General features: G+C 41.8%; 2 protein-coding genes across 3 annotated transcripts; one reads left to right on the top strand and one right to left on the bottom strand.

Annotated features, from left to right (window-relative positions):
• Positions 1 to 49009: 49009 nt before the first annotated feature.
• ALDH1B1 (aldehyde dehydrogenase 1 family member B1) lies at positions 49010 to 54392 on the top strand. Its single transcript, XM_075210912.1, has 2 exons — positions 49010 to 49091; positions 50928 to 54392. Exon 2 carries the CDS (start codon positions 50935 to 50937, stop codon positions 52480 to 52482), a length of 1548 nt encoding a protein of 515 aa, XP_075067013.1. The 5' UTR covers positions 49010 to 49091; positions 50928 to 50934; the 3' UTR covers positions 52483 to 54392.
• Positions 54393 to 57112: 2720 nt separating this feature from the next.
• Positions 57113 to 122326, bottom strand: IGFBPL1 (insulin like growth factor binding protein like 1). 2 transcript variants are annotated; one of them, XM_075210910.1, is made up of 5 exons: positions 121778 to 122326; positions 65662 to 65771; positions 62381 to 62497; positions 61142 to 61301; positions 57113 to 58094 (listed from the first exon to the last, which is right to left on the bottom strand). In XM_075210910.1, exons 1-4 carry the CDS (start codon positions 122223 to 122225, stop codon positions 61146 to 61148), a joined length of 831 nt encoding a protein of 276 aa, XP_075067011.1. In that variant the 5' UTR covers positions 122226 to 122326; the 3' UTR covers positions 57113 to 58094; positions 61142 to 61145. The 2 variants fall into 2 exon arrangements, with proteins under 2 accessions (XP_075067011.1, XP_075067012.1); XM_075210911.1 differs by lacking the exon at positions 57113 to 58094 and adding an exon at positions 59434 to 59579.
• Between the last annotated feature and the right edge of the window lie 21853 nt (positions 122327 to 144179).

The following is a 144179-nucleotide window of genomic DNA, read 5'->3' as shown; positions in this document are numbered from 1 at the left end:
ACATCCAAAAATATAGAACCAGACTATAAAAAGTCCTGGACATTGAAGCTCGTAACAGACAGCCACGGAAGTGCAGCGCTCCCTCTTGCAACCCAGGCTGTACATAGAGAGTGCAGAGGATTTACGTCTGTTTTTGTTTATACAATGTAAGTCCCATCAGTCTTGCACCCCATTATTTACATTAATTAATTCCAACTTGTGTCAGTGGAGTCCCAGGTCTCCCATAGCTGCTAGTGCTTGGGAAAGACTTGCCTTTAAAAGCTGTGTGCACGTAAGCCTTAAGCCCAGATAAAAAAAATCATAGCATTTGATCATGTTAGGACTGTCCAGAATGGAAAGACCTTGGCATGAGTTGGTCAGCTTAACATAAATTGCAATATGTGGAACTAACATTTCCTGTTTTTAATATAGAAAAGTATTTAGTACAGTATTAATTATGTGTTTGGAGAGTGCAGAGTATCCCTGTTAAATGTCCCATTTCCCCTTTTTTTAACAAACACTAAATTCTCTGTCTTGTAAACAGCAATTTAAATAACACACATTAATAATCAATAACAATAGGTTAAATTCTTTTTATATACTTTATTCTAACGGAGCCTTGAAATTGTCTGAATTATAAAAATCTCTTTTCCATACCAGAATAGCTGTGGTTCAAATTCTTTGAAATTATATTTTTTGTATTTTTTAATTGTGATGCTAAGTTGTCTGTCTTATTAACACCTCTTTTTCACTTAAATAAAGTCGCAGTAAGTGTGGTTGATATACCTTTACAGGGGCGCACGAAGGATTGTTGGGGGCGGGGGGTTCTTCCCGCCGACCCAAAAAAAAAAAAAAACCCGAGAGCATGCGCAGCAGCTTAGTTTCGCCAGAAGCGTCTGCGGCGGTGCTGTATACAATACAGCACCGCCGCGGACGCTTCTTTGACAGCGCCGCGGCTGCTGTATAGGACAGTGGCCACTTAGTTAGCGCAGGGGGGGTTTCTAGAGACTCAGAAACCCCCCCTGCGTGCGCCACTGCTTTATTATAATTAATATACTCTAATCAAATTTTACTTATTAAGTCAGGGCCTGATACAGAGTTGGCCACAAAAAAGGGTATCTGCAACTGTATGCTGTATCTTCTTCTATACACATGGATTGGATCAGTATAAAAGCCTAAATGGGTGTATATGAGTAAAGCATTGCATTTATGATGAAGACTGGCTGAGACCTATAAAGAAACACACAGTGTAAAAAGTTGTTTATTAAAAAAAATCACCCACACATCTTGTTCATTGTCTTTTTTCTCACCTAAATCCTTGGGGGATCCTCTTCTTTCTTGCAGCTTGGAATAAGTTAAAACATGTAGGATGTAGGATGCCAATTACATGGTCAGTGAGGAACTGTAATGCTAATGACAGACACAGACTCTAATGAAAAGAGATTGGTCAGATTAGCTCTGTACTGGTTAGCAGAGCAGCCAAGAGGAAGGGCCCTGGTGCAGCAACCTTCTGGGTGCCCCTCCATATATAGTTGGAGAGGAGTGTGGTCACATAGTGATGGGGGTGTGGCCAGTAGGGTCTGTGGCTGCGCCACTTTACACATGACATTATGGGGAGAATTCAATCAAGCAGGCCGGGCCCCATTAATTTGTACCCGCCCCTTCCCCATTGGCGCCCTAGCTGGTTAGCAGTGGTTAGATCAAACTACTTACTGCAATGAGACATTGATGCAATGTATCACATTGGTACATTGAAAGTTTTATCTTCCAGTCCATGCAGATCAGCATCTGTCTGCATTTATGTAAACATTGTGATAAAGCATGGCATTCAATGGAGCCTCACAAAGCTTGGCTGAACCATTTCACTGTTTATTAGCAGTTGTCAGGAAGGGTTAAACACTTTCAGCATTTATTCCAGCAGACACATCCAGTAAAATCATCACATTACTCCCACAACCCTACGTTTGGCTACACAATAGTTCTCTCACTACTAGCTGGCCACTTCCTGGCATCGGTGGTCCCACCCACAAATACCAACAGTGTTTTTATCCTCCACCCAAGCACTACAAACCAATTAAATCCATGTGGAACACCTGTGTGTGTATGTGCTAAAAGAAGATACCAGGGAATATTTAACCCTGTCTGCAGCCTGCTGCTGCAGACCAGTTGGGTTTTTACCTATCTTCTAATAGGGGAAGTGTGACAAATATGCCTCTTTACCACATACCCCTCCCCTTAGCGTCACCAACCTCGGTGAGGCTGACACTGCGAAAAGCGCATCTCGGTTCCCTGGCCTATGCTCCACTGTGAAGTGGTAGTGCTGGAGCGCAAGGAACCACCCGGGCATTCAACTCCTTGTTCCTGTTCATCCACTTTAGTGGTGCATCGTCAGTGACCAAGGTGAATTCTCTACCCAAGAGGTTGTACCTGAATGCCTCGGTGGCCCATTTTATGGCTAGGCACTCCTGTGTTACCGTGGAGTATTTCTTCTCCCTGGGCAGGAGTTTGTGGCTCAGATAGAGGATGGGTTTCTCTGTCCCATCAAACTTTTGCGAGAGCACGGCACCCAAACCTACTCCAGAGACATGCGTTTGGAGATATAATCTCCCACTGAAATCCAGTGCATGGAGTATTGGTGCCAAACACAGAGCCACTCAAAGATCCCGCCAAGCAGCCTTCGCTGCTTCCAACTAGACTAACTTGTCTGGACAAGTTTTTTTTAGGAACTCGGTAAGATGAACAGCCATAGTGATGAAATAAGCCAAAAACCGGCGATAGTACCCAACTAGACCCAGGAGGGTTCTTATCTGGGTCTTCCGCACAGGCTTGGGCCACTCTCTGACAGCCTTTACTTTGCGAACTTGGGGTTTGATCTGACCTTGTCCCACAACATACCCCAAGAATTTGGCCTCAAGTATGACCAATATGCACTTCTCCGGATTGGTGGTTAGACTCGCCTTCCTGAGTGAGGCTACTTGGGTAGATGTGTCTCCCAGTCCTGGGAGTGGATAACTATGTCATCTAAGTATGCAGCTGCATACTCCTGGTGTGGTTTAAAGAGACAATTAAGGGCTCTTTGGAAGGTGGCGGGAGCCCTTTGTAGCCCAAAAGGCAGAACTTTCCCCTGGAATATCCCATCTGGGGTTGAAAAGGCTGTCTTAGCCTTGGCAGATAGCATTAGGGGAATCTGTCAGTAGCCTTTGGTTAGATCTAACGTTGTTTGGTACCGACTATTGGCTAAGGTTTCCACTAATTCATCAATTCGGGGCATTGGATATGTGTCAAAATGGGAGACTTCGTTTAATTCCCTAAAACGAATACTCCCGTTTGGCTTGGCCACTAATACAATGGGGCTATTCCAGTTGCTATTGGATTCCTCAATGACATTGAGATCCAACATTTTTTTAATCTCCTGTTTCACAGCTACATGTCTAGCTTCAGAAATGCAGTATGGTCTTACTCTCACCACCACCACTGGAGGTGTAACTATGTCGTGTTCTAGGAGCGTGGTACGGCCTGGAACCTCAGAAAACACATCAAGGTTCCTCTGAACCATTTCCTCAGTCTGTCATTTCCACACTGGCGACAGAACGTCCTTTATGGGTACTGTTTTCCTGCACAACTGCGTGTAACAATGCGGCTTGTGGCTCCTCCCTATCATGCCAAGGTTTCAGCAAGTTGACATGATATGTCTGAGTAGGTTTTCTCCTGCCTTGCTGCCTGACTTTATAATTAACAGGCACCACACCCTCAATTAACTTATATGGCCCCTGCCAATGAGTGAAGAGCTTACTCTCTTATGTTGGTGCCAGGACCAGAACTTTGTCACCTGGTTGGAAGCCCTAAATACAGCTGACTTATTGTAGTTTATTTTATGTTTCGCCTGTGCCTCATGCATATGTTGTTGTACCAACGGGGTGATCTTCCCCAACCTGTCATAAATTGGACACAAATTGGATCACATGGGGTTCTTTTGGACACTGTTGGTGCCAGCCTTCCTTGAGAAAATCCAAAATGCCTCTTGGGTGACTGCCAAACAACTATTCGAAGGGGCTGAACCCTGTAGATGCGAACATTAAATAGGGTAATAGCACATCTATTTAGCAAGCTCTATTTAACAGGAGGTAGCAAGCGATTTCATTGAGCTTGTGATTTCACTGCTTTTTTGATTTCAAGTGCTGTTTTTGTTTAAAGTGTGGAGTTGGTTCCATTAAGGATTGCTGTGCTGTGCTGAGAGAGTGATATAGTTTGGGGAATTATTCTGTGTGTTTATTGAACGGGATTCGTTTTTTCTGTGTGTTTATTAAGTGTTTTTTTTTTTTTTTTTTCCTTCTCTCTGTTAAATCTAGTGGGTGTGGTTTAATTGCATAGTTGATACAGCTGGTTAGTGCAAGCTCTATTTAACAGGAGGTAGCAAGCGATTTCATTGAGCTTGTGATTTCACTGCTTTTTTGATTTCAAGTGCTGTTTTTGTTTAAAGTGTGGAGTTGGTTCCATTAAGGATTGCTGTGCTGTGCTGAGAGAGTGATATAGTTTGGGGAATTATTCTGTGTGTTTATTGAACGGGATTCGTTTTTTCTGTGTGTTTATTAAGTGTTTTTTTTTTTTCCCTTCTCTCTGTTAGATCTAGTGGGTGTGGTTTAATTGCATAGTTGATACAGCTGGTTAGTGCAAGCTCTATTTAACAGGAGGTAGCAAGCGATTTCATTGAGCTTGTGATTTCACTGCTTTTTTGATTTCAAGTGCTGTTTTTGTTTAAAGTGTGGAGTTGGTTCCATTAAGGAGTTGAATCCAGGAAGGGGTTTAAACTGGTAAGTGGCTAGGGAAGGCTAGTACTAAAGTTCACTGTAGGCTATAAGAAGTTAGGTTAGCCATAATAAGATGAGTAGTAGCAGGCTTGATGATCTCACTCAATGCATATCTTGTCATATGTATGCACACTTGGAGCAAGTGTTCCAAGGTTTATACCTCTGTGAGAAATGTGAGCAATTGGTCTCTTTGGAAGCCCAGGTAACTGATCTAAAGCAGACCATTGCAACATTGAGAGACATTGCCAACCTGGAGCAGAGTTTACAGCTCACCGTTGATGCGTTAGCTGAGCAGGGTGGAGCAGAGACAGAGGAGGATGCACAGGTAGGCAGCTGGGTAACAGTTACTAGGGGTAGCAGAGGGAGGAAGAGGCAGGCCAGTTCTGAGCTAGGCAATCCCAGCAGATTTGCCAGATTGGATGAAGATACTGTGGAAGGCAGTTCAGAATTGGTAGAGTTGGATGACACTGCTTCCTCTAGCAACCAGGGGAATGGTCTCTCCAGCACAGAGGGGACCAAAGTTACTCAGGGACCCAGGCAGATTGTGGTGGTAGGGGATTCAATTATTAGGAAGGTAGATAGGGCAATCTGTTACCGGGACCGTGCATGCCGAACAGTGTGTTGTCTCCCGGGTGCTCGGGCTCGGCATATTGCGGATCGGGTGGACAGATTGTTGGGAGGGGCTGGGAATGACCCAGCGGTTTTGGTGCATGTTGGCACCAATGACCGAGTTAGAGGAAGAAGGCGTGTCCTAAAGAATGATTTCAGGGACATAGGTCGCAAACTTAAGGCAAGGACATCCAAGGTAGTATTTTCGGAAATACTACCTGTGCCACGCGCTAGTCCAGGGAGGCAGCGGGAGATTAGGGAGGTTAATGCGTGGCTAAAAGATTGGTGTAGGAAGGAGGGTTTTGGATTCTTAGAGCACTGGGCTGATTTCTCGGTCAGTTGCCATCTTTATTGTCGTGATGGATTGCACCTGAATGAGGAGGGGGCTGCAGTGCTAGGGGAGAGAATGGTTAGAAGGTTGGAGGAGATTTTAAACTAGGCTCCGGGGGGGAGGGGCAAGCAAGTATTTATGGGATAGACATTGAGAGTAGTAAGGAGGAATTTAACAAGAGTAAAGGGGGTGGAGAGGGGGGAAAGGGAAGCATAGCCGATAAGGAGCGGCCCTTTTTAAAGCAAAAAGAAATACCTAAGGGAGCCAATAGACTTAAGTGTATGCTTGCAAATGCAAGAAGCCTGACAGGTAAAATGGGGGAGTTAGAACTAGTAGCAATGAATGAGCAGTATGATATTATAGGTATTACTGAGACCTGGTGGGATGATACACATGACTGGGCAGTCAACTTGGAAGGCTATTCTCTCTTCAGGAGGGATAGGGTAAATAAAAGGGGAGGAGGAGTATGTCTTTATATTAAGCCAGAATTAAAACCAAGTATTCAGGAAGTTATATATGAGAATATTGGTGATAATATAGAGGCATTGTGGGTGGAAATATCCAGCGGAGGAAAAAGTTCAGAGAAGTTTCTGATAGGGATATGCTATAAACCGCCAGATATTAGTACGATTGAGGAAGCCCAACTTCTACAGCAAATTGAAAAGGCTACACAACTAGGTCAAATTTTAATTATGGGGGATTTTAATTATCCGGACATTGATTGGAGTACTGAGACCTGCGGTACAGCTAGGGGAAATAGGTTTCTGAGCACGCTAAAAGACCATTACATGTCCCAATTAGTAGAGGAACCAACTAGGAACCGGACTATACTGGACCTAGTAATAACAAACAATGTAGACGTAATATCAAATATTCAAGTAAAGGAGCACTTGGGAAACAGTGATCATAATATGGTCTCATTTGAAATTAGTTTCCAGAAACAACAGTATAAGGGATCAACTAGGACTTTAAACTTTAAAAAGGCAAATTTTAATATGCTAAAGGAGTCTATAAAGAGCATAGACTGGGACAAAGCCTTTGAAGGAAAAAATACGGAAGAAATGTGGGCTGTCTTTAAAATGTTGTTGGAAACATACACGTATAAGTTCATTCCTATGGGAAATAAATGTAAAAGAATTAAGTCTAAACCAATGTGGCTAAATAAAAAGGTAAGAGAAGAAATGCAAAGGAAGAAGCATGCATTTAAATTGTTTAAGTCTGAAGGGTCAGAGGAGTCCTTCCATAGGTACAAGGAATGTAATAAAACATGCAAAAAGGAAATTAGATTGGCTAAATTAGAAAATGAAAGGCACGTTGCAAAAGAAAGTAAGACAAACCCCAAAAAGTTTTTTAAGTATATAAATGGCAAAAGGATTAAAAAAGATAATATAGGACCTCTAAGAAGTGAGATGGGTGAATTGATAAATGATACTAAGGAAAAAGCAGAGATATTAAACACGTTCTTTTCTTCAGTATTTACCAGAGAGGAACAAATGGCAGGAGTAATACATAAAAATGGAAATGAAACCATGCCATTAATTAATACTTGGTTGTCAGAGGAAGAAGTCCAAAGGCGACTGAAGAATATTAAGATAAATAAAGCTCCAGGTCCAGATGGCATACACCCAAGGGTCCTTATGGAATTAAACTCGGAAATAGCTAGACCGCTATTCTTAATTTTCAGAGATTCAATCTCATCAGGCTCAGTACCAAGGGATTGGCGAATAGCAGATGTGGTGCCGTTGTTTAAAAAGGGGACGAGATCACAACCAGAGAATTATAGACCTGTAAGCCTGACATCAATAGTGGGGAAACTACTGGAAGGTATTTTAAGGGACAGTATTCAGGATTACTTGGTACGCAATAAAATTATTAGTGGGAATCAACATGGATTTGTGAGGGATAGGTCATGTCAAACTAATCTAATTAGTTTCTACGAGGAAGTTAGTGGGAACTTAGACCAGGGCAGGACAGTAGATGTGGTCTACTTAGATTTTGCAAAGGCCTTTGATACAGTGCCACACAAGAGGTTGGTTTACAAAATAAGGGAACTGGGTCTAGAAATCAAAATTTGTACTTGGATCGAAAACTGGTTAGAGAATAGGGAACAGAGAGTTGTGATAAATGGAACATTTTCTAATTGGTCAAAGGTCTTAAGTGGAGTTCCTCAAGGTTCCGTGCTGGGACCACTCCTTTTTAATATATTTATTAATGACCTTGGTGATGGTTTAGAGAGTAAAGTTTCTATTTTTGCAGATGACACTAAACTCTGTAAGGTAATAAATCAGAGCAAGATGTAGCTTCTCTACAGAGGGACTTAAATAAACTGGAGGATTGGGCGGCTAAATGGAATATGAGGTTTAACACAGATAAATGTAAGGTTATGCATTCAGGGATCAAAAACAAGAACGCAATCTATAAATTAAATGGAATTAATTTGGGAGAATCTATAATGGAAAAGGATTTGGGAGTGCTCGTAGACAGTAGACTTAGCAATAGTGCTCAATGTCAAGCAGCAGCTGCAAGGGCAAACAAAGTATTGGCATGCATAAAAAGGGGCATAGATGCAAGGGAAGACAGTGTAATTTTGCCACTGTATAAATCATTGGTAAGACCTCATCTTGAATATGCAGTACAGTTCTGGGCACCACTCTATAAAAAAGATAATTTGGAACTAGAAAGGGTTCAGAGAAGGGCGACAAAATTGATAAAGGGTATGGAGTCATTAAGTTATGAGGAAAGGTTAGCCAGTTTAGGCATGTTTACTTTAGAAAAGAGGCGTCTAAGGGGAGATATGATTACTATGTACAAATACATTAGGGGTCAATACAGAGAGCTTTCATGGGAACTTTTTAACCCAAGGACCATACACAGGACACGTGGTCATCCCCTAAGGTTAGAGGAGAGGAAATTTCACAACCAGCAAAGGAAGGGGTTCTTTACAGTAAGGGCAGTCAAGATATGGAATTCATTGCCAGGGAAGGTTGTGATGGCAGATTCAATAGATATGTTTAAGAAAGGGTTAGACAAATTTTTAGCGGAAAGGTGTATCCAGGGATACGACCGTTAATTTAAAATAAAGGATAGTAGTGGATATAGGGTAAAAATTGGATTGCAATATTGAGTCTGGGGGGATTTTCAAAATTGAAACAGATGGGCGGTTGCCTACTCCGGATTAATTTCAAATATAAGTGCAGGATCGCAGGAGATCCAAAATAGGTTGAACTTGATGGACTGGTGTCTTTTTTCAACCTCATCAACTATGTGTTACTATGTTACATCCAAGTCCCGTTTTTCCTGCGCCACTGCCTTTCTCGCCATGTGTTTGAGTGTCCTATTAAAACGTTCCACTACCCCGTCAGTCTGCGGGTGATATACTGATGTGTTTAACATTTCATTTTAGACAGGACATAAAGGGAGTACCCTGATCAGCCAAGATTTCTTTGGGGATACCCAACCTGGTACAATACAGAAGAAGTTCTTTTGCTATTGTACTGGACTTTATATTGCGCAAAGGTATAGCCTCAGAATGCCTGGTGGCATAGTCCAATATGACCAATACATACTGATGGCCACGGTCGACTTCTCTAATGGGCCTAGCAAACCCATACTATGCTCAAAAGGGGGCTGCACCACAGCGATGGGAACTAGCGGGGCCATGTTCTCTGACATACTGGACACATACGGCAAAACCTTTTTATTGCCTCGCACACTCCCGGCCAATAGAACCTGAGCAATATTCGCTCCTGTGTTTTATCTTCCCCAAGTGTCCCCCACATAGATGTCTATGTGCAGCTTTGAGAACAAGGTGTATGGATTTGTGGCACTAACAATTGTTCTACAGTTCTACCCTGTACATTAGCAACTCTATACAACAGATCATTCTTTACCAGATAATTGGCAATACCTTCTGCAGGCTTGTTACCCTTCTCTACCCCATTAATCTCAAATACATTCTTATAGACATTAGCTAAGGCAACATCTCCAAGTCGGTCTTGGACAAGTTTCTTAGTTGAAACAAGTTAAACAATCCTGCCCAGTCTGAGCCATCATTTTCGAGGCATAGTCGCTTCACCCGAGTTCTCGCCAACAAACGATGCCAGGAACCGGTTCTATGTTGGCACTTGTGCAGCTCTCCTTTGTCTACGCTCCAACCTCTTAGGAGGTGTATTTTCCTGAACTGTCTGGTTCAGGTTTTGTGGTAGATCATGGCACTTTCCATTTTCTGTTCCCTCAAGCTGCTCCATCAAGACTGGACTTTCAGCCGGTGATTCAATTGCCGACCTGTCCGGCTGGATTCGTTCCTGGAGTATCTGCTTGAACAGCGGAATGACTCTGTCCAGGATTTAAGGGTATGGCAGTTTTTGGGCAACTGCCGCTACCATTGTTACTGTCTGTCCATTCACAGTAACTGGCAAAAAAGTCTTGTCATATTCCTCGGCCGTCCCATGGACACAGAGTACCTTCACTTTGGGCAGTTTATGAGTCAGTTTCTCTGGTAATATGGAGCTGGAAACCAAGGACAGTTCACTACCAGAATCTACCAGAGCCAGCACCAGATGGTGATTCACAAACACAGTCGCGCGGAACTAGCAGGGCTTCCCGGTAACCGTACTCATTGTACAGCAGGATAGGTTGATTGTGTGTGCACTAGTGAACAATCCATAGGTTCTACTAGCGTTGGGCACTGAGCCCTCAAATGTCCAGGCTCTTTGAACTCGAAGCAGATTGGATTTAATACAGGTTTGGCTGCCTTTTTATCATTCAATCTCTCCTCACCAACATCTTGGCCACTGTTCCATATGCCAGATTTTGACCGAGGCACAAACTTTGGAACAGACAACTGAGGTTTGAGCATATGCTGCAAGTCGCTGTATCTCTCAACTACAGCAGCCAATTCCTCATCCGTCAGTCTGCATTGCCCACCTTTGGAGCCCTCAGTCCATACCCCATATACAATGGTCAATGGCCAGAATTTCAATCATTCTACCCACAGTGTTCTTTGTTGGCTGCAACCACTTCTTTATTGTTCTACCAAGTTCAACAAGCTCAGCCAGAACCGGTAAATCTTTGGAGAGTCTCCAGTCATGATATCGTTGGGAAAGGGAAGTCTCCCTTTACAAGGCAGCGCTGCTTTAATTTTAAGCGCTGAAGACGCTGAACTCACCGGAGTTGAAGAATCTGGAGGTTCATACATTTACCCCAAAGTCTCAGGTGGCCACTTGGCTCGGGTGGCGGCACGCTCAAAGGCTATTATATATGCCTCCATGTCATCATCAGAAGTTAATTTCTGTAGTGTGGGGGTAGCTGGAGCCTCCCTGTTTCGTCTCTCCTGAGCGATCTCCTCATGGAGAAGACGGATATTTTCCTCCTGCACTTCTGCCACATTCACTAGGGTTCTTAAAATGTCTTCCATTCCCACAGGAGTTTCTTCTGGGAAATGAAACCTAACTTCTCTCAGCATTCAGGTAAACTTTCTGAACCACACTAAGTGACCCACTACAATTACCAGAAAAATAAATAAATTTGTTTTTGCTTGTTTTTCTAAACCCTCTTTTCTCCAAAGCTGACATGTGCTTTGGAAACCTTCACTGGTAAACAAACAAACAAAAATATTTTTTTTGGGACCACACCCAAATCAAAGTTTGAACCTTTAACAACTGTGGCACTACAATGACCAGCAGTTTATAAATTTTTGCTTTCTTTTGCAACCAAAACAGCTGCTAATCGATTCCCAGTACACAGGTTTGTCTCTCCACAGCAATAACATTTGAAACAAAGCATTACAACAGTTTGATGCATTATAGTCAGGGCCGGTGCAAGGTTGCTCGGCACCCTAGGCAAAGCTTAAGCTTGCCGCCCGCACTACTCCCCCCGCCGCCCAAAAAAATTTTTTTTTTATTTCCCAGCCCCTAACACACTTGACATTTCTAAAATAAAAATGATAACTCTCACCTCCTCCGTTCTCTCCCCTTTGTCTGTAGACTCTGTTCTCTCCCCTCTGTCTGTAGACTCTGTTCTCTCCCCTCTGTCTGTAGCCTCCGTTCTCTCCCCTCTGTCTGTCTGTAGCCTCCGTTCTCTCCCCTCTGTCTGTCTGTAGCCTCCGCTCTCTCCCCTCTGTCTGCAGACTCCTCTTTCCTGTACTCACCTTAACTTCCTAACTTTTCTTCCTTTCTCTTCTTGCGCGCCTTTCGTTTCTTCTGTCTTCTGTCTCCTATCGGCTCCTCTACACGACGCTGCCAGAAACCAGGCGCCGGGTGTATTCTAAAATGCTCTGTAGCAGGACCGCAAAATTGAGGGCGGGCGGCCGATCTGCCCTAGGCGATCGCACCGCCAGCATTTATTTCTAAATTATTACTGGGTCCCCCGCTTCAGTGCCGCCCTCCAGAGCCCGGCGCCCTAGGCAACTGCCTAACCTTGCCTAATGGGAGAGCCGGGCCTGATTATAGTGGTTTTTAACAGACTCCACTCACCACCTTTACGTCTGGAGGCTGGGATGACAGCTGTGTTTTTTAGCTGTCCTACACATCCCACGATGACACCACATGTGATAAAGCATGGCATTCACTGACGCCTCACACAGCTTGACTGAACCATTTCTACTGTTTATTAGCAGTTGTCAGGATGGGTTAAACAGTTCCAGCAGACACTTCCAGTAAAATCATGACATTACTCCAACAACCCTACGTCTGGCTACACAGTAGTTCCCTTACTACTAGATGCCCACTTCCTGGCATCGGTGGTCCCGTCCACAAATACCAACAGTGTTTTTATCCTCCACCCAAGCACTACAAACCAATTAAACCCATGTGGAACACTTGTGTGAGCCAAAAGAAGATACCAGGAAACATTTAACCCTGTCTGCAGCCTGCTGCTGCAGACCAGCTGGGTTTTTCCCTATCTTCTTATAGGGGAAGTGTGACAAATATGCCTCTTTGCCACAACATATACTTACAGTTTTTGGGGTAGCGTTTGCATGCTCCTTCCCTCCCTTGTTCTGCCTCTCCAGTCGTCAAGGCTGCACTTGGGAGGGGGTTCCAGTTAACAAGAAACTCCCATTCCTTTAAACCTTACAGTTAGGATGTATAGTAAATTTACTTTAATACATTGTCTGCAGTCTAAGAAACATTTCCATGAGTATCTGCATATGTCTTCATGAACATTGGCCTCAAGAAAATGGCCGCTGTCACTTTTGTCTCTAGTGTATTATTTTTACAGTTTTGTACCTAGTACTCTAGTGTTTGTCTGACATAGAAAATACAAAATGTAAATGACATGTTATGATCTGCGGTTTGATGTGCAGCACTGGATAAGTAACTATAACACTAATTTTAATAGGTTTTATTTTAACTGAGTATAAGAGGAGATTAATATTAGTTTTGTAAAGTAATTTTAATTTGGTTAGATGGTCAAATTTGTTTAAAGTGGGGTTCACATTAATGTACAGCTTACTTTATGCCTCATTCTTTTTTTTTTTTTTTAACTGAAATAAAGTTTATTGAATTTTCTAAGATAATTGCAAAGGATACAAAAAAAAGAAATAGGGAAAGGGTAGGACATAAAGGGGAAAGGGGTACATAGTGGGGACGAAACACAACAATATGTCATAAAACACCAGCAATCTAGACATGTATCACTTTTTAGTATTTAAATATAATTATAGTCAGTTGACAAGTAAAACTAAAGATTGGCACTCTAAACATAAGTCACTTTAACTTTACAATACGGAGACTAGTCCATTCCATCCTTGTACCTAGGCCCAAAAGCAAATATTTCTTAAATCAAGGCACGAGCCACTGAGTCGGAGATATCCAGCCTATGGGGGGACTGGGATGGGGCCCCACCTCTGTCTGTGATGTAATTATGCCAGCTACGCCATTTCACTAATGGGGAAGTAGCTGCCGTGGAATACGGAACTCCTAGGGTCTCCATCTCAAAGCTGAAGTTCACTTTAGATATCACCTTAGCCAAAGACGGGGGAGACAGTTGTTTCCAGGCCTGAGCTATAGCAGCTCTGGTTGCAATGAGCAACTGGCCCATCACGTACCTGTCCCAGGAGGGAACGGAGGGGGGATAATGATGTAACAAAGCAAGCTCTGGGGAAGGAGATGTAGGATATCTAAAAACCTTTACCAACAACTGGAAAACCTTTAACCACAGGGGTTGTAGGACTGGGCATGCCCAAAAAATATGGAATATATCCCCTCTCTCAGTGCAATTACGCCAACATGTTGGGGGTACTGAGGGCCAAATTTTGTGCAGTTTCTCAGGGGTCACATACAATCTATTCCGAAGCTTCACCAACATTTCAGTATGATTAAGGCATTTAGACATTGTGAAAGAGTTTCGAAAAATACGTTCCCATTCCTCCTCCGTGAACACTACCTGGAGATTTACCTCCCATTGGAGTTGAATTTTTGATTTGGTGATAACGACTTGCGAAGTTAAAATATTATACCAGGTAGTTATGCTAGCTTTGTTGTTACTCTTTGTCAGGTTTACCTGATATATAGCCGGGGGGGAACCTATGACTATACCTCTGAATGAGGGCTCTGACAGCCAGTGTCTAAGCTGAAGAAATTTATAAAAGTCGCTCTTCGGCAAATGATATTGTTCACTCAACTGAGAAAAGGAGGAAAGTGTACCTGAATTAAACAATTGGCCTAAAGTCAGAATCCCCCTAGATACCCATCCCGACAGGTTTAAGTCAGGAATCTGTTTTGATGCTGCTTGTATTGAGACATTTTCCGTGGGATGAGCAAAACCCTCAGGGCCTTCACACAATCGGTCCCAGACTATCAAGGCGTCCCTGGTGAGAGCGGGTAGGTTATGGGCTTGCGGTCTCCATTCCCGAGGAGCCCAAACTAGATCAACTAAAGGGAGATCAGGATTACGAGCCTTTTCCAGGCCCACCCATGGCTTCCCACACCCTGGGAGGAACCAATCACGCATCTGAGAGAGTAAACAAGCATCATGGTATTTTCCCAGGTCGGGGAGGGCCAATCCCCCCTGTGCTTTCCTCCTAACCATATGCTGCAAGGCCATCCGAGGCGGCCTAGCCTTCCACACATATGTCCTCATAATCTTGACTAGTTTATTTAACAGGCGCTGTGGGAGATGGAATGGGAGCATCCGGAACAAGTACATCATCTTTGGGAGGAGCATCATTTTGAATGCCGATATTCTTCCCAGCCAAGAGACCTCATAGCACATCCATGAAGTAGTTAAGGACTGGAGTTGGTCAAGTAATAAAGAGAAATTCTTATCTATCAAACTATCAAGATGTGGGGTAACCTGATTACCTAAGTACGAAATTTCTGTGGATTTCCATATATAGGGATATTTCTCTTTCAACTTCTGTAATCTCTCCTGCGGAATGTTAATGGGAAGAGCCTCCGGTTTGGAAGTATTCAATTTATACAGAGAGGCTGCGCTAAATTGGGCTAGAAGTGTATGGATGGCAGGTAGCGAGGTCTCCGGGCTGGCAACGAATAATAGGACATCATCTGCAAATAAGCATAACTTGTGGGCTTCTTCTTCCACAACCACTCCCACACACTCCTGATCAATTTTCACTTTAGCGGCCAGTGGTTCAATAGCCATGAAGTATATGAGAGGAGACAAAGGGAACCTTGACGGGTGCCATTAGAGATTGGAAAATTATCGGACAAAAACCCATTGCTAAATACTCGCGCCGATGGTTTGACATACAGCGCCAGGATAGAACTCAGGATCTCCCCGGCCAGCCCCATACGCTCCAAAACCTTTGTCATATACATCCAGTGGAGTCTGTCGAACGCTTTTTCAGCGTCCAATGAAAGCAAGAGCAGTACATCCCCCTTCAAGTGGGTCTGCTCTATAATGTGAAAAATACGCCTTGAGTTGTCTGGGGCTTGTCTGCCGCTGACAAACCCCACCTGGTCTGGATGGATCAACATGGGGATAACCGGGGAGAGCCTGTTAGTGATGAGTTTCGCAAAGATCTTAATGTCCGAATTCAGTAGGGCTATAGGCCTATAATTTTTACAATCTGTAGGGTCCTTACCCGGCTTGGGAATTACAATTATATGGGATTCCAGCATTTCAGGAGGAAATTTCCCTACTGCTGTACCTGCATTAAATAGTTGCTCCAAAATGGGCACTAAATCTTCATGGAAGGTGGTAAAAAAGTTATTAGTGTAACCATCTGGTCCGGGCGCCTTATCTTTGGGGAGATACTTGATTGCCTGTCTAATTTCCTCTTGGGACCACGGAACATTGAGCTTTTTCCGTATCGATGGGTCTATAGAAGGGAGGGGGAGACCTTCCAAAAAGGAGGATATATCATATTCAGATGGGTGGTGTGTAGCGGGGTCTAATTGGAGGTTATATAAATTTGAATAAAATGAAGCGAAAGTATTTGCTATATCACGAGGGTTAGAGCATTTAGACCCTGTAGAGTTTACAATGCTTTTAATTCTGTTACGGGCCTGGAGGCCCCTCAATTTTCTTGCTAATAACCTGCCCGCTCTATTACCTGCCACATAGAATTTTTGGCGTAGTCTAGACAATGCTAATGAAGTGCGGGTCAGGAGTAACTTATGCAGTTCAGATTTAACATGGGAGATCTCTGCACCAATAGATCTAGAAGGATGTTGTTTATGTTGTGTTTCTAGGAGTTTAAGCTTGGTTTCTAGCTCTGACTGTCTATGAAAATTTGCTTTCCGCATTCTAGCTGCCACCTGAATAGCTGCACCTCTCACTACAGCTTTGAGGGCACACCAGTAAGTAAAGATAGAGTTCTCTTTGGGGTCGTTTGTTTGCATGAATGATAAAAGAGCCTCTTTAATTGCTAACTTGGCTTCCAGAGAAGAAAGTAGGTGGGCTGCCAAACGCCAGGGCCATAGGGGAGGGGGCTGTCCCGAGGGTTTCCAAGACCATACCACTGGCGCATGGTCTGACCAAGAGATAGGGAGAATCTGCATCTTACGTGTATTCTGCAATGACCATTTATCTGATAGAATGAGATCAATTCGTGAGTACGTGTTGTGTACTGAGGAATAGTATGTGTAGTCACGAACATTAGGATTAACTACCCTCCAAACATCATGCAGACCATGTTCTACCAGGAGTCTCCCAAACACTAATGACGGGTTCCCCGGGGTTGGGGAATTTATTGGTCCAGAAGGGAGCGATCTATCAAGCCTAGGATCTATGACTAGATTGTAATCTCCCAAAATTATCACGCTACCCCGTTTAATCTTATCTATTAGTGCAAAAGTCGACTTCAGGAATGGGACTTGTCTCGAATTCGGGGCATATAGGGATACTAGGGTGACCCATTTACCCTCTAGTTGACCAACAATTATCAAAAATCTGCCACTCTTGTCTTCAACCTTTGAGGATAATGTAAAAGTGCATTTGGAGCTGACTAGAAGAGCTACTCCATCGTTTATGAGGCCCATTAGCGGTGAAACATGTGGGATAATGGTGATTCCTAAAGGCTGGGGGGGCCCTAGCTGCGAAATGAGTTTCCTGCAGACCTACTATATCCGCTTTATGTTTATAGAAAGAGGACAAAGCTAATCTACGTTTGTTTGGAGAATTTAATCCCCTGACATTTAAAGATAAAAACTTAACCATTATCAATGGTGATGTGTACTGAGGGATATGGGTGACCTACTAGAGTCGAGATACTTCTAGGGAGCTTCAATGCCAACAAAAAGGTGAGGAGAGTAAACAGGGGATGTTGTGTTCCGCTAGGAAAGGAAGGGAAAGGTGACAAAGGGGAAAAGGGAAAGGGGTAAGAACCCCCAACAGGATGGGGAAACGAAAATAACCCTATACATAGGGTCAAAGCATTTGCCGGAAGGACAGGGCACTGGCAAAATACTTAACTTAGGGCACATGGCACGGGCCACAATGCGCCACCACCCGCATACAAAGACAGACATAACTGAACATATGAAAAACTATACCAATTACCCGAATGAAGTGAGAGATTTTAGGTTTATACCCTCCAAAAGCTCAACTTCTCAAAGTAGGAGTATTAATTCGATGTAAGCTGCCAACTACAAAAATATATAACTTTCCATTACTTAACAGATTAAATATTGTGCTTCCCATACTGGCATAACCCTAACTGCAAAGTACAAAAAAAAAACCCAGAAAAAAACGTTTTCCCTCCCTCTTATAGACATTAACCCCTAGAATACTAACAGATTTTTAAGGCACAAACAAGCGCAAAGCTAACCATTGTATCCGTAGGGATGGCTGGAACGACTTGTTGCAGGTACTATACTCTGGAGGGAGAACAAGATAAAGAACAAAGACAAAAACAGCAACAGTCCCCCCCAAGCATCTGCATAGTGAGACTTATAACCCACACATTATTGTTTCAGAGAATAGAACACATGAGTAACCATGAGGGAGCCTACACACTGGGCAGGCCCAGCTAGACAAATATCAACATTGGAAAAGGATATCAGGCTTTTTAGAGACTCTCACTATATAGTGTCCCGGCAAGAATGTCCAAAGCCATGAAGAGAAATTCCAGAAGAACCGGACCGGAAACCTAGGATCACAAACTCCCAGGGATGGCTGTCCTCAGCTCTAACAAGAAAGATTGACGATGTGAATAGAAAATGTCCTCAACCCGACTCCAAATTTCACCTATATGGACATATCGACACTGGGAAGGCCCCGGGAATTAGGGTCAGGCCGAGGTGATTGGATATTCCAGGCCTAAAATGTCTTTGATCCTTCTTCCACTGTAGAGAAGACATGCATCTTGTTGTTTCTATGGACCAGGAGTTTAACTGGGAAACCCCATCTATAGGGAATGTCATTGTCTCTCAGTATTTTAGTAACAGACTGAAACGAGCGGCGTTTGGTTATTGTAGCTTATGAAAAGTCAGGAAACAGCTGTAAACCTTGCAGAATGTCTGAGTCCTCTGCTTTTCTCACTGCTCTCAAAATCTGCTCCTTTACATAAAAGAAGTGAATACGCATAAGGGTATCTCTAGGCAGAGTATCTGATACATTTCTGGCTTTGGGTAATCTATGTATTCGATCAATAAGTAAATCCTGAGTGGAAGCTGTTGGCAGGAGCTTCCGAAACAGCTCTGTGGTGCAAGACAGGAGATCCGCATTGGAAACTTGCTCCGGAATGCCCCGTATGTTAACGTTGTTCCGACGGGATCTATCCTCCGAATCAGCCAGTTTATCTCTCAAACTAGACACCTCAGCTTTGAGTTGTTCATGCGAAGTTATCAGATCATTATGAGAGGCCACCATCCCGTCCATATTGGTCTCCAGATGGCCCGTCCTTTTCCCAATCTCTACTACTTCCTTCCGAAGTGCGTTGATAGAGGAATGCATTTCAGAAAGTATGTCTGTTTTAAAGGTAGAGAGTAGGTGTTGCATCATTTGGAAGGTGGTCGGAGCGTCTGGGTCAATGGAAGCTGAGGCATCACCAGTTGGTTGTGATACCGGTGACGCCGTTCTGACTGGGGGTAGTGAATCGCCACGCCTGTCAGCTTCTTTAGGGGAAAGAGAGGAGGCAGTCGGCTTCTGAGGTTTAAAGAAAGGTAATGGTTTGGCTGGATTAGCTGGTTTGTTCTTTTTAGGAGGCATGTTTACGTCAATGTTCCAGCAAAATGATAACAGCTCTCAGACAGTTATGCTTGGATAGCCCACTCTAGGAGAAGTCAATGAAATATAATCAACACATTGGTAGCGTGTAGCGTAGAGCGACTTCACCTAGCGGAGGAGAGAGAGATGCATGCGGGTGGCAGCTATAGTTACATTTTAGGTCAGATGCATTATTGCATGATTGATCAACTTCTAGGCCAAGTATAAGCCTTGCCTTAAGTAGACTCTTGATGCAGCACAGACCAGCTACAGGGAGTTAAAATAGTTAATTCAGGCTACAATGGGTGCAAAATTTATTAGAATATCGGAGGCCAGCAGGTAGCAGTACACGTCAGGCCATTGTATAATATTGCAGGGTTAAACTCAAGATTAAAGACTGCAGTAGCAGCTCAAGACCACTAGATGGCAGCGTTCCGTAACTTGTGAAGGGAAAGAGCTGATCTGCACAATCAGATTGTCCCGACCCGACTTTTATTCAGTTACTCACTGCTGTGAACCAGGCCACGCTGCGGGGAGACAGTCAGCAGGGTCAGCAGACAGGCTGGTACCAGGACTACTGCAGGACTCAGCAAGCCTCCCAGACTACAGTGCAGAGCAGCAGCTGCAGGGGCACAGATTTCCAGGCCACTTCTTCCAGCACCAGACCCGTCCAGAAGGCACATCACAGATGGAAGGAGCCCCTCCCAGCACTCATGGAGACGTCTTCGGAGCGCAGGTAAGTGTATGGGGTACTCGAGGGACCGCTGGGCTGTGCAGGAAATGCCACTGTGATGGAGGTCTAGGTGGCAGCATAGGCCACAAGCTGCAGCCCACAAAGCTGTGTCTCCAGACGAGCTGCGGATGTCACATTCGACCCCAGACAGTTGGGGGGCCACCAATCCGTCACTCAGTGCTGTCTTGGGGAGGTAATGAGCCCAGAATTTGCTAAAATATAAGGCAATCCCAGGAGCCTTAAAAAACTGCGTCCTCGCACTATGGCGTCCAAGCCACGCCCCCCCGCCTCATTCTTTTTTAATGCAACATTTTATTACACCTATGTACAGTTTACTGTTCTAACTCTAGATTTCGTATCTGGATACAGCACTACTGCCTATTTTCTGTTTTGTATGCAATTCTGAATTGTTTTTCTATGCTGAATAGTACTATTTCTCTTTCTGTCATTTCCATGCTATCTATCTATATATATATATATATATATATATATATATATATATATATATATATATATATATATACTGCATAGTACCACTTCTATTCATGTCATGTTCATGCTGTATATATGGACATTCATAGCACCACTTCTCTTTATGCAATTCTTCTGCTGTACATATGGACACTCCACAGTACCGATTCTCTGTGTAATTTCCATGTTGTAAATTTGGACACTGCGCAGTTCCACTTCTTTTTGTGCCATTTGGTGAAATCTGCCCTGCCCATCCACAGCAAAAAATCTCGGAAGCCAAGCGGTGGCCATGTTTTTTTTAAAAAATAAATAAACTGGAAGTTAAACTTAAAATATTAAAATAAGAATTACGAAAATGTCCTAGCAAGTGGAAACAGTGGAGCAAATGCCACTCACTAGCTGCTTCTGCACCCGTTGTAACCCGTTGTATTAGATTACATTTTACACTCTGTGACTCAACCAAACAACTTATTTACAGTCAAACAATTAAACTACAAAATAAATGTATGTTGCCGGTTAATTGAAGCAAGTTTCTTTTTGTTTTGAGTTTCCTTTATTCCAAAATCAATCATTTGGAATCTCCCTCTAGAAATCCTGTGTGTCCCTGGTTGTATGGAGGTATAATTGTCAGATGCAAACAACTCTGCTTTGGTGCATGTGTGTGTGTTCTATTTGTGAGCATGTGCAGTGCAGTTTTGGGCAAATTACACTACGCAAACTGGCATAAGTTTAACATTAACGAAAGACAATCTTAAACGCTAAATAAATTTAATAGATTGACGTATTCCCCCCAAAAAATGTTTTTTTTTCTAGAAAAAAAATCAGCAAAAAAAGTCAGCCCCTTAAAAAAGAAGTGCTAACTTACTTAGCATACAAAATTATACAAAAGAAGTTAGGAGCACCAATCTGGTAGAATTCTTATCAATAACACCTTTATAAATGAATATGTGGAACTTCCGCTTTAGTTAACCTGTAGGTGATATAAATAGGCATATAATGGCGTAAGTTCACATTTGCATCAGGCACTATGTATCTAACTTATAAAGCTGATCTATGAAGTGTAAATAAATATGAAGATGTACACAGTAAAAGCAAAAAAACAATTCTGTCAAACACCCTTACATTTAGTCAGTCAAACAGAAAGATTGGGGGCAAGGGGAAAAAAATAACTGAACTTCCTATTCCTAGAGGAAATGCGGTTATAATCAGCAAGTCACTGAATTGATTAGCAAATTTTAAAATTTTATGTTCGAATTTAGCAAATTGGTCAACTTTTGAAAGATTTAATTATCTCTAATAGCAAAAAATTAGTTGCCAACTAATAATATTTTCCAGAGACAGTCCTGGGTTTTAGAAGACTGTCCTAGAAAGATGAGAACTATTATTAACCTGAAGGCATATCATCATCATCTATTTATTTATAGATGATATCCACTAATTCCACAGCGATGTACAGAGAACTCATTCATATCAGTCCCTGCCCCATTGGAACTTACAGTCTAAATTCCCTAATATAGACACACACTCACACAGACAGAGAGGGAGAGACTAGGGTCAATTATGTTAGCAACCAATTAACCTACCAGTATGTTTTTGGAGTGTGGGAGGAAACTAGAGCACCTGGAGAAAACCCACGCAAACATGGGGAGAACATACAAACTCCACACAGATAAGGCCATGGTTGGGAATTGAACTCATGACACCAGTGCTGTGAGGCAGAAGTCCTAACCTCTAAGCCACCGTGCTTAGTGGTTAGCACCCACATTGTTTGAAATCCTGCATTTGGTTCATGCAAGAGTTGAGGTTTTAAGGTACAGTTTGTTTGCAAGGAGTTGGCCAACCAAAAGAGGATAGAGGAGATGGACTGGGAACCAGAAAGTTATATAAACTAAAGCTGAGGTGGTTTCTTTTTCTTGTTACTGGAAATTGTCCCACCCATTCCTTATTTACTGTGTGCAGTCCTTAAGTTGTGTTTTAACATGTTTTTTTCTTTCAGAATGGTCTCAATGTGGCAGGGAATCATACCAATCAGCAGCCATAGATGATGCATTATGGGGCGTTAGAGCACTCTCCCTCAAAAGGGAGGCTTAATATTAGTAACACTTCCCCTCTGTGAGGGCGGACCCCAGCTCCTGAGCATGAAGACCCATGGCCTAGCGGCCAGGGCCTCCATCAGGGGAGTACAGGGGGTACAAGTTCCAGGTGGACTAGGGGGCTTGCCATTGCCTGGCCCAACCACCTTTTTATAAAATGTTTATATTTTTCTCTTGTACGAAACTGGAGCGAATTAAGAATTGTCAACTCCCTTCACAAATTGTATGTATTATGCTATACCTGTTGTATAATCTATCTAATGTCACACTCTCTCTTAGGTATGCCAATCCTAAGTAGAAAAAAAATATATATATATAAAGAAAGAGGTGCCTTTAGAGAGATATATTATAAAGATTTACTTGGATATCAATACAAAAACAGCGGAGTTTGAATCTAAATAAATTTAATTAAGACATCACCTATGTAATTCAGCTAATATAATACATCACAATAACAATAATAAAATTGATAAAACACACAGATATATCATTCCACTATCTGCAATGTTTATTTCCAAAAAAAGGAACGGATTTATCTCCTCAAAGAAGCTTCATTTTGGTGAAAACCTGGTGTATATACTCTATAAAAATCATCTCTTCAAGAAATAATCATAAGGTGTATTCCACTCCTGGGATCAAACCCAAACTGTCTACGTAATTCGCATGTGCCTTTATCCTCCACTCCACCCTTGGACCAATAAAGAAATGCCCTATATATGGAATAGATCTGTACACATTAAATAAGGGTGTTTCCAATCATAGAGAACAGCAAGTAACAGTCTCACCAGATCTGGGTAGATGTCACCTAGGGAGTATTTCAATTTTCCTTCCAACCTCCCTCTGTGTCCAGTAAGTTGTCAGTTGTTAATTAGGGAGCTATCACTGTCCTTAGTTTCCCATAATATGTAGATCTCCACCTACAGCTGCGTGTAGGATACTATGCAATTTCTCATTGGTATAGAACAGTCCTTTTGTGACTTGGCGACAGATTGAGGACTCAGCATATATCCAGGTAATTACACAACTGCTTCTCACCATGATCTTAGCAACAAGTATATGGTGTGCTGACGCGTTTTGTCCTCATATGAATACTTTATCAATGATGTCTTTTATTCCATTGCCTTCATTTAAATAGTGAAGTTGGGGAGAGGTCCTCCAATCACTCTGTCTCTCTCATTAGTATATAAACCTGGAGTGAGATGTACATCTACTCTCATTACAATTAGTGTCATTTAAATCACATGATAGCACAGACTTTCTTATTGATGCTAAACAACATATAAAACCTGTGTTTTCATATCTAAATATCCTATTTTCTGAATGGCTGAATTGGAGAGTGTGTATTACCATATCCCCTTACAAATATATAAACTGTAGAATGTCACAAACGGGACTACTAATATTCCACCAAAAGATCAGTCCTATTATAGTCACAATGATCGATTTCCTCTTGACACTACTGTAGTATATGGAACACAGTATGTCGACATAAATATAAATAAAAATAAAAAATAAAAATGTAAATAAAAAATATTTAAAAACTTGTGCCTTTATCCTTCACGTCACAGTTGGAGCAATAAAGTAATACCCTATATATGGAATTGATCTTTACACATCAATTTCACTTAGAGAGATCCTTTCAGTCTTATTATGATCATAATAATCTATTTTTTCCAGCTATCCTTATCTACATGACATTTCATAACCAGAAACCAAAAAAAGAGGGTTCTATAGAAGTAGAAATAAAAATATAAGAATAGAAATAAAAAACTTGGATTCGGTGGTTCTCTTCTGGGATCAAACACGAGTTTTCTGCATATATCACATGCGTCTTAACTCTCCACCCTACACACAGACCGGTGATGAAGTACATTGAAATTGGAATAGATCTTATAAACATGGGTTTCACCTAGAAAAATCCATTTGATGAGAATCTATTAATAATATTATTTTTCACAAGGTCTGCTGCCTCAGTTTTTATGATGACAATTTGCATATACTCCAGAATGTCATGAAGAGTGATCAGATGAATTGCAATTAATTTCAAAGTCCCTCTTTGCCATGACAATGAACTTTATCACAAAAACTACATTTTCACTGCATTTCAGCCCTGCCACAAAAGGATCAGCTGACATCATGTCAATGATTCTGTCGTTAACACAAGTGAGAGTGTTGACGAGGACAAAGCTGGAGATCACTCTGTCATGCTGATTGAGTTAGAATAACAGACTGGAAGATTTAAAAGGAGGGTGGTGCTTGAAATCATTGTTCTTCCTCTGTTAACCATGGTTATCTGCAAGGAAACACGTGAAGTCATCATTTTGTTGCAGAAAAAGATCTTCACAGGCAAGGATATTGCTGCTAGTAAGATTTCACCTAAATCAACCATTTATCTGATCATCAAGAACTTCAAGGAGAGATGTTCAATAGTTGTGAAGAAGGCTTCAGGGGGCCAAAGAAAGTCCAGCAAGTGCCAGGACCATCTCCTAAAGTTGATTCAGCTGTGGGATTGAGGCATCACCAGTACAGAGCTTGCTCAGGAATGGCAACAGGCAGGTGTGAGTGCATCTGCACGCACAGTGAGGTGAAGACATTTGGAGGATGGCCTGGTGCCAAGAAGGCCAGCAAAGAAGCTACTTATCACAAGGAAAAACATCAGGGATAGACTAATATTCTGCAAAAGGTGCAGGGATTAGACTGCTGAGGACTGGGGTAAAGTCATTTTCTCTGATGAATCCCCTTTAAGATTGTTTGGAAAATCTGGAAAAAGGCTTGTCCGGAGAAGGAAAGATGAGTGCTACCATGAGTCCTGTGTCATGCCAACAGTAAAGCAACCTGAGACCATTCATGTGTGGGGTTGCTTCTCAGCCAAGGGAGTGGGCTCACTCACAATTTCGCCTAAGAACACAGCCATGAATAAAGAATGGTAGCAAAAGATCCTCCAAGAGCAACTTCTCCCAACCATCCAAGAACAGTTTGGTGACGAACAATGCCTTTTCCAGTATGATGGAGCACCTTACCATAAGGCAAAAGTGATAACTAAGTGGCTCGGGGATCAAAATATTGAAATTTTGGGTCCATGGCCAGGAAACTCCCCAAGCCTTAATCCCTTTGAGAATGTATAGTCAATCCTCAAAAGGCAGGTGGACAAACAAAAACCCACAAATTCTGACAAACTCCAAGCATTCATAAGGCAAGAATGGGTGGCCATCAGTCAGTATGTGGCCCAGAAGTTGATTGACAGCATGCCAGGAGGAATTGCAGAGGTCTTTAAAAAGAAGGGTCAACACTGCAAATTTTGGCCATGCCTGTGTATGTATATATATATATATATATATATATATATAATATAAAAGCCTAGCGGCGTGTGTTAGTCTATGTGTGGGAAAAAAAAAACAAGCTGCAGCGCCACCTGCTGGGCGGAGTTATACACTGACCTACTAAATTCTTAGCATTATCTAATATATAAAAATAAAAGCCTAGCGGCGTGTGTTAGTGTGTGTGTGTGTGTGTGTTACGAGCCGCGGCGGTGCCCAGCCGCCGCGACTCACTCACCTGCGTCCCGGCCGTCGCTATGGCGACCGGGACGTCACTTCCGGCCCTGACCCGGCCGTTGCCGGGGCAACGAGAAGACGCTTCGGCGCTGCGTCCCGGCAATGAGAGGAAGCCGGGCGCAGCGCTCACCATATGTTCTAGCCTGTGGGCTAATTAATGCAGCCTATTAATTATGCTGGGGGCTGTGTCTAATTCAGAGCTAGGCTCTGATTGGTGGCCACTGGTATTTAAGGCAATGAGGTCTGCTGCCTCATTGCCGGTTATAGCTTCTGTGTTCCAGTCTGCTGACCTGCTAGTTCCTGTCCTGTATCCTGATATCTCTATTTGACTCCCCGTGTATGACCCTTGGCTTTGATTTGGACCTTGCTCGTGTTTCCTGTGACCCTGATCTTTGGCCTGTTTACCCGTTCTGCTATTTGCCTGTGACCCCTGACCTCAGCTTGTTCATCGATACCGTTGTCTGCTGCCGGCCCTTGACCTCTGCGTGGACCTGACTCCTCTTGCCTGGGTTCTCCCCAGCTGGTACGCACTTCACGACCCTCTGTCAGTCTGCGGCCCAGTCTGTCCCCACCATCAGGGGCTCCAGTGAACACCTGACTGGCAGAGTAGATTCCGGGTTGTGTTGTGCCGGCTGGAGGGGTTCCTAACAGTGTGTGTGTGTGTGTGTGTGTGTGTAAAAAACTATTCTCCCAGAAAGGGCTCATCCAATTGACCTAAAATTTGGTATACTGACATTATTTGACAAACAAATTAGAATAGTGAAGTCAGTTAACTTCCATCATCCCCCCTTCCCCCCGTGGGAGTGGTAGTAAAGGCTAAATTTACGAGTTGAGGGGTCAAACTCATTTTCGTGAGGTAATTTTACCTCATGAACACACATTTAAAAGGGCGCTTGCGTTGGGAAGCAATGCTCTTCCCCTGAGGAGGCCTGGGCTAGGCCCAAATGACAAGAACCTTTTTAAGACCTTAAGTAGCTTGATTTGACTAGAATGCATGAGTATCATGCACGGGTTAACTTGTATATATATATATATATATATATATATATATATATATGAGTTAAGTATACACCCATGTACAATGTATTTTAGAAAGGATTAAACATTGTACACGGGTACATACTTACCTCACCCCCTTAACAACAGCGATAATCCCGTCAGCATGCTCAATGGTGTCATCAGCTGCAGCTGCCTTCTTGCTTCATCGTCATTGGCTGCTGTCGGGTGTGAAGATACCGGGTTTATCTGGCCCAATGCTACCCACTTCACGCTGGCTGGCCACCAACAGGTTCCTTCCTATGCCGAGAAAGTCTACCCAGTACCTTCTTCGTATGGTCACTCAGGCAAATGCAGTTATAAAAATACAACAGTATATTTATTGTCATACAAACAACACTAGAATATTATGTACACACAGTAAATAAATGCCAGGCAGGTTTACCACATCATCTGTCCCTCACCAAAATAGCTTAAGGAGTTGCAGTCACCTGGCTGTCCAGACTTCACGACCCATGGATCTCTCTCAGCTGCATATATAGATTCGAGTAGAGAACGACAACTCAAAACTCAATCTTGCACTCTTCATGAATGAAATCCCAGAATGAACACCCCCTCCCCCCTCGAGTGGCTCCTTATTTCTCAGGTCTAATTTCCACAGTCTTTCTCCTCCCTAGGCAAGTCCCTGGGTCTAGTCCTCTTAACCATTGGTCAGTGCAGGACTAGAGGGGTTTGGAGAGAACAATGAAGATGAGCTGTCCTTTCACAGAAGCCCCCTGCTGGGATACAGACAGAATGTCTGGACTAGTCCTAAGGAGAACAATTGATACTAATTGGCTTCCCCTACTTCCAAGGATAAGGTAGCAGTGAGCTCCTCCTAAAATTAACCCCTTACACTACTTTGTGATGTCACAGGGTCCCCAGCTGTTCCATGCTTCCTATAGAGGAAGGAGGGGGGAGAATGAATGCAGCTCCAGTCCTCTCACCTGTATCGTGGACACCACCTGATCTTTACCAATAACCCTCCTGGCTTCACTTTAAGGACAATGTCCCCATAGCCACATGTTATTGGACAATGCAGTTGAAGTCTGGTGAGCTGGGGAACGAAAGCATAGGCTATAAAAAGTACTTGCTATAATCAACATTATGTGAGAAACGAGAAACAGAATTTTCACAGGGTTATCACACTCGTTTCGTCACATCGGGGTGAAGAGGAGTCGTCATCGCTCAGGGTCTGGAACCAGCTCCTTTGGAATAGTCACATTGGGGTGAGTCTTGTCGCTCTTCTCGGCATTGATATGCCGTACCACATCCATTAATTTACTAGTAGAGACCTTTATTAGTATGGACAATTTAATTTATTTAAAGGTGGGGTCTGTTAAATTATATAGTGGGATCATGGTAGAGCCTATTTATTTTAATTGGGGTGATGGGACTACATATTAAATCCTGTGGTGGTTTTAGAGCTATTAATTGAATGCTGGCAAAGTTTAGTGGGAAACTGTAATAACTAATAATATAAAGCCTGGGCAGTATGGGGGGAAATTAATTTCATTATCAAATGTGAATGCTATTAGTTTAATGTTGGGCTATTGGGGGCAGGGGGTTAGTAGGTCTATATATTAAATTTAAATACGTAATATTCAATGTCAGAACTATTTGGCGGCAATATAGGTGTCTTTATTAAATGTGAATACTATAACATTTAATGGCAGAGCATGTAGGGGGAAATCAGTCTATTTGTTAACTCTGAATGCCATTAATTGTTTGGTCTGGATGGGTGAAAGAGGACCATTTATTAAATGTAATTAATTTTATGTTGGGTTGGTTACAGGGAGTGATGCCTAATTATTATATGTGAATACTGTTTATTTAACAACAGAGCTGGCTCAGGGTAGAGAGGCCTAGAGAGATTACTAATTGCAAGACTTTCAATATTTCATGTACTTATCCTATTTTCCAAACAGGGCTTTCTTTTTAATGTTTCTGATGACAGCTCTGCATGTGATGTCAGGGGAGTTTGGTCACCAGCTTTTGGCATTAGTGATGACTGGTAGCTGATTGGCCTATGCTTTCTTTGTCACTACTAAATTGATTTAATTCATAGATGAAATGTTCCAATTTTGCAATATTGATCAAATAGTATTTACATGTGCGGCGCTACTGATCCCAACAAGCTCTAGCAGTCATAAACTGTTTTGGTATGCTGGCGCTTGTAAAACTTCAAGTGTCAGCATAAACATAGCTGCTAGACCGTACAGGCACTTATAAAACTACAAGCAAACCATAGTGTCACATAGGAAATTACTACAAAACAAAAGTAGCCCTTTGATTAGAATAAATACGCTGAACTGCTCCTTATGGATTTCAATCTGTTAGACGGATTAGTGACTAATGGTTGTTATTATTGCATATATTATAGTACTAGTATATATACTATAGGCTGAGTTAGATAACATTCTCAACTAAGTAGTATATTTCGTGTCCTTTGCTATATGCTGTTTTAGCAGCAGAATCCAAAAAACATATAAATGTATTTCTTCTAAAATGTTTAGTTTTTCTAGTGAAAGTAATCTTGTGTGGGGCAGTGACATCTAAATTAATTTTGTAAAAAAAACTAGGTGTTTGCGCATGAGTGTCAACGCAGCTGCATGTCCCCCCCAAAAATTCTATATTCTAAAAAAAATTCTATTTTTCAATATTTGTACATTTTTAAAGGCTAAATTCAGTGACAGGGAGCAAACCGAGCACCCAGAAGAAACCCATGCAAACACGGAAAGAACATACAAACTCCACACAGATAAGGCCATAGTTGGGAATCCAACTCATGACCCCAGTGCTGTGAGGCAGAAGTGCTAAAGACTAAGCCACCGTGCTGCCCACAAACAGGTTGTCAGTGGTATGCCTCTTAGCGAAGCAGATGATACACAGAGTAGCCTGCCTCTGAAAGATCTGCCATTGTTTGTTAGATTCTGCTGCTGTTACTGCTGCTGAAGGCGATTTACCAACCCAGTGGGCTGTCAAAGTCATATAATCCTTTTAGTTTTCTCAGTTCCGCTTGTTCCCATATCTGTAGTAAGTGCACAGTGGGTAGAATGGCATTTTGTATCACAATTATTTTCTTTTTTGCAACCTCCTGGTACAGGTGAGGAACTGCTTTTCTAGTAAAATGGTGTAGTGATGAAATTTCGTAACAGGGACACAAGACCTCAATTTACTGTCTAAAACCAGCTGCATTAATAGTGAATATTGGACGCAGTTCTAATACTAGCATAGTCACCATAGTGTCTGTGATCCGCTTTGCGACTGGGTGACAGCTTTCATACTTGCTAAGGATTGTTTAACAGTCAATTGTTGTAAACTACTAGTAGTCATCTTCTTGGTCTGCTTCTGGGTTGAAGATGCACCCCCAGCAGCAGGAGCAGCAGCAGTGTGCCTAACACTCAAGGATTGTTCTCAGGAGTCCTGGATAGGGGAGGAGTCATCTCGCATTAGCAACTTGGATGCAGGACTAACTCCGATCACTTGTGAGGATATTGATGATGAAAGTGTTGGGAGTGTAGATTGCCGTTACTGCGATCTAGATGAGAGAAGGGAAGTAGCTGATGCTGGACTGCTTGTTGTTATTTTTTTAGCATAAGTTTCTGCTTTTCCCAAGAGCTTATCATGAACTTGCTTCAAATGGTGTAACATGGATGAGGATCCTAGATGGTTAAGGTCCCTACCTCTACTGACTGTGACTTTACAATGCTACAAATGGCTAGACAACTGTTGTGAGAATTTGGGTAAAAATAATTCCACACATAAGAGGTGGATTTTTTGGTCTTATGCCCAGGCATGACAATGACCTTCTTCTTATCACTGGCAAGAACTGCTGCAGTCTTTGTTTAAAAGTGTATGAAAATAATATTGTGACCTGTGAGGTGGTCAAAATTGACTGCAAATGATTTGAAATTAGTGTTATTGAGGTTATTAATAATGTAGGAACAAAAAACGAGCAAAATTATGTGATTTTAGCATATTTTAGCTATTGTTCTTAAAAATACAGATCCAAAACCAAAACACACAAGGGCGGTTTTGCCAAAACCAAAACACGAAGTTAATCCAGATCCAAAACCAGAACATGGGGGTCAGTGAACATCTCTAACCAAAACGGTCATTTATCGCTATGGAATAAACCTTTTTTGATACACATCTATGAATCTGAGTGCGCTGGCTTCATGTATCAAGTGGTATGTAATCAATGATGTCATTTTGAAGGGTAGGTGCAGGGTAACTATGAAGGAACTAACAGCATAGTTACCAACCTTTAAAGGCTGGCCTCCGGGAGTTTTGGAGCAGAAATGGGTGTGAGGGGGCGGGGCTCCAAGAATCGTGCCATTTTGGCCATGCCCCCTGTGACCTAATGACGCAAACGCGTCATTTTAACATGGGAGGATGGCCCAAAATGATGCGATTCCTGGAGGATTGCATCAAGGAGGTTTTAAATCCACTTCACTAGGAAGGGGGCAGATGCGGGAGAATTGCCAGCTCTCCTGGGAGTCCGTGAGACCTACCCGGATTTCGGGAGGCAAGTATGACTTACAGCAGCCATCTTTTTGACATGGCTACTGCTAATAAAACAACAGCAAAAAAAGATGTTTCACAATGGCTGAAGTACTGTAAACTTACCATCAAAGTGACATTAACAAACCGTGGGAAAAAATAGCTGGAATTAGTATGGTTTCAGCTGAAACTTGTTTACCCTCATCCCCTTTTTGAAACAATGCAGAAAAATATACAGACACCTCCTATGTAAATCTTTAAATCCAGGTGGTAGAATCATTGCTATATTTGTTTAAGAGAATCAACATTATAACAAACAATAAGAAAAATCACCCAGCTCCTGCCAGTCTATCTGTTCCTGCCAGCCAACCAGGCCCTTCTAACCAATCAGCTCCTTCCAGCCAATTATTAAAGAATGAGTGGGGAAATGTTAGCAATATAATCTTGCCATAGTTTGCATCAGGCATGTGTGAGCCAGAGCCAGAAGAGCCAATTGTTCCTTCCGATCCTGCACCCATCACTGCTTGGCTCACCTGTAGCAAGCCCTGGCCCCAAGGACCGACTTAAGGGCAAGAGGGCTAAAGTTTAAAAAAAAAAAAAAAAAGATTACGTTAAAATATAATTCTCTTAATAAAATGTTTATGTTTACAAAAATATGTCATAATTATTAACAGATCATACATAGTGCACGTTATCAAACACATCACCAGCAATCTTAATGCACAAAAATTATTTTCGTAAGGTAAAACTTTGATTCCAAATGTGAAGCAATGTTGCAGCATTGTTCCCTCTAGTTAGTTAAACACATACAGGCCCTAATACTAGTTAAAAAACATGCTGTAGACAACGTGGACTATGTACATGAGTACAATACACACTTACTTAATAGTCACTTGTGTTCATTGTGCCTCTCTTATAACTTTTGACATATTGTTGATTCCCTCATTATGAAGGAGTCATTAGTACTCCAAGGCAAATTGACAACCAGACTAAGGATGAGGAGAGACGTATGACATATAGCCTGTACATTGATCGAATGGTAATGTTACGATAGGTTGACTCATTTTGTACCAGTTGTGTATCCACTACGTCTATGACACTGGGAGTGCTCGTAGACAGCAGACGTAGTAATAGTGCTAAATGTCAAGCAGCAGCTGCAAGAGCAAATAAAGTAATAGAATGCATAAAAAGGGACAAAGATGCAAGGGAATACAGTGTAATTTTGCAACTATATAAATCTTTGGTAAGAACTCATCTTTAATATGGCGTACATTTCTGGGCACCATTCTATAAAAAAGACATTTTGGAACTGGAAAGGGTTCAGAGAAGGGCAACAAAAATTGGTAAAGGGTCTGGAGTCACTAAGTTATTAGAAAAGGTTAGCCAGTTTAGGCATGTTTACTTTAGAAAAGAGGCGTTATGATTACTATGTACAAATACATTAAGGGTCAATATAGAAAACCTTCATGGGAACTTTTTACCCCAAGGACTGTACACAGGGACACACAGTTACCCTCTAAGTTTAGAGGTGAGGAAGTTTTACAACCAGTAAAGGAAGGGGTTCTTTACAGTAAGGGCAGTCAAGATACAAAATTTTCTACCAGGGAAGTTTGTGATATCAGATTCAATTGATATGTTTAAGAGAGGGTTAGACAAATTTTTAGCGGAAAAATGTGTCCAGTGATACGACCGTTAATTAGAATGAAGGTTAGTAGTGGATCTAGGGAGAAATAGGCTGAAATACTGGGTCAGGAGAGATTTTTCCCAATTGAAACAGATTGCTGGTTGCCTTAATCAGGATCAATTTCAAATATAAAAGAGGGATTGCAGAAGATACAAAATAGGTTGAACTTGATGGACTGGTGACTTTTGTTAACTTCATCAACTATGTTACTATGTTACATGTGGAAAATGAACAGTGTTATAAAATTGCTCTTTTATCTGCGAAAGAGAGTCCTTTTCCATTGGCAAGAAAATAAACTGGCTGATGCACAACAAGAAGGACCATATGACCTGTATTAATAGATGCAGTCTCTTTTAGCCCTGGAGCCACAGAAACTGTGGTCTGGAATGAGCCAGATGTACAAAAATGTAACACAGCCAACAATCTTGTCAATGGTGACAAAATTGTGCGGATGTCTATCATAGGCTCAAGGTAACTGCAAAGTCTTCAGAGTTTCCAAGTAGACCTGTAGTGGAAGTCTCAAGTCATCACCTCTGGGTCAGAAATAACCTATAAACGCCCTCTACATCTGGACCATAGCTGCTGGTGCTAGGTCTGGTGCCAGTGTAGTCTGTCCTAAAGATATCAATGGCATCTGATCTAATGAGGCTATATAACAAATTAACATAAATAACAAAAGAATGATGTTATATGTATTGATTATGCAAGCCTCAATACATTAGAAAAACATGCAAGGAACTCGGTGTGTTAAATCTCTAGATTTTGAAAACTTCATGCGGACAAAGGCTATACCAATAGGATGCAACCAAGAAAACTGCAAGAAAATCCTACAGGAATAGCTTATCTTTTTTGGGGGTTAATCACAATCACTTTCCTTGTTGCCAAATGTTTGCTAATTACCTTTGAACATGATTTTTAATGAGATTGGTTTATTCTGTAAGAAATTTCATGCACACTTATACAGCCAGGGAATTGTGGGTTTTCTATTTTCATTTCTTTTGTTTTGTTCCTCACTTGAATGATGGTTGCAAGATCATATTATGTTTGTCAGATTTTGGACCAGCTAAGTATGTTGTGCAATAACCCTTTATTACTCCATTGCAAATAAACTGTTACAGAAGATTAAATTAAGTAATCTTGCTTGACTATGAAAGAATAGTTCTGCTATACTGAAGATCTTAACAGAGTGGTATGGAAGTTGAAAAGTATGTCCCATTCACAACTGCTCTGCATAATGAACAGGTGTCATGCTCACCAGTCACTGATAAGCGCAACAATGAATGACTGTTTGAAGGGGCAGCCTAGTACTTGAAAGTACTAAGTAGTCCCTGGGCATGGCAAAGCTCCCAGCATGACGTTACCAAGCCTCATCGCCACGTAGCCCTGTCCCCTTTGCAGTAGTTCACAGCTTTTTCAGTTATCCAGACCCTCTCTGATAGGTTCACACTGTCTTCCCTGAGCTCTCTAGAGTTCTCAACAGCCAGCCTGTTCTTTTACAGCAATCAGGTACTTTTGGGCTGTGTAAGGCAAACAATGGCACACAAACTGTCAAGAACAGGAAAGCTTTATTAGAATATAACAAACAGCAGTGCTGAGTGCGGACAAAATTAAAATAAAATTGTAGCTTGTTTTGCTTTATGAAGAAATACATTTTAAACAAGGAATATTTCCTATTTAGAAATTCCATTGTACTCAGCTAAAAAGAGATAAGGTGCTGTATATTTTTTTAGAAAGTTCCCTTTCAGTTTAGTTATCATTTAGAAATTGGGTTTATCCACACTAGGGAGAAAAGGGATTATCCTCAATTCATATATTGGATTTATATAATTTATATATGTTACTATATACATTATAATTCTAAATTTTGCTCCTCGGTATGATTAGAGGGGGTAGTTTAGTTATCATCTAAGACAGGGGTCATCAACCACGGGCACGCATGTCAGACGTGGCAGGCAGACCAGTTTTATCTGGCATGCCAGGGCTCCAGAGCTGCTTCACAGAAGCAGTTGAAGATGCCAGAAAAATGCATGTGCTGACTCCAGAGATGAGTAGCACAAGTTTGTGACATAATATGATTTGGGGACACAACTTTGTGGCATAATATGATTTGGGAGTACAACTATGTGACATAATATCAATTGTGGGCACTACTGTGTGGCATAATACCAATTGGGGGCACCACTATGTGGCACAATCAGAACTGGGAGCATTACTGTGTGGTCTAGATTGAATTAACTAGTAACTGTTTATAAGACATAATTATGAAACTTGCAAATCTATATTTTGCAGTACATATATCATAGATTAATCCAATATGCTAGCACAGAAGTTTTAGAGGAAAAACGTTTTACAGTTACTAAGCAATAATTTGAGAAAAACATCTTTCAGAATATAGTAGGTTACATCTTTATATAAACGAGTTAATTAAATCAGGGACCCTAAATAATGAAATCTACAACATCAAGCTTATTATGAGAATAATAATTCAGCTCATAGTTACTTCCACTGGAGGGTGAATGGGGGTAGGAAATATCTGGTTAATGCTCTGTGTAGATCCTGTAAATAGCTGCATTAAAACAAAAAAATGATAGAGTGACAAAGGCAACGTTTTAGGCATGAGCCAGAGAATTTACTTTCAAAATGTCTTATGTGCACATAAAGAAATTTATTTTTTTGTTGTAGGAAAACACACACTCAGATTCTTTTGCTTTATGTCAATGTTTACTCAATGTGTCCTGAAGGGTTTCTGATGGATTCACTTAAATTTAAAATGAATGAAAGCTTTCTGTAAACATTTTCTTAGCAGTGTCTGTGACTATAGGCTTTTAGAATACATAATTAGGATTCCCACGCATGTAAATGAAGAAAACAATATAGTCACTGTTTTATTTCTGAAGCACAGTTCAATTGAAAAGTCTACAATTGAAAAGCTACCACAAACTTGCACAGTCTTGCTTCTCTCCATAGTGAAAATAAATGCTGGCTTCTACTAACATTAGTGATGTACAACATGTACATATAGCCACACCGAGGTTTGATTTTGCACCTATTTAATATCTGCATTTTCTTTATGTCAGTTTTTGCTTCAGTTAACTTAAGGATTTTATACCTACAGCTCCTTGTTTGTGAGATGTTAGGATCATTGTGTGTTATTATGAAGAAAAATTGTGAAATATTCTTTAAAAAAAAATCCACCATTTGTCATACTCAATACAGATACTGTAACCCATATAACCATATATAGACAAGTTCATTTTTTAATTGTATTTTTCTGACAATGTCCCCATATTTTTGTCACAAATAATATTAGTGTTTAACAAGCAGAGCGTCTCCTTTCATTCATTTTCAGGTTTATTAGTGGTTGTAATGAGACCCTGGAAGTTAATGATAATGGCTGCCACAACTTGGCTTGATGCGAGTGCAGAGGAGTGAATATTTCTATACCAGAAGTGGTAGTGGGAAGCAGGAGAACACTTAATGTCAGCGGTCTGTATCAGAACCAGCATGGTTCCGATGGGCAGCACAGTGGCTCAGTGGTTAGCACTTCTGCCTCACAGCACTGGGGTCATGAGTTTGATTCCCAACCATCGCCTTATCTGTGTGGAGTTTATATGTTCTCCCTATATTTGCGGGGGTTTCCTCCAGGTGCTCCGGTTTCCTCCCACACTCCAAAAACATACTGGTAGGTTAATTGGCTGCTATTAAATTGCCCTTAGTCTGTGTATGTTAGGGGATTTAGATTTTAAGCTCCAATGGGGCAGGGACTGAATAAGTTCTCTGTACAGTGGTGCAGAATTAGTGGCGCTATATAAATAGATGATGATGATGAACCAATCAGGCAAATAAAGTACATTATTAGTAGACAACAGAATGTGGCGGGTGGCTTTAACATACATTTGCAAATGTGTGCAACTAACACTTTTGCATTTTTATCTACAGTAGAAATGACAGATCTGTTGCTGGCTATAGCAGTGTGCTGAGGGATGTCTCTGTGTGTTTGTTCCTTTTATGAAAGAAAGGTGTCAGAAACACAGCTCATTGCAGCTTGCTGAGTATGGAGTATGCATAGCCACAGACAAAAAGCTCCTACCATGAGCTTTTTGATTTCCATAACTGGGTCATAGAGCAATGGAAGAAGGTGGCTGAGTCAACAAGCAGCGTTTGCACATCAGAATACATCAATGCAATGCAAATAACTTCCATTAGTATAACTTTCTGATGTGCAGTGGTCAAAGGCTTTGTCACACTTTGAAGTCCGGCAGTTATTTATCAAACCTGGTGTCCAGCACGCTCCCTCTTTTTGTCCCTCCGTTCCAGGCGCAGAACCTTGTGCCATAATAGTAATATGTTGTAGAACAGAAGACGTATAGCCCTTTAAGAGTTCTGAACCTGTGACACATGAGTGTTCTGTCCTGAGACCCGCCTTGCTCTTCAGCTCAGCTATTTGAACCTGGTCAGTGCATATGCCTGTGCCAGAGTATTATGCGCCATACCTATACTCCAGCCTTCCTGTGCATATTGTGGCTGTTTTCTATGTATCCTGACTCGGACTGCTCATGACTTTTCTTCTGCTTGTCATTTAGTACTGTGTTTTTCTGATTGTTGCTGACCAGGCTTGTTCTGACAGTTCTTCAGTTTCCTGATTTGGCATTATGCAATCCGTTATGTATCAGTCCCTGCTATGTTGACCAATATTTCTCTTTGATACCAGCTCATCTCGCCTGGAGGCAGTGCAGAGGGCAGCGACCTGCGAACTTACCTGCAGCAATGCCCAAACCTCCTTGCAGGAGTCCCTGGTGAAAAACGGTGGTTTGTTAGACTTTTTGCTTGTGTTACTGCCAGAGCTAATACAGGTGGGCGAAAGTGAATACAATTTGTCTGCTAGAATTGTGACAGGCTCCTTTTTTCTCTATGTACTAGTTTTGTGAATTAAACACTCAGAACATTATTGGAAACATTGTGCAGTATCCAACTTGTAGCATCCAACTTTCTACAGACATATGTGTGCTGCATGCACATGTCCCGATGCACATGCTGTGGGCCTAAATCATTAAGGAACGCACAGAAAAAAAAACATTATCCAATTATTTTTACCTGTTATTTTTATGTTTTTAAAACATTAAAAAAGTGCTTTTTTTGTACCCCCCCCCCCCCATGAAATGCATTAATTAGGATGATATTAATGTCTCCTGTACATAAAATGCAATTCAATATAAAATATGTTACATTTCTGCATTTACATTCCTTAATGAATCAGGCCCTATAACTTAATTACAAGTATCCTACTTTGGTCCTGGCCTGGGCCCAATTAATTGCTAGTTAAAGAGTTTCTTTCTGTCATGATATATATAAGAACTGTGACACTATATTTACTGTGTACTGAATCTAGGTTCCCGGCTACCTCTAAACGTTGTCTGCCTCTGACCTCAAACCCATTATTGAACATTCTTACCAAAGAGGAACCCCAGAAGCCTCCAAATAGCAATCCAATGTCAGCACTCCCCCTCAGCTACTGTTGCTGGCTATAGCAGTGTGCTGGGGGATCTCTCTGTGTGTTTGTTCCTTTCAGGATAACCCCACATTTTCAAGCACCTACTATAGCCTATAAATTGATTGAGCAACTTCCACTTCTTTATTTGTCTAAGAGGCATGTTGGTGTCAGTAGCTGAGGGGGAGTGCTGACATTGGATTGCTATTTGGAGGCTTCTGGGGTACCTCTTTGGTAAGTTAGCTCTCAATTTAAAAACACATATGTATGACCCAAATATATGGGACTCTCATTGTTTAGAGTTAGGACCACCCTATTAGCAAAAGCACCGTGGAGTGGCAGGTGGCATTAACATACATTTGCAAATGTGTGCAACTAAGACTTTTGCATTTTTATCTACAGTAGAAATGACAGATCTGTTGCTGGCTATAGCAGTGTGCTGGGGGATCTCTCTGTGTGTTTGTTCCTTTCAGGATACCCCACCCTTTGAAGCACCTGCTATCCGCCAACTGCCACCAGCTACGTATAAGGCCCATAGCAAACCTATGACTCAATTATCCACACTCGGTGCTCTGGTAGCTAAACAGTTAATCCTTCACACTCTGGTTTCTAAAGAGTTAACCCCAGCCAAGCAATCTCTCTCTTTTAAACAGGTAATGTATTTGTTTAGAGTAATAAGGACAGAACTGTTATTATGATTTAGGCCTTATTCCCCACAAATATGTGATGGGTTAACCAGGGCCGGATTTACCGCTAGGCAACCTAGGCACCTGCCTAGGGCCTAGCGGCTCTCGGGGGGCACGCAGTCGCGGCACCCCCCCCCCCTCCCCTCCCGCGACTCGTGCGGGGGGAGGGGGGGTGCCGCGAATCGGGAGAGGGGGGGTCGGGTGCTGCGAGTCGGGGGAGGGGGCCACATGGGCTAGTGTGGTGGCTGGTCTCCTCCCTCCCTCCTCTGTGTGGCCTGCTGTGTGTCACATGGGACATGCACTACATCACAAGTGCCGTCCCATGTGTTAAGGGGATGAATACTCCACAGCTCCTACAAGGAAAAAGGTAAGTTGGGGGAGGGGTGGGGTAGTATATTAAGTGTGTGTGTGTCCCCACTGCGTCCTGGTATTGTGCGTGTGTGTCCCCACTGCGTCCTGGTATTGTGCGTGTGTGTGTCCACTGCGTCCTGGTATTGTGCGTGTGTGTGTCCACTGCGTCCTGGTATTGTGAGTGTGTGTCCCCACTGCGTCCTGGTATTGTGAGTGTGTGTCCCCACTGCGTCCTGGTATTGTGCGTGTGTGTCCCCACTGCGTAATGGTATTGTGCGTGTGTGTCCCCACTGCGTCCTGGTATTGTGCGTGTGTGTCCCCACTGCGTAATGGTATTGTGCGTGTGTGTCCCCACTGCGTCCTGGTATTGTGCGTGTGTGTCCCCACTGCGTCCTGGTATTGTGCGTGTGTGTGTCCACTGCGTCCTGGTATTGTGCGTGTGTGTGTCCACTGCGTCCTGGTATTGTGAGTGTGTGTCCCCACTGCGTCCTGGTATTGTGAGTGTGTGTCCCCACTGCGTCCTGGTATTGTGCGTGTGTGTCCCCACTGCGTAATGGTATTGTGCGTGTGTGTCCCCACTGCGTCCTGGTATTGTGCGTGTGTGTCCCCACTGCGTTCTGGTATTGTGCGTGTGTGTCCTCACTGCGTCCTGGTATTGTGCGTGTGTGTCCTCACTGCGTCCTGGTATTGTGCGTGTGTGTCCCCATTGCGTCCTGGTATTGTGTGTGTGTGTGTCCCCACTGTGTCCATGTATTGTGTGTGTGTGTCCCCACTGCGTCCATGTATTGTGTGTGTGTGTCCCCACTGCGTCCGTGTATTGTGTGTGTGTGTCCCCACTGTGTCCGTGTATTATGTGTGTGTGTCCCCACTGTGTAGAGGACTTACCTGTCCGGGGCCGTCGTCATCCCTCGGGCGGCGGTCCCCTCCGTTCAGCCGGGACGGTGAGCCAATCAGGGCTCACCTCCCGGCCATTTCAAAAGGAAACATGGCGACGGACCAATCCGGGCCCGCCATGTCATCTCGTGGCGTCGCGTCGACGCTACGTGATGACGCTAGCGCGGCGCCGACTATTTAAGTCAGCGCGCGCGCCGCCATGTTCAGTTCGACGGCGGAGAGAGTCAGAAGAGGACGTGTCGCGGAGAGCTGCGGGATCAAGACCAGAAGAGAAGCCAGCGGAGACCAGCAGTGGCGGCAGAGAGCCCTTGTTAGGGCTAAGAGCGCCTCTGCTGCCTGAAGACCGGCGGGATCAAGAACAGAAGACAGCGGAGACCAGCAGTGGCGGCAGAGAGCCCTTGTTAGGGCTAAGAGCGCCTCTGCTGCCTGAAGACCGGCGGGATCAAGAGCAGAAGCCGGCGGCAGAGCAGAGAAGCAGCGGCAGGCGGGGAAGGAGTCCAGGAGAAGCTCCCCGAAGACAGCCCCAGGTAAGGCCTTGCCAGGCAACTCCTCTCCCGGGCCCACGCCCGCAGTACATATAATAAAGTCGGGCACAAGGCCCGTTGGCACTCTAAAGTAGGGGCACAAGGCCCAGGGACCTGGGCACTAGGCCCCAACGAAGTAGTGGGCCAGTAGGCCATTAGTATATATATGATAAAGGGGACAAGCCCCAGTTAGCTAGCCAGACAGGGGCGTGAGAGCCCAGATACAAGGGCACAAGGCCCTTAGGTAGTGAGTGGCCTAGAGGCCATAGGAAGGCCAGAGGGCCTGGTTAGGGGCTGGTAGCCCATCTGCTATTAAGGGCACAAGGCCCTCGGTTAGTTAGGAAGGCCACAGGCCTCAGGCAGGGGCTAGGACCCCTAGGTAGTAGGGCAGTGTCTGCTGGACACGGGGTCTCAGGTGACCACTATGTCGGAGCGGTGTTTCCTGGAAAACTACGCTCACCTGCAGAAGAGCCGGGCCCAAACGTGGATTAAGCTGACCGCCGCCAACAATTTGCCTATCCCTGTCGTGGGAGTAGTCTGGTTGGAAATTGAAGTATGCGGACAGACCTTGGGAAAGAAGGGCATTCTGGTGGTTGGTGGAAAAGAGCTTCGTCATGGCCCGGTGATCCTGGGGATGAACGCCCTACAAAATTTGGATCAGGCCTTATTCCACGCCAAAGGGGCTCGATACTGGAGAGAGTTGGACGTACCCCGGCCCGTGCAGCAGGTTTTCCAGAGAATGGTACGACGGTGTGATGAAGAACCGACTGAGTCGGGACTGGAGCTCCTTGGCTACCTACGGACCAACTATCGACAGACGGTCGAAGTACCCCCTGGTCAGGAGGTGCTGCAATATATGGAAGTGAGGACAAACCGGAGATTGGAGGGAAGAGTGGTGTTGGTGGAACCGGTCAGTCCGGAACGAACGGCGGAAGGACCTCTTGTTGCCCGTGCGTTGGCCAGGGTACATCGAGGAAGGGTACCCGTGCGGTTATGTAATGTGCAGGACCATACTCAGACGATGGGGCCTGGTACGACTGTCGCTCGAGTTATCGCCGTAGAAGCAGAACAGATTGGAGATGACCGGCAGATACTTCTCAAACCCGCGTCAGGACAACAAGGGGGCTTGGCGGTCCAAGTGGAGGGTGACGATAGCCTGTCCCGCGAGTGGAACGGCAACACCATTTTGGAACAAATGGATGTTTCCTTGGAAGGGATCGAGCCTCGAGATGTTACCCGTTTACAGCAGATATTGTGGGCCAGACAGAAAGTGTTCTCCCGAAGTGAAGAGGATTTTGGGTACACGGAAGAACTGGAACATAATATCCGTACCGGAGACAGTCTGCCCATTAGGGAGAGATATCGGCCAATCCCGCCCAAGTTGTACCAAGAGGTCAAGCTGATGATTAGGCAGATGTTGGATAGCCACCTGATTACCGAAAGTAAGAGCCCGTGGGCAGCTCCTATCGTCTTAGTACGGAAGAAAGATGGCGCTATCAGGTTCTGTGTGGACTATCGGCGGTTGAATAGTTGTACTGTCCGCGACGCGTATCCATTGCCCAGGATTGAGGAATCGCTGGCTGCGCTAGGAAAGGCGAGATATTTCTCCACTCTGGATCTTGCCAGCGGATACTGGCAAGTACCAGTGGCGGCAGAGGACCGGCAGAAGACGGCCTTCATCACACCAATGGGTCTGTTTGAGTTCTGTAGGATGCCGTTTGGGCTCACTAATGCTCCCGCCACCTTCCAACGGTTAATGGAGAGATGTCTGGGAAACCTGAACTTCGACGCTCTCCTGATCTATTTGGATGATATCATCATCTTCGCTCCCACGGTCAAGGAACATCTGGATCGACTCGACGTCGTCCTACAGCGCTTGGAGAAGTTCGGCCTGAAGTTGAAGCCGCGAAAGTGTCATCTTCTGAAATCCCGGTTGGAATACCTGGGACATATTGTGTCCCGGGATGGAGTGAGCCCCACTCCGGATAAGGTTTCTGCGGTGTTGGACTGGAAGATCCCTCGAACGGTGACGGAACTGAGAGCATTTCTGGGGTTAGTGGGCTACTATCGGAGATTCATCAAAGACTTCGCGAAGGTGGCTGGCCCGCTACACGAATTATTGAGGGGCGTTGCCACTACGGCTAAGAATCAAGCCATAGCCTGGGGAGACGCTCAGGAAAAGGCGTTCACGACGCTCAAAGAAGACCTGACGACGGCTCCAGTGCTGGCGTACGCTGACTTCGAAAAGCCCTTCGTTCTGTATACTGATGGAAGTCTCAAGGGCCTGGGGGCCGTGTTAGCACAAGTCCAAGACGGCAAAGAACGGGTCATTGCCTACGGAAGCCGGAGCCTGCGGGATTCAGAAAGAAACCCCGATAATTACAGTGCCTTTAAGCTGGAGTTGTTAGCAGTGGTTTGGGCAGTAACCGAAAAGTTCACGGAATACTTGACCGGCGCTGAGTTCGACATAGTGACCGATCACAATCCCTTGGCCTACTTGGGCACGGCCAAGTTAGGGGCGCTGGAACAGCGATGGATGGCTCGGTTGGCCAAGTTCGGATATAAGATCCGGTATCGACCCGGAAAGGCTAATGGAAATGCGGATGCGTTGTCCCGTTATCCCCTGCAAGGGCCGGAGGGGCCTAGTGATGAGGACAGAGAAGGGGAGGAGATCCCGGATCTGACCCAGTTGACATCTCCTGTTTGTGCTCTGAGTGTGCCCAAGACGACCGTAGATTGGGCCGAACGGCAGGCTCAGGATGCTCCATTGCGGTGTGTCCGCCGATGGAAGCAACAGGGACATTGGCCCTCTAGTGAAGAACGGCGTCGACTGTCCATAGCCGGACGACGGCTATTGCACAGATGGGATCAACTGGCAGTGAGGGAAGGGGTGCTAGTTCGCCGAGCCTACCTGGAGCAAGAGCTCCGTCCTGTATGGCAGGTGGTGGTGCCTGAGTCCATGGAGCGGGACTTGGTACTGGAAGCCCATGAAAAAGGCGCTCATCTCGGGGCGGCCAAGACCCATCAATGGCTACGCAGGCAGTACTGCGTACCTGGCGCCAAGGCGTTGGCGGAAGAGGTCTGCCGAGCCTGTCCACGATGTGGGGTAAGTAAGGCTGGGGAGCAGCATGCGCCCGTGCAAACCATTCAGACGGGGCGACCCTTGGAGCTGCTTATGATTGATTACGTCCTGGTTGGGGAGTCAAGTAGTGGTCATAGCTACGCGTTGGTCATGACCGACCACTTTACAAAGTTCACCGTCGTTGTGCCCACACGAAATCAGACGGCGGAAGCAGCTACGCGCGCCATTGTGGAGCACTTCATTCGGAGATATGGGTGCCCGGAGCGGATTCACTCGGATCAGGGAGCCTGTTTTCAGGGACGCCTCATGGAGGGTCTGTGTGACACTTATGGGGTACAGAAGTCCCGGACCACTCCTTATCACCCTCAAGGTAATGGCGCCTGTGAAAGGTTCAATCGGACCTTGCTGCAAATGCTCAGGGCTCTGGAGGCTGGGCAAAAGAACCGCTGGCCGGAGTACGTGCAGGACTTGGTGTGGGTATACAATAACCGGGTACATAGTACCACCGGTTATACCCCATACTTCCTTTTGTTTGGGCGGCCTGGAAGGGAGTTTCGTGATTTGGAGTTGTCCGTCCCCGAAGAAGCGGACAGATGGACTCCCAGCGGCTGGGTGACCGAGCAGAAGAGGAAGCTGAAGATTGCCGGGGACGTGGTGAGGGGGCAGCTACGGTCCAAAGTCCATCACGGGCCAACCAACAGCACGGCTTCCCCCTTCGTAGTGGGTCAGCGGGTACTGGTAAGAGTTAAGAGGTTGGGAAATAAACTCAGCGATCGGTGGGAAGTGTTGCCACATGTAGTGCAACGGCGCATGGCTCCTGACCTTCCTTTGTATGAGGTGGTTCCTGCGGAAGGGACTGGAAGACCGCGGGTGCTACATCGGAATATGTTACGTCCCTGTGGTTTTCTGGATTTGCCTTCCGACGTCCAGGAGAGAAGTGAGCCAGATCCTATACCCGCCCCGACGGGGGTGGATTGGTGGGCACCAATGACCGCCGACGACGTTGTTACTCCGGATGCTACTCCAGTGGACCTGGACCTTCCGACACCGCCGCTTCAACCCAGAAGATCGCAGCGGCCAAACTTGGGCCAGCCTGGAGGACGTTATACTGACCCGGATTTCGTGTGGACCAGGGTTTTGTCGGCAGGGACTGCCGACATTAAAAACGGGGGAAATGTAGAGGACTTACCTGTCCGGGGCCGTCGTCATCCCTCGGGCGGCGGTCCCCTCCGTTCAGCCGGGACGGTGAGCCAATCAGGGCTCACCTCCCGGCCATTTCAAAAGGAAACATGGCGACGGACCAATCCGGGCCCGCCATGTCATCACGTGGCGTCGCGTCGACGCTACGTGATGACGCTAGCGCGGCGCCGACTATTTAAGTCAGCGCGCGCGCCGCCATGTTCAGTTCGACGGCGGAGAGAGTCAGAAGAGGACGTGTCGCGGAGAGCTGAGGGATCAAGACCAGAAGAGAAGCCAGCGGAGACCAGCAGTGGCGGCAGAGAGCCCTTGTTAGGGCTAAGAGCGCCTCTGCTGCCTGAAGACCGGCGGGATCAAGAACAGAAGACAGCGGAGACCAGCAGTGGCGGCAGAGAGCCCTTGTTAGGGCTAAGAGCGCCTCTGCTGCCTGAAGACCGGCGGGATCAAGAGCAGAAGCCGGCGGCAGAGCAGAGAAGCAGCGGCAGGCGGGGAAGGAGTCCAGGAGAAGCTCCCCGAAGACAGCCCCAGGTAAGGCCTTGCCAGGCAACTCCTCTCCCGGGCCCACGCCCGCAGTACATATAATAAAGTCGGGCACAAGGCCCGTTGGCACTCTAAAGTAGGGGCACAAGGCCCAGGGACCTGGGCACTAGGCCCCAACGAAGTAGTGGGCCAGTAGGCCATTAGTATATATATGATAAAGGGGACAAGCCCCAGTTAGCTAGCCAGACAGGGGCGTGAGAGCCCAGATACAAGGGCACAAGGCCCTTAGGTAGTGAGTGGCCTAGAGGCCATAGGAAGGCCAGAGGGCCTGGTTAGGGGCTGGTAGCCCATCTGCTATTAAGGGCACAAGGCCCTCGGTTAGTTAGGAAGGCCACAGGCCTCAGGCAGGGGCTAGGACCCCTAGGTAGTAGGGCACAAGGCCCTAGTAGTGGGCTCAGAGCCCTGAGTTAGAGAGGGGGCTGAGGCCCATTAGTCAGAGCAGAAGGCTCTGTGTGTAGCTGGGCAGAGACCCATGGTGTGTAGGGCATAAGGCCCCGGGTGGTGTGTGGTAGAGGCGTGGGAGCCTCGTGAGAGTAGGCGCGGTCCTGTGTTCGGGTAAGTAGCGGGCAAGGTACTGTATACTGTATCTATTTATTCTGTCTGTGTGGCGAGTGTAGTTTACATTACAGTATTTTGGTGTGCTTTCTAACTGTGTCCAGGGGCAAGACGTCAGGCCCCCATTAAAGGTAGGCTCTTGTTTCCTGTGGTTTTCCTGTGCTAACCCGTGCTGTGGGGGATAAGTGTAAGTACCAGCATACACATAGTCAGGGGAGAACACATGTAGTTTCCCTGTCCCTTAGGTCCCCGGGGTCACACTGGTACCCAGAGGGGGTGGCTGAGTGAGTTGGTGGCAGTACAGCACACCTTGAGGCAGTTCCAGGGGCGGCCGTGGTTCTGATCAAGGGTCCTCAAGGCCGGTTCCGTGCAGGTGGACCTGTGGTTCCGGACGTAGGGACACGTGTGAGATACCCGAGTACAGGCAGTCGGGCGGTTCAGTTCGATCGGCTGTTCCGTGCGGCAGTCGGCCCGCGGGTTAGTGTGCTGTTTTACTGAGCCTCAGCCGGGCTTAAAGAACCCGTACTTAGGGCCTGTGTGTGACTCCATAGCAAGAAGGCAGCTTCTTGGTACGACCTGGGTGAGGGGGTTAGGAACCGCCCTCCGGTTTAGGCTGTGAACACCGGCTGGTGTTCCCCGTAGCGTGTAACTAGTAGTTCCGTTAGTGCACCACATTTAGTTAGTCCTAGTGTTTGACGTAGTTGCGTTGCCGACCATTAGAACGTTGTTAGGGTCGGGTCGCCGTTTGTAGTTAGTCCAGTTTTGTGGGTGCCATCTTAGTTTCACGGAGAGCGTAGAGGGAGGCTGTGTGTTCTTGTCATCCGCAGGAGTCGGGAAGGTGCAGGAGAACCGGATCGGAAGTGGGAGTGTCCCGGTGAGTATCACGCTCGATTCCTCCTTTCGGTTAGGCCCTCACCGGCAGGTGTGTGAGGCACTTGAGGCGGGATTAGTCCTCGGATTAGTCTTGGCCTTCAGTGCCTGTAGTCCCCCGCGTCTTGGCAAGAACAAAGTGAGGAGGCGGCAAGGAGCTTGGACTGACCGTGTCCTCGTCCCTTGCCGTAGTCTCGGACAGCCCTTACTGGGTAGACTCGGTTTAACTGTGTGTTTCCCTCTTAGGTGTTACGTGCGGGCGTCCGGAGGAAACCCAAACCGGGACCGAGGTGGGATCCAGTCATCCACGCGGATCGTGGTAAATTCGGAGGTATTAGGAGTTAGTCGCCCTGTGAGGCACATCTCCTTTAGGGACCTTACAACTGCGTCCGTGTATTATGTGTGTGTCCCCCCACTGCGTCCGTGTATTATGTGTGTGTCCCCCCACTGCATCCGTGTATTATGTGTGTGTGTCCCCACTGCGTCCGTGTATTATGTGTGTGTGTGTGTCCCCACTGCGTGTGTGTATTATGCGTGTGTGAGGGGCCACTGCGTGCGTGTATTATGTGTGTGTGAGGGGCCACTGTGTGTGTGTGTGTGAGGGGCCACTGTGTGTGTGAAGGAGGGGGGGGGGGCCCAAACCGATATCATGCCTAGGGCCCCATGAGGTGTAAATCCGGCTCTGGGATTAACCCTATAACTGCAAGTTCTCTATGTTCACGACAGCCAGCATTAACTTTTTTGCAATTTGTGCTACAGTAGCTTTTCTGTGGGATTGGAGCAGACAGGCTATCCTGCATCCATGACCCCATTGCTGGTTCACTGGTTGTTCTTCCTTGCACCACTTATGGTAGATCCTAAATGCTACATACCGGAAATACCCTACAAGACCTGCCGTTTTGGAGATGCTCTGACCTAGTCATCTAACCATCACAATTTGGCCTTTGTCACACTTGGTCAGATCCTTACACTTGCCCATTTTTCCTGCTTTCAACACATCAACTTCAAACACTGACTGTTCATTTGCTGCATAATATTTCCCATCCCTTGCAAGGTGCCATCGTAATGAGATAATCAATGTTATTCACTTCATTTGTCAGTGGTTTTAATGTTGTAGCTGATCAGTGTAAATAAGAAGTTTGGGACATTAAGTAGAAAAATAGTTGGTTAGATAATAGAAATAGTGGAAATGTTTGTGAAAGTATGGATAGTCCTTACAATAAAAATATTTTTGGCCATATGGTATATCTCATCCTGCTTTCTTGTTAGGTGCTTTCCCATTTTCTTTCATTGTAAACAGAGACAGCTGTGTTAGAACAGCTAATTTTCGTCACTCTTATTTTGTACTGGGTTATATACAGAAAGAAGGGGAGGAGAATGAGTGAGAAGACCTCCTCCCCTGTATATTATTTTCTGGAGAAGCAAGAGAGAGGTGACATGAGAAATAAGAGCTGAGTGAATACATTTATATGCAGCTGGATTTTTACTTGGTGAGTATTCCCTTGCAGTACTGTCTTTTTATTGTCAGCTTTCATATTTTATATAAAAAAAGACACAAAATCCACATTGCAACTGAACAATGCATTAGGCAGCTGCAGGAAATATATTTTATTCATTTTACAGTGATGTGCTTTGCTATTATGCATGCAGACAGCAGGAATTTTGTTGGAGAAGGGTGAATGTCTTGCCGAGACAATTAATTTAGGATCCTGAAAAAAAAAAGACTCACTCGCACACATATTCACACAGAACTGTCAATAGTTAGAGAATTCAGTAAGTTGAGAAAACAAAGATTTTACATTGGATTTGATAATAAACAAGGCAAAGTGGAGACATGGATTTTAACACTAGAGGATGCCACCATAGTCTGTTACTTGACTCTGGGACAGCACCAATTACATTTGTTTACACAGTATAAACTACATATGATTAATGATAACAAGCTTTGTACGTTGCACTCCAGCACCATTGCATGTAAGCATATACTTCTTACATCCCTAATGATTTTGCGGGTAGTTTTATTGACCCATGATGTCAAACAAACACTAAGGGCTAGATTTACTAAACGGCGGGTGTGAAAAAGTGGAGATGTTGCCTATAGCAACCAATCAGATTCTAGTTATCATTTATTTAGTACATTCTACAAAATGACAGCTAGAATCTGGTTGCTATAGGCAATATCCCCACTTTTTCAATCCCGCAGTTTAGTAAATATACCCCTAATATCTTGTTACATAAACTGGTTCTCCCAAATATAGGGAGTTAAAATATACTGCCTTTACTGTCTTTTGTTTTAAATTGTTATTAGATACCTAATCTGGTAATCCTATTATACAAAAAAAATCTGTTTGCAATTTACAATAATTACAGCTAATGTCCAATTGCAGTAAAATTTGCCTCCTTTATTCTGTTAGACAATGGTACTGCAAGTTTGGATAGAGTTCGGCCACCCTTGGCAGTGTCTTTAAATGGCAGTCACAGCACTATTTAAGACAATACTACTGGGATATTAATGAGCATATAAAACTGCAGAGTGAGTGGAGTCTTTGAAACTGCACTCTTTGTAGGATCACACAATGACTAACAGTCCAGTACTATTGCGAATGCTCCACTGATGCTGATAGGTACTTTCGTCATGCACATGTATATATTAAGAGATGTATGCGTGTTTAAGCATTTTTTCTTCACGTGTGAGATATCAGGGGGTAAATGTATCAAGCTGAGAGTTTTCCGGCGGGTTTGAAAAACCAGATTCTATCTATCATTTATTTATTACATTATACAAAATGATAGATAGACTCTGATTGGTTGCTATAGGCAACATCTCCACTTTTCAAACCCGCCGCAAAACTCTCAGATTAATACATTTACCCTCAGGAGTTGTTTCTCCTGTATTAGTGAGTATAGTCCTGTATTAGAGAGGGTTTTTAAGTTGTATTGATGCCTAATAGCGAATACACTCCATATGTTTTGTTTACAAAATATGTAAGTATATGTGCCGTATGTTGGACAAATATTCTAATGATGCAGACCTGCATGTATCTTGCACCTTTGCCTATGCCCACAATTGTGGCCTTTTTAGTGAATGTAATTTGCACTGCGATTTAGGATACTGCATCAGCTCCATTGAAATTTCAGCAGTATCTCATTAGAAGTTAGGGTGGAATGAAAAATAGGTTCCAAGCATGCTCACTCCCCAGATTTGCTCATTTAAATGTAAGCTCACAAAATTAGTAGTGAAAGCCGGTTGAAGGACCTAAAATACAATAATCATAACTGACATTTACTTAAATATAGACTATAGTTCTGATTTTTTTTTCCTCTAGTGAAGTCATGCTCCGTGTTCAAGTTCGACGCCATATTCCTCTGTTACATTATATGGTAGCTTCATATTCTGTGACAAACATACAGAAACCTTTACAAAATGTGCACTACACTAAATTATTTATAAATAATGAATGGCACAATGCAGTCAGTGGAAGGACATTTCCAACTGTAGATCCATCTACTGGAAAAATCATTGCTCATGTTGCTGAAGCAGACAAAGCTGATGTTGATCTTGCAGTTGAAGCTGCAAAACATGCCTTTAAACTGGGATCCCCATGGCGTCGTATGGATGCATCACAGCGAGGCCAGCTCCTAAATCGTCTTGCAGATCTTATAGAAAGAGACAGAGTCTACTTGGCCTCCCTGGAAACCTTGGATAATGGTAAACCATTTTCAGTGTCTTATCAGTTAGATGTGGGTGAAACAATCAAGATCTATAGGTATTTTGCAGGGTTTGCAGACAAATTGCATGGAAAGACTATTCCCATGGATGGAAATTATTTCTGCTACACTAGGCATGAACCAGTTGGTGTGTGTGGTCAGATCATTCCATGGAATTTCCCATTGATAATGCAGTGCTGGAAACTAGCACCAGCGCTAGCAACTGGAAACACAGTTGTCATGAAGGTTGCTGAGCAGACCCCACTTTCTGCTTTGTACATAGCATCTTTGATAAGGGAAGCTGGATTTCCTCCCGGCGTGGTGAACATATTAACTGGTTATGGGCCTACTGCAGGGGCAGCAATAGCAAGACACATGAATGTTGATAAAGTAGCATTTACTGGCTCCACCAATGTTGGCCACCTAATTCAACAAGAAGCCGGTGAGTCAAACCTTAAAAGAGTCACACTGGAACTTGGTGGGAAAAGTCCATGTATTGTGCTGGCAGATGCAGACTTGGAGAATGCAGTACAGCAATGTCATGAAGCGTTATTTTTTAACATGGGTCAGTGCTGCGCTGCAGGTTCCAGAACCTATGTGGAAGAATCTATCTACCATGAATTTCTAGAAAGGACTGTTGAGAAAGCCAAAGCAAGAAAGGTGGGAAATCCATTTGAACTAGACACAGAACATGGCCCACAAATAGATAAAAAACAATTTGATAAAGTTCTTTCCTATGTACAAAGTGGGAAAAAGGAAGGAGCTAAACTAATGTGTGGTGGAGAGCGCTTTGGAGATGAAGGCTTTTTTATCAAACCAACTGTTTTTGCTGATGTCCAAGATAACATGAGAATTGCAAAGGAAGAAATATTCGGCCCCGTACAGCTAATACTTAAATTTAGAAAAATAGATGAAGTTATTGAAAGAGCAAATAATACAAGGTATGGACTAGCTGCAGGCATATTTACAAAAGATTTAGACAGAGCAATGCATCTCACTCAGGCATTACAAGCTGGTACAGTGTGGGTCAATACATATAATATCATAGCTTCTCAGACACCATTTGGAGGCTATAAAGAATCTGGAAATGGAAGAGAGCTTGGAGAAGATGGTCTTAAAGCATATACTGAAGTGAAAAGTGTGATAATAAAAGTACCAGAAAAGAATTCTTAACACCACTCAAAAGTTACAGAGAATATTAATGTGAAGGCAAATTTGCAGTATATGTAGATAATAAAAAGTAATTTTTAAAACTCTTAACAAAACATCAATCTCTAGAGTCACCATACAAACAGTTAACCCTCAACTAAAACTAAAATAACACACATGCGCAGTACAGACTCGCGAAGTTGAAAGGTAAGGAAAGTCTTCGCCACCTATCGGATGTGCTGTACCGGGGTGATTTTTTAATAAATGGCCACAAAGTATATCTCCTTATCATTGGGGGCATATAATCTATTAATAAATAGGCCCCTATAGGAGAGAAGGGATAGATGTAGCATGGTAAAATATTCAAACAAATTTATAGAGTTCAGGAAAGCAATAAAAAAGATGATATCTAGAACAAGAAGACACACTTTTAAATAGAAGGGAGAAAAATTATAAAGTAATATAATGAAGAACTATTTTTTATACAGAAAGGGAGATACAGTTCGGAATAATCTTTCTATATTGATTGTGGTCACTCATACAGACTAGTTCAAGAAAAGAATTAAAAAATGCATGTGACAAATAAATTGCTAGTTTTAAGAGTTAGATAGAAAAGACCAACACCAAAAAAATACAAACATATAAAAGAGGGCAGATGGTTCACTGGAGGCATGATTTATGTTTGAAGTACATCCATTTCCATAGCGTATCTGTGTGAGATTGTTCTGCAAATGCTCAAAAATGGACCTTATGCAAATGAATGCAAAATTAATGCAAATGACATTTATGACAGCCTACGACTTGAGCAGAATGGGGGAGGGAAGGGGAAAATTTACATAGGTAATGTACACTATGGACATACTGAGGGCTTTCCAACACAGATGTGTACGATTCAAGTCCTGAGTTTCTTGTAAGTATGCTTGGTTTCAGTCATATCATTTACACCAGCCACAAGGCAGTTGTAAGTGCCGACTGATAGTGATGACACAGCATAGTCTTTTAAAATCTGCACATGAATGCCACTACATAGCACAGGACATGTGTATGCAAGTAAGAAGGACTATAAAAACACATCGTATGTACAGAAAGCATTCAAAGCATCTTGGTATATGTACTGAATGTGAAAAAAAAGTAAATTCTTTGCAAATCCTTATTTATATTAATTATTATACTATTCAGTTATTCATTTATTTTATAAAATATTTTTTGTAAGCGTTCGGATGTGACTTTATGGTGCACAAATGCTTGTTCACATATTGCAACCTGTTCTGTCTGTCTACATAAGGCAAGTACCGTTTAGACAAAGAGCACTTACACCCATTTTAAAATTGAAAACGCATCTTGAGATCCACTTAGATTTGAATACCGTTTTGTGCTCTTTTTTTAAAATGTCCAAACATGAATCAGGTTCTGGGTATTTTTTCTACTATTAAATTCTATATATATATTTGTATCTATCTAACTTCATAGCATTATACTTTTTAGGCAGCATGTTTTTACACATCATTATAATAGACATTTGATGTTAGTATATGTAAACTCCTGTAAATTATATTTGTATAAACAGTGATGTCTGATGTTATCGTTATATTAGATTAGTTTTGATGTATTCGCTTGGTGTGCATTAGGAAACCATGTATATTATAAGGAAATACACACCATTTACTGTAAATTATTACATATATTACAAGTCACATCAGAGCTCCATGACCTGTATAAAAGCTTGCTGCCTCGTATCTTTAAATGATTACTGAAATTCACACTACTATTCTTATAATTTACAGTAGGGATAGTTACAATAGGGGATTATCTCATAAATATTGTTACTTTCTGTATACAATTAATGTTATGACTCTCTTGTATTGATATTGCTCTGTGCATGGATTGTCAACATGTTTTTCAATGTTACAATAAAAATCTAAAACAAATATTATATAAACAAGATGTTACAGTGTATTTTTTACTGTAATTCTTAATATAGATGATTCCCATATACTGTGTCAAGAAAGATGGTATAATGGAATATGTACTTGGATGTAGATGCCAAGATGTAAACACTGGCGCTCAATGCAGTATTGTATATATAAAGTAGTATGGTTCAAACCCACAAATACACCTCTTCCACGTGAGGAGGCAGCCTTCCTTCAAAACTCTGGCTGGTAAGGCCGGACCTAAAAGTAATAGGTACAACAGACAGAAGGCGCACTGGTGATGTTATCAGATTATGCTAAACAAGGTGGGTACAGATTAAATAGGCATAAGGATGAAATACAAGTCTCTGGGTTGGTATCCAACAATGTATGCAATTAATCCAGTCCTTAAATCCAAATGCTAGACAGAGTGAACAACCGTATCGGACTCTGGTGTGCAGAGAATTAACTCCAATGCCACAATATAAACATATGCAGTAACCGCTCATATGGAGCTGGCTGGACCAGTGCAACACAGCCTGCAAGCTCTCCAATTATATAACAGCATATGTACTTAATAGCGCCTTATGTCCATAGATAAAGTGACATTTTCAATGTTTTGTATTTAGCTTTTAAAATTAGGGTTTTAAATGTTTAACAAACATTGTCCCTGATATTTTAATATTTTTAATTATCTATGTTGCTATGTTAAGATAAATTTAACCGACTAAATTATCCCTTGAATCGTTTTTACTTCTGCCACATAACAAGATTAAGAATTCCGGGTTTATCATACATGGGATAATGTACCACTCAGGAGCAAAGACAGGATTTTCAGAGGAGGATATCACCTTGCGTTCCAACTTGAGACATCATACAGTTTATTAAAATTTAGTTTACCGAAAAGTCATGGACACAAACTATGAAGTAGTTAAAAGCCACCAAGCCATAAATAATAGTGGTGTTTTATTTAGTTAGTCCCCCCGCTAGTGCTTTTGTGAATAGCTCTTACCATGGTTACCTATACTCCCAGAATGTCTGGAAGACTCACAAATTTCTAGGAATTCTCCTGGACTCCCTGCTGCAAGGTCCCACAAATCGTGTCATTGTGCAGCACGATTTGCATGGCCATCACCAAAGACTCGGCACCAGGATCTCCCAGAAGGGAGATCTAAAGACTTGGCAAGCATGGCTCCCACTGCATGTTGGAGTCAGCTGGTGCTTGTCACATGGGAGATTCCATGTATCCATGCTTAGAGTGTGTAGCGTTCTGAGCTGAGGCCTCCTCATAAAAGTTATTCATTTATTAGCAGTTATGTAAATAGCTCCTACATATTACATTGTGCTTTACAGAGAAAAAAATATTTTAGACTATAAAGAATTATATAAAGTGTTGAGGTTCATGTTAACCTGTATTAGCCTTGAACCCAAAGTGTGTTCTACCTCTAAGTTTAGGCCATACATGCCAACTCTCCCGGAAAGTCCCGAAATTCGGGTCACGCTGGCATTTCTCCCGCATCCCAATCTCACCGAGAATTGCGTCATTGGATGCGATTCTCGTTGAATCACGCCATTTTGGAGGGCGGGACGAGGCCAATTGCGTCATTTTGGCCCCGCGACGCAAATTAAGGTTTTCGCGGTGGGCCTCGCCCCGCCCCCTCCCGCCCTCCAGTCACGCCCCCTCTCCCGGAAACAAGTTTCCGGGAGTTGGTAAGTATGGTTTAGGCATGCGTGAGGTTAGCACAACAATATGATTCTATTGATTTCATTAAACCAACTTTTAAGTATTTGATATTTATAATAGATTTCTATCTTACCAGGGAAAGTTAATCAGTAAGTATTAATTAAATGCCACTCACCTGCATGACAGCAAATGAAATCATGTAGCATGCATTTTGTGTGCATATGCATACAGACAGCTCATGTGATTTTAAAAGCAAGTTTTTATTTAATTTTAAATCATGCTTAAAATTTCTTGCAAATAACCATTATAATGACGTAAAGTGATTGATTTTGATATACCGTATTAAATGTAAGGATGATGCTGGTGTAATCGGGCCAAGATAAAGCTATCATATTAGGCTATTATTTTGCCTGTCAGGGTGCAGACGAGGTAAATCAATAATGTAGGAAAAATATTCACAATTTCAAAATAAATCATGTTAAAATGAAAAGGACCTGATCCTTGAATAATATAAACTTATACACCAATCAGACAGCTGCAATGAAAGTTTCCTCCCTTTAGAAAACCATGTAAAGTTATTGTGACTTCTTTGAACTTGATGTACTACATTAAGATAAGTAATTCCACTCTGGGTTTGCTGTTGCTTGCATTCTGAATAAGGCTGCAGAGCACCATGCATTTTTCCATTAGAAGCTGGGAAATTCTATGCTGCCAAACCACCATGTACATAGGCACAAAAATAAAAATTCTGTTCTCATGTGTGTGCATTCCATTGTATGCCCTTACATTTTTATGAAGTGGAAAATTAAATTATGGGATTGAATATAATGTAAACCGATAATGATATCCAGTATAACATTACTGCATGGTTTATTAACGTATCTGTTTTTTAAAGTAAGAAAGAACAATAGGTGCTAAGTAGCAAAACAACATAGACCTGTTCTATAAATTTCAATCACCTGTAGTAATGTGGTTTATACAATCAGAGATATAACACAGTGAGTATGATGTTCAGAATATTGTACTACGATACCATGAAATCAAATGGAAAGCGCTACCATAACTTAAAAACTGGCCCTCACTTTTCATTTTTTTGTGAATTATGAGATCCTTTCAAATAATCACTTAATAAATACTGTCACATTGCTACATGTATTGCCCAATAAAACATAACAGCTATCAAACCAACATCACATAAGAGTCTACATTATATTTACATCTAGAACTGTTGGCTAATTCATGAAAGCCTATTAAATTTATTGAATAAGCCAGTCCAAGTTTTTCTTCCTGTATCATGCAATATGCATATCTTCAGAGTTTTTCCATGGAAGTCATACAAACTCATAAGATGTGAGATGCAACATCATTGTCAAAATAAATTCTTGGTTCCCTGGACCAGAGCATTTTGCCTGTTGGACTGGTTTCATTCTTCTTCAACGTTTCCATGTTATTAATGGATAATGGAAAAATATACCAATTCCTTTCCCCAAATATCAATAAATAAGGAAAGGAATGGACCCACCTGCCATGTGGCATCCATTGTCTCCTGCTTGTTTTTCCTTTTCAGGAGTGTTTTCATCCACAAAGAATGTGAACATGATCTTACATCTTTATTGCCTCCCTTATTAATTCTAGTCAATGTGGGTATATATTTTATCCTAGGACACTCAGCGCTTCACTTTTCACCTTCGTTCACAGAGCATATCAGTGCTTGTGTGACAGTGCTTTTGCTGCCTGCTAACTAAAAATGTAGAAGTGCTACAGTCCCTAGGCTAAATTAGGCTGGTGACCAAAGCAACTATGTGATTGACTAACCTAAATGCTAGGTGGCAAGGTATGGAGGTGTTTGTTACATAGTAAAACGCAGATTTTCTTCTACTTTGTTTTCTTAGCACCAACTTTTTGCAGCTATGAAACTTTATTTGCTTTTTATGCTTTAATATTGTACAAAAACATCATAATAACAATATAAAACTATTTTCTACATGTATTATACATAATTAAGAAATTAAAATGCTATAAATCACAAATGTCCTCCGATCCTGAAAAAAATCAAGAAAAAGAGAGAAATTAATTAACTTATTAATGCCATCTTCATTACATTACTGAGTTTATCACATTTACTTTTCTATCATTTAAAAAAAAGAGATTATGATATGTATGGAATTAGGCAATACAGTTTGATAATGTTAATACGTTCTGAAGTGAACAATATAAAGTATGGGATTTATCAGGAATATAGATATATAGAATATATAGACTATATCTATCTATTTGGGGCTTAGGATTTTTCATGAAATAGTTTTTTAATGTGGAACACTAAAGAATGTGAAACACAAACCCTAAAATATACTTCGTTCAAATGATCTCTGTATTTCACACACAGTGCCTCTGGCAATTAAAAGCTCCAGCAGTGCACCTCACAGTGACTATAGGAGGAATTGCTAAATCATTATACTTTTATGTATTAAAAAACTATTGAGCAATAGAAATTATTTATTTTTTCTTTTCTGTTTTTCTGAACTTTTTAGAGAAAGAGCTCCTGAATAAGATATTAAATTAGTGGTTCTGTTTCCATACCTGTCCCTTTACTATGCCAAAAGTTCTAAACTCTCACCTCCAGTCAGCAGGTGAATGATTTAGGCACATTCCATGTGGTTCACTTGCAAACAATTCCTATGTGCACATTGTATGCAAATATGCTTACAGTGGTTCTGATCTTGGCTATGCCAAAACTGCAACCAAATTTATAGCACAGTGGGGAAAAAAGCTAAAATAACATGTTTTGACTGATACCTTTATAAGACACCATAAAAAAAACTGTTGGGATACGATGCAAGTACATTTGTAATAACTTATCTAGTTTCTTTTTATGGTTTTATTCCTCTTTATTCAATTATTTTACTGCTTATTAAAAATGATCAAAATAAGAACAGTAAACACAAGAATACACCATCAGCTCTCAGGTTGAGGCTCAGGTATCTACACAGTCGACCTTATGTGCAATGAGAATACAAATATCTGCCTGAAACACAATGTTCCCCTTCAGCTCAAGTTGCAATACAAATGAATGCAGCCACTTTATGGTGTGTATTTTTAAACCTGCTCACTAATTGCTGGGAATGCAATATACAAAGTAATCACTACTAGAGAGTAGACCTCTACAAATTCTTCAGTTCTTACTTTAATTGAGCAGTGATGCAAAACTGGTACTGTCCATCATGATGCCAAACAGACGATAAGGCATGTAAATAGCAGAGAACAGGATGATGAATTCAATAGAATAATTTCCAAATAGTAAGGTTTTTTAATTCAATATAGCTCTTTTATTAAATTTTAGCTGTTTTCAACATTTAACAGTGGCTTTGCTGTGTTCCATGCAGGCACCTGTGCCATATTTCCAGTGCTCTTCCTCTGGGGTCAGGGATCAGTCAGTGCCAAAACATTTCCTGTTTTGGCACTGTCCAATTGGGCTGCTGCCAACACCTCCACTGGGCTGCTGCACCTGAGCACTCTCCTTCTTCCCTCTGTAGATGGACACAGAATGGAAGGAAAAAGTCTACATCTCTCTGTTTATGGCAGATCTCTCATTTTTAATTACTCCTGCCTGTGTCAACATTACTTTCTCTCCTGTCTGTGCAATCCTCTTCCCCCATTTCTTATCTCTGTCATTCTCTATCAACTTCTGCCCTTCTCCATCTGGGCCAGCCTCTGCCCTTCCCCATCTGTACCAACCTCTGTCCTTCCCCTTTCTGCACTATCTTCTCTGTCCTTCCCCCATCTCCACCAGCCTCTCTACACTTGCCTCTGTTGGTGTCAGCCTCCCTGTTCTTCCCCTGTCTTTGTCAGCCTCCCTGCCCTTTCCCAGTTAGTACCAGCATCTCTGTCCTTCCCTTCTCTGCATCAGTCTCCCTGCCCTTCCTAAAATTGTGTAAGAATATCTGCCCTCCACCTGTCTGGACCCACCTCACTGCCATTCCTCTATCTGTACCACTTCTCTGCCCATCTGCTGTCTGCACCAGCTTCTTAGCCATATCCTGTCTGTATCAGCCTTTCAGCCCTTTCTCTATATTTGCCACCCTATCTGCTGTTTTCCTCGCTGCATCTGCCTTCCTGCCATTCCTATGTATTCCCTAGCCAATTGGCCCTTCCCCTATCTGTGCCAGCCTCTCAGCCCTTTCTCTGTATTTGCCACCCTCACTGTCTTTTCCTATCTCTGCCTGCGTCCCTGCCCTTCCCCTTGTATTCAGACTCTGTGCCCCTCTCCTCCTCTCCTCATTTGTGTAATTTGGTCCCCCATCATCTGTCTATGCCAGTTTGTCCCCCTCTGTCTCACCATGTGTGCCTTTGTGCATGCACCTCTATCTCTTCTTTGTGTGTGCCTATCTCTCTTTGTTCTCCTTACCTTTGTATTTGTGTGCCACTGTGTCTGCAGTGGGTGAAATAAGCATATTTATTCAATGTGAATGCTATTAATTTAATTTTAGGGCTAGTTGGGAGAAGGTGGACTATTTATTAAACAAAAAACACTATTAACTAAATGTCAGGCTTGTGGGGCGTAGGGTAGCCTAGAGTGATAAGTTATTGCTCTGTTATCCAGGTGGTGAATAGTAACAATTTGTTCAACGAGGACCCCAATATTCCAAGATCCAGTCAAGCAGCAGCTGAGTCTAAGACACTAGCAGCAGCATCTTACAAAGTCAAAGCTGTAAGAGCAGGTAAGAGAGAGCAGCACAGGGCTGGAGACTGGTGTAGTGCTTGTAAAGCACTAGGCGCTTCAGCAGTCGGCAGCATCTATTCCCACCAAGACATGTGCGGTGTGGGGCACCAGTGGGAGGGGTGTCGTCCAGGCTTTGAACATAGTTACCAACTTTGCTGAACTTCAAGCTACATTTAAACAAATGTCTTCTTGATAGTATTCCTAATATATCATCTTCAGCCTATAATAGTTACTGTCTGGAACTATTTGTCTATCCTGCAGAAATACACACAAGCCTTATTGCATTTTAATAACCAATCATAATGCGAAATCATATTTTCAAAAGAGAAATTGTACTTTAACAGCTATTAAATGTTATTGTGCTATTACCTAATTAAACAATAAGCTCAGAGCCAGCACGATTGTTCTTCTTCATTCTGCGTGTGCTATGTTCTGAAACCTTGATTGACCCTTCAGAAAAGGCTTCTCCAACCATATTAGTGGCATGACATTGATAAGTGCCTTCATCTTCCTTCTTCAGAGGCTTTATCTAATGAAAACATCAGTTGGTAAATGTTTGCAATACATAAAAGTGAAACATACATCTTGATAATAATGACTGGTGTTTTAATGTAATTTTTTTGAAAAACTACCTTCATTTCTACAATGTAGTTCTTGAATATGTTCAATGAATTACATTGTAGCTATGTAGGTCTTTGTAATTACTGTTGAGATCCCACGTGGGGTCTTAAAAATATTAACCAATACAGAGCGACTTTCCCACGCTCTGGCGAATCCTGTAAGGAGCAGTTGTTTTGTCATCCACATGTTTTTCTTAACCTTTTGGACTTCAAGCCTAGAAGAGAAGTTCTACAAGCATAAGCATACTAAAACACTTTAGGCATGACAGGGCTTGCTGGGATCTATTTTTCCCTTTTTATTTACCCATATCCACTGCACCAGGAGTGTGGGGGGAGCCCTCCTGCTGTTTTATTCTGGGGTGGAACATCATATTGTTTTTGCAGGCCCAATTTCCCTAGGTGTTCAAACCCAGTCTTCAAGAGCTACCAACTGGTCATGTTTTCAGGATTCCTGTCTGTAGAAGCAGGTGAGATAATAACTGACCCAGCCAAATAGAGTAACTCACATTTGGATGATTAAGGAAATCCCAACAACATGAACTGCTGGTAGCTCTTGAGGACTGAGTTTCGTTACCTCTGCCATAGGAAAATTCAGCCCTGTGCTGAATATTGAACGGGCAGAGGCTGGTGGACATTATGGCAGGTAGACCCCACACTCCTGATTTCCCTTCTGTGGTTCCTTGCAAACTGGCATGTTACTCACTGTGCATGAGCACCAAAGTAAGCAGGGTTAGAAAAACCTGTAGCATTTACTGCATTAGAATGGTAACAGCACAGAGTATTTCATTTTGGCCAACTTCTGCATGTCCATGTTTAAGGAAGTTAGAAGTGAAAAGAGCTACCATGAAGTGAATCGGAGCCTCTAAACAGCAGCCCAGTAGTGATCTGTGGCTTCTGTGAAACTGGTGCAGGAAAACTGATCAAACTCACCTGTATGTGGAATGAATATCATATATTCAACCTGTATGTTTTGAGGCTTTGAACTCACCATTACCCAGCTGGTGCTCTGGTGACGAGAAGGCCCACCTCGGACTTGTACAGCCACGTTCACTCTGTCTCCAGGTAAATCCTCAAACAGCCTTACTCCTTTAGGTGACTCAGTGACCTTCACAAAAAAAAATACTTATCAATCAACATAATTCACAATTTTCCAGGGGCATCTACAGCTTAGTGGGTGGCTACAGAGGCTTTTCCCTCATGTGAAATACTCTTTATGGGTGCTCTAGAAGTGTTGGAAACCAGGAATTGCTCTACACTTTTAAAGGGACACCTTTTGCACCATGTAGGTTTCTTTTATTCATTACAAGTGCACACATACCCATGTACAAAATCATAAAATATACATATATGACATATGTAGAAAAAACAGTGTGGTCTTTCCTCACTTTCAAAATAATTTTAAAGGACCAGCAAACATAGTTTGAATTTATTTTTATTGAAATCGCTCCCTTCCTAAAATGTCCCCTCTTCGCTCTACTCCTGGTTGTGTGGCTGTTGTCAGAATTCCTGCTGGAAAAGATGATTTTCTCCACTAGCAGCCTTCCCTAGCAGCCTTCCCTATGTTTGTCTCATCAGCTGCACTAGCTCATGTTCACACAGCTGACTTCACATAGAGGCCATGGGGAGGTGCAAGACAATATAGCTGTAGAACTTCTTTTAGGTATATTTCATATTGCAGCAGGACTCCATGAGAGGAATCCTATAGGAGTGATCATGAGAGGAATCCTATAGGAGTGATCATGAGAGAAATCCTACAGGAGTGATGCATCACTCCCTACTGCCACTGACCCTGCATTAGTCTGAAGATGGGCGAGCAATGAAAACTCGCAGCTCACTTGGCTGATGAGCCCAAGATGAGAAAGCTGTAAATAAAGAAAATATATCTGTCATGCAGGACTTTTGGCAATGAAGAAGGTGGCTGTGGAAAATTTACATGTGGAGGAATTAAAAGTAATTTAAATTTATGTTTATTGGTTCTTTAAGACATAAATAAGGTCTGTATGTTCAGTGTTGTAAAAGGAATAAGTATCTCTGCCTGATTTAAGGATTGAGTCTAAAGTGAAAAGATTTTAGAGTGATTTATTTACTCCAAAATGTGGACCACTATGGTCATAATTGGTACTAAAACCATAGCAATCAAGTAGCAGTGAATTCATGAATTCACATTGATTATGTGAATATTACACAATGAAATGCATTGTGTATTTTTCTATTTCAATAAAAGTGTTGAAAACTGTAACATAACTTTAAAATGATATTCTAAAAGTTGTTCTAAAATTAATTTTTTATACTAAAAATGTTAACTTTTTAAATACGATACTTCCAGAAAATTCTATTTAAACATTTTTGATTTTTGGTTCTTTCATTTTTTTAAATTGACTGGCTGTTATGGTTTTACTGCAGATTTGCGCTTATATCATATGCAATAGCACTAGAGGGAAATAACCTACTACACATTGTTCTTCTAAAAGCAGAAGTGGTGAATAACACTGCTGTAGGAGATTTGAATCAGACCATCCCTGTACCCATAAGGCCTAGTGAACATGAAACTAATAGTAGCTGTTATCATAGGTACTATTAGATTAATTTAATTCCAGACCTATCAGTATATGGAGGAGCTTTGTCATAGCCATTTCAGTTGTCATAAGGGTTTAATACATAATAAATATCATAAAAAAGTTCACAAATAAGTTTTTTTATAAAATATATTCCTTTGTTTCAATCACTTATAACGTTGTCACACCTTACCTAGAACATATGTCACTCTAGTTGGAGACATAAGAACTAGCAGTTATAAATGCATAAAAGTAGAGTGGTTATAGTAAATCATCATACCCTGTCAAAATCATTAACTTTTGTCATGTAAATTTTTGAAAAAAATAAATCAAACTTATTCCAGCTGTATTTACACATCAAAACTCTAATTGGCCACAACCTGACATCACTTGGGGGTAAATGTATGAATCTCCGGATTCTTCATCTCCGGCGTGTTCATCCTCTTCAGCACTTAAATTTAAAGCGGCGCTGCATTGTAAAGGGAAACTTCCCTTTACAATGCAGCGCCGCTTTAAATTTAAGCGCTGAAGAGGCTGAACACGCCGGAGATGAAGAATCCGGAGATTCATACATTTACCCCTTGTAGTGGTTTTGATTTCTTCAAAATAAAACTAGCTGTTCTTTGAGGATTCTGTTACTATTAGTGCATGGTAAGGCAAATAATTCACCATGTTTGGAAAGGTGTTTTCAAAAGGACTTCAGGATAAAGCTGTGGAATAGAACAAGTTAGGAGAAGGATACAAAAAGATTTGACCTTTACTCTCCCTCTGAGTACCGTTCAAAGCATTATTAGGAAGTGGAAAGCATATGGCAACACCAAAACCTTGCCTAGATTGGGCCATCCCTCCAAACTGGATGACAGAGCCAGGCATATATTGATCAGGGAAGTTACCAAGAGGTAGCTTTTAAGGACTTAAAAGTTTTTATGGCTGAGACTGGTCAGTATGTGAATGTGATCACTATCTCATTATCTTTACATAAAGCTGCTGTGTATGGCAGACTGGCAAGAAAGAAGCCTATTCTGAAAAAGTGCCATAGTATCATTTGCACTTTGCAAAAAAACACTTGGAGGAGTCAGATGTGGCAAAAGGTTGTATGATCAGATGAGATCAAGATAGGCCTCTTTGGACTCAACTCCAAGCGCTATGTTTGGTGCAAACCAAACACAGCACGCCACCCAAAATCTCCATACTTATTGTGAACTTGAATGGCCAAGGAAGAATGGACAAATATTTCCCAGTCTAGGTACACAAAGCTGGAGACACATTCAAACAGTCTGATGGCTGTAATTACAGCAAAAGGTGGCTCTACTCAGTATTAAATGAGGGGATGATCATTTTTCCAATCCGGTTGTTCTAGTTTTTCATTTTTTATTCATTAGCTGAATGTTGTAAGGAGAAATGTGTAAATAAAGCTGGAATTTTTTTAAATTAATTTATTTCAATTTCCATGGTGTAATGTGACAAAAGATAATGATTTTGATTGGGTATGATAATTTCCTATGCACACTGTATATCGGAAATGTGCATAATTTCCTTTTATAAAGACATACAATAAAAAGATATGCAAGAAAACAAAATCAGCAGCCATTATTACTGTATCTCATTTAGTTTCAGTGGTTACACTGTTTATTGTATTGCAAAATAATTGTTGGCTGCGTACACATTTCTACATGTGAACACTTTATAAACAGTCCACCTTCTTCCTTCCTACCTTTCTCCAGGAGATGCTGGGTGTTGGCATTGCCTTTACCTCACATGATAAATAAACCTGGGCTCCAGTAATATTATGGATCTTTCCTGGTGCCAAAGTAATCACAGGTGCTGTTAGAAAAGATAACAGAAACTATTTTAAAGCATAAATAACAGTGTTTTAATTTCTTCTTTTAACATACAGCTATATTTATTCATTTAGGTTCTGCATTTATACACATTTACATCTGTACAATATTACACTGCGGGAAACTAGAAAAGTAATTTTGTCAGTAGTATAACACACCATACATACACATTACTCTACCTTCAACTTCCCTCTTACTTTGATCCATGGGAGATAGGCAGCACCCACTGCCAATTAGACAAATAGAATAATAATAAATACTATGGGGACACTGTACTGCAATATTTTAAAATCTGAATGCCCAATGTCTTTTAATATGGCAGTGGCCATATATGTAAGGGAGTACATACGTGTAACTGATAGAAGGCAGTATTAACACTAAATGTTTGTGACTATGGAAACCTGAATAATTATCAATTCACGGCCCTGTCACTGGAATACGAAGTTACCATCAGTCGGGGGTTCCATTGATGACGGTGAATACCTATTATTATTATTATCGTAGATTTATAAGGCGCCACAGTGCTCCGCAGCGCTGTAGAGTAGGGAAAACAGTACATATATAAAACAGGGACATACAAGGTATACAAAATAAACGCAGACAAGAAAACAAAGGGTATGAAGGACCCTGCTCATTAGAGAGCTTACATTCTAAGTGCTATTGGGCACAGCTGAATGTCACTCACCGGACCGTGAGTGCCTCTTCCCGGACATTTAGGAACCGTGGTCGTCCACCATCCTGAGGGTCTGCGCATGCGCAGCCCTTTTCTATACTTCAGTGTATACCCCTTTAACTCAATTGGCAGATCAGGCAACCTCCCTATATTAAGCACCTGTGGTCAACACCACGGGGCCTGATCTTGGAGTCTCATTCCTCATGAGTCTCTGAAGGTGTTCCTGTATTCCTCGTGTATTCAGCGCTGCTGATTCCTGTGGTTTCCAAACCACTTCTATTCCTGTGGTTTCCTTACCACTTCTACCATCAACTGTATCATCAGGACTGTTTGCTGATTCCTATCCGCTGCCTCCGTGCACTACAGTCTTCTAAACCACTTCTACCATCAACTGTATCATCAGGACTGTTTGCTGATTCCTATCCGCTGCCTCCGTGCACTACAGTCTTCTAAACCACTTCAACGTTAGTTTATATCTATGTTACTGTTTGCTCATTGCTATCTGCTGCCTCCGTGCACTCCAGCTTTTACTTCACTCACCTGCTTCTCATCAAGTCTGTTTGCTGATTCCTATCCGCTGCCTCTGTGCACTACAGCCTCCTGCTGGCAACTCGCCTGTGTTCATCATCGTGACTGCCAGCTGACTACTATCCGCTGCCTCCGTGCACTACAGTCTCCTGCTTGCAACTCGCCTGTGTTCATCATCGTGACTGCCAGCTGCTACTATCCGCTGCCTCCGTGTACTACAGTCTCCTGCTTGCAACTCGCCTGTGTCCAACATCGTGACTGCCAGCTGATTACTATCCGCTGCCTCCGTGCACTGCAGTCTCATCTCATCTTTGCTGTGACTTCCTCGAGACTGCCGCTTACATGACCATCTGCTACACTTCGTGATCTACAGCTCCTGCCCTGCGCTGCACTCCTGTTTCCCATCGCTGTTGGTTCCTGTGGTTGCTACTGGTTACCTCCGTGTGCCGCTGAGCCCTGCCGCTGTGGTCAGCGCTATCGTCCATCTCCTGCTGATCCACTCTCCACGCCTTCACGTGTTCCACTGGTCTCTACCCTCCTGTCAGCATTGGATTTGTATCTCATCTACTACCCTCTGCTGGATCATCTCCATTCTCCTGGGTCTCCTATGAGTCCAGTTCCACGTGTTGCTGACTCCTGTGGATTCGTGTCCCTGTTGGTCTACTCACCTGTGCGCTGCACCTGCTAGACCTCTGCCTCACCTGTCCAGGGACTTTCTATCCAGTCGGTCTCTAGCCGCTCAGGTACCGCTACTATCCCATCTGACTGCTACTGCTGAACCACGGTATGCATACTTCTCATTGACTGTGCTGTGTATTGCATATCTTGCTGGACTGTGTTTGGTTCTCTCTGGAGTCTGCTATCCGCTGAGTCTATTGCCCTCATTGACTGTGTTATCATTGTGCTGGACTACTTCAAGAGACTTTCTAGATTGCAGACCTGCTCAGTCATTTATATATATATAGCTATATTGTGCATATTACTGTGGATCGTGTATAAGGTGCCTGTGTATATCCTGTGTTGCAGTCTTCCCCGTGCACCTCCTCACATATATATTCAGTGGTACAACTTGCTGATGTCAGACCACTGATCCCTGTTTCCGGTATCACCTGTTCCATCCTCCTCTCACATAGCAGTGGTACAACTTGCTACCGCAGACCACTGACTACCTGGATACCTCCACTTGGATTCCATTCCTTCACTCAGACAGCGGTACAACTTGCTACCCGCAGACCGCTGACTCTCACCACCTCCTTGTTTCTGTTGGACATTCCTCCTCACTATAGCAGTGGTACAACTTGCTATCGCAGACCACTGACTATATTCACGTGTCCTTGTCCATACAGTTCCTTGTGTATTATTATCTCATTATTACCAGTGTTGCTAGTCATAGACTTTCCTGAGCATCTCATCGGCCATCATTTCATGTTCCGTGATCACCCAGCTACCAGAATACCCTATTACCATCGACATTGCTCTGGTAAGCCTACCATCTGGTGATCCCTGGGTAAAGACTCCTAGTGCCCGTGACAGTAAGATCAGGCCATGACAGACCCAGATACGGAGCCTACAGCCAAAGAGATGCTGCGGCATCTGGTTACCCGTATTGAGCAACAGGAAGTTCGCCAACGGCATTTACTGCGGTGTTACCAGGCGTTAGCCTCCCAAAGACCGTCTGTGCAAGATGCCACAACTACTGTTGATGCTCCTGTGCCTTCCTCCGTTTCCCCAGTGCCATCCCAGGTGTTTACAGCTTCCACGCTTCACCTGCCTACTCCGTCAAAATACGATGGAGACCCCAAAACTTGTAGGGGTTTTCTTACTCAATGCTCAGTTCATTTTGAGCTCCAACCTCAAAATTTTTCTACCCATCGTTCCAGAGTGGCCTATCTTATTTCATTGTTTTCTGGACAAGCTCTCGCATGGGCTTCCCCTCTGTGGGAGAGAAACGATCCATTGTTACAGGATAGTGCCGAATTTATTTCCAGGTTCCGAAGTGTATTCGATGAACCAGGTCGTGTTATTTCCGCTGCATCCAGCATTCTCCGTCTTCGCCAAGGATCTCGCACTGTGGCTCAGTATGTCATTCAATTTAGGATCTTAGCCTCTGAACTTCAGTGGAACACTGAAGCATTAATTGCCGCCTTCTGGCAGGGGCTTTCCGATAAAATTAAAAACGCACTGACTTCACAAGAACTACCCTCCTCTTTAGAAGATTTGATCTCTCTTTGCCATCGTGTAGACCTGAGGTTTCGTGAAAGAGAACCTGAGAAAACAACTTCGGTTAAAACACCTCTTCTCTCAAATCCTCAATTTCACACAGCTTCATCTCCGGTGATACCCATGGAGATAGGTCGCTCCAAATTAACTTTAGAGGAGAGGGACCGAAGAATAAAGAATAGACTTTGTATCTATTGTGCCGATTCTACGCATATGCTCAATTCTTGTCCCAGGAAATGCCGGGCTCTAACCAATACTGGGGAGATAAGGTTAGGGTTCCTGGAGTCCTCTCCATCTTCTACGAAATTAAAAGCCTGCGCTTTTGATGTTACGATTTCCTTTGCTACCAAATCCTTTGAGTCACAGGCATTGATTGATTCTGGAGCAGCAGGAAATTTCATTTCTAAATCCCTAGTGAATCAATGGTCCCTACCAGTGATTACTTTGAAAACACCGATTACTGTGACTGCTATGGATGGATCACGTCTCATCAATGGTCTCATCACCCAGAGTACGTCTCCAGTAACGCTTCAGATTGGTGGGCTACACCATGAAGAGATTTCGTTTTTAATTCTTCCTGTTACGACAAGTCCGATTGGCTTAGGCCTTCCATGGCTTCAATGTCATTCTCCCCAGATTGACTGGCGCACTTCTCAAGTTACATCTTGGGGAGCTGAATGTCATCATCGTTGTCTCTCTCAAATGGTTTCATTCAAAAGACAGCATTCGTCTATTCCACCAGGTCCTCCTCCACAGGATCCTTCATCTACGGATCTGTGTGATAAGGTTCAGTCTGAACGCCTTCCTCCTCATCGGGCGTTCGTGACGTCATCGGACGTTGAAGATGGATCTCAGGAGTCATCTTCAAAAAGTCAAGTGCTGGTGGTTCACGGTCACCATCCGTCTTTTCCGGAATTTCCTGCCCTCCCGCCCACCCAAGTCCCTGCAGTGGAAACTGCTTGTCAGACCTTTAAAAATATCTGGTCTCAGGTCAAAACCTGTTTAAAGAAGACATCTATCAAATATAAATCTTTCGCAGATAAGAAGAGGCGGGCTATTCCACCACTAAAAATTGGAGATCGTGTCTGGTTATCTACTAAAAACATTCGTTTGAAGGTTCCATCTATGAAATTCGCCCCTCGTTTTATTGGTCCATATAGGATCATTCAAGTAATCAATCCAGTATGTGTGAAACTTCTTCCTAAGAATCTTCGGATTTCTAATGCCTTCCATGTGTCTTTACTCAAACCTCTTATTATCAACCGTTTCTCAAATCCTCCCTCAGCTCCGCAGCCAGTTCAAGTTCATCAGGAGGAGGATTTTGAGATTACCGAGGTACTAGATGCAAAAATTTCGCGAGGAGCCCTCCACTTCCTCGTTCATTGGAAGGGCTTTGGTCCTGAGGAGCGCTCTTGGATCAAAGCTGAAGATCTTAATGCTCCTGCCCTTTTGAAGAAGTTTTACTCCAAAAATCCGGACAAGCCCGGTTCCAGGCGTTCTGTGCCCACCTTTAAAAGGGGGGGTACTGTCACTCACCGGACCGTGAGTGCCTCTTCCCGGACATTTAGGAACCGTGGTCGTCCACCATCCTGAGGGTCTGCGCATGCGCAGCCCTTTTCTATACTTCAGTGTATACCCCTTTAACTCAATTGGCAGATCAGGCAACCTCCCTATATTAAGCACCTGTGGTCAACACCACGGGGCCTGATCTTGGAGTCTCATTCCTCATGAGTCTCTGAAGGTGTTCCTGTATTCCTCGTGTATTCAGCGCTGCTGATTCCTGTGGTTTCCAAACCACTTCTATTCCTGTGGTTTCCTTACCACTTCTACCATCAACTGTATCATCAGGACTGTTTGCTGATTCCTATCCGCTGCCTCCGTGCACTACAGTCTTCTAAACCACTTCTACCATCAACTGTATCATCAGGACTGTTTGCTGATTCCTATCCGCTGCCTCCGTGCACTACAGTCTTCTAAACCACTTCAACGTTAGTTTATATCTATGTTACTGTTTGCTCATTGCTATCTGCTGCCTCCGTGCACTCCAGCTTTTACTTCACTCACCTGCTTCTCATCAAGTCTGTTTGCTGATTCCTATCCGCTGCCTCTGTGCACTACAGCCTCCTGCTGGCAACTCGCCTGTGTTCATCATCGTGACTGCCAGCTGACTACTATCCGCTGCCTCCGTGCACTACAGTCTCCTGCTTGCAACTCGCCTGTGTTCATCATCGTGACTGCCAGCTGCTACTATCCGCTGCCTCCGTGTACTACAGTCTCCTGCTTGCAACTCGCCTGTGTCCAACATCGTGACTGCCAGCTGATTACTATCCGCTGCCTCCGTGCACTGCAGTCTCATCTCATCTTTGCTGTGACTTCCTCGAGACTGCCGCTTACATGACCATCTGCTACACTTCGTGATCTACAGCTCCTGCCCTGCGCTGCACTCCTGTTTCCCATCGCTGTTGGTTCCTGTGGTTGCTACTGGTTACCTCCGTGTGCCGCTGAGCCCTGCCGCTGTGGTCAGCGCTATCGTCCATCTCCTGCTGATCCACTCTCCACGCCTTCACGTGTTCCACTGGTCTCTACCCTCCTGTCAGCATTGGATTTGTATCTCATCTACTACCCTCTGCTGGATCATCTCCATTCTCCTGGGTCTCCTATGAGTCCAGTTCCACGTGTTGCTGACTCCTGTGGATTCGTGTCCCTGTTGGTCTACTCACCTGTGCGCTGCACCTGCTAGACCTCTGCCTCACCTGTCCAGGGACTTTCTATCCAGTCGGTCTCTAGCCGCTCAGGTACCGCTACTATCCCATCTGACTGCTACTGCTGAACCACGGTATGCATACTTCTCATTGACTGTGCTGTGTATTGCATATCTTGCTGGACTGTGTTTGGTTCTCTCTGGAGTCTGCTATCCGCTGAGTCTATTGCCCTCATTGACTGTGTTATCATTGTGCTGGACTACTTCAAGAGACTTTCTAGATTGCAGACCTGCTCAGTCATTTATATATATATAGCTATATTGTGCATATTACTGTGGATCGTGTATAAGGTGCCTGTGTATATCCTGTGTTGCAGTCTTCCCCTGTGCACCTCCTCACATATATATTCAGTGGTACAACTTGCTGATGTCAGACCACTGATCCCTGTTTCCGGTATCACCTGTTCCATCCTCCTCTCACATAGCAGTGGTACAACTTGCTACCGCAGACCACTGACTACCTGGATACCTCCACTTGGATTCCATTCCTTCACTCAGACAGCGGTACAACTTGCTACCCGCAGACCGCTGACTCTCACCACCTCCTTGTTTCTGTTGGACATTCCTCCTCACTATAGCAGTGGTACAACTTGCTATCGCAGACCACTGACTATATTCACGTGTCCTTGTCCATACAGTTCCTTGTGTATTATTATCTCATTATTACCAGTGTTGCTAGTCATAGACTTTCCTGAGCATCTCATCGGCCATCATTTCATGTTCCGTGATCACCCAGCTACCAGAATACCCTATTACCATCGACATTGCTCTGGTAAGCCTACCATCTGGTGATCCCTGGGTAAAGACTCCTAGTGCCCGTGACACTGAAACAATAGGAGCAAATGTGGCTCGGTGTGGAGATTGGGACAGTTGTGAGGGTGCATTAGTGTGAATAGTGTTATCAGGGATAAGAGATGGTTTTTCAAAGAGCATCAATGTAACAAAGCAATGAGAAAGGCAAGTCAGATGCTTGGTTGCCTAAACCATCTTTGCTGCATAGATCACTCTTGACAATTTCATAGGTGGAGAAACTTTGGTTGCAGCACAACCATAAAATAATTCAAAAAAACACTTTTAGTGCATAGATGAAAAAGGGTGCATAAGTTTCCACCAATATGACAGATCTGTGTTCTCCCCAATCAGCTAATAAGGTTAGAAACAGAAAAAGACCTAGCACAAGACAAAGGACAAGAGCTCCAAAAATATCTACATGGTGGTTGAATGATTTATTTAAATGTGTAACAATTAACTCAGTTTAGGGTAGTTTAGGCTTAGGATAGACAAGCTAATCATTGCAAACAGAGTAATATATTAAATTAAAATATAGCTAAATGCTTACCACATGTCCCACTGGCTAGCATCCATGAATTGTGTTTATATATTCATAAATGTGGTGTTTAATCTGTCCGTAATTTGCTTATGCTAATTGCCAATGATTTATGCATTTGTTTTCTAATAAAGTTTTATCACCAAGGCTTGGCATTACAACATGTACACACCACTAGAAATGATAGCCGGATTGAATAGATTCATTATTTTTCATTTAGTTCTCCTTTAATTTACGTTTAGGCTAGGTACACGCTGCAAAAACTTTTGACCAATTTGTTATCACTAACGATTGTACAAATGACTGAAGTTCAAATCAGCCCACTGATTCATGTGTTTACACTATACACGATTTACCTTCAGGACTGTGCTCTTCATCTGGTCCAAGAGCAGTGTAGTTGGTCATTCCTGTCACACTGATTATAAGACACAAAATAAACTTTGACTTTTCCACAATGCCTTTATAAATTTTGTTAGCTTCTGTGATTAATCCACCTACAGCACTTTCTAAATTTAATTACACAGACACAGTGACAGGTCCATACTCTCTCTCTGGGCAGACAGACGTGTGAGTGCATACACACTGCAGGAACGGAAGGCGGTTGTAACTAGATTTGAAACAGAACGAGTAATCAAATTAAATGACGATCGGTACTTTGGAACAACTCTAGTTCATTAAGTATACACACTAATGGAATATCAGGCCAAACGGTCGTTTAACGGGTGTTTGACCAGATTTTTGGCGGAAAAACCTCTAGTGTGTACCTAGCCTTAGAGATAATAGAACCAATTTTATTTTCTTCATGTATTTGACCTTTTCAGAGGCCTTAACTGTTTATAAATGTTAAAGTCTATATGAAACCTCAAAAAATAACTACAATTAATATATGCCATTTTTTTCTGGTTCAAAGAAAATAAACTGTTCCAGGATGATTCAGAGAAAAAAATGTTTGGTCCAAGCTCAAATAAATGATAGTTATATTTTGCTCTCCAAATCCATTATCCAGCAAAATATGTTCACCCACAGACCTCAATCTAGGGCCCATGATGCTGACTCCCATGGTACCCTTAGGAAAGAGTAGCTGGGTAATTCCACAATTAGATATGATATGCTAGAAAGACAATCAGCACTGAGTTCAGTAACCTATTGGCTAATAATTAGAACTATACACTTAATTGAAATGAAACATCATTATCATAGATAAAGTTTTCTTAAACAGCATGGTCAATTCTGTAAATCAAGCAGTACACATGTACATACATGCCTGGAGCAGCTCCTTGACTTGATTTATGGGCCCATATTGCACTCACAATTCAGTTATTCATTCTAACCTGGTCCAGGATGGGTCCAGGGAAAGGTACCCTTCAGTTAGCATCTGAACGGCTCTGTGGGGGGTGTCTCAGTACTGATGTGTGCAGAGCAGGGATAGGGCAGGCTGACAAGTGGAGGGAACCATACACACTCTCTGCATGGAGGACTGGCGAGGCACCCCTCTGTTTAGATGGAGACTGAGCAATGGATGGCTCTGGAGGGGTCAGGAGGCCACAAATGGAAGAATATATGATTGTCCAGATGATTGGAGTTTAATAATGTGGATTAATGATTATGCTGGTGAGGGTGATTTTGCTGAAGAGGTTTAATGATTATACTGATGAGGAAGGGTAACAATTATGTTGATGGGGCAGATTATGACCTAAACTTTTCGCCACCCTCAATTAACCTACTCCTCATCAGCAAGATTAGCTGTACAAATGGGTTTATAATCGATTTTAGTGGTTCAATTGTAAAATACTAAAGCCTAAAAGCTATTTCCATGGGAAAATATATTGGTTTAAAAAAATTGTACTCCGAATGTTTTATTCCAATTTATTGTTTTTGGGGAGGGGCTCAAGCACTACTGTTACACACACTCAATAAAATCATAAAACACCCCTGTATTCACGATATTCAACAAACAGAAAGAAGCATGTTACAAATAATTAAAAGTTCACCCACCTCCCAATGTAAATATGAGTCAATATTAAAGAATGTGTAATATATAGAAAATAGACCTGCATCGTCTTCATGCGGGGATTGCGGTTAAAGCTATTTAATAGAACTGCAGCTATGTAAGCATCTGCATAACATCTCTGCTTTTGGATATGCACTAATATTTTCATGATTATTGCTTTTACTTACTTCTTTTTGAGCTTTTTTTGTTATCCATTAGAAGTGTAGTTAAATTTGCAGCTGTGTAAGCTATTTTTAATATTCCTCAATTTGCATGTGAGCTCATATTTTTGCATTTATTTCTTTTAGCCTTTTTGCCTAAATGGAAAAAATGCTGCCACTCATCTCTTAGGTCTTTCACGGTGCTTGCCCTTTCTGGTGGAATAATGTAGAGTTCCACCAAACTTTATGAGTAGACAAACAGGATACAGCAGCACAGGCAGAACAATGGTTACAAAAAGCACTTTCAATAGAATACAGAGAATACAGGTATAAATATATAATGTTTTGAGACCAAAATCTTTTAGCCAGACATGAATTATTAATTAATATCATTAAAAATATTTTTTTAGCCATTTTAGTCTTAATAGTTGCACTTCATGCATTAAACTTGTGCTAATGAATTTTTCATTTTGTTTTGCAGGGCTCGAAAAAAATGCACAGTCTCATCCTACACCCACTTAATGTTCTCATAAATGCATCGATTTGGACAGTCAATAAGGGCACAAAATGACCTCTGACAGCCAATCTACATCTGAAGGTTAGCCTGGTTAGCCATGTTTGCAGCTAATGCAGATCTGTCAGATAGATATGTTTGATTCTCGAATTTGGCCATACGTGGCTATAAACGTGAATTTGAAATCTGTCCACCGAAGAATGGCTAGTGTATGGCCAGCTTTCTTTTGGGTGTTCTTTAGAGAAAATAAAATACACGTCATTGTCTATTTTGAAGCGTAAAGCAAGAGAATGACAGCTTACAGAGCTTGCGGATAGCGAACCGATAAGAAATCAACATTTATTACGGTGTTGGGCTTTAGATTTAATAATGTCACAATATTTCAAATATTATACAATGCATGCACAAAGACAGTATTAAAACATACAACTGTTGCCATGACTGAATGTTATAAAAAAGATATTCATATGATTTAAATATACCAATGCTATATGAGACTGATAAAACATCCATACGATACAATAAATCAAATATGTAATTATAAAAGTCTTTAATAAAATGTAATTTTTTAAAAAAATATGTAAAATAAGCAGATAAAACTGTTAATTGCAAAAAATAAAAATAATACACTGTTAACAAAAAATACATGTTAAAACATCTAAAAATATATTACATTAACTAAACTAAGTACCATTCAAAATATTTACAGTATAAAAACAAATTTAACACATAAACATAGCAGAGAAATATATTACTGTTAACTGCCTGGTGATAATCCATTGTACCAGTGAATTGCAATAGCACAGTATGCCATATTCTGTTGATGTACTGTATGCTCATAGAATAATGAGCAGTCCACACAGGAGCCAGGACTCCCACAGACACTTTGACAGCTGGTAGAGGTCACATCATCTCTTCAAAATAGATGTAAAGGAAAGAAGGACCATCTGTTAAAAGACATGCCTTCTGCAAATTTGCCATTGAAACAAGTATATCTGCATCTGTAACTGCCTAATTGACTGTTAGAAGATAATGCAACTCACACAAAATCCCTAAATTATTCCCCTTGAGCCTTAGCATTAATACCTGCCAAGTGCCTCCTGTTCTCCATTGTTGTCTGGGTGATTGGAACCTTCTATGAGATCTAAACACATCTGAGATGCTTTCTAGAAGATAGATAGATAGATAGATAGATAGATAGATAGATAGATAGATAGATAGATAGATAGATAGATAGACACAAATAATACTGTAAAACAAATGATACTAGATAAATAAATTGAAGTCAGTAACGCAATGCCTCTATAATCATGTTTCTCACTTTAATCTTAAATTAAGAAAAGATATCGGTCGTGATTAATAGAGGAAAGCAAAAAAATTAGTCACTTTGAACCTTGGCAAAATCATGTTGCAATACAAGGGGTGCAAAGTTTATAGTTAATAGTTTATTATTTTGCACATAAGGTAAGTACTGCCTGTTTTTTCATGTAGGTCACAAATACTTGACAGCTTTAATTTTAAACTGACATTTAAAGTTGATCTAGGACATGCCCTACCACAATTATAAATCTGTCCTCACATTTTAAATTTCCCTTCCCCTCCAATGCAACATGGTTTTGCCAAGGTGCAAAGTTACTCATTTTTTTGTTTTACTTTCCTTAATGAATCAGGCCATTCATTTTAATGTAGAGTAAAAAGATTTATAAAAATTTGAAAAGCATTTGTGATGTTCTGTTTTAATTGACTATGCAACTATTAAACTAGATCTAGATGAAATATATACCTATTTTATTTTTATTTACATTATCTAGCTGGTGATGTTTGCATGAAACCATTGTTTAGGTGTCTTCTTACTAAACTGTGATTATGGATTCAGCCTCTGGTAATGTATACTCATTGCCACCATACAGCTCCATGGGGATCCTGTATGACTTACAGTACGAGGGTGAATCCATCAAGTTCACCATGCCCCTTGCTTGCCATACATACACAGAATGCCACAGATGCACTTATATAATACACGTGATAGATAACTAGATATATATGCTTTCATTAACATTTACCCACCAGTAATGCAATTGCTCCTTAATGCCCTGAGCCTCAACAATTTTCTGCGAGCTGCTCACTGGTTCTGCCAGTGAGTGAGCATTTCGCATACAGGGGCAGGGGAGGTATCCGAGTACCCGAGCCTCCATTCGGGATGGCGAGGCCCCATCAGAGCTGAATTGTGAGCAGGGGAATGTGACTGCATGGACCAATAGCATTCTATTACTCTGCACAGTAACTCCCCTGCTAGGCTGCACTTCCAGTTCCGGCTGATGAAGTCGGTCACAAGAAGAGGTTGCATCAGTGCCCGATATTAGTCTTGGCAGCTCTGCTCAAACATACAAGAGCCATTACAGAAATCCAGCTACGGAGTGTACAAACCACTCACACGCTGCCGGACCACTAAAGTTCTCACAGAAAATGACAACACTGGTGTATTATCTCATCTATTACATGCTCATTAGCAACAGTTAAAATGGAAAAAGTATACAGATATTATTTAGAAAAATTTAATAGACAAAACTATTTCCATGTATTATTAGCACATTAGATTAATATCAATTAGGAATATATGAGTTGAGAAAAGCAATTTAATTTGGTGTCCTGTTTAACATTGTTGTATTAAATTAAACAGTCAAAATAGAATGCAATTCATTTTAGTTGTTTATTTAGAAATGTTTTGTTTCCCCTATTGTCTCCTACATTTCTGTTACTAATAGCCTCTCCTGCTTAGTCCAAGTTTATTCTAGACAAATGAGTGTATAGGGACACTAAGCAAATATACTGGCTTCGTAAATTGAACATATTCCATTACAATTGTATGTCTGCTTAGTGTGTTTTAAATTTATTAGCAGGTTTGCTGATTAGAACAATGGCTTTCCCATGACATGTCATAGCATTTATGTTACTCTTATTTTCAAGTAATTTACTCTATTCTTTTCTATTAATGGTTTATTTTCATTTAGACATTTGGAGGGCTGAATTCCCTAAGGAGTGGGGTCCGCAAAAAAATGTGCCACCCCCCCCCTAGTGAAAGCACTAGGGCCCTTCCCACACCCCAGGGCAATGGGAGTGGGGTAAGGAAATGGTTAATGTCACAATGTAAACACCATTTTAGTTTGTGGAAATACAAGTCCCAGCCAGCCCGGGCTGCCAATAACAGTCTGGACATGCTACTGCTTGTAGAACTACAAGCACCAGCATACCCATGACAGCCAGGGTATGCTGGTACTTGGAGAACCATAAGTGCCAGCATGCCCTGACAGCTAGGGCCTGCTGAGCCATGTCTTTCCACATTCAAAAATTTAAATAAACCACACTTCTTTTCAAAACTACATTAGTTTAATAAAAATAAATAAAAAACGAAATTAAACCAGACACCTCGTTTAAACTTCATATATTTATTAAAAAAAAAAATTCCCATACACTTACCATCTGATATTTTCATCTGTAAGTGATCCAATCTTGCAAGCTTTCAATCCAGATTGCTTGAAACCATAACCAAAACCATAATATTTCACAGTTCCAAAAAAAAAATCACATCAAAGGTTCTGGAGTAGTCCAAAGAAATGAAATCCCCAAAAATTAATCTAAATGTACTTAAAAAATAATCATCTTTTCGTCTTTCCTGAAGATCCCAAAATAATCCAAACAATTCGGCTTGGCAAAATAAAAAAACACAAGAACGACAGAACTTTGATGTTCTATGGAAGACCGACACGTGCAGAATGAAATATTAACAGGCGCAAGGTCTATTTATATACTAGGTGGTTTCCCAGGACAACATGGGTAGTTTTCGGTAAAATCCCTGCGCTTTTTCCTCCTGCAATTTTGTGATTACCAGCACTAGGATGGCAGCACAAGCGTTAATAGTGTTTGGAGGAGGGACTCCACGCATTTCTTTTTTTTTTAATTCTATTTTATTTATTTTTCATTTTTTTTATTATCAAATATTTTATTTAATTGCTTTCAAACAAAACAGAAATAAAAATAACAAAACAGCAAATATAGATCCATTGTATATTGTATTCCACACTTAATGAATATAAAAAAAAACATGCATATCTATCCTGGGTATCTTCAGCCTTGGAGGGAAGATATCAAAAAACATGAATGACAATCAGTCAAGTGTCTTAGTATAGATTAGTCTTATAGAACATGTATATGATTATGGATTTAGCAATAGGGAGAGAGGGAGGATGAGGGAGGGCATGTTGGGACCACTTAACTCGGATCAAAGTTGGCGGACAGGAATTAAGCCAAATATTTAGAATCTGGACCACACTTTAAAGTAGTTCGGTATGGTATTTTGTGAATGATACTTGAATCTCTCATGTCCTACAGCCTCATTGACCAGCTCCATCCAGTTAGTAAATTGAGGTTTATTTTGGGCCATCCACATTCTAGCAATAACTACTTTGACTAGGGCAAGAAGATTGAAAACATATTTGGTAGCACTTTTACCCAGCAAAATATTTATTCCTAAACCGAAGATACATGTCTTGGGGAACAGTAATGATATTTTGATACCTGTATCTCTTATACCTTTTTCTACCTGCAACCAAAATTCCCCAACGATAGGACAACTCCATCGTAAGTGCCAGAAGGTACCATCAGTATCTCTGCATTGTGGGCAGTTAGCATCCGATCTGGCACCTATCCGAAGCAAACTGCCTGGAGAGTAATATACTCTTTGTAAGATATACAGTTGAACTTGTCTGTATCGGGTACAAGAGATAGCTTCCCTAGTGCTGTCAAACATTTAATTCCAATCCTCGTTAGTTACAGGACCCAGATCCGTCTCCCATCCTTGGCGTAGTCCCTCTAGTTTATCAGTGATAGAGAGAGGATATTAGCATACAATATAGAAATGGTTTTGGTGGAGCTCACCTGTTTAAGAAATGAGCGGAAAGGATCTAGACCGAAGACGAGAGGAGTGTTGCCAAACTGTATCACCAAGGCATGTCGGAGCTGAAGGTAAGTATAGAATAGGCAAATTGGTAGAGGGAAGTCCAATTGTAACTGAGCAAATGATTTGATACTGCTAATATGGTATATCTGTCCAAGAGAGGTTACCCCCGCGGTTCGCCACTGAGGGAATTGTTTTAATTTATATAGTTTAGGAAGATTTGAGTTAGCCCATAATGGAGTGTCCCGCAGTCTCTAACTTCCCCTTCAATGCATTCCATATTAGCAATGCCTGTCTAAGTTATGGTGGGATTGTTCTTGTGGCCCGGGTACCCAACAGGGCCTCTATGGGTGATCTATCAAACCCTGTCCATCTTTTCAGGAGGCTTAACAGGTCAGCCATAGGGGAATCTCCCAACCGCTCTCAGAGATGTGTCATTTGTGGAACAAAGTAATAAGCTCTAAAGTCTGAACAACAGAGGGAGGTCAGTTTAATTCTTGCCCGTTTCTCCCCCCAGACCAGATGTTTGCTCATTTGGGAGAAGAGTCGTTTCAGGAGATAGGTAGGGGAATAGTGTAATGGATAATTGAATTTGGGTTGAAGGATCATTTTAATTGAATTCACTCTACCAGACACAGATAGTGGAAGTCTCTTCCAGGTCGAGATCTTGGCTCTAAGATAACCACATACCGGGTCTATATTTAATGGTATATAGTTAGATACTGAATTTGTGATCCAGATCCCTGAATATTTAAATTTGAGCATCCATTGCAGCTGGTGGGTCTCAAACAACAGAAATTTTGTAATTCTATTTTTAACACTTTTTAGAGCTTTCTGGTCCAGCAACTGTAAAACCACCAGACCAGGCACAGACCAGACACAGGATTTAAACTAAACCCCTGGCAGGTGCAGGATGTACAGCTGAAACCAGCGCTTGTACCAAACAAATTTTTCTGAAGATACACTCAAAATCCCTAGATACATGCCTTAATGACTCAGGCCCACAGTCTAAGGATCTCATTCTAATTTTTTCACTCTGCGTCATTGAGGTTGTGTCATAATGACCTGAGCCTTTAAAATTACGTGTATCTTTTACTTAGTTATGTGACTTTGCCAAACCTCTCAGTAGCTGGAGTTAATAACTGTCTCTCCTAAATGAACACTTGAGCATCCGCAAAGATGTATTTCATTTACCAATAGAAATGCACAAAAGAATTTGAGCTTTCACTGTAGAATCTTCAGAGGAGCTACTAGCAACAGAACCAGGAGTTCAAAAAAGATGTCAAGTGTGTCCCACTAAAAAGATCATAAGACCGCTCATACATGCCAAGAGTGTTACAAATTTATATGCCGGGGACACCTGATTTCATATTGCAGCGATTGTAGTGATAAACTGGGTGAAACTGATTAATTGTAAGACTGTTTTTGTTTTTGTATTGTTTTAATTGTTAAAGATATCATACTAATTCAAAAAAAAGTTTAAATCTAGATGAATGTTTATTTTTTTGTTAAGATATTAGCAATAACACAAAAGTTGTCAATTTTGTTGACTTTTTTTTAAGACTACGTAGAAATAAAAAAAAGTTCCTTCTCTATTCTCTATAACTTTTTTTTATCAAAATACCTCATTCAGCAGTTCATTATTCCAAATATGCTAATAATCTTCTAAAATCTTCCTTAAAATGTCAAAATCAGGCATAAAATACACCCGGGTCATAACGATCCACCTCAACGTTTATGTAACATCTCTCCATCACAATGGCGCCAGGTTAATGGGATTCATTTTGCTCCTTCATGCTGCACTTTGTCAGAAAACTGCCTTTCCTACCCCATCGCTGTGAGGCAACAACGCTAACCACTGTGCCATTTTGCTGCCAATATGTGGCTGGTAAAATAGCAAGAATTGAGAATGAAAAGGAGATGGCATATTTATATTTTATTACATTGGATATAAAAATAATCGCAGTCTGTCTTCATCTCAAACATAATACCAATAGCAGGGAACATGTATGTGCTAACTCTTGTGGGAAGTTTGGAGACATTTGGATATGGAGACGAGTAACTTACATATGTCAGATTTACATTTAGCATTGTAGCCCATTTATGTTGTTTGTCTGCTTTCCTCCTTTTCAACTTTGTGTGAATGAAAATTTAAGGATGTTTTAATTCTCTGCCACATTTTAATGATCTCCAATTACTTGTAGTTTCTTTTCAAACTTAGATAATTGGAATTCAACTGGCATTTTATAAAGCTAATTTCTTGTTCATCTAATCCCTCAGTAGTGCTGTGCCTTAATTACATGTAAACAGTCAGGGGTCAACCATTTTCTTGGCAGGAAAGCGTCTCTCGTTGTTCTGTCACTAGCTTAGTGAAACTAAACGGCCCTTATTACCAGACATTTATTATCTGAGGATGGCAGCAAATAATAATTGTTAGTGTATTATTGATATGAGTGTCATATTGCAGTTATATATCCCGTAGAGATGTACTGCAAATTATTGATATCATTTTTCCTTTTTTATTGTGAAAACAAAGCCTATGTTAATGCTGCTTTTAACACATGGGAGTTGTCTACAGGAGAATAGAATATACATTTTATAAAGTGAACTTAAAAAGATACTGGTCTAGGCTTTCATATCATCCCCCCACCCCCAACCCTACATTTAAACTCAACAGTCTTACTATTGCTACATTTTCAAGTACTGTTATCTATTAATATGTCAGATGGCACTTCTACAGTCTTCACCTCCAAGCCAGAAAAATGGGATTCTGTAGTCACACACTCCCATAGCGATATAATACTGACTGAACGCATACAGTATACAGTCAGCATGGTATGACTGCCGTGCACACACTGTGCATTTCAACAAAGAATGTACTGTACCACAGATAAAATCATTTGGCTAACTAAATGAGTGGGTGGGTACACCCAACAACATAAATACAGTACAAACAAAAATGGGCTAATTGGCGTTGATTCTTTTAGAATCTCTACACTAAAATTTTACAGGGACCACTGAACATACAAAATAATTTATCTATCTGTGATCTATCCTTTCGGCTTTGGATTGATGAAGTTTCATTTTGTAGGATTACCTTCTTTTTGGCTTTGTGTTTATCTTTAGAAAGTGGAAAATGTCTATCCTGTCACCTTCTACACTCATGTTCTTCATGCCTGGAGTTTGAGTGACTTGCTTTGAATGGACAACTGTAATATACAGATTATCTGTGTCACGAGCCGCGGCGGTACTCACAGCCGCCGCGGCTCGCTTCTGGCCCCCTCTGGCGTCCCAGCCGTCACTTTGACGACCGGGGCATCACTTCCGGATCCTGGCCGACCGTTGCCAAGGCAACGGTCGGAAGCTTTGTGCCCTGCGCTGCGTCCCGGCAACGGAGGAAGCCGGGCTCGCATGCGCAGAAGCTAAACTAACCTGTGGCTTGATGTAACAAGCCTGTGGGCTGATTAATGCGTGGTACATTAATCATGCAGGGGGCTGTGTGTGATTCAGAGCTAGGCTCTGATTGGTGGCCACTAGTATTTAAGGCAGTGAGGTCTGCAGCCTCACTGCCGGTTATAGTTTCTGTGTCCAGTCTGCTTGACCTGCTCCCTGCCTTGTTCCTGTTTTTTGGATTTACTGCTGATTACCCGTGTATGACCCTTGGCTTGGATTTGGACTTTGCTTTTGCATCTTGTGACCCCTGACCTCTGGCTTGAATACCGATTTCCCTGTCTGCTCGTGACCCCTGACCTCTGGCTTGAATACCGATCTCCCTGTCTGCTCGTGACCCCTGACCTCTGCTTGGACTCCACTACGCTTGCCTGGGTTCTCCCCAGCCGGTACACACTTCACGACCCTCTGTCAGGCTGCGGCCCAGTCTGTCCCCACCATCAGGGGCTCCAGTGAACACCTGACTGACGGAGTAGACTCCGGGTTGTGTTGTGCCGGCTGGAGGGGTTCCTAACATCATAACCGGCCTAAAAACAGACGTTCCGGAGACGAAGTTAAGATGGAAGGAAGTGGAACTTCACCATCTCCGGCGCAAGCCCTAGCGGGTCATGTGGAATCCTTGTACCAAATGATCCAGGGATTGTCTGAGCGATTGTCCGCTCAAGAAGAAGTTGCGAAATCCTCACAACCCACTCCGAGTTCCGCCTGTGAATCTAAGATGAATTTGCCGGATCGCTTCACCGGAAATAGATCCCTAAATTCCAGGGAGAGCTGCAAGCTTTATTTCCGGTTGAGACCGCTCCTGGTCAGAGCAACAAAGAGTCGGGATTATCATCTCCCTCTTACAGGGTGACCCCCAGTCTTGGGCCTTTTCCTTGTCGCAGACCAGTCCTGCCATACAGTCAGTAGATGCTTTCTTCGAGGCATTGGGTCTACTGTATGACGACCCGGATCGAATGGCCTCCGCTGAAGCTCATCTACGGGCCTTGAAACAAGGTCGGCGGTCGGCAGAGGGATACTGCGCGGAATTTCGTAGATGGTCACCTGACAGTGGATGGAATGACCCTGCCTTATGCAGTCAGTTTCGTTTAGGCCTGTCGGAACAAATCAAAGACTCCTTGGTGCAATATCCATCTCCTACCTCACTGGAGGATCTGATGCACCTCTCCATTAAAATTGACAGGAGAATTAAAGAGCAAAAAACTGAAAAAGAGGCATCTTCTCCTCCATCTGTTCTGATTCCTGTTTCCACGGATGATGAGGAGCCTATGCAATTAGGAGCATATCGTCTCTCTTCTGGGGAAAGAGACAGGAGACGATCGCTAGGGCTATGTCTCTACTGTGGCATAAAAGGCCACTTCTCCCGTTCCTGCCCAAATAAACCGGGAAAAGAGCATGCCTAGGAAATGAGGGGAAGATTCACCTAGGTCTGCAAATTATCTCCCCGAAAAATGCTGTATTACTCCCTGCACAGCTTACCTTCAGTGCTCGCTCTGTGGACCTGTCGGCCTTCATTGATAGCGGAGCTGCAGGCAACTTCCTTGACATCGGGTTTGCCAGCTCTGCCGGAATTCCGATGGTAAAACTCAAATCTGCTATTACTGTCTGTGGCTTAGACGGAAGTCCGTTGCCTGGTGGCAAGATTTCTTGGGAGACACCGCCACTACAGTTGAAGATCGGAGCTCTCCATTCAGAGTCAATAACCTTCTTCCTGATCGATTGTTCGTCGGTTCCCTTGATCCTGGGCCACCCATGGCTTTCCCGTCATAACCCTGACATGGACTGGATGAAAGGAGAGATTGTCTAGTGGAGTTCTTATTGCACACAGTCTTGCTTGTCACTGCCTCTGCGTATGATTCAGTCTATTCTGGAGCAGCTTCCCTCACAATATCATGAGTTCTGGGATGTGTTCTCCAAGAAGGCTGCTGATACCTTACCACCACACCGTGACTTCGACTGTGCCATCGAGCTTATTCCTGGTTCCAAGTTACCTAAGGGGCGTCTGTACTCCCTCTCTGTTCCAGAAACCAAATCCATGCAGGAATACATCGATGAAAACCTGGAGAAAGGCTTTATCAGGCCATCTAAATCTCCCGTAGGAGCAGGATGCTTCTTTGTATCCAAAAAGGATGGAGGGCTAAGACCCTGTATAGATTACCGGCGACTGAATCTTATCACAATTAAGAACACCTATCCTCTTCCGCTCATTTCCGTATTATTTGATCAATTGAGAGGGGCTACTGTCTTCACAAAAATCGACCTTTGTGGAGCATATAATCTCATACGTATCAAGGAGGGAGATGAGTGGAAGACAGCATTCAATACGCACTCTGGCCACTACAAATATCTGGTCATGCCGTTTGGCCTTAGCAATGCACCTGCAGTGTTCCAGGACTTGATCAATGAAGTTCTTCGGGACTTCCTTGGTTGTTTCATGGTCGTCTATTTAGATGATATCCTCATCTATTCCAGATCTTTGCCTGCACATCAGACTCACGTCAAACAAGTTCTACAAAAATTGCGAGAGAACCACCTTTACGCCAAGCTGGAAAAGTGAGAGTACGAGGTGCAGAAGGTATCCTTTTTAGGTTACGTAATCTCTTCTGAGGGATTCTCCATGGATCCAGCTAAGGTCCAGGCTATTTTGGATTGGGTGCAACCCAACAATCTTAAGGCAGTGCAGAGGTTCCTGGGCTTCTCCAATTATTATAGGAGATTCATTCACAACTTTGCTGACATTGTGGCTCCCATTGTCGCTCTGACCCATAAAGGAATGGATCCAGCTAATTGGTCGTCCCAAGCAGTAGCCTAATTCGAGAGCCTGAAAAAGGCCTTTGTCTCCGATCAGGTCCTTAGACATCCGGATCCAGCTAGGACATTTGTTCTTGAGGTCGACGCCTCGGACATCAGTGCCGGTGCCATCCTATCGCAGAAGGATCCTCATACTAATCGTCTGCACCCATGTGCTTATTTCTCCCGTCAGTTCTCTTCAGCGGAAGCCAACTATGATGTCGGTAATAGAGAACTATTGGCAATCAAATGGGCCTTTGAGGAGTGGCGGCATTGGTTGGAGGGTGCTTCACATCAGATCTCTGTCATTACCGACCACAAGAACTTGCAATATATACAGTCAGCCAAACGTTTAAATCCCAGACAGGCCCGGTGGGCGTTATTTTTTACCCGGTTTAATTTCCTGATCACCTACCAACCAGGTTCCAAAAATGTCCGGGCAGATGCTCTGTCCAGAAGTTTCTCGGCACACCACATTCCAGTTACAATCCCAGAGCCGATTATTCCCCCTTCTGTAATCCATGCCGGGTTAACCCAAGATCTGAGTATCACACTTCAGAGATTCCAGAGATTAGCCCCTGATACTACTCCGGAGCGACGTCTCTTTGTTCCAGTCCATTTAAGGAAGGCGGTTCTTGCAGAGGCGCATAACAGTAGGGCTGCTGGACACCCTGGAATTCACAAGACGCTAGAAATCCTTTCCCGTACAGTCTGGTGGCCATCCATGTCTGCTGACGTCAAGAGTCATGTCCTCTCATGTGAGGTTTGTGCCAGAAACAAAGTTCCTAGGATCCGTCCAGTAGGTCAGTTAGTTCCTTTGGCACCGCCTGCAAAACCATAGACCCACTTGTCCATGGACTTTATAGTTGATCTACCACCTTCTGCAGGACACAATACCATTTGGGTCGTGGTAGACCGGTTCAGCAAGATGTCACATTTCATTTCATTAACCAGACTGCCTACTGCTCGGGATTTGGCTGTCTTATTCATTCAACATATTTTCCGGCTCCATGGACTCCCTACTGACATCGTTTCCGATCGGGGTTCTCAGTTCATAGCGCTATTCTGGAGATCCTTCTGTACCCTTCTCGGAATCAAGGTCAGTTTGTCATCCGCATACCACCCTCAGTCAAATGGGCAAACCGAAAGGGTTAACCAGTCCTTAGAGAAGTTTTTACGATGCTACACATCGGAGTTCCATGATAATTGGTCTTCATTGTTACCCTGGGCGGAATTTGTCTGTAATAATTCCTGCCATTCATCTACTAAAACTTCTCAGTTTTTCTGCAATTATGGTTTTCACCCCAGATCTAACTCCTTGTATTCGCTAAACCCAGTTGGTGTCCAGGAGATCCGTTCCACTGCAAGGGATCTCAGAGTTATCTGGACGAAAGTACAGGCATCTTTGAAACAAGCTTCATTTGTCACAAAAAAAAATTTGGATCGCCACGGTACCATCTGCTCCTTCAAGGTGGGCCAGAAAGTGTGGCTGTCTACAAAAAACATTAAACTCAGAGAGCTTTGCAAGAAGTTCATCAGTCCGTTCCTTATCATCAAGCAAGTGAATTCTGTCGCATTTAGGTTAAGAATTCCGGGCCCGTTGAGAATCCCCAACACATTTCACTGTTCTTTATTGAAGCCGGTATTATATCCTAGTCAAATCCAATCTTCAAGTTTGCCTGAGAGAAGTTCAAACAGACCACCAAGATACGTTGTTCAGAAGATCTTGGATTCTAAAAAAGTGCAAGGTCAGGTGCACTTCCTAGTGCAGTGGAGGAATCGTGGGTTAAAAGAGCGGTCTTGGATTCCCCGGAGACAACTCCATGCTCCTAAACAACTGAAGGAGTTCTTCAGGAAATTTCCAAGGAAACCTGGGTGTCGGGGTTCCTTAACCCCTCCTCAAGGGGGGGGTACTGTCATGAGCCGCGGCGGTACCCACAGCCGCCGCGGCTCGCTTCTGGCCCCCCTCTGGTGTCCCGGCCGTCACCTTGACGGGTCGGAAGCTTTGTGCCCTGCGCTGCGTCCCGGCAACGAAGGAAGCCGGGCGCGCATGCGCAGAAGCTAAACTAACCTGTGGCTTGATGTAACAAGCCTGTGGGCTGATTAATTCGTGGTACATTAATCATGCAGGGGGCTGTGTGTGATTCAGAGCTAGGCTCCGATTGGTGGCCACTAGTATTTAAGGCAGTGAGGTCTGCAGCCTCACTACCGGTTATTGTTTCTGTGTCCAGTCTGCTTGACCTGCTCCCTGCCTTGTTCCTGTTTTTTGGACTTACTGCTGATTACCCGTGTATGACCCTTGGCTTGAATTTGGACTTTGCTTGTGCATCTTGTGACCCCTGACCTCTGGCTTGAATACCGATCTCCCTGTCTGCTCGTGACCCCTGACCTCTGCTTGGACTCCACTACGCTTGCCTGGGTTCTCCCCAGCCAGTACACACTTCAAGACCCTCTGTCAGTCTGCGGCCCAGTCTGTCCCCACCATCAGGGGCTCCAGTGAACACCTGACTGACGGAGTAGACTCCGGGTTGTGTTGTGCTGGCTGGAGGGGTTCCTAACAATCTGTTAGCAGTTTATTTTTTTAACAAATTCATCGCCCATACAAATGAGCAGTAATTTCTGGATGACAAGTTATAAACTGCAGAAAAGAACCAGGATTAAACATCTGCTGTTTTTGCTGTCTCTTATTTATAAATTCCACAATCATGTAATATAAGCAGAGTGAGGGGCATATGGTTTTAGCTGGAAAACATTTCAAATATTTGATCCAGGTTAAGAGAAGATGACATGAAATTACATCTGCTGGGTCACTTTACATGGTTATGTTATTAATAGAAAATATTGCTCATGAAGGACTAAATACATAGAAAATGAACACTGTAAAATATGTTTACTTTTCATGTTTATATCAAAGTAAGAAAACACAAAAATAAGTTTAAAAAATTATGTACGTACTGCTCCTTTTTACTTTTGTGTCTGTCTGTTATGCTGTGTAAGGGGGCTTGCAACCGTTGTTCAAACCTTTATAGGCCAGTGGCACATGGGACTGTATATGCCTGCATATTAAACTTATACATTCTATTCAGTTGCATATAGCAGTCAGTGTGAAAGACACAATTCTTTCATACACTAACTAGTAAGTTAGATGAATACTACTTCCGTCAATTATAGACCGTACTAGCAGTAGTGTGATATAAGCTGCCCATTTGCTAATTTATTGGAAGCTTGCAATCAGGGCCTTCTTACATATCTGTCTGTCTGTATTATCCAGTATTGTTTTATTACTGTGTTTGTGCCCAATTATAAAGGACTACAGATTTGCTGGAGCTATATAAATAAATTATGATGATGACGGTTAAACCACATGGTAGAGCTAGACAGTGGCAGTAGGATGTTGTTAATTTTATTTTGAGTGTAATTATTGTTATTATTTTTATTAAATAATTTGAGTGAGACCTTTTGCGAACAACCACCACAAAATGATCAAAGCCAGGATACTAGTACCACTGGGGTGACTAAGTTGCCACACCAGTAATCCCTATCTTGTTTATTACCACAGCCCCTATGGGGGTCAGGATTAGCCCTAACGCTTTTCAATATGGTGATGGCTGCTTCTGGAAAGAAGGGGGGGCATTGTTTTTTTGTGGCCCCTGATCCTATGGAAACACCAGCCATGACCAGACAAGCCTGGGAATGGTTGTCACTAGAGTAGGGGACCCCAGGTTCATGGTTTCCCTGTTATATTCAGGGGCGGTGCAAGGGTTCTCGGCGCCCTAGGCAAGCCGCCCCCGCCCGCGCCCCCCGAACACACTAAATTAAAAAAAAAATAGATTTCACTTACCTTATCTTCCTCTAGCTGCTCCTCGCGATGCATGCTGAGAGGGAAGAGGAGGGGGGTATAACTTTATTCACACTGTCTGTCAGTGACAGACAGTGTGATACCTCAGAGGCGCCGGACAGACTATCACATGATCACTGACTGACGTCAGTGATCATGCGGACATTAAAAAACAGCGGCGGCCGCCCCGCCGCCGCTGCTGTGCATCTCTCTCGTGCCGCTGAACCGCTGACTAGATTAGAAAATCTAGTCAGCGACGCCCTGCAGGTCCCGGCGCCCTAGGCAACTGCCTAAGGTTGCCTAATGGGAGCGCCGGGCCTGGTTATATTGTAAACCAACCCAGACTGTAGATCACAGGGGCTTGCTGTGAATTTGGGGAAAGGGCGTGCTGCCTGGTTTCTTATTACTTTTTTATTACACAGTGCAGCAACTATGGTCTGAACAGAGGTAACTATCAATCACATGGATGTTTTCTTTGTTCTGCTAGCATCTGACAGTCATGAGCGGTTTACAATGATGAAATAACACTGTATTGAATAAGTGAGGCAGCAAAATTGCAGCATTAAAAGGTACTTTGACACTTGCTACATCTACACTTTGTTTACATCTTATTTGTGACACATCTATAGGTGATCTTAAGAGTCTCCTTAAAAGTCATCTAAAACTGTATCTGTAGTTAAAATCTAATATGGCCTTTTGGTATGGGGAGGGAGACATTTTGTTTAATGCATTTAGATTTTTACTTTTCACATCACTGGTCAATTTGGCTCTGAGTCAAATGCTGAAGTAGGACATTTCTAGCATATTCTTTAAAATACCAATTTATCTAAAATGTATCCTTTCTTTCACTAAACCACATTGACACTGAATAATAAATAACAAAAGTAAATAGACTCTACTAATGGGAAGGCAAAAAAATGAGGGCATACTTAACTTGGATGTGACACAATAACTACAGCAATTGGCTTTAACTGACACTGAGCTATGTGATGCACTTGCTAATATCCTTTATGTAACAAATATTAATATAAAAGAAACTCTATGCTGCTCCATTCAAGCGCTACCTAAAACATGCCTATTTTGCCTATGTGGAAAAAAGGAAGAGGGACATATATATTATTAGGTTCACGTCTGTTGTTTTTCTGAATCCTTTCAGGACATGGAAGGTCAGATACAGCATGCAAGCAAATGCTATTGAATCTGACACAGCAAATGACATTGCACCTCAGGGTACACTAAGGATTTCAGCAATTCCAGTCCACAAAGACTTCACATATTACACTCCCTGCCAATGTCATGTTTCAATTTAGCCAGCCTGCTGGGACTTCACTGAACCAAAATTCACCAGCAACAAAGGGTTAGTGCTTGCTTACCACCATTGTCATGTCCTTGGTAAGACTTGAATAAATGTTCACACAGTCCCTGCTACCCACTAATGCTGATACATTTTTAGGGGTGATGGTGTCCCGTCATAATCTTGTGATATTTTCTACTTTTTAGTTATGCCCTTGTAGGCATGCTTCAATACACATGTTAAAGACAGCTGCAGAGCTTTGAAGCTTGCAGGTTATATTAGAAGGAACTAAAGTAAGGATGCCAAGAGGTTTTTTTCTCTCTTTTCCAGGACCTTTGAGAACTCCTTAGTCACATATTTTGCTTGTTGAATCTGCAGTGTGGTGGGTATTTGAGTGTTTTAAATGGTTGAAATAAGCCTTGAAGTTATTAGGGTGTTAGCTTTGGTTTAATTTATCAACTGGCTTGTTTCCATGATACCTTCAATTTTTCTATTTCCTAGGCAGTCTATTTTGTCAATTTGATCGGAGTCTGCCTTGCACAATGGTTACTAAATTGTTTTGGTTTTTTTGTATAGTTGTAACCAGATTGTGCTTGTATAGTAGTCATAGAAAAATGCGAACTGTATTTTACTTCAGTCACCAGAATAGATCTCTGTATTGTATAAAAGTAATATGACTGTTCTCTATATTGTATATTGGTCATTGCAATGGGCTAAGCAATGGCTACTAGTCAAATTCAGGAGTATATTCTTTGATTATAGTTTTTTGAATAAACAATTTTTCATACATTTCATTGGCTTTAACCTGTTTCTCAGTTTAATGTACCAAGTCTCTTTCAATGAGAAATTATAATGTAAATAAATACAATCATATTATAAATGTTTTGGTTGAAAGATATTTGGTTCATGTATTTGTACAAACTTCCGTTCCTTTTGTGGTCACTATTTACTAATTAGTGAATATAGCTAAAGATAAACAACAATAAAATAATAATAAGACCCAGGTGCAAAGTGTAAGCAGTATATTTGCAAACTGCAGATCTCAGCACTGTCAGGTTCAATTGCACATCAAAGACACAGACACTTGCTATTCAGAAGTGGATCAGTCTCTGAATAATAGACCTCAATGCAACACAGACCATGGACCAGACCAAAGCTTTTCTTAATCCCTCCTGATCTGAGTCAGCTTTAGGAATAAAATGGGTATGAAAACCCTTGGTGCGGCTAGAAGGAAATAAATATTCAAGAGGAGTAATGCATTATGAAGGCACAGGCTTTGTCTATTAAAGGACAGGATCACTAGCATTGCACCTCCCAGAGGAGAAATTTACAAAAGGACCCATTCCCCGTGTGCAGAGTATAATTAAATCATGTATTCTGTCAGACAGAACTAAAATAAGCTGCGAAAATAAAAATGCAAAGTACATAAAATGAATTACTTCAACAGAGACATTTAGCTTTGCTATTCCAAATAAAATGTTTATATTGAAATAATATTTTTAGGACTTTTGCTCTATTGCCTGCACTGCTATTTACTAGTGTTATGTATCTAAAATTTGAACATATCAATATAATCAACTCAGTATAAATATATTCCTAAATTTACAAATAATTTCTTCAGTAAACTTAAGCATATAAGGTACCCTTGTTAAGCTTTAAAATATATCTAGTACTAAGAGGAGAGCAGAGTGTAGGTAACATAGCGCACATAACATTTTCTTTAAGTAACATAGTAAAGGAGCACATTTTTTCTAGACTGTGTAGGGTTTTGCTTCCTGGCAATGAATTGCAATGAATATGGATGTGGCTTGTTGCTGGTCAGATACTGTATTTTGCTGTTATATATTGTTCTCTTTTTCCTTTTGATTTCATCAAAATGCATTTAATGATTTTCAGTTTGTTAAGTATCATGAAATGATCATAGCAAAAAACATCACATGATATCTGAGGTAGTGATGCCAAATCTTTGAAACAACCCTCTTCTCAGCATGCTCATTCACAGCACAATACCTACATCTCCTCCATCCTCTGCTAGCATGTACATGGCAGTAGGGCTCAGATATCAAGTGACCTTCTCATCAGGAACAAGCTTGAGTGCTGATATGCAAATGTTTTTTTAGCTGAGAGACTGAGCAGCCATGTTAGTCTCCCCTACAGAGATTTTGCACAGCACTACCTAACTTTTAACTGTTAATTCTCCAAATGTTCCTAGATGGATTCCATGCCCCCAAAACTGCCTTTTTTGTATACACTTGCCAACTACTTCAATTGTATATAAAAGACTTCTTGGAAGTTTGTGTTCATGATGCCCGTTTTAATCACGAGTGGTGGATTAAAACTGGGCCATTGCTGAAGCCATGGGACCACATCTGCATGCTTTTTATGAGGCCACTGTACCACTGAAACAGACATAATTTACAGTGGAACAATATTGTGTTAACATGAAAACACACAGAAAGCCCCTCATTCCAGGTATTTTAATATATTTAGTAAACCTCATACATATTTTTCAATAATCTTCATTAAAGAGTGTAAACTGCATGTAATAAAGCTGCTTATTATTATATTGTTTATACAGATCTAATAGAATGAACACAGGTCACAGGTTGTCATTCAAATCCTATGTTTTACATCTTTTCCTACTACTACTGCATCCTTTTGATTAGTTTTATTCTAGCACATAAATTGTGTAGGTCCTATTGCAAAAAGTTAGTTGTTGTGTAGCTCGACCCAAATATAAAAATTCAGTTTTGAATTTAAATTCACAATTTGATCTACATATTTCTGCTGAAATGTGCTTTACATACAGTCAGTGTGTTGTTGATCTACATCAAGTTGTCAGATGTAGTGAGGGGAAAAAGAAGATGATAGAAACGGGGGACTTGCGAACTGTGGGACTTGCAAGAACCCTGGTAAGTCATATCCTGTGAAAATATATAATTTATGGAAAATACCTGGCTATCTTCAATTAGTAGAGGTTTAGAGCCAATTAGGAGAGAGTTCCCAGACAGAAAATACACATCATATATATTATGATCACAAATACACACAAAACATACATCATCCTCATCATAATTCATTTATATAGTGCCAACATATTCCGTAGCGCTTTACAATTGGGGACAAACACAGTAAACTAATAAATAAACTGGGTAAAACAGACAAAGAGGTGAGAAGGCCCTGCTCGCAAGCTTACAATCTATGGGATACATGTTAACAAACATTTTTTTCAGCTCCAGGTGAAGTTTTCACATTCACGTTGAAACTCCAATTTGGCACACTGCTGCAATCTTTGTAAATACTACACACTTATACTTTACATAGTTTCATAATTAGCAAAGTGGAAAAAAATACTTAAATAAATTAGGTTCAACCTATTCCTCTATGTACTAGTCATACTTACATACCCTACCAGAATGTCCAGAAAACTCCAGAATTTCGGATAGTTCCCCCAGAGCAGGCATTTCTTCCGGATCCCACCAACTTCCTAGTGAAGTGGGCGGGACGGGTGTCTCAATGACGTGATTCAATTCAACTCAAAATAACCATGTAAGAGTACAAGTTTGCAATTTATATGTATGTTTGGGCCACAAACTGCGCTTGACTCAAAATTAGGCCCTTGTTCTGTGTGTGACTACATTTCACAAAGACTCAAACGTACTGAATACAAAGACTTTAATTTAGAGTTAGGAACAAATCCAGCTAAATGGTGCAAAGATGCTCCTCGACAAACAATGTTGCATTATATTTTTTTGCCTCCAGGTAAAATATTGCCCATTTGTTCATGTTTCACAAATATTGTCCAGTTTTATTCTTACATTGTGATTTACAGTTGAGCAAGGACCAGGGGTGGGCTGGGCCGGGGGGCAGGGGGGCATCGCCCCCCCCCCCCCCCCAGGCCGCTCAGCAAACCGCTGTTTTGGCCGGCCGTGGATGCAATTTTTCCTGATTAGCAGCAGCGCACAGGTGGCCGCATCACTTGACACGCGATGCGGCCGTGTCATCAATGACGCGGCCGCATCCCGTGTCATGTGCTGCACCCTGGGCTGAAATTTCCCATCCCGCGCCTGGCAAGGACACACCCTGTTCCCGACTCTCCTGGAATCCATGGGACAGCGAGACAGTCTCTTTAAATCGGGACTGTCTTGTCTAAATCTGGTAAATGGGAGGTATGATTAAGATACATTTTAATCCCTTCTGTCCACTGTTAGTCTAATTTGATATATTTGCTAGGCTCCCAGAGCAATGGTTTTTCCAAGGTGCAATATTGCACTGTCTAGCTGGGTTTGCTCCTAGCTCTAAATGAGGTCCAAAAAGTGAACAGAATTAGTCTACATGTCCAATAGAGATTATTATTCATATGCTTTGTCCATTCACACAAGTGGAAGAAAAAGAACCATGTACCAAGAATAAGTATAGAATTGTCAAATTCCACTCAGGTTGAGTGTGTGATTCATTTAGAACCCTACATTGGAAATGCTGGTGATAAACCCATAAGAATCTTTTATTAACTTTTTGTGTATTGTTACATAATCACACATATAAAACATTTATGACCAATATGGCACAGCCAGCTAGTGGCCTAGGAATCTGGTTATTGGTAACAGAAATATTTTTAAATGCTCTTTGCTCTCCCTTACTTCAATGCCTACAATAAAGTCCAAAGTGTATGTATTCTCCTATCCTTCGTATTCTCCATATGTTCCCATGTTTACATCCATTAGTATAAACACATGTAACTGACTTTCTTGAAAAAGAAATATGCAATGTAATGTTTTCTTAATGAATACTAGCTGTCACTGCATCCTTTAAAGACAGATGTGCCCTCAGCAAATCTCTAAAAGTATGTGTTACATATGTTTGTGTTAGCAATTAATTGCTTGTATTGCGTTTTCACAAACATACCACACAGAAGAAAAATCCAAAATCTTTCCATAACAGATAATATAGGAACAGGCCTCTGTTACAGGTGGTGACATGTCTACGGGACTCAGAGAAGAGAGGGCCCATTGCAGCCATTCATTGTGTACAGTGAAGTCGAAACAGAACAAAAGAGGATAGGCTGCGTGAGGACTGAGTCACTGGGTCTACCCATCCAAATTTTGTTATGGGACCCAAATCAATTAAAGGCAAAGCAACCTATAAATCCCCACTTTTCCAAACCTCCCACCAAGAATTGTCTCACATCACAAAATGAATTACCACACATAGCGTAAAAAATTGCCACACATTGCAAATTCCCTGCAATTACAGGTTTCCCCACTATTAAGTATGGAACAAGAGGGACTCTATGAAGGATCGATTTAGTAAATCATTAAAAATATTTTCACTTTTTTGAGATACTTAAAATACAAGAGAAGGAAAAAACTTTAATGTATTTATGGCTTTTCCCATTCAATTTAATTAATTTCAGTGGGGTTTCAATATGTAGCACATGTGCTGGAAATCCAATTGAAAGGAAAGAGGGCATTGAAATGAATGGTAAAAGCTCTACTAATGAATAAAAATAATGTGCAGCGTGCCTTCCTCAAATCCTTAACTAGCACCAATGGCAGATAACTTGTGCTGATTTACCCTAGAACAGAGAGTTTGGGGTTCCCCTGTAATTGTGAAAAAGAACCACAGGCTGATCAGCATAGGGCTAGTGCCTCTGTGTGTGTGTGTGTGTGTGTGTGTGTGTGTGTGTGTGTGTGTGTGTGTGTGTGTGTGTGTGGTCAAAAAACAGCATTCCCTCTACTCCCACAGACTGCCAGACCTGCAATGAATAGTGCTGGTGCGATGGGGGCAGGGCAATGAACAAGATTGGAATCCCTGGAGTAGCAATTTTGAAACCCCAGTGGTCTCAGTTTCAAATCCATTATATCAAAATAGTAAAAAAATAAACATACAAACAGTTTTCAAGTAAAATGTAATTGTTTGAAAGTTATTCAAACCTTTGTTTGACACTTAATAAATATAAAATAAAAGTGATCAAACAAGACAGCTCTTGGGACTCTACTCTGCCCCCAGCCAACCACAAGTGGTGTCCAAGATTGGCCGCTTGTGATTGGCTGGTGGCAAAAGGGAGTGTTGGGGATTCCCTGTCTGATCCCACATCATTAGAGGCTAACTGATTTTCCTCTTATGTAGAAAAAAACAACAATGCTGTGGAGCCCCAGGCACATTCATCCATTCATTTCAATGGGTCCATGGGTTTCTATCCTTTGAATGGGGTTTCTACATGTAGAACTCACATTGAAATGAATGGAAAATGAAAATGAATGGGAAAAATTAAGGGTTTTAGAACCATTTTAATCAAAATCACATGCATTTGAAAGAAAGTAGCTGTTTGACAGATTTGAGAGTTATGAGAAATAATTTAGTTTTGGAAAGAGCCTTTTTCATTGTTTGTAGAACATTGTCATGTTACAACTACCTTTTACAGATATGTGTCATTTCATAAGCATCCTCACTTTCCAATAGAGAACTAAACATAATTTCATAAATGCAAAAAGAGCATACCCACACTTCTTCTTTATGAGTAGAATGGGCCTAATTGTCTGCTTAGCACATTTCAAGGTGCATGCACACTTCCAGTCCTTGGGTCTGCCACCAGAAAATCAGTCTGCATCTAGCTTTACAGGTTTGTGGATATTCCTTTAAATGTGCATGGTTGAAAAAGTGAAGTCCAAACAACCAACTATGTTTTATAACCCTGATCTTTATTCATATAAACTTTACCATTTTCACCTAGATACTGCTCAGTTACGTTTTATGCATGTCTAAATTAAACATGCGAGTGAGGGGACATCTGGACATTCTTTATTACATGTGGCACTTTTGTGTGTTTGAAGGTTGTAATAATAATGGTTGAAGTGTGCCGAGAAATGCGCTTTTCTGCATCTGGTAAATGCAAAATGTGCCGATTAACAGTATAGGACAAAACCAGATAAAATAATCAAGTCCCTTTTGCCAGATGAAAAAGGTGATGGGCCATCCTGCAATACAATAACTGCCCCTGTTAATGAGCTTTCTCCACCATATTATATACTTTAAATAATCCCATCCCACAAAACAAAATCTTTTTTCATGCTTCTAATTTAGACTCAACAAGGAGCACAACAGAGGTGCTCAACTTGGACAGTGCAACCCTCTGCAGAGATATCCTTTTAGTCACACAAGTAGATGCCCTTTTCAGTCAAAGTGAGTGCATTTGTCCAACAGTAGACATGCATGTGACATCAATAATGGTCATTTGTGCTGCAGATTTGCACTTTCGGAAAATAATCCTAGTATCTCTGCAAATAATTTCTTACCGGAATTCTATTTCTAAACAAGTTAACCCGTGCATGATACTCATCATCATCATCATCATTTATTTATATAGCGCCAACATATTCCGTAGCGCTTTACAATTGGGGACAAACGTAATAAACTAATAAACAAACTGGGTAAAACAGACAAAGAGGTGAGAAGGCCCTGCTCGCAAGCTTACAATCTATGGGACAATGGGAGATTGACACATGAGGTTAAGTATACATTTTGCATCTTGGCCCAGCCAGACTGCAAAGGTAAGGTGACTCATAAGCTAAATGATCCTGTCACACAACAATGTTGGTCCGGGGGTAGTTGTCTTGTGTGAAATTGTGTAACAGGCTAAAGGTAGTGAGGTTAAGATGGTGGTTGAGGAATATTATAAGCTTGTCTGAATAGGTAGGTTTTCAAAGAACGCTTGAAAGTTTGTAGAACAGAGGAGAGTCTTATTGTGCGAGGGAGAGAGTTCCATAGAGTGGGTGCAGCCCGAAAAAAGTCCTGTAACCGGGAATGGGAGGATGTAATGAGGGTGGATGAGAGACGCAGATCTTTTGCAGAACGGAGTTGCCGAGTTGGGAGATATTTTGAGACAAGAGAGGAGATGTATGTTGGTGCAGCTTTGTTGATGGCCTTGTAGGTTAGTAAAAGTATTTTATATTGGATTCGGTAGAAGACAGGCAGCCAGTGTAGAGACATACAGAGTGATTCAACAGAGGAATAGCTATTTGCAAGGAAAATCAGTCTTGCCGAAGCATGCAAAATAGATTTTAGGGGTTTGAGTCTGTTTTTGGGAAGACCAGTAAGGAGGGAATTGCAATAGTCAATGCGGGAGATGATTAGTGCATGAATTAAGGTTTTAGCAGTGTCTTGTGTGAGATATGTGCGGATTCTGGAAATGTTCTTTAGATGTATGTAACATGATTTAGATATAGAGTCAATGTGGGGAACAAAGGATAGGCGTGAATCAAGGATTACACCTAGGCAGCGAGCTTGTGGGGTGGGATTTATGGTCATGTTATCAACAGAGATAGAAATGTCAGGTATGCTCTTGTTGGCGGGTGGGAATATTATTAACTCTGTTTTAGAAAGATTAAGTTTGAGTTGACGAGAGGACATCCAAGATGAAATGGCAGAAAGACAGTCAGTTACACGGGACAACACAGATGTCGAGATATCAGGAGAGGATAGATAGATTTGGGTATCATCCGCATAGAGATGATACTGAAAGCCAAAGGAACTTATTAGATTTCCAAGAGAAGCGGTATAGATAGAGAACAGCAGAGGACCTAGCACCGAGCCTTGTGGTACTCCAACTGATAGGGGAAACGGAGCAGAGGTGGCTCCAGAGAAATTAACAGTGAAAGAGCGATTAGAGAGGTAAGATAAGAACCAGGATAGAACGGTGTCTTGAAGACCTAGGGATTGCAGCGTTTGTATGAGAAGAGAGTGGTCAACGGTGTGAAATGCAGCCGAGAGATCAAGGAGAATTAGGAGAGAGTAATGGCGTTCAGTCTTAGCAGTGATCAGATCATTAACAACCTTGGTCAGCGCAGTCTCTGTGGAGTGTTGAGAACGAAAGCCAGACTGAAGAGGATCCAACAGGTTGTTTGCGGAAAGAAAGCGTGTGAGGCAAGTGTAGGCAAGTCTCTCTAGAAGCTTGGAGGGGCAAGGGAGCTGAGAGATGGGACGGTAATTTGAGAGAGAGTTTGGGTCGGAGTTTTGTTTTTTTAGAATAGGAGTAATCACTGCATGCTTGTATAGTGATGGAAAGATGCCAGTAGAGAGTGAGAGATTACAGATTTGAGTTAGAGGTGAAATGAGCACAGAAGACAGGGATCTACCAATTTGCGAGGGAATAGGATCAAGAGGACAGGAGGTAGAGTAGGAAGATAAGAAGAGCGTAGAAATTTCCTCTTCATTTGTACTCATACATTCTAGTCAAATCAAGCTACTTAAGGTGTTAAAAAGGTTCTTGTCATGCATTTGGGCCATAGCCCAGGCCTCAACCACCAACCACTCTCCACTGTCACCCCCGGCAACCACCAACCACTCCCAACTGTCACTTCTCCTTTAAGAAATATATATATATATTTTTTTAAATCTTTATAAACACTTTTAACAATTAACAAATTAAATTAACAAATTAAAAACATCTTAGTATACCAAATTTCAGCCCTTTCTAAAAAAAAATTTCCACACACACTAAGAATTTAGTAGGTCAGTGTATAACTCCGCCCAGCAGGTGGTGCTGCAGCTTGGTTTTATTTTTTCCACACACAGACAGACTAACACACGCCACTAGACATTTATATTATAGATTATTAAGTTTCAGTCCCCTCTCTGGCACACTGTCCTTAATCTCTTTGCAGGAGGTGACCTCAATCTATAATATAACAATCCTAGCTATACCACTATCGAGATTTAAAACTTGCAGATAAATGTGAGTTATCATTCAAAATTTAAAATGATCATGGCAATTGCATAAAACTGTATTAAAGACCCAGTAATATTATTTTTCACCATCATTACATGCATTATAATTGCAAACCACAATGGAAACTTTGTGACTTGGGTCCATACAAATCGATAAAAGACAGGAATATACCTGTACTGCAATTAAATATTTTCACCACAATGAATTATTGTGTCATAAATTCATACATTTCTCAAATGTAGAAGGTTTCATCATGACACAAAGAGAAAGGAAAAGAAAAAAAAAGGTATTGCTATCCGGAAGCAATCAGATTCAATACCAGAGATACAATTACAGGTCTTATCATTTATATTTTTTCACTAACTACACCACAAAGACAACCTTATGAGTCCCAATGAAATTTTGGAAAACTAATTACTTAAAATATAGTAGATGTACTTATGAGAAAAGAATGTTGGAGAGATGTTTTTAAAATCTTTTTTAAAGTGAAGTGAAGTTTCCTTTCCTTATATTCAAAATATGTTGGATTTTATTTTAGGGCCCAAATACATTAACTTGTGTAATGATCTTAATAGTTATACCAAAAAGCAGTGCCGTAACTAGCCATTTTAGTGCCCTGGGCGAGACAGGGAACCGGCGCCCCCCATCTAAGTGGGAGTGTCAATTGTCGGGTGGGTGTGGTCAACCTACTGTGGGGGCGTGGCTAGCACTTTACAAATTCTAGACCGCACTGAAACCACCTCCCTCTCCATTATTCTTGGTCTGGCTTTGTAAGGATCTTTATGTAATAAGCCTCCATAGAATCAAAGTACTTTAAATGCAGCTATCACATGCTAGCTGTATAAAAAAATTAATTGGTTATTGAAATAAAACTCACTAAAACAAATTAAAACATAAATGTAATGGTACCATCTGTATCACACTGCCCCTTCATCCCACTGTGCTCTCCATAACAGTTTCTCCTTTATCACACCGTGCCATGGAGCCATCTCTATCATTGTGCCCCCTTGTCACCATCACACTAAATATAATATATATAACACAAAACAAATGGGAGGGGACGCCAAATAGTATAATACTGTATATAAAAATACAGAAAGGTGTACCAAAAGTCAGAATCTTAACCACTAAATAGGTATAGACACTCAGGTAATAATAGTGGATCAACAGGAAGAAGGAAATGAGGAACCACTCTAGAACACCAGCGCCGTGCCAATATAATATGCGTACCAGATAAAAGATCTTTAAAGCTTATCTGTAGGTATAACCGGTATCTTCACCAATCAAGTTGAGCCTTATTACCCCATGGGAATAGCAGATGCTTCATACAATGTTGAAAGGTTCCAGAACTGGCACTTCATATATACTCAGTAGTATTCAGGATAATGGAGAGGAAGAAACTCACATAGTGTAATGCTGTATAGCAATACATTTATTACATAAATAATGTGGATGTGCACTTACATAAAAAATATATATATATATATATATATATATATATATACACACACATGTACACACACACATACAATATAAAGAGCCTCCTAGTGTCCGCCGTACCTTACAGAGAGCATTCCTGTGACCGCCATACCTTACAGAGAGCATTCCTGTGACCGCCATACTATACAGAGAGCATTCCTGTGACCGCCATACTATACAGAGAGCATTCCTGTGACCGCCATACTATACAGAGAGGATTCCTATGATCACCATACTATACAGAGAGCATTCCTATGACCACCATACTATACAGAGAGCATTCCTGTGACCGCCATACTATACAGAGAGGATTCCTATGATCGCCATACAATACAGAGAGCATTTCTGTGACCACCATACTATACAGAGAGCATTCCTGTGACCACCATACTATACAGAGAGCATTCCTGTGACCGCCATACTATACAGAGAGGATTCCTATGATCACCATACAATACAGAGAGCATTCCTGTGACCACCATACTATACAGAGAGGATTCCTATGATCACCATACTATACAGAGAGCATTCCTGTGACCGCCATACTATACAGAGAGGATTCCTATGATCACCATACAATACAGAGAGCATTCCTATGACCACCATACTATACAGAGAGGATTCCTATGATCACCATACTATACAGAGAGCATTCCTGTGACCACCATACTATACAGAGAGCATTCTTGTGACTGCAATACAGATAAATACCTCACCTGAAATTAATAGACCCCACCATTAAATTAAAAAGCCCCATCAATAAATTAAATTGACCCACCAGCACCCCACAAATAAACTAGTACCCATTAAATAATTAGCCCCGCCTAAACGTCACCATTAAATTAATAGCCTACCTCCCACCCATGTACTAAGACACCCAACCTCCCTACCCTCATATCACACATTATATTAATACATACCCCCCTTCCCTCACACATTAGGGCAGCATACCCCCCCATCCCTCATAAAGCATAGCAGCATCCCCCCCCTCCATAATAGCAAGATGCAGCACACATTCCTCCCCTCCCTAATAGCAGCACACATTCCCCCCCTCCCTAATAGCAGCACACATTCCCCCCTCCCTAATAGCAGCACACATTCCCCCCTCCCTAATAGCAGCATACATCCCCTCCCCCCCTCCATAATTGCAGCTTACATTCCCCCCCTGCCTCCCTCCATAATTTCAGCTTACATTCCCCCCCCCTTGCCTCCATCCATAATTGCAGCTTACATTCCCCCCTCTCCTTGCCACCATCCATAATTGCAGCTTACATTCCCCCCCCCTTGCCTCCATCCATAATTGCAGCTTACATCCCCCCCTCCCCTCCATAATTGCAGCTTACATCTCCTCCATAATTGCAGCTTACATCTCCTCCATAATTGCAGCTTACATCCCCTCCATAATTGCAGCTTACATCCCCTCCATAATTGCAGCTTACATCCCCTCCATAATTGCAGCTTACATCTCCTCCATAATTGCAGCTTACATCCCCTCCATAATTGCAGCTTACATCCCCTCCATAATTGCAGCTTACATCCCCTCCATAATTGCAGCTTACATCCCCCTTCCCCTGCTTTGAAACTTACCTCCTGTCCAGCCGTCGCTGCCTGGCTCCTCTCTGCTTCTCTGCTCCTCTGCTGCCTAGCAACGTCATGACATCAGACGCTGAGGCAGAGGGCAGAGTTCAGAAGGGGGTGGAGCCGGGTGCCGGCCGCCATCTTGGATGCGCCGGGCGGCCGGCAGTCTGAATCTGAGGTCTGTTTAATTTTTTTTTTTCTTTTCACTCCTCACACAGAAGTCGGTGCGGGCGGCCACTGCGCCCCCTAGGGACTGCGCCCGGGGCGGCGGCACCGCCCGCACCGGCCTCGTTACGGCTCTGCCAAAAAGAGTTAGTCAGAGAAACCTACTTATCATAGCGTCATTTAATGCACATGTTCCTCTCAAACTTGATAACAGCCCGTTATACATTTAATAAAGAGGCTTCATAAAGTTCCTTCAATTATGTTATTCATTATCCCATATCAACCCATTGTCTAGTTTCAGTAATCAAAAGGTCTCTCAGGGGCAGAATGTGGGGTGTGTTACAGTTGCTTCAAGTGATTGATTGCACAATTGCAACTCTATTAATTATTATTATTATTATTATTTTTAAGTCTCAAGTCCTATTGTATATTTTCAACAACCAACAGGTCTTTCAGATGCACAATGTGGGATGTGTGGTAATTAATTTGAGTGATTACATAATTGCAATTTATTTGTACTAAATTTTGAATCCATGTGTACCTCAAATTATTTCAATACTCCTACCACTTATAAATTAATCTCACACAGAACACCTCTTAATAATTAATATGCATTTGACACATATGTATAACTTCTGATACCCAGTTCTTGCAATACTGCTCTGATCTTCTTTAGTTGTTAAAAAGTATCTATCGTTCTGTAGCTTCCAATCATCCATTTATAACAATTGTAATCTGTTAGTTGATTCTTCGTCTAATATTAAAAACAGATACACTGTGACATTCATTCTACTTTCAATCATTTAAGTGCTTGCTACCCGTAATTTTTTCCTTTACACCCCTAAATCCATACTGGTTAATTAGTTTGCTGTCTACTATTTGTTCACTACTAATTCCTCTATTCACACTTATCCTCTATGCTCTATGACATCTTACGGGCCCTCTGATGCTTAGATGCATCCCTAACTCATTCAAATTTCTCCTCACTATACCCTACGTATATTTCTCAGTTTTTTCTTTTTGCCGGATTAAACCTTGCTACAAATTTCTCAAAATCAGAGCTTTGCCAATAACCAATAGGCGGATCAGGTTGCAGCCTGGGGTGCTGGGGAGGGGGGGGGGGTGGAGGCGTGGCACCACCGGAATGTATATTACTTTACCAGTCCATATATATTTTTTTATAGGTGACAGGGGCTCCTGGGGCTTGCTGAAATCCTCGGGTCTGCACTGTTCTAAAGATAGCAGTCCCGACAGTCACTATAAAGACAGGGAACCAGGCAGTCAGACAGCAAATTCGAATGGCTGTTACCTGCCTGTAAGTTCAGTCATAGTTCTTAGACTGGTTTTATAAGATAAGCATTACCACATCTCATGCAATCAAATTTGCTGCCAGGCCGCCTTTCCCCAAGAAAGATTTTTTGCAGCGCTGGAGCCTGAAGAAGAAGGGAGGTGCAGGGCCTGAAGATTGCTGCTGGAGAAAAATGACAAGTGTTGCTGAAATAACTGATTGGAAGGGGTTATGAATTGGCCACTGGAGGTTAGTAAAATGGTTAATCATGGGCAAACGTAGGATTTGTAGAGAGAGGTTTCCATGCCACACCGCCAGTGGGCGTGGCCAGCATGCTTTGGGGCGTGGCTATAATTTTAGACAGTGCTTGGCTGCTCTCCAACTCTTCCTATCCCCATCATATACACGGGCAATGCTGCGTGCACTATTGTTAGGGGCACACAGCTCTCCCTTTTCAAGCAATGCCATGTAAAGCGGTACATACCTCCCAACTGTCCCTAAAATCAGTACAAAGTCCTGATTGAGTGTGTCAGAACAGTTGATAGACTGTCCTGCTCTCTCCTACCCGTTCTTGCTGCTTTCAATACTTGTTGGGGAGAGATGGCTGTCAACAGTGCAGACAGAAATGATCTGCACACAAGCTGCAAAGTGGCTGGTCCCGGGGCAGGGTCCAGCCACCTCAAGCATACAGCACCCCAGGCTGGGAGGGGGATTTCCAGGCATTAGCAAACACCCCCTTGGTTTGCCTATGCTAATAGGTGTGATGATTTGGCTAGGAAAGAGGGTGATGAATTGGCAGCGGGGGTCATAAATTGACAGCAGGGGGTTGATAAAGTGACTGAAGCGGGTGATGAATTGGCTATGGTGGAGGGTAGTTAAATGATAGGTTGAATGGGTGATGAAATTGTCTGGGGGTGATGAATTGTTCACTGGGGTTGTGATAAACTGGATAGGGAAATGGTCCTAAATTGGCTACTGGTGATTAATGAAATTGGTTGAGGGGGATAATGAATTGGCTGGGGTTAATGAAATGGCTGGGAGTGTTGATGAATTGGCTGGGGGTGATGAAACGACTGGTTGAATGGGTGATGAATTGACTGAGGGATGGGTGATGAAAACACTGAGGGGGTAAAGAAATGTCTGGGGGTGCATGATCTCTGTATTGCATTCCCAAGGATATTCTCTGTATTGTTAAGCGGTCACAAGGATGTTCTCTTAGCGGGCACTAGAATACTAAATACTAGATGTGGCTGGTAGATGTTAATATTTGATTATAGCTCTTTGACAGCACATTTTTGTATATTATCAAGATATGCCTGTGCTAGTGGGCTGTTTTATCTGGCTATACTTGAGTGTTCTGGTTTAAACTAAAAAGCCTAAATACTCAAAGGGGTATATTTACTAAACTGTGGGTTTGAAAAAGTAGAGATGTTGCCTATAGCAACAAATCAGATTCTAGCTATCATTTATTTAGTATATTATACAAAATGACAGCTAAAATCTGGTTGGTTGTTATAGCCAACACCTCCACTTTTTCAAACCTGCAGTTTAAGAAATATATACGCCCAAGTTTGCAGAAGCCAGTCAACTGATAACAAAGCTCTAAGAACAAGCAAAAGGTAGTCAAAGCTGCAAGAACAGGTACAAGTGCAAATGGCACAGTCTGTCTAAATTTTAATGCTGGAGAATATTCTTGAATATTGGGGGGCACTATGGGTGTACTAGCATAGGGCGAGCGAATCTCTTGCACTGCCCATGATATATAACAGTCTACAGTCATTTCCAAAATTTTTGGGAACGACACAAATATTGGTTTTCACAAAGTTTGCTGCTTCAGTGTTTTTAGACCTTTTTGTCAGATACTGCTATGGTTTACTGAAGTAAAATTACAAGCATTTCATAAGTGTCAAAGGCTTTTATTGACAATTACATTAAGTTTATGCAAAGAGTCAATATTTGCAGTGTTGATCCTTCTTTTTGAAGACCTCTGCAATTCCTCCTGGCATGCTGTCAATCAACTTCTGGGCCACAAACTGACTGATGGCCGCCCATTCTTGCCTAATTAATGCTTGGAGTTTGTCAGAATTTGTGGGGTTTTGTTTGTCCACCCACCTCTAACCACAAGTTCTTAATGGGATTAAGGTCGGGGGGAGTTTCCTGGCCATGGACCCAAAATTTTGATGTTTTGATCCCCAAGCCACTTAGTTATCACTTTTGCCTTATGGCAAGGTGCTCCATCATGATGGAAAAGGCATTGTTCGCCACCAAACTGCCCTTGGATGATATTTTGGTACCATTCTTTATTCATGGCAAATTGGCTGAAAAGGAACCCCACACATGAATGGTCTAAGGATGCTTTACTGTTGGCATGACACAGGACTGATGGTAGCCCTCACCTTTCTTTCTCCGAACAAGCGTTATTCCAGATGCCCCAAACAATCTGAAAGGGATTTCATCAGAGAAAATGACTTTACCCCAGTCCTCAGCAGTTCAATCCCTGTACCTTGCCTGGTGGTGCCCTGATCCCACAGCTGAATCAACAAGAGAATCACTGACCTGATGTCAGCTGGACATTTTGTTGCCGGGCTGAAATGCAGTGGAAATGTTGTTTTGGGATAAAGATCATTGTCATGGCAAAGAGGGACTTTGAAATTAATTGGGATTTATCTGATCACTCTTCATGACATTCTGGAGTATATGGAAATTGCCATCATAAATACTTAGGCAGCAGACTTTGTGAAAAGTAATATTTGTGTCATTCACAAAACTTTTGGACATGACTGTACCTTTGAGTGGCGTCTCAGCTTACCAATAAACCCTCTCCGCGATTGTGAACGTGTGTTAACCAATAGAATGATTATATTTTATCATTGGCACCTCAAATCTCCTATTGGGAAACTCAATTATCAAGTACCATCATTGGTTTCATTCACTGACTGGCATTCAAGTCAACAAATCTTCCAATGCCTTCTCCAAGCACCACATCATTGACATTCATACCTTAATATATTTAATTAGCGTAGCAAGCACGATATCTACTTGTATCCTGACTGGCAACCTGGAAAGATATGTACTATCTGCTGACATCGATCAAAAGTTATTTTATGTATAAAATAATCAGTTTATCATTGAATCGGATCCAATTCATCTGAAGCTTTCAATGTTAATATACAGTATATATGAGTGTAATCATAACAATTATAAAGACTGTTGTACTAACCTTTCATTATATTGTTGATTCTATCAATACTTTCTTTGTATATAAAGGATGGTAAGTTTAAAGTGAGTGATTAAATAGACATTACACTCCTCTCCTTATTACTACATCTGTCTAGTTAGAATGTTCTTATAGTAATGTCCACCTGTGAAGTTTATTATGCAAATGTATGAAGGAACATTTAGAAATAGAAACAGAGGAGTTAAGGTTTCATTCTAAAAAAATATTATATATAATAAAGCCCTTGACTCCTTAGTGATCGACCATTGAATATGTTTAAGTATATTCAGTGACAACTCCATACGATATTAAACATGCAAAATATATAAAATTATCATTAAACTGTTGTAATAAAACAAATAGTGAAACGAATAATATAAAAATATAATATAATAAAAAAAAATATTTATTTGCAGAACCAAATTCCCACATTTTCCTATTGACTGAATAAATTTTGATCAAAATAGTATGTGTGTCTAATGTGACTATATATTTAGATATTATATTAAGTGAAATATCTATGAACTGAAATAAAATAAGATAGAATAACGATACCCATTGATATTGATAGAAACCTAACTGTTCACTCATTATTGTTATTCTTATAAGAAAGCAATAATTTACCAATCTATTTAATTATTTATTGTTAGAATCCCCTACTTTTCAGTTTCGTATCTATATGTATATATAAATCCATATAAATGGTGCAATGTATCAAGCAACGGTTTGCAAAACTGCACGTAAAACACACAAAAAAGGGTTTTATTAGACAAGGTTGATGACTATACAAGGGTGCCTGATTTACAGATGAGAACTTGAGACCTCATTTAGAATCGGACGCAAAGTCTGTTTTAGACGCAAGTGTCCAAGATGCAGGCGGATTTGGTGCTTTCTGCACATGCATGATAGTGTTTTTTTGCTGGATGCGCCTAAAATGGACTTTGCGTCCGACTCTAAATGAGGTCCTTGATTGCTAAAATGACACCAAATGTAGCTAAAAATATGTTTAGACACAAATATTATCATATGTACAACATTAAAAATAGCATACAGATGCATCCAATGCACAGATGTTGACAGTCATTATCAACAATTAAACTTGCACCAGCCTTTTTGGATGTGCAGAGCTATGTTTGTAAAAGGTGTATCTTACATATACACGCTAATCAAAACTAGCCGTTTTGTTTTAAAACTGCCACAGACTACAGATTATTCTAGGCAAATCATAGAGTAATGCGGTTTGTGTTTGAAAGCCATATTTAATTGATCTCGGTTAAAATTAGAGATGGGCGGGCTCGGTTCCCCGAGATCCGAATCCATCCGAATTTCGCCTATCCGAGTACTGAGCCGAGCAGGCTCGGTACTCTCCCGCCCATTCGGAATCAAAATCGAGGCAAAACGTCATCGTGACGTATTCGTATTTCTGAGCTCGGTTCTCGCGAGATTTGAAAAGCATAAATACCCGGCTCCACAGCAATCCATCGCCATTTGACAGAGGGAGAGAGCAGGGTTGGGTCAGAGGCTGTATTAGGGACAGAGCAATAATTGTACACCTTATTCTTTCTATTATTCTTTCATTTCAAAACTATTCAATTTTATTATTAAATCAAATTCTATTTGCAATTGTTAGAGCAGCAAGACAGGAGGATAGAGGAGGCTTATTTTTCAATTTGTTTGCACTACAAGTGCTTTGGGGTCTCCCATATTCCACAGTGTTTTAGACTAATTTTTCTGGCTGTCAAAAGTGATTTTTGTCAGCAGTATTTCTAGAATTTGTTTGCACTACAAGTGATTTGGGGTGTGCAATATTCCCCAGTGTTTTACACTAATTTTTCTGGCTGTCAAAAAAAGGCATATTTGTCAGCAGTATCTATCTAATACAATTTTTGGCACTACAAGTGCTTTGGGCTCATTAAAATTCAAAGCAGTCCACATATGAGCAGAATCAGCAACCAGGTTCTGTCACCAGTCCTGATGGCAGTGTTCCCAGTACGTCATCTGGGAAAGGCAATGTAAAAGTACATAGTCTTTTTAAATCAGGGAAAAAAACACACACCAAAAAATATTTTACCATGTTGAAGCGAAAAAGAAGTGTAACTGAGGAAAAGTTAACTGCCGATAAAAAAAAATTGCCAACATGCCAGTCTACACACACAGTGGCAAAGAAAGAATGAGGCCTTCGCCTTTCTCTATTAGTGGCAGATCCAAAAATGTTACCGAGCCTTCTTCTTGTACGGTCACTTATGACTAAGCAAGACCAAGTAATTTGGAGTCTAAAAGTGGGGCACAACTACTGTTACGCGTCAAAGCTGAGCTGCAAGAAAACAGTAAGGCATTAGAGGATAATGTATGCTCTGAATCAGAAATGACAACAATCCCTGTAGGGAGTCCATCCACCAATGTCTAATCGTGAGCATTCTGTTAGTGTACCCAGTTCTGCTGATGTTTGCCTGAACAGCCAGAGTGTAGCCGGTGATACACAAATTGAGGATGCCACTTTAGAATTAGAAGAGGATGAGGGGGAGATGTGTGTAGGCGACGAGGGCGCTAATGAGGATGTTGATGACGATGAGGTTGTTTGTGTAAGTCCTGCACCAGTAGCAGCAGTTCTGGCACGTGACAAGAAAAAGGCCATTGTCATGCCTAGCCATAAAACAAAAAAATACACTTCTTATGTGTGCAATTATTTCTACCCAAATCCAGACAACAATTGTATAGCCATTTGTAGTGTATGTCAAGCCACAGTCAGTCAATGGAGGGACCTTAACCATCTTGGAACCTCGTCTATGTTACGCCATTTGACGAGAGTTCATGGCAAAGTGTTGGGAAAAGCTGAAAGTTCTTCCAAAAAAATTACAAGAACTCCATCATCAGCTAGTACCCTTCGCTCACCGACATCCCGACGGCTACAAAATACACCCACCACACCATCCTCATCAACATCCTCAGTAGCGCTCAGAGTTAGCCCTGCATCCCACTTAGTGAGGCTGGATGACTCCTGCACTATAATTGATCCCTCTGAAGAAAGCGTTAGTCCCACTGCTGCTGCTGCTGTTGCTGCTGCTGGTGGTGAATCGTCAGCCCAGAGGAAGGCCAAGAAAAAGAGCAGTCCTACATTTCAACAATTAACTGTGAAACAATCATTTGCTAGGGAAGCAAATATGATAGCAGTCACCCAGTCGCCAAGCGAATCACAGACGCCATGGCTGCCATGTTAGTGTTATATCTGCATCCAATATCCACAATAAACGCAGCTGGTTTTTCACAGTTAATTGAGGTCTTGTGTCCGCGTTACAGAATTCCATTGCGACACCATTTTTCCCGTAAAGCTATTCCACAGCTATACCAAAAAGTGTGTACAAATGTAAAGATTGCGCTGAAAAATGCCATTCTGCCCACTGTCCACTTAACCACAGATATGTGGACAAGTGGAAGTGGGCAAACCAAAGACTATATGACTGTGACAGCCCACTGGGTTGGTCATTCACCTTCACCAGCAGGAACAGCAGCAGCATGTACACCACTACTTAACATTTGTCACATGCAGGCCACTCTTTGTATCACCGGCTTCACTAATTGTTACGCAAACTTAGAGATGTGATTGATACATGGCTTATGCAACGTGGACTCTCCCCAGGATATGTAATTTCTGATAACGCCAACAATATAGTGCGAGCATTACAGCTGGGTGAATTCCATCACATTCCCTGTTTTGCTCACACCATCAACTTGGTAGTGCAGAGCTTCCTACGAAATAACCATGATGTGCAGGAGATGCTTTCGGTGGCCTGTAATATTTCAGGCCATTTCAGCCATTCTGCCACAGCATGTAGGAGATTGCAGCAGCTTCAAGAACACTTTAACTTGCCCTGCCACCAACTTAGGCAAGAGGTGGTAACTAGGTGGAATTCCACCCTGTACATGCTTCAGAGGATGGAGGAACAGCGCAAAGCCATACAAGCATATTGCACAAGCCATGACATTGGGAAAGGAGGAGGGGATGTATTTCACTCTTGCACAGTGGGGAATCCTTTCAATGCTGTGCAAGGTGCTGAAACCATTTGAAGTTGTGAAGTGAGTGCAGACTCTGCTAGCTTGAGCCAAGTCATTCCTTTAATTAGACTATTGGAAAAGCAGCTTGAGAAACTGAAGGAGGAGATGAAAGCAAGCAATGCCGCAAAGTATGTTGGCCTTGTAGATCAAGTACTTAATTCGCTTCACAATGATCCTTGAGTTATTAAGATCTTGAACTCGGATCAGTACGTTTTGGCCACTGTGCTTGATCCAAGGTTTAAGACCTACATTGATTCTTTGCTTCAAAATGAGCAAGATGTGAACTTTTGCAAGGAGCTATTGCTCAGCAAGTTGTCCGCTGAACTGGGCCTTGGCTTGACGATGTGTCCTCCTTCAGTTTCTCAAGCAGCTGCTGTTCGTAAAAAATTACATTTTCCAAAGAGAAGCAGGGAAGACGCAGTGGGCAGACCAGAACAGTTTAACATCTGGGCTGGTGTGAAGGATTTTTCAAAAAAATGTGTGACCATGCTCATAACTCCATCCAATACTAGTATTGACATGCAAAGGATGGTGGAGGATTATTTTCAAGAGGTAATTGATATGGAAATGTCAGACAGTCCCTTTCCTTACTGGGAAGAAAAGCAGGACATTTGGAAACCCATGTGCAAACTTGCTTTGCAATACCTAAGCTGCCCACCCTCCAGTGTGTACTCTGAACGAGTATTCAGTACAGCCGGGAACTTAGTCAGTGAACGCCGTAGAAGGTTACTTCCAAAAATGTGGAGAAAATGATGTTTATAAAAATGAACTACATCTTCTACAAGGAAGGCCTTCACCATCAAAGACATCCAAGCACTGACTGTTCTCTAATGGCGGATTCAAGTGGCGATGAATTGATAGTCTGTGATGATGATGTACACACTGATGAGGGTGAGGATGAAGCTGAAGATGATGACGATAACATGTTTTTAAAACTTTCTATTTAAGTGTAGGGTGCAATATACTCCCAAAGAGGAAAGGGAATTGGGGCATTTCTATATCACGTACAGTCTTGAAAGGCTGCTGCTTTGGCAATTTCTCATTAAGGGTAGGGTGTCATACACAGACTGACCCCACACTGGCTTTGTCCATTTCAATTAATATTGTACAGTCGATAACGGCTAAATTTTTTTGAATTTTCTACAAGTGGAGGGGGGCCTAGAGAGACAGAAACCAAACTGCCTTTGTCCATTTCAATTAATAGTGTACAGTCTATAACGGCTGAATTTTTTTGTATTTTCTACAAGTGGAGGGGGGCCAATAGAGACAGAAACCAAACTGCCTTTGTCCATTTCAATTAATATTGTACAGTCTATAACGGCTGAATTTTTTTGTATTTTCTACAAGTGGAGGGGGGCCTATACAGACAGAAACCAAACTGCCTTTGTCCATTTCTTTAGATATTTAACTATAAGTGTAGGGTGTAATATACAACCAAAGACGATGGCTGCATTGCCAATATGCATAGATGGAGAGTAAGACAATCTGGTTTGTGTGTAGAATTAATGAAGGCCTACCAGGAATTAAACTGTTTTTTTGATAATTTATTAGCTTTACAATTACATAACTTATCCATGAAACAGGTGGAGCACTAAATTTGGTTATTTTATGCCCAAAAACATTGATTTTTAAACAAAATAGCTAAACAAAACCAAACAAAACCAAAGCCAAAACCAAAACCCGCAATGGCGGTTTGGCAAAACCAAAACCAAAACATGACGGTAATGCAGATCCAAAACCAAAACCAAAACACGGGTGTCAGTGAGCATCTCTAGTTAAAATGCACTTTCACACTGAGTGTTTATCACTCTATTTGAGAAAACAACCATAATGCTATTTATCTATTTCCATAAATGGCATGTTTTATTGATTACATTTTATAAGCAGACAGAACAAGGTAGCGGTATCTGGAGGGTGAACCGGCACTGCCACACCTCCCTCACCTCAGAGCCCCATTGTAACAACACACTTTCCGCCACAGCGGAGATAGAAATGTTAGAGGAAATTTTGCACCATTGGAGAAAGTGTGTATCTTGTGTACTGTAATTTGTGAACTTGAAATAAGTGTTTTGTTCTGTCTGTTTAGTATATTGTTTTTTCTAGAAAGCATGTTGTCTTATTCTTATCATTGTATCTGGGGCATACCTAGAAATGAATTTGCCCCATAGCATCCTCCCAGCTTGTGCTTTCTTTTTCCTGTCCATGAAGCCCCCAGCGTTTCTTACATGTGTGCATTTCTCTCATGGTTTTCTCCATAGCACTCATTATACCAACCCTCCAGTGCTTCCAACATTACACAGGAATATCAATATGCAAATATTCACAGTCCACACCAACTTCATGTTTTGTTTCTTAATTATTAACTGATTTTAATAATGTATATCTTCTGCAAGTAGTTCAGAATGGATCTAAGACAGCCATCCAGTTAGTAAGTGATGCTATGCCAGCATGCACAATAATATCACCCGCTTCTGACTCCTTTGAGGTCTTCCCATTATACACATGTCACCCTGAAATCTCTGCAATGCCAATTAATTTCAGCCAATATACACTTCAGACCGCAACCTTCATGTTCAAGGCTAGACTGGTGACACTCAAGCACTCGTTAATAGAGAGATCAGATATTAGAATTCCAAAAAATTCAAGACCTGGAAAATTATTAAAAGCTGTCTCTATGGATCTAATATTAAAATTACAGTACAATGATTAGTTACGGTGGTATTGCTATTCTAAAGAAGTATAAAACAAGAAAAAACAACTCCGGTGAGACCCTTGTTCTTCTTGACATCTGATTTTTAACTGCATGGTTTAATTGTTCCTGGTCATGCTCCATGTATTTGCATTAGCAATATTTTTGGTGGTATTTGTTCCTTTCTTACCTCCCCCCCCTTCTCCCCCTCTCCCTCCTCTTTCCTCTCCCTCCTCTTTCCCTTTCCCCATTGACATAATAGACAAAACTAAGAGGAATCATCTTGTATAATATTGTTTTGCTTAATTGGATGTTTGTATTCTTTCTGGTGTTTACTCTTTAGATAAAGAGTTTTAAAAACAAATTATCAATTACATTGATATATTAATGGTATTTATTAACAATCCTATTGCAGATTCCAATGACATGTGAGTGGTATATTCCACCTATAAATATTGCATTTCTTTGTTGCATACTGCATGAAAATATACTGTAGAAACTGATCTGTTTGCTGTAATTTTAATTTTAATAATGAATAATAAAGGCTGATCTAATTCCCTTTGGGGTCTGCCAATATTCCACCTCTCCTCTCCTCTATGTGTGAAATATTCCTGATGGAGGTGACAGATTAACAAATATTCAAGATTACAAAAAAATGGTTCACTATTATTCTATAAGATTTCCTTGGCTTTAGAAGTAAGTGGTCTAAAATGTCAGAAACATTACAAACAGGGGGGTACAGGAAGTGCAGCAGTATGGGGCCCTACAGCAATATAGGCCCCACCAGCCCTGGGCCTAAACAGATTTATTAGGGGAGGCAGGCCTTCATAGTAAATTACGGAACATAGTACGCTTTATTTCTAGGCAGCAGTTGCTCCCAAGATATGACAGGTATGGAGAGGAGTCTGCGCTGCATTAAGGGATGCGGCAGTGGGCTCCCTTGTAGGCAGCAGATCCGCCTTCACTCCTATGATGTAGGGGCTCCATTGTTGCTGCCATTTACTCCAGTCCCATCCCCTCCAGGTACATATCTTCCCGAGAAAGAGGTGCCCAACCCCTGGAAAGAAAGCCACGACAAGGGAAGAGAAGCAATGCTGCATCTAAATGAAGTTCCATGCAACATTGCTCACATCATGTAATTAATAACATCACAATAATGTCAATGGAGAGGAGCCAAGAGGAGCCAGCAAGATGAAGCAGAGGGGTAAGTACTATAATTACTGCAGTGGTTAGATAGATACGGGGAAAGGGATGACAGAAGTGAATGGTGAAGGTAAATGTTAGGTAGAGGATAACTTAAAAATGGAGGTGGGGTGAGAGAAGGATGGAGGGTGGGCCTGCCTGTTACATTGGTATTGGGCACCGCAATTTGTGGTGGCAGCCCTGATTACAAATATTTATTTGTGGGCTTCTTTGTGGAACCCAACTTCATACAAGCGAAAGTGTCAATTTTTTTAATTGTGTCCAGAGAAACCAATTGACAGGAGCCTTGGTCAATGTTTCAAAAGCATTCTAAAATTGTACATAATTATTCAATCCATATATTTTAATAAAATTCTGTTCAATGTATAACTTGCTGGCATAATAATAACAACATCCATTGCTTGTAGATATGCAGTGCAAAACTGGTATAATTAGTCTAAAAACATTTCAGGGCTATATGTAAAAGCTAATAAGATGGAAAAAATTATTATATATTGATTATTTTCGAGTATGTAATTTTTTCATAGTTGTCTACACTCCCAGAAAGTCCAGGGGACTCCAGAAATTCAGGCAGTTCTCAAGAGAGCAGACCACCATCCCGGATACCACCCACTTCCGGCAAAGACACAAATCCTGCCATTGAGTGTCAGTGCCGTAGCAATGATTATATGATTGAGTTGTCACACCCTCCTATACCCAGGGTCGGACTGGCCCAGCGGGCTACCGGTGAAACCACCGGTAGGCCTGGCTACCTTACGTCCACACCCCCTTGTACACGTGGGCAGAGCTTACCTGGAGGCCCGTTGTCCTCATCAGGGTGCCCGCAGTCTCTCCGGCATCCCCGCTGCTGCAGATGACTGGCTTGTTTGTGCTATCACTATATATATATATATATATATATATATATATATATGTGTGTGTGTGTGTGAATTGGGGATACTTGCGTGGCATAACATTGTTTGTTTTTCACAACACCTGGAGTGCCACAGGTTAGCCAAGCCTAGTCTAGTGGGACAGTCCTGATTTTTGGTGACTGTTCTGCCCAAACTAAGGGGCAGGTCAAGACTGTGTATTCTTTATACACACACTGCATTCTTTATTTACTACACTAAGGTGCTAGCTGTCCTTCGTGGACTAACCACTCCCCCTATAGTGTCTGGTCCCGCCTCTATGATGGCTGACCACACCCCCTCTGGTGGGCCCCTAGTGTTGCAGTCCCCCGGTGGGCCCTTCATGCCCCAGTCCGACACTGCCTATACCCCACACGTCCTCTGTGAAGCTCTCCTCAAAATTGAGAAACATTCATTTTTCTCCTCTATTAGAACATTTATCGGGATGAATAAATTAGACACACTCACACACTTCATGAATACTCTATAAATGAAATGCTCAAGTTCATGTTCAGCCACAAAGAATAACTGCACCAAGAACAGTATAAACCTATTCTCTCTGAATTTGGAGCAATTTATAAAAACAAAAATCAGATGAGAGCACCAGGTGATAAGGTCCTTGTTTCTGCATGCACTAATAAGATAGCAGATGGCACGTTACATAACCCCCTGCTCACTGTGTTTTGACCACATCTCCCAAAGGGTGTTTACAAAATTAGTGCACTCATTAAATTAGCATACATAAGCACTTCTTTGTCTCTGACTGCTGACACTATATCCCATCACATTAATGGAAAGTCTTTGTAGTCTTTTAATGACAGTGTTAATGACTGCATTTAAAAATATGAAAAAACAAACAATTCTCAAATGTATTGAGCTCCACAAAGTATTTTACACTAATAAGACAATCAAGCTGGACATCCCATGTTATTGGGCTATTTCACAATGTAGTAAATTTATCACTAAAGCATAATCTAATTTTGGGCATTACATAAGAATGCAAAATGATAACAATGCTATTCATGACATTACACCACTGACACACACTCATAGTTCAGTGAATGATAATGGGCCTTCTTGGTGTTGAATTCAAGGTTTATTGTATTGTTACTGTTGCTACAGACGGCTCCTTCATGCCAGTGCGACCAGGTATTGTGCTTTTAGCTTTCTTTGCATTGCTTTGTTCTCAATAGAATTGAAAACTGATGCCTATTGCTAGTTGTGTGACATTATGGTCAATATGTGAACCAATCTCCTAGATACAACACAAAAGAGATGATAGCAGGTCTGACACAATTGTGTTGCATTTGTATTTTACCAAATAAGCTTAACAAAATCAACAATCAAGAGAAAGTCAAAGGAACAATTGTGGTCACACATGGAATTTGATGGGATATGTGGCAATTTGCACAGATGCAATTATAGAACATAATTGAACATCACTGGAAATTGGCTGCAATTGTTACATTTTTTTCATCCTGCCAGATCAAAGCCAATCAATTAGATATCCCACATGTTGCAAACCAGTTGGAATAATTCATTGTAAATTGATCAGGTCTGTGACTAGTCATGTGGATGGCTAAATAGCATAGATCTGATCTGTTTGCAATTACCTAATCTTGAGTTGCAATGGAAATGCACATGAAACTATTTATGGGTTAGCCAATGACCTCAAATATGTGCAAATGGGATGATTTTTCATCCCTATGGATCTAATTCAACTTGATTTTTTCCAACGGGATTTTAGAATGGTAAGTCAATTTCCATGAAATAACCAAATACAATAATAAGATCTTACTATTCATGGGCAGCTTAAAGTAGGCCACACACATTTAGATCCAGATGTTCAGTTTGATAGACAAACATCTCAATATGTATCTATTTAGGCCACAAATATGGTTGGCTATATGGGACAGATACTGAAGCATGGTGATCAGACTAAACAGGTAGATCCAATTGGTAAACATGCATGTTTGACTGGCCAATGACTGCACATGTAAAGCTATATATGGACACATATCTATTGTTCTCTGATATTTGGTCCAATTTGCTCTGTGTATGGCTCTGCTTGAGGCAGAACATTTAGCAAACATTAAAAGAAGGTTTTATATGTGTGACTACTTGTAACTTATTTTTGTTTACTTGCCTTTCTTTGATATGATATGCATGATGCATTAGCAGCACGTATGACTGTGTGATGCATATACCATAGGAATTAATGATTTGTTGGTCACCTACTTTCCATACTGATGTATTCATGGTAAACCAAATTCATGCTACAGAAATACAGTGTTTATGTATTAATGCAAAGGAGTGAATGTGCATTATGTACTCAGTAAAACATATAGACACAGGTTATTCTGCACAGGAATCCCTTGTCCTCTGTGATAGCATAAGGATTGTGGGTGATACCAACTTACTTTAGAGGACAAGATAAAACTAAGTACCAAACAAAGAACAGTGTCATTAACTACTAACATGATAATGAAAAAGGGTGAAATGCCTGCTTGGTATTACAATGCTGTAACATGTCTCAGCATAAGGATATACCCCTAGTTTTAATGAACAATCAAATCAATTATGTAATATTTATCAGAATAACCTGTTTTCTGCATGATATCTTCTAAGGGGATGTTGCAAATGCTAACCATCTTACCATGCACTGACGACTCCTGCTATATTATGTCAAATATTTTGAAATTTGTACGAGAATCCAATGGTGTTCTGGTCGTTAATCCCTACTGACCCGAATTCTCTTTTACTGATATACATCAATGAAGAATATCAGCAACATGTTCATCATCAGAAAATTACAATACAAAAAAAATGCACATGTGTCTTTTATAAATGGGTACAAAACATGATAAGTTCATTATCTACCCATAGTTCAGTATGTTAAGACCTTAAATGAACCACAGAAACCTGGAATGCATGGCTTGCCTGTGGCCAGCTCACAGATGGTAACAGAAAACAAACGTTCAGTCTTTTCTTACTGCATATACATTATAACTTATGAGAATCAACCAGTTGATTTGTCCTTTCATTATAGTTACTCTGTATAAAATGTTCAGTTTAAATGCAATTTGCAATGGCATAACTTTGAGAAACAATTTGCAATGGCATAACTAAATTATGCTAACAGCAGCAGTAGTAATTGAACGACCTTTGCCAAATTTTCAGATAATTTCTAAAACACTTACCAAATTTACACTCTCCATCATGAACCTTGTGGATTGAACCCTTGCCTTGGCTTTGTGTCTTCCAGCTGTACAGACGGAGAGCACACACACTGGAATGGGTCCTTCCATCAGAGCCACATACAGCACCATCCTCTTCACACAAGCAGAATCCTGTACCATCAGAAAAAGAGGAAGATGCACTTCCAAAACTAGACCGGCTTACACAGACCATACCAGGAGCGCAGCGAGCTCTGGTCTCATCTCGTCCACCACACTCCTCTCCTTCAATGCTGAGGCACCGCTCACAACAGTCACATTCGTCTTTGGTGAGCAGTTCAGGTGCTGCACAGGTGACAAAACTACAAGTATCCATGTTACAAGGGCCACATGCAGATGTACTGGCAGCTGCACCTACACCAGGTATCAGGTGCAAGCCCACAATGAAGTGTAAGAGGACCAAGAGCTGCATGTCTCCAGCACCTTACTACTGACTTTGTGCTTAGTTTATTCACCAGTGACTGACTGTGCCTCTTATCCCAAACAAACTGTGAGTGCTAAAGGACTCTGACAGTAAAGCCATGGACAGCTGCAGCTCAGAAGCCACTCCCCCCACACACTAATGTGCCAAAGAAGTTTGGAATAAGGACAGCTCTTTGCATTATTCATTCAGCTGATGTTCACATCTACCATGGCTTTAAATACAATGACAGAAAATACCTATTAAATTAGATACAGTGGTGTGCTTGGAAGAGTTGTTAAAGAGTTCTACGATGTCCCTTGCCTTGTAACTAAGTGGCTATAATACCACTTTCCCTAGAAGCTTATCGTGAGAAAAAAATCCTCCCAAGCTGACTGATTTCATTGAATAGCAGCAGAGAGAAGACAATGGAGCTCACAAAGGATGTACAGACTCAACACAGCCCAGCTTGGGAGGCACAATTTTCAAGCACTTAAACATTGTCTAAATGTAAATACTATAAATAATTTCTCTAAAATATGTATATGATAATATAATAAGTAATGATTTTAATAGTAAACAATTTATTGACATACAAAAGAGTGAATAGCTACAATATAATCGTTTATTTGGATTTTATAATGAAATAGCTTGTCCTTTTATATCACTGTTTCCACAGAATGCAATATATGTTTTTTTGTATCTTCCTATTTTGTTTCACATGAAATAGAATGAAACAGAATCTTTACAGAATATATAATATTGATTGAGAAAAACTGTTTTGTTACTTATTATGTGACACATATCACAGCAACCTCACCCCACCAGTTTTCATTGTACAAATCTCTCATCCAGCTTCATTTCACAGCCCCAGCAACTGGGGGGTCAGTTGCCTTGAAGCATTTTTTATGTTTTAAAAATTACTTTTACAAGTACATAGCTAGTTGCTACTTATTTAGTAATCAAGAGCTGGCGATAAGCAACAGAGCATACGGTTGTCAGGTCAACCACCCATATAAAATATACATTCCAAATGGAAATTAGTTTAGTTACATGCAATAAAGCTGCAATATATGTATATTTCATATGTCTACAGCTTATAATGGCTCACCAGGAAACCCATTGCAGAACATATGTCATTAATTTTGTTTGGACATAGCAACTGGCAAAATAATATGTATATGTATAAATATGCAAAAATACTATTTTGCTCATATTTACCAACATTTTACAATTTCCCTCCGGAAGAGTGAGGATGGAATCGGGTGGGACATGGCAAATCTCATCATTTTGGCTCCACCCCCGTAACACAATGATGTAAAATTGTTATTTTGATGCCGGGGGGGCTGGGGTCAAAATGACACGACTCACCACAAATTGTGTGATGGAGGCTCCCATCCTGCCCACTTCACTAGGAATTCTGGAGACTCCAGGACATTTCAGGAGAGTGGGCACGTATGCAGAGCTGGATTAAAAGGGGGCCCGGGCAGGGCCGGTGCTAGGGTTTTTGGCGCCCTAGGCAAAATTTCAACACCCCCCCCCCTTCCTGCCCCGCCGCCGCCCCCCCCTCCCCCTCCCAATAAATAAATAAATAAATAAATTACATTTTATTTACCTGGTCTGTAGATGCAGGGGGGCTCTTCAAACCTCTTTTCTTTTCTTCACTTCTCTTCTCTTCTCTTCACTTCTCTTCTCTTCTCTGTCCTATGGCTGCTCCTCGCCTTCACACAGGAGGCGGAGCGATGCATGCTGGGAGGGGAGGGGAGGGGGAAAGAACTTTATTCACACTGTCTGTCACTGACAGACAGTGTGATAATACAGCAGGCGCCCGGGCGCATCTGAATAAATACACACTGACGGCGGACGTTGGAAAAAACAGCGGCGGCACCCCGCCGCCGCTGCACCTCTCTCCCACTTCTCTCCGCTGACTAGATTTTTAAATCTAGTCAGCGGTAGCGGCGCCCTAGGCAACTGCCTAAGGTTGCCTAATGGGAGCGCCGGGCCTGGGCCCGGGGCACGTAAGACAGGGGTGCCCCTAAGATCTAAAATAAGGCAGTGGTTCCCAAACTTTTGCAGTTCGCGGCACCCTTAGAGTCTCCATAATTTATTCAAGGCACCCCTCCAAAATAATTACTGAGCAGTCCCGTTTTATAAGTGGTTGGGTCAAAATAACGTAATAAGTATTTAGGTCAGGACGGAAATACTTAGTAAGTTGTTTGCAAAAAAAATTATACACATAAATCTATGGGAAAATAATATTTTTATATTTTTTTTCTATGATATTTCTGTCAAAGAATAATTTAGAGCTAACTCACTCTGTGACCTCCTTCATCTCCACACACTCTGTGCCCCATTGCATCCACTATATATATATATATATATATATATATATATATATATATCATGCAGGACCCTCTATTTTATTAATCATTATTAATGTAATTATCTAAGCCTGACAACTTATATTAAAGCTTTAATTAGATTACATAAATATGTTTCTATAGATACATATATATATATATATATATATTTATATATATATGTATATATATATATATATATATATATATATATACTACTATTTTATTCAAACTTTAATATAAGTGGATGGCTTCAGTAATTAATTTACCAATGATTAATAAAATAAAATCTGCCACTCTGGCATTGGCGTTACCAGTCTAATACTAATGTTTAATGTATAACTGATCAAATAAATAATTATATATATATATATATATATATATATATATATATATATATATATATATAGATAGATATATATATATTATATGCAAGTCAACCCGTGCATGATACTCATGCATTCTAGTCAAATCAAGCTACTTAAGGTCTTAAAAAGGTTCTTGTCATGTATTTGGGCCTAGCCCAGGCCTCCTCAGGGGAAGAGCGTTACTTCCCGATGCAAGCGCCTTTTTTAATGTGTGTTCATGAGGTAAAATTAACTCACGAAAATGAGTTTGAACCCTCAACTCGTAAATTTAGCCTTTACTATCCCTCCCACGGGGGGAAGGGGGGATGATGGAAGTTAACTGACTTCACTATTCTATTTTTTTTGTCAAATAATGTCAGTATACCAAATTTCAGGTCAATTGGATGAGTCCTTTCTGAGACAATAGTTTTTTACACACACACACACACACACACTAACACACACTGCTACACATGTGTGTTCATGAGGTAAAATTACCTCACAAAAATGAGTTTGAGCCCTCAACTCGTAAATTTAGCCTTTATTGCCCCTCCCACGGGGGGAAGGGAGGATGATGGAAGTTAACTGACTTCACAATTCTAATTTTTTTGTCAAATAATGTCAGTATACCAAATTTCAGGTCAATTGGATGAGCCCTTTCTGAGAAAATGTTTTTTTCCACACACACACACAGACGCCGCTAGGCTTTTACTTTTATATATTAGATAATGCCAAGAATTTAGTAGGTCAGTTTATAACTCCGCCCAGCAGGTGGCGCTGCAGCTTTTTTGTTTTTTCCACACACAGACTAACACACGCCGCTAGGCTTTTATATTAGATATGTATGTAAATATATATATATATATACATATTTAAGAAGACCTTCATAGCATAATTACTTGACTGCTTGATTAAATATCTGTGTGTGTCTAGCAAAATGAAAACATGAGGTATTAGTTCATATTTTGATCAAAAGACTTAAGCCTGCTAGATGTAAACCCCTATACCTGGGAGGTGAGTGCATCTGATTTTAACTGCATTCTAATAGTGTTTAAAGCATATAGGTCAGTGTAGGACCTGCATATAATGAGTTACCCTTGACGTGGGATGCAGGCTTAAGTCTTTTGATCAAAATATGAACTAATACCTCATGTTTTCATTTTGCTAGACACACACAGATATGCAGTTTAAAGGATAAGCGCTGACAACTTTCTTTCTGTTTTGTATACATATATGGGCATTTATATTGCCACGCAGCTGGTACCACATACAATATGGAATATACCAAGCGCAGGCTTGTTGCCAAGCAGCTGGTACCATATATAATGTGGGACATACCGAGCGCGGGCTTATTTTTCTCTGGTTTTGTTTCAAAATATTGCCTTTTTGTCATAGCAACTGTCCATCAAGCCTATTTAAGGCACATTTGGGTGTGGCTCACAAGCCAGCCTTTGCTAGATGTAAACCCCTATACCTGGGAGGTGAGTGAATCTGATTTTAACTGCATTCTAATAGTGTTTAAAGCATATAGGTCAGTGTAGGACCTGCATATAATGAGGTACCCTTGACGTGGGATGCAGGCATAAGTCTTTTGATCAAAATATGAACTAATACCTCATGTTTTCATTTTGCTAGACACACACAGATATGCAGTTTAAAGGATAAGCGCTGACAACTTTCTTTCTGTTTTGTATACGTATATGGGCATTTATATTGCCACGCAGCTGGTACCACATACAATATGGGATATACCAAGCGCGGGCTTGTTGCCAAGCAGCTGGTACCATATATAATGTGGGACATACCGAGCGCGGGCTTATTTTTCTCTGGTTTTGTTTCAAAATATTGCCTTTTTGTCATAGCAGCTGTCCATCAAGCCTATTTAAGGCACATTTGGGTGTGGCTCACAAGCCAGCCTTTGCTAGATGTAAACCCCTATACCTGGGAGGTGAGTGAATCTGATTTTAACTGCATTCTAATAGTGTTTAAAGCATATAGGTCAGTGTAGGACCTGCATATAATGAGGTACCCTTGACGTGGGATGCAGGCATAAGTGTTTTGATCAAAATATGAACTAATACCTCATGTTTTCATTTTGCTAGACACACACAGATATGCAGTTTAAAGGATAAGCGCTGACAACTTTCTTTCTGTTTTGTATACATATATGGGCATTTATATTGCCACGCAGCTGGTACCACATACAATATGGGATATACCAAGCGCAGGCTTGTTGCCAAGCAGCTGGTACCATATATAATGTGGGACATACCGAGCGCGGGCTTATTTTTCTCTGCTCTATTAAATATGTCAAATGTAGCCAGAGAAAAATAAATAAATAAATATATATATATATATATATATATACACATCAAGCAGTCAAGTAATAAGTAATAATCATGCTATGAAGGGTCTTCTTAAATATGTATATACATAAGATGGATAATCATATGTATATACATATTTAAGTACTCACCTACTCTCTTCATGCCGAGGAGAAGCTGCAGCCATTTCGGACATTTTGAATTGTTCAGCAGCTCGCGGTGCTGCTGACACAGAGTGGTCGCATGTGTCAGTGGAGACCCCGCCGGCCGCCGCATCTGACAACTGTCAGTTGCTGTCTGATGGCAACTGACAGCGGTCAGATGCGGCGGCCGGCGGGGTCTCCACTGACACATGCGACCACTCTGTCAGCAGCACCGCGGCTGCTGTCAGCAGAGGGGCTCATTCAGGCGGTGGGGGGCCCTCAGAGAGGGGGGCCGGGGCACGTGCCCCCCCTTAATCCGGCCATGCATGTATGATTTTGCTTTTACAAAGTCTAAGTATAAAATTTGTTCTACAATATGGGCATTGTTTATTTTTGTTTAACCCTTCACTCACATGAGGGGGAGGGGTGGATCTCGGGAGTTTATTGACAGGTGTCAAAAACTGCAGTTTCTGTTAAGCTTGACCTGCAGGGACTCAGGATGTGATATCAGAGCCTGCAAAAATTGGGACTTTTGGTGCTAGAATGAGGGGAGAAACATAGGAGAGTGGCAGAGGAGGAAGTAGGTGTGGCCATATCCCGAGAAGCCAGAGTGATTATAATTACTGTATATACTCGAGAATAAGTCGACCCGAATATAAGCCGAGGCACCTAATTTTACCACCAAAAACTGGGAAAACTTATTGACTCGAGTATAAGCCTAGGGTGGGAAATGCAGCAGCTACTGGTAATTTTTTTTTCTTCAAAAGCTCACTTCTGTTTAATTACTGTAATTTCAGTCAGAGTTTTAAACACTCAGGATAATCACAGTCTTAAAAAATGATGTCATAACTCAAACATTTCTATAGGGATTCTCACCAGATCTTTTGTAGGTCTATTAAAGTCCAGATTAGAGGACTTTAAATGTTTATGTGCCATTCATTCTCGTTTTACTCACACTCCCGAAAACCAGGCATTCCAAGGATAATTGTGAATGGTCTTGTATGCATTAGTCTATTTATCTTAAATTAACATGTACTACATGTCTTCCATATATTTTAACGGAGATGTGATGGCTTGCAAATAGTCCACACTTTAACCTTTTACTTTACCAGCGCTGTATATTTGGCACAATATTTTCATGGACCTATTAGCTGCCCTATTTTACGATGTGCACCAACTTAATATAAAGCTACACTGTTTCCTGACCAGCGCAACAAATATACTTTACAAGGAGACAGCGAGAGAGACAGCGAGAGAGAGACAGCGAGACAGCCTTTCACTTACCCCGTAGTGGAACGCATGTGCGTTCCACTGACAGGAAGTTCGGAATTTGCGTTCCAAATGCCAAACTTCCTGTCAGTGGAACGCACATGCGTTCCACTGCGGAAGATAGGAGCTCAGGGACCGGAGACCAGGTTAGTTTACCCGTGTATAAGCCGAGAAGGCTTTTTCAGCATACAAAAATGTGCTGAAAAACTCGGCTTATACACGAGTATATACGGTATTTTCCACAACCTAAGCCAGACACTATTCATCGTTCCTTAGACGCACTGGACCTTCCCTCTCTGTCCTTGGATTTGGCCAAAACCTTGTGCTCCCTGTGGACAGAAGATGAAGTTAAGAGGGTTACTAAAAGAATAAAGAACCTGGCCCAGATGGCTTTACTACCAACTTTTTTCTTACTTTTCAATCTGAGTTGGCCCCAACTCTTACAGCACTGTTTAATCATGCCACTGCCATTTCCTTCTTCCCAAAGGAAATGTTGGAAGCTCAAATTATTACTATTCTCAAAACCAATAAAGATCCCACTGTCAAAATTATGGCCCTATAGTTCTTTACTATCTGATCTAAAATGTTTGCTAAATGTATTGCCACTGGATTCGAGCTCGGTAGACAAGCCCTTGACATGTAGTCGAACAACACTGCTTTCACTTGATGCGGAAAAGGCCTTTGACAGACTTCACTGTGGTTACATGTCCCCCCTGTTTTATCTAAATTTGTATTTTGTATTAACTGGTCTCTTCCTAAATGCCATATCTACCCTGTATTGTGGCCTCTCAGCGCACATATATAGTAATGGCTTTATGTCTTCGTGCTTTGCCATTTTTATTGGCACAAGGCAATGGTGACCCCTATTTGCTCTAGGAATAGAACCTTTAGCAGACAGAATATGAAAGTATGACTTGATTGCAGGTAGAGTCATTAGGAACACTGGTCATAAACTGCCTCTTCACTGACAATGTCATACAATTTGTGTGTCGGACCCTGAGACCACTTTACCAGCTTTACACCTCATCCTTCAGGAGTATTCTGAAGCATCTTACTATAAACTTAATAAATCAAAATCCAAAGTCCTAGCTATTGCAACCCTGCAAGCCTGCAAAATGCCCTTAAAGGAACATATGAGTGTAATTGGCATCCACTTTCTTGAACTATTTAGGTATTCGTATATGCGGAAACCCCTCAGATTCAATCAATTGTAACTACACCACCCTTTTGACCCAACTCACATCTTTGACAAAAATATGGGCTAATTATCAGGTCTCATGGTTAGACAGAATAGCGGCAGTGAAAATGATGCTTCTTCCCAAAATTCTGTATGTTTTTTGATCCATTCCTTACTTAGTGCCCCGTCACATCCTTATTCATACATTTTATGTTACATCACTTGCTTTCATATGCAGAGGCAAGCATCCTAGATTAGCAAACAAAGAAAATGGTCAGATCTAAGCTGAAGGGTGGACTAGCCAAACCTTAACTTGAATTTTACCAGCTTGCCTGTTTGTTAGATTAAATTAGGGACTGGCTGATTCCTGACCCACCAAAACCATAGATTACTATTGTGAAACACTTATCCCATTCTTTCCCTCTGGACACTCTTAAATGGGTTGAAACAAAATCTAGATCTTTTGCAGCCACTACATTAGAAGCATACGTGACTCATTTATACAACCTCTGACTTTATTCTCCTATCAGCTTATGTTTTGATTATTGGGATATCTTAATTGACCCTGAATTTACAATTGTAGTTTTTGCACAACAACAAGCTCCATCACCTCTTTAAGGGCGATGCACGGATTTCTTTTATCCACCTACATGAAAAATGTAATAGCCTTAACGAGATTTTTATAAATATTTACAAATCAAACACTGGATTCAATCACAGGACTGCTCCTTGCGCACCCTGATACCCCTGCTCCTCCCATTAGTCTCTGTCTGTCCCCCCTTAGGGACTCAAGTGGTATATCCTTCTGGTAGAAATCCCTCTTAACCTCTACAGATGCTGTGACAGGATGGACCGCCTATGCCACCCTGTCTGTTGTTGCTGGAAACCGACTCGGCTTAATTTGCTTCCGTTCCCTTTCTTTATCCCAAATGCGCCCTCTAACCGCAGTAGGAGGGGCTTAAGCTGATGCCACCACTGGACTTCTTCACGGCATCCAGAACCACGTTCGTTCCGGGTAACTCTTGCTGCTGATGTACCCCCTTGCTGGTGCACCTGAGCTGGTACCCCTGATCTCTTCCTACAGATCAGGGTTGCTGTTGATGGATCCCCCCTGGCCTATCACACTGGCCAGAGCTGCAGGGTAGCAGGCAGAGCGGTGGTACCAGAAAGCTGGGTCCAAGCAGCCTCAGAAACACCCCGAAACGGATTAGAGTTGGGTCTAATCTGTAGGTCACAGGAATTTCAGCATGGAAGAAGTTGTCAAGCAGGTATTTGAAGCAAGTGATGTTTATTTAGCTCCAGTAGTCCTAACAAGGACAGGTCACACTGGTTTAAGGTAACAGTGATCAGGTCAGATGGAACAATAATTATACATTTCAGTAAAAACCAGTGCTGTTTTATACAGTTTTGAACACAGCCTCACAGGGGGTAAGCCAGCCCCCTGAAGTCTTTTGTATCAGGATGCAATATTTTTCCCCAAACCTGGATTTAAATGCATTTTATACTTAACAAACCTTGCAGTAATCTGTGATATCATAAATCACATAGTTCAGAGATTTCCGTTCACTTTAACCAGGATACAGGTAACAGCTTCCTGTTGTGTATTGAAGTGGTGGTTACTCACATTGAATAGACTTACTTAGAATTTCAATCAGCAAAACAGACTGCTTCCCCACATATGCCTAATTGGAGATTTCCTCTAGCAAAGTTACAAAACCCCAAACAAGGCATTTCCTATTCCAAAATACACACAATATCAAAAATAAGTACATTTGCACTTATATAAACAAGTCCTTTAAATAAATTTATACCATAAGTTATTTATAAGTGATCCAGCCACAGATACTCAATGGAAATCTGATCCACAGCTGTCCTCTACAGCGGAGGAATGGTTGCATTTTTCAAAATACTTTTAAAATGTCAAAATGAATCAATCATTCGGAAATGTTAAACTTAATCATAAATTCATTCATGTTTCTAAATTTTGTTGGAGGAATTGTGGCGAGGTTTGGAGCCTCCTTTATGTTTTCTGGAGTTGCCCACAGATTAAAACTCTTTGTTCTGAATTTTTGGTCTTAATTAATTGGGTTGTAAATGTGACATTGACTCCCTCTTCAGAGGTGGTTCTTTTACACCATTACCCCCACAGCTTCACTATAATTGTTTTATCATGGGACATATCCTTATTACTACTAGAGAATCAAATGACCAATACTGGAAATCTCCCTCCCCTCTGCCTATTTCTGTAATAGTCGTCAAAATTCAGTTATGACAGGGAAACCATAGTCTTCACATACATATCTTCTTCTTTGTCTCCCCTAATTAAATGGCTTGATTGGAGCGCTTACTAAACTAAACACTTAGCCCCGCCACACTTTTCTCCTCTCCTCTGTGAAAGTTCTATTGAGTTTTTGTAATAGCCATGCTTCTTTCATATCTGTTCCCTGATGTACTGGTACGTTGACAAGTGATTCATTCCCCCCCACCCCCTGTTGTTGTCTTCGCTCCCTCTGTCCTGTTCATTTGTTTGCTTCCTGTTTTTGTTATTACCTTGTTAAAATGTCATTTTTTAAAATAAAAAAAAACATAAAAAGCTATCTAGAGGTAATTAGATAATGGTAAAATATTAATCAATTATGATATAACTTAAATTTTAGTTGTGGGATCTAGATTATAATAAGGAGTGGATGTTGATGGAGACACCCATACCCATGGGGGGGAAAGGGTGCTTTGGGATGGTGCTGTTGATGAAGAGAACCATGGGAGTTGTGTATAGTTAGTAAAATTCCAATTTAAATTGCCTTCTTTATTTAATGAACATGGAGACCAGTTTCCAGAGGAGTCATGGGGACTGTTATTACCAGATACCTCTGGAGCTTACCATACAGCCTATCTATGGAAGCAGATTTTGTTGCAGCCAACACAAATATAATACATATTTATTTGTAATGTGTAGATTGTAATTTCTCATTCAAATTGATGATTAATCTTTGCTTTATAGATGTTTCTCTTATATTTTTATTGATAAAATTGTAACAGTAGCCAGTGGATGGACTATTTCATGCTGGTATGGTTGGGGTCTAATGATTAAGTTTACATCTGAGTTTGGGAAGGAAACCTATTCATTAAATGTAAATAGAAATTATCTAATGTATGGACTGTTCGGGGGAATGAGTGTATTTATTATATGATGGCTGCATAGCTAGTGTGTATAGTTCTCAGTATGTTAGTTACAAGTGTTTTAAGATTTAAATTGCATAATTCTGAGTTATACAAGAGTTCATATTAGTTATTAGTTACCTCTATACCAGGCTATAGAAGTGACTAATCTCTGCATTCTCTCTTTCATCAACAGGTAACTATACATACCACCACCAGTGCACCAGTAATGAGCTAAATTTAAAAAGTGCATTTTTATTTCTTAATACATGGTAATTATCCATGCCTTAATGGCACCAGCCTCTGTGCTGAATTAAGAAAGTGCATTTTTATTTCTTAATACATGGTAATTATCCATTACACGTGTAATTACACTTGTATTAAGATTTAAATAGCATAATTCGGAGTTATACCAGAGTTAAACAGGTGGAAAAAAAGAGAAGAACATTCTCCCCAAAACCACAGCAACATGAGAACAACATTCAGCATTCACATTATACTGCCTATTTTACTCCTGATGTTTCTGTCTCTCCCTGGCTGCAAGCTTCACACCTTAAGAAGTCTGTTTGGAACTCTGATCTTATTTCCTTCTCACCTCAACAAAGTTTGTTTTTATCTGTTAGTTTATTTCCCTGCAACATCCCCTCTCTTTAATCATACTGAACAGAAACAATGTAGGTGCGCCAGTGAAGCAAGCAAAAAAATAAAATAAAAATAAATAAATATAAAAATATAGAAAAGAAAAATGGCGGCTTCATCTTAGATAAATATAAAAAAGTTTATTTTAAACAAATATTTAAAACAATCAATACTTTTGATGTCATCAAGAAATATAAATACAACAAATATGGATTCTGCCTATATTAGAAATGCATACTTTCATCCACATGTAGTGGGTCATTGTGTCAAGTATATGCCTGGTTGTATTTATTCTGAGATCTACTGCGTACTGTGCCCCCTTCCTCTATTACTGACTGTCCAATTGTTGCATCACTGCTGTGTTATGTATCTCTTACTCGCTGGGTTGCGCATGTAAGATAGTTGTCTGGGTTACTACCTGGAGTAGCAGGGACCGAAGGATTCGCAATGGTGGAACAACTTCCATAAGCAGTGCTGGATTAAGGCTCTGGGGGACCGGGGCACTTTAGACAGAGGGGCCCCTATGGTGTACTATGGCTACAATTTTAGACAATTACACAGACAATACTGTGTGCACTACTGTTAGTTACACGCAGCTCTGCCTTCACCAGTAGTACAGTGTGAAGCGGGACATACCTCACAACTGTCCTTGTAGTTGGACCAAATCCTGACTAAGCGAGACAGTCACCCAAATTCGGGACTGCCCCACCATATTCAGGACAGTTGGCAGACTGTCCTACTCTCTCCTACCTGTTCTTGTCACTTTCATCACTTGTGGCTGCTGGTGTCTTAAACTCAGTTGTTGCTTGTGTAGATCCTGGAATATTCGTGTAAATCTAAAACAGCCCTGGCATTAAATCAATAGCACCAACATTTAATAAAAAAAAACTATTTCCCTCCCCACAAAACAGCCCAGCAATAAATTAATAGCATTTATATGTAACAAATAAACCCATTTCACACAACCATTGCTGACAATTAATATTTCATATTGACGTTAAATAAATTAGCCCTCCTTCTCCCCAAACTTAGACCCAAATTGAATAAATTAATAGTCCCAAAATCAGAACAGCATTTAAAGATCCCATCAACTCACCTTAAATTAATTGGCCCCACTATATTAGGCATACATGTTTTTTTTGTTCTGGGTAGGGGAATATCCCAACTAGCAGGTAAGTCAGCTGCTACACCAAGATAAGTGCACGATTGAGTAGGCCAATAAACCAACGTGAGAAGTGGAGAGGGTTTGTTTTTTGTTAATCCCTCTAACCTCACTAAGGTGCTCTCTGTACCATCATATAATTGTATAGCCTGTAGACACTGGCCTGACATTTGGACTCTCATTGTCATAGCATTAATGTTTGTTAAATCACTCTTTGAGCAATACATAAGAAATCTTGGAAATAATATGTCTGAATATATTTAATCTCTACTTTAACTGTCCTAGCTGTAAGAGGAGACATTTCAAACTTGGTAGCACTATTTTTTTTTAAGAGAGCCTGTTTTACTTATAGCATATAGCAATTACCTATTTACTTTTTCTTATTTATAAAATATTTCTTTGGAATAGGTGTGGATTTGAATTTATCAAGACTACAGTCCCATAATATGAAGTGAGGATCTTATAGATTGTGTATAGAATGGTTTATTTATTTAACACCATGATAGGCAACCATCACTTTAAAGAAGAAAGATCAATTGTGAAACTTTGTGCTGGAAGATAGACAGCATTAACATAAAATTAAATATTACACCAATACCTGTAAAAAAAAAATCATATCACCCACCATTAAATAATTCGTCCTCAGCAAAACTACACCATTAAAAATTCTCTCTCTCATTCATTCTCTCTCTCTCCCCCTCTCTAATGCATCATTCTCAACCACATAAAAAGGCAACTTAGCAAATGTACACTCCGCATGTGTTGTACTAAACAAACATGGGATCACCTGTCATCTTTCTCCTGTGGCTGTGCGGCTGTCAGCTGTAAATCCCCATCACGCAGGAGCGCACCTCTCAGCAACAGAAACCCCCCCCCCTCCAGACAAATCCTTGGCAGCATGCCAGATGTTCAGCAGCACCGCGTCTGCTGTACAGTTTTACATCACCGACTTCTAGCTGCTGCACATGCCCCCTGTGCCCCTCCCCTTAATCCGGCCATGTCCATAAGTATAGTCTGGCGAGGGGTGTTCCGAATTTCACCCCACCCCCTTACAGCAAAGCGAGTGTCTTTCATACGAGACAAGGGTCTCTCTCCCCTGTCGGTTTCTCGGACATACCTTTTCCCCCTTCCACATGGATGCGGTCAAAGCAGAGGACAGAAGCTCCTGAAGATGACCAGAGATCAGCATGGTGCATAGAGTAAGTGTTGAGTCCCTTCCCCTTCTCAGGTTCCCATCCCTAACTCCCCCTTACATTATCCCTGCCTGGCTTTCCCATTTCCTCTCTTCTGATCTTCCCACAATTATTATCTTTGATTTTACAATCCCTACCGACTCTCCTATTACTACCGCTGCCTCTAAACTCCTATCTCTCACTTTCTCCTATGCCCTCTCCCAATGAACAACTTCCGTCACCTACCGGGATCGTCATTCACTGTACCTAGTGTTCTCCCATCTGTGTGACATCTCCAACTTCTCCAATTCTGTCTTCCTATTCTCTAACCACAATCTCCTCTCCTTTACCCTCTCTTTACCCCTTGCCCCTTTTCCACCCAAAGTGGTTTGCACGCAGTGTACCATCAACAGCATTAACCCCATCACCTTTGTGTCTTCCGTTAAATCCCTCCTCACTCCCATTTTTTCCCTAACATGCCCCAAAGCCGCTTTCACTCTTTACTACTCCACACTCTCTGTTCCCGTTAATACTGCAGCCCCAGCTACCCCACTTCATGTCCACCACTCTCAACCTCACTCCTGGCACACTCCTCTGCCGAAATTGCCCCCACTCCTCTGAACGCCAATGGAAGAAATCCCGCTCCATCATTGATTTTAACCACTTTAAATACATCCTTTCCTATCCGTTTCAGAATTCAGTTCAAGCTTCTTACCCTCACTTACAAAGCCCTTACCAACACTTCTCCCCCTTATATCTCTGACCTTGTCTCGAGGTACATACCTACCCAGTCACTCCACTCAGGTCAGCTCTGATTACCCCCTCCCATGTTCGCTAAAAAGACTTCTGCCGTTCTTTGGAACTCCCTACCCTACCTCACTTGACTCTCCCCCAACCTTCAGTCCTTCAAACGCTCACTCAAAACTCGATGCTGCCAGCTTATAGATAAACTTTAGGGTGCGCACCCAGAGTCACGTGATCGCTGTATGCTGGAGAACAGAAGAACACTGCCGAGCGCGGAGTCTGTGAAATACCAAGACTACTCATGACAGATGTGTCTCTCTTGATTCCTATCGTTTTTACAGGCAGTCTTAACATTGTCTCTATTCTAAAGACACTTTTCTGATTGGGATATTTCCCCCTGCAAGATTTTTAGACATTATCAATTGCGGTTCTCAGGGTCTGGATCCCCAGTATGATTTGGCATCAACCAGTTGGATTCACTGTATTCCTTTGGGGATGCATAAATATTAATCAACTAGTTCTTATATTGTTCTTGTTTAGCAATATAATTAATTTTAGGAAACATGTATGTTCATCTCATTAATGTATTGAGTGAGACTTTTGATTATTTCAACCTATATGGGATATTTCTCCCTAATGGAGTATTAACATCAGTTACACTGCCTCACAATAGGTGTGGATTATGATTAATTTATCATTAGTGCTTATTAATATGTCATACTGATTTTGCTAATTGAATAAGATTTTTTGGTTATTTTAATTGATTTAAATATCACAATTGTGGTATATTATTTTCATTGAATTGTCATGAGCGTTCTGTCGCTATCCAATAACGATTGTTGAATCTCGATTTGTGTTTCCAACGCACAAAGATTTATTCTCAAAAAGTAGCAGTAGATATATCTTAGCGAAATAATAATAAGTACAGCCGTTACTTATCGCAGGCGCTCTGGATCCAGTGAACAGTCATTCAGTCCTGAAGTCTGTGGTCTAGGTGACTGAACTCTGGATGAGGAGCTGCTGCTTATATGCAAACAGAGATACAGTAAAACAATGCAAAGGTGTGGCTTGCTTCTATTGGTCCAGGCATCAGGAGGGTCCAGGGGGTTGCAGATCATAGGCTAGTTTAAGCTCAGGAATCCAAAAGAGGGGGTCATCTCCAGGGGATGAGCTCTGTTCTTCCCGCCAAGATTACTCATCATAATGATCCATAATCCCTTAACATTAATAACTTGCGTATGCACTCTGCGATTCCTTCGCAGAGTGAACCGGACAGTCGCAAATGCGAAGTAGATTAGTATGATACCACACATGACTAGATTCTTTCAACGTGTACCATATGTTTAACTGATATGCCTATAACTTATAATATTACATATAAATACTGCTATATTTTGACATAAATGAATATGTGTTGCAACTACCATTAATGTGTATATTCTACAAGTGTGCGTGTTTGTGCGAATGTATGTAAAAGACTAAATACTGTTGTTGCCCCGTGTTGCAGCTGCGTACGCCCTTCCACGCCGTAGCGTGCCCTTATATGTCATAGCGTACCGTACGCATCTTTTCAGACAAAGACAACCAAGTTTGCTCGATTTTAATTGAAATGACTTTATCCAATATGCTGACTTCGACAGCTCCACCCTTTGATAGTATAATAAACTATCACATAATCACCGTTTCAAGTTCAGGGTTATACAAAACTTCTTCACATACCATGATCTTGGTATCTTGCACCACCCTTTCTGTCTCATTCTCAGTGTTTCTCCTAGAAGACTGTTTCCCACACTTCAACACAGTAGGAACACATTTGACACATAAACCAATCGCTAGGATGACACCCAGTATAAGGAGAAAGAGCTTACCTACACTCGCAACCATTTCCTGTACCCACTTCCCCAGACCAGAGAACCATTTTACAGGGTTCAACCATGAGAACCAACCTGCCACCTTTTACCCGACCTCATATAACGAAGAATTATGGTTCCTTCGAAATTCCAATTTCAGTTGCAGAATTTCATCCATCTTCCGGTCTATAACCTCCTTAGGGTCATCCGTATTATTGGTGATGTACGTGCAACATTTTACACTGAACTGGGTGGCCAGTGTCACACAGTACCCACCAGTAATAGAGGTGAGATAATTTAGTACCAGACTATGTTGCACCAACTCCTTCTTGTACGCTTGTAGCTCCCTTCCAGTATACCTGAAAGAATCATCATACATCTCGGTGATATTATCTATTAATTTAGCTAGGTCTTGGATATATTTAAAGTTTAATGTTCCCCGAGCGGTCCTGGTGAGATCTAGAGCAACCATAACTTGGAAACCCGCGGTTTCACTAATCAATTTTGTAGCTATGGGCTCCTCACCAGGAATCATATTTCTTTTGCCACGGTGTTCATACTGTGTGTGTGTGTGTATGTATGGTGGTGATGTAGTCTTGTGAATACCAACCAATTCTTCATGAGTAATAGTCATGATTTCAGGAACCAGTTTAGCTAAGAAACACAAGCCCTTGGAACTCGGAGTCACCCAGGAATAAGCTTTCCTCCCACAAACAAAGTACACATCATCAGGGAGAACATAAGGAACCGTATGTCCATTAATTATATCACACAGAGTTTCGATAAAACTACCCATGCCTGGTGTCTCCATTTGCTCAAGACACGTGTCAGCATGGATGACATTTTTACAATTATCTATAGAGACTTTTCCAATGGATACTTTCTTATGTTTGGTTACACGCCCTAATTTGTGACTTCCATCAACATTCCTGCTTATTGGTGGCCTCAGTCTCCCTCCAAAATGAGCTTGGCGAGCCATTGTCTGATCTGATAGGTCAGCTTCCCAATTCTCCAGACGCTTTGCATGAGATATATTTAGACACAGCAAAGATCTGTCTACAGAGTATTGTCGAAGCGTTAGACTAGGGGACCTAGTGTTATTGTACCTCCCCTCTATGGGCCTCCCACCCCTCAATTCGAGTACCTCGGATATGTTTAATGGGAATGGCACTAGTCCTATGTTATGCTGCTCCTGCGGCACGTGGGAGCACACCCAGCACTCGGTTTGGTTTAGCACCTTACCCACCAGGGAGTGATAATTCTCCAAAGGATGCCCGCCCACATTCAGATTACCGGTGGACTGACATCGCTGGATGCATCTCTCTTCAACGAGGGAGTCGCAGAACTTGCAGATACAATATTCATCAGACAATAGCCCCTCACACTGCCTCCGAGTTCCCGAGCTAGCAGACCTTTTCATAACCCCTGGACCAAGCTTGATGATGGACTGCTCTGAGTATTCTAATAACTTTTCCTCAACCTCCATTTCATCCGTATCACTGCCAGAACCTTCCTCTGTCCTCCATCCTCCTTCACAAAAATAGAATGTCCTAGAAAAAGAAAAAACAAGGAAAATCCTGGAACAAAAGAAAAACAAAAACCGCCACTTCATAGCTGGAAAGATAGTTCTGATGCAACGTCTCTGGCTCAGGTGTCTTGACTGCAGGCCTTAGGTCTCCCGGAACAGATTTACAAGTGACACATCTGTGTTGTCGGTCTCAGTTTTATCTCGCACTTTCTCCAGGTTATTGACTCTCCTGCAGTGGGTGGAAGGGACCCAAGTGTCTCTCTCTGCAACCTTCAGTGATGTAGTACTGGTCAGCAGCACTTGGTACGGGCCTTCCCAATGGTCTGTTAAACAACCTGAACGTAAGAAATTGCGGATCATAACATAGTCTCCAGGTTCAACATCATGACAGTTCGTATCTGGCATACCAGATGACAGAATTTTGAGTTTTTGTTGTTGTTGTTTCAGCTGTCTGCTAATTTTTATAAGATATTGCACAGTCACTTCATTATTACACTTTAAGTCGTCTTGTGGACTCACGATCAAATGAGGTTGTCGTCCGAACAGTATCTCAAAGGGTAACAGATTAAGAGGAGGTCTAGGAGTGGTTCGAATGCTATGGAGGACCAGTGGCAAAGCTTCAGGCCATGCCAACCCAGTTTCAGCCATTATTTTACCAAGCTTGTTCTTTATAGTACCATTTACTCTTTCCACCTTACCACTGGCTTGTGGTCGGTAAGGGGTGTGAAGTCTATTACTGATTCCCATGAGCTTACACATATTCTGGAAGATATCACCAATAAAGTGGGTACCCCTATCACTTTCAATGATTTTAGGGATACCGAACCTACACACAAGTTCTTGTACAATTTTCTTTGCAGTGAACACAGCAGTATTAGTGGCTGCCGGATATGCTTCTTCCCAACCGGAAAACACATCAGTACACACTAACACATACTTTAGATTCCTGCACGGTGGTAATTGGATATAGTCAATTTGTATTACCTGAAAAGGTCCATCTGTAGGAGGGATGTGGGATGGCTCAGTTGGAATAGTTTTCCCGACATTTTTCCTCAAACAAGTAAGACATGACATTGCCTTCTTACCAGCCTGAGAGGAAAATCCAGGAGCACACCAGTATGCTCTCACCAATTTGCACATACCTTCTTTACCCAGGTGAGTCAGACCGTGTGCTGCTTCAGCCAGGCTTGGATAGTATGTTCTGGGAACTACAGGCTTACCTTGTCCATCCCTCCAGAGTCCTGAGGACTCTTGACCACATCCCTTCGCCTTCCAGACCGCCTTTTCCTGCAGGGAACACAAATCTTGCATTTCAATTAATTTCTGCATGTCTAATGTCTGAAAAACCATCATAGTCTCGGTCGATACAGTCATAGGTTGCCCTGCTGCCCATTTAGCAGCTTCGTCTGCCCTGTTGTTGCCCAATGACACTGGGTCTTCTTCAAAGGTATGGGCTTTGCACTTTATGACGGCTACTGTTCTGGGTAACTGTATTGCTGTCAGAGTCCTTTTATGTGTTGTGAGTGTGCCACTGGCGTACCTGCTGCTGTCGTAAAGTTTCTAAGACGCCAAAGGGCCCCAAAATCGTGCACTACCCCGAAGGCGTACCTAGAGTCAGTATATATATTGGCTGATTTAACCTCTAAGGAACATACACACAACATTTTTTCCCCCAGCACACTGCTATAGCCAGCAACAGATCTGCCATTTCTACTGTAGATAAAAATGCAAAAGTCTTTGTTGCACACATTTGCAAATGTATGTTTAAGCCATCCGCCACGCCAAAGCGCTTTTGCTAATAGGATGATCCTACTCTAAACAATGAGAGTCCCATATATTTGGGCCATACATATGTGTTTTTAAATTGAGAGCCAACTTACCAAAGAGGTACCCCAGAAGCCTCCAAACAGAAATTCAGTGCCAGTACCCCCTCTTAGCTACTGACACCAACATGCCTCTCAGACAGATACAAAAGGGGAAGCTGCTCAAATCAATTTATAGGCCATAACAGGTGCTTGAAAGGGTGGGGTTATCCTGCAAGGAACATACACACAACATTTTTCCCCCAGCACACTGCTATAGCCAGCAACAGATCTGCCATTTCTACTGTAGATAAAAAGCGCCTTGGCGTGGCGGATGGCTTAAACATACATTTGCAAATGTGTGTAACAAAGACGTTTGCATTTTTAGCTACAGTAGAAATGGCAGATCTGTTGCTGGCTATAGCAGTGTGCTGGGGGAAAAAATGTTGTGTGTATGTTCCTTGCAGGATAACCCCACCCTTTCAAGCACCTGTTATGGCCTATAAATTGATTTGAGCAGCTTCCACTTTTGTAACTGATTTAACCGCTGCCAACTCACACGCTCTCCTTAATGCTACTAGTTCCGCCACTTGGGCTGAGTGAGGTGGGCCAAGGGGTTCAGCTTCTACCACATCCTGATTGTCTACCACAGCGTAACCAGTACATAGCTCTCCCGTCTCTGTCCGTCTATGACAACTCCCGTCTGTATAAAACGTAAAATCTACATTTTCTAAGGGGGTGTCACGTATGTCGGGCACTGCAGTAAAGGTCTGGTTCAGGTGTTCCATACAATCATGCGTGTCAGTACTCTTGTCTTACTCATCATCAACCAGGGTCTCGTCACCTCCCACCCTTTGTGTCTCTAGAGACACATATGGAAGGTATGTAGCTGGATTTAAGGTGCTACACCGTTTTATGGTGATGTTTGAGGGTGCCATTAGGGCTAGTTCCCACTTTGTGAATCTAGCTGAAGAAACATGTCTAGTTTGGGCTGAATTTAACAGAGCTGATACAGCATGGGGTGTATAGACAGTTGAATTGTGTCCTAATACTACGTCCTCGCTCTTACTTACCAGAAGAGCAGTTGCTGCTACGCCTCTGAGACATGTTGGGAGTGATCTTGCCACAGTGTCCAATTGTGCACTGTAGTATGCTACCGGTCTGCTAGCGTCACCATGTTTCTGTGTGAGGACACCTGCTGCACAACCATCAGCTTCCGTACAGTATAGCTCAAAAGGCTTTTCATAATCAGGTATTCCCAATGCAGGTGCTCTAGTCAGACTATCTTTAAGATTAAAGAACGCTTGCTCTGACTCTTCTGTGTGTACAACACGTTCTGGTTTTGAGGAAGAGACTAGTTCCTGCAATGGTAATGCCAGAATAGAAAAACCTGGGATCCAGGATCTACAGTATCCACACATCCCCAGGAAAGTACGAATCTGCTTCTGGCTCTGCGGCAGTCATGTGTTGTATGGCCTCAATCCTGTCGGTTGTCAGGTGTCTTAGCCCCTTGGTGAGGCAGTGTCCTAAGTATTTGACCTTAGTCTGACATGGCTGTAATTTATCCTTTGCCACCTTGTGCCCTGTTTGTGAGAGATAAAGCAACAACAATTTAGTATCATGTAAACATGACATAAAAGAATCAGAGCACAGCAACAAATCGTCCACATATTGAATTAGAACAGACCCATTGCGGGGTTGAAAGGATTGCAAACAGTCATGTAAGGCTTGGGAGAAAATACTGGGGCTGTCAATAAACCCCTGGGAAAGTCTGGTCCATGTGTATTGCAATCCCCTGTAGGAGAATGCAAATAGGTATTGACAGTCAGGGTGAAGGGGGACTGAGAAGAAAGCAGAACATAGGTCAATGACAGTAAAATGACTAGCAGACGGTGGAATCTGCATGAGGATGACAGCTGGATTCGGCACTACGGGGAATTGGCTCTCAACAACTTTATTAATTCCCCTTAAATCCTGGACTAATCTATAGCCCCTCCCCCCACTCTTCTTCACAGGGAAAATGGGACTATTTGCTGTGCTTGATGTACGAATTAAAATCCCCTGTTGCAACAGCCTTTCAATAACAGGATATACCCCTAGTTCCACCTCTGGCTTTAATGGATACTGTGGGATTTTTGGAGCTATCCTACCACTTTTTAGATTTACCATGACAGGGGCTACTTTTGCCATCAGTCTAGTGTCCTGTCTATCTCTGGTCCATAGTGAACCTGGTATTTCCAGCAACATCCCCTTTACTTGAGATGGACTTGGTTCTATAACAGTAGAGTGT

The sequence above is a fragment of the Mixophyes fleayi genome, chromosome 1 (assembly GCF_038048845.1).
Source record: "Mixophyes fleayi isolate aMixFle1 chromosome 1, aMixFle1.hap1, whole genome shotgun sequence".
Classification (NCBI taxonomy): domain Eukaryota; kingdom Metazoa; phylum Chordata; class Amphibia; order Anura; family Limnodynastidae; genus Mixophyes; species Mixophyes fleayi.
Note: the sequence above shows the minus strand (reverse complement) of the source record. Positions and strands in the feature narration are given on the sequence as shown.

Coding starts and splice junctions, on each gene's coding strand:
- ALDH1B1 (XM_075210912.1), top strand. CDS start 50,935: ATGCTCCGTGTTCAAGTTCGACGCCATATTCCTCTGTTACATTATATG.
- IGFBPL1 (XM_075210910.1), bottom strand. CDS start 122,225: ATGCAGCTCTTGGTCCTCTTACACTTCATTGTGGGCTTGCACCTGATA. Junction 65,772..121,777: donor TGATGGAGAGTGTAAATTTG/GTAAGTGTTTTA, acceptor CTTTTCTAACAG/CACCTGTGATTACTTTGGCA. Junction 62,498..65,661: donor CCAGCATCTCCTGGAGAAAG/GTAGGAAGGAAG, acceptor TTTTTTGTGAAG/GTCACTGAGTCACCTAAAGG.